This window comes from Stegostoma tigrinum, chromosome 2 (genome assembly GCF_030684315.1).
Source record: "Stegostoma tigrinum isolate sSteTig4 chromosome 2, sSteTig4.hap1, whole genome shotgun sequence".
NCBI lineage: Eukaryota > Metazoa > Chordata > Chondrichthyes > Orectolobiformes > Stegostomatidae > Stegostoma > Stegostoma tigrinum.
In genome coordinates this window covers 31,384,768-31,528,946 of record NC_081355.1, presented here as the reverse complement: position 1 = coordinate 31,528,946, position 144,179 = coordinate 31,384,768, and the positions used below count along the sequence as shown (strand labels likewise).

Sequence of the window (144,179 nt, the reverse complement as noted above, 5' to 3'; positions counted from 1 at the left end):
TGGCAGATGTATGTACTATTTGCAAGATGCACTGCAACAACATGCCAGAACTGCTTTAAAAGCACCTGCCAAGCTTTCCACCATCTCAATAAATAAGTGCAGCATGGAAACACTACCACCTTCACAGCAACACAACATCCTGACTTCGGAATGTGTCACAGTTCCTTCATCATTGCTGACTCAAAATTCTGGAATTTTCTCCTTAACAGCATTACAGATGCTCCCACACCACACAGACTGCACCAGAACAAGAAGGTGATTAACGTCGAAATGCCCTAATCTGTATTCTCACTGTCCTGGCCCAGAGCCCATTTCTCTCTGATCCAAATTTCCTATTTTTGTACTTTTCATGTACACACATCTTTTGATTCCAGTCTTGTGTCTGTCTTTGCTTGGACTATTGTCGACTCTCTCCTTGCTCCCTGAGCTAATATCACTGACTTCTGTAACCTTTTTTTTGTCTGGACTTTTGTGGCATTGGCTCTAAAGTTATTTAAAAATGTTGGGAAGAACTGTCAGGATGTGAGATCATTTAAATCACCAGCCTTTTAAACGTGCTTATTTAAAAAAAGGCTGCCTGTGTTGTTGAGAATTATAAAATTCTGTTCTGTGACAGCTGTTTGTTGAAATTTCTAAAAAGAATACTTGTGACATTATGAATGCTTAGCTGCTTTTCAAAAGCTATAAGTATGTTGGCAGGGCTTTCTTAGAATCATACTTCAAAGAGTGTTTTTTAAATAAATGTCTTCGTGGGCTTATGAATAAAGTCTGTTTTAATAAGAGATTATTTACAAAAAATGTCAAAGTTTTACATGGGCTTTTGAGTGTAGTTTAAACATAGTGAAACCTGTAATAAATATTTAAACTCTTATTTTATTTCATTAGAACTTGGTTCCTGGGATGGGTCTGATGAGTAAATTGGCATGGAGAGTATCAGGGCTAAGCTAGTGGGCTGGTTGGCATTCAGTTGGTATAGGAGAGGGAGGCGGCTTGATGGGATAGAGCAGTATAGATCAGGGGGTCTAAAATTTAACTAACCAGCTGAGACAAAGACAACAGAGATATGCCTTCTAAATAGCCTGACACTGTGGTCACCTCTTATCTGTACCGGGGCAGCAGACCTGATCCTGTCTCGCTTTCCATTCCCACCATGTTAACCCAACACCCAAAACAAAGGTTATGCCATTCAAGAGAGTTTCTTCTGTGGTGAATGCAACAAGCTGGGAAATTTCCTGACTTGCTCTACCCAAGCCAGAGTATAAATCTGTGTCTCAAAATTTACTTGGACAAGATGAAAACATGTGAAGCATTTGAAGCCTTTGTTATTGATTCTTTAATGGTCTATCATATTGTTATTTTTATCAGGATTGAGGAACAGCTGCTTTTGCTTCCCAAAAGATTTTTGGATTAATGTTCTTTTTTTCTAAGCTGTTTCACACTGTCCATTGTTAATACATGGCTCATTGGTTCCCATGTTGGGCAATGGACATAGAAATGCCATGAATTGGAATTGGTTGGCATGGAGGGTATCAGGTATCATCTGGGGTGGATGAGGGACATGAGTTAGCATGAAGAGCATGGAGGTGGTATAGGGGTGGGTGAGTAGAGATCCTCTCAGCGCTTAGTACAGCAAAGGCAATGTCTCAGAGAAGGTGGTCTTCTAACCAGTGTGCCTCAGTAGTCACTGCCCCTGTAGTCACCTACATTGTGCCTCCACAATCAGCAGACCTGCATCTATTTTGCACTGGACCACCACCCACCCTACTACCAGAACTAAAGTCATGACAATTTGGTGCCAATCTACCAAGGTGGGTCAGGCAAGCTGGAATATTTCCTGATTCAAATACACCAACTTTGTGGCCTTTGTTCCTCATCCACCTCAAAACAATGCTTTTTGGATGATCCATTCCTTATTTCAAGATACCTCCGGATGCTCCAAATGGGTTTGTACACTTGCCTGGTAATGCCTACTGGCTCAAATGCTACTGAGGAAAACCTTAGTCAAGATTGTCTTGGACACATGTTACCCACACATCACTGCCCCTTGAAACATATGTTGTGAATTTTGTATCTTTACCACTTCTGAAACAAAATTCCAAAGAAACACTGTCTTCACAGTGGAAATCAATGGCCATGGTTCACTTTTGTTGGGTCTTTATGACTAGAGTGCTTGCATCAGATGTCAATACACAGATAAGGGTGATTGTGTTGGAAGAATCCATCAGTTCAGAAAAATATTGAAAGACCATGAGTTCTCAAAGGTTTGAAAATAAATAAAACTGCCTGTCTCTGAAGAGAAGCATAACAGATTAATTGGATTAATTTGCAATTGCTGCTGAAGAGGGCAATAAAAAATTGACATTGCAGATGTGTTAATTATAGGATAATTTGGGCATAATATCTGGAAACCCAGGGCCAAAATTATAAATCTTTCATAAAAAAATGACTACAACATATTGCTTGTGCATGTATGGTCGTTACTCTCCCTGTAAATTGCCTGGCTCAGTTGAACAATAAAAGGATGGGTTTATTTCACCATCTGCTGGTTGTGTAGGTTTGGTTTGTTACAGCAGCTGGTTCTATAGGATGAGGGAAATTATGGCTAATTAATCAGCTGACAGTTTTTATAAGACTGTGTATGGAGAATTATTTGATCTGCGTTGCAAACATATCCATGGAATTAATTGCCTAGTTAAATAGCCCCTGTGTAAACCATGTTATTAAATAGCCTATCAGCGAGATAGTCTGACTGCATTCACAATATAGAGGGGGGGAGCAGTGCATTCTAATGGCTGCTATTTTGTTAATGCAACAAGGATTCAGGACCCACATTAATAATACATCACATGCCAAACTGTGAAAATACACTCCAATTGTAAATGCCGTTACAGTTAACCCATGATGCATCTGAGAAAAGTATGAAACAAGATATTTGGCCAGTGCAACCCATTCTTTCCACTAATCACATTCAGTCAAAAATCACATGATACCAGGTTGTAGTCCAACAGGTTTATTTGAAAACACAAGCTTTTGGAGTGTAGCACTTCGTCAGATGAAGTGAGAGAAGAGCACACAGACACAGAGTTTATAGGCAGAGAGATGAAGGGCAGCGAGATCAAAGGATTATACAACTGGTGTGAGTGGAGTGAATAAATGTAAAATGGCTGACTGACTGCCTCCTGCTGAATCTTTAATCATTCATACATTGCTGCATTCTAGAAACAGCAGAAGCAAAATGTGGAGAACTCTGTTAGAAAGGAAACGCAAGTTTCAATTGATTAAGATGGAAATTCCAGAATCTGTTTCAAGTCATGGCCCCGAGTTAATTAAAGTTTTCATAGTGTCTGCCTAGCTTTCCAAACTTCAAACAGGCAGAGCAATAGAAATGTACAAAAGGTGACATTTCAGATCAGACACCGAATTGTAGGAGTGAGGCCTTGTCAAGAATCTGTCTCAGAGTTTTAATCTGGAATCAGGCTGGTTTTATTCCAAAAGCAGGAATTTATAAAATGCCACACTGACTGACTGAGACTACAAATTGTGTATTTCTTGAACAAAATAGAATGTACTCTGTCATTTGTATCCTGTTTCTGTCTTCTGAAGTGGTCATAGAACATAGAACATAGAAAAGTACAGCACAGTACAGGCCCTTCGGCCCACGATGTTGAGCCGTGGAATAATCCTAATCCAAAAATAAAATAACCTAACCTACATTCCCCTCAATTCACTGCTGTCCATGTGCATGTCCAGCAGTCGCTTAAATGTCACTAATGACTCTGCTTCCACGACTACCACTGGCAAAGTATTCCATGCGCTCACAACTCTCTGGGTGAAGAAACTCCCTCTGACGTCTCCTCTATACCTTCCTCCTAACACCTTAAAACTATGACCCCTCATGGCAGTCAATCCTGCCCTGGTTGTTTTTCACTGTAGCAGACCTGGCGAGTTGAGTATCATATCCCATATTTATGAGTTAGACTTTATCCATCCCAGTCTGACACCAGCACCTCCACATCATGGTCATATCCAGATTATTGGAGCAAACAAGAGGTCTACATCAGCATTTGTGCTCCACATAAGTCTCCCCCATTCTTTAAGTAGCTTCATCAACAAATCCTTCTTGTCTCCTTTGTGTTTAGCTCACTTTCCCCTTAAAAACATTCAAGTTAGTTACTTCAGTTCCTCATTAGGTAGTGAGTTCCACATCCTGCCAATTCCCTGAGTGAGGAAGATTCTCAAGAATTCCCCATTGAATGTATTTCTGACATATTTATGGTGCTCAACTCTGGTGTCATAACTAGGAACAGACAATAAAAGCTGGTGCAGCAAGAGATGTTCACATCCCTGGAATGAATATAAATTAAAATGAAAACATCTTATTTATCTGCACTCCATTAAACTCTGTCATAATGGCATTGATAATGTCACACTTCAGTCTTCTCTTTTCTAGAGGCATTAGAAAAATCTAGCCTGTTTTAATTTTACTGGTAAGTATAACCCCTCATTTCAGGTATTGTGTTAGAAAATCCTTTTTGAACCTTCTTCAGAGCATTGACATTCTGTTTATAATGTGGATATCAGAACAGTACACGATATTCATACTGTGTCTAAAGTTATACAGAAGTTAAATGTAGTTTCTCTTCTGTTCAATTCTATCTTCTAAAAAATGTATTTGGTGCTTTGTTTCTTTTTTAACATGACCTTATTAAGCCATTACTTTAGCGATTTGTATATCAGTAACCCAGTTCTCCTCTATTTTCTATTCTATGTAGATGTTAGGTTGGAATCATCTGGACAAATAATATCATTAACAGCTAGTGCCACTTCTGCATCCTGATTCCATTGGTTTCTGATGCCTGTATAATGGCATGGTCTCACATCATTCAACATCACTATAATGTTGTAGTCCTACAAATTAAGATGCATTTTTGATTTTATTTATTCAGCCATTGAATATGTGATAACTGGCAAGAACAAGATTTACTGGCCACCCATACTTCCACTTGAAAAGTTGGTGAGAAGTTGCCTTCTTGAACCCCTGCAAGTAAGTTGGCCCAGACACTTTTGGGGAAGGGAGTTCCATGATTTTTGCCTGCCTTGGATTTGATGGTAGAAGGTTTGATTGACAAGGATATCACTGTTGAAAGTCAAGAGGAATGGTTAGAGTTTCTCTTGTTGAAGATGATCATTGTCTGGAACCCCTGGTTGCTGTTGGAGTACCGTAGTCATACAACTAATGAATCCTGGAGAAAAAATGGCAAGCTCCTCAAGATCACGTTTTGCTTCTTCTAACATCTTGTTTCCTCAAAACATTGTTTACAATAAAACAGTGGCAGAAAACTAGAGCTTCAATAGCTAAGAAGGTTACATTAAAAAAAAATCAGCTTTCTGTACCTGAGGCTTGCACTAAAACTTCAAATTCATTAACTTAAAGGTAATTGAAGATACATGAATTAATTTATCAAGATGAGTGATAGTACTGGATAGAAGTGTGTGATAGCCACCCAATCTCAACAAGAGCTTTCATTGAAACTTTCTCCAAACATTCTCAGTTTGTTGTCACTGGACCGACTGCAACTGCAGTAACATCTAACCCAGTTAGTAACCAGCAGTTCACCAGCCTGCTTCTCACATTGACTGATCACTGAGCTCCACCTACTGCAACTCATTCATATTACACCTAGAAATTTCAAAAATGGCTTTGAATCCTAAAACAGAGGAAACAGAAATAAGGCAGGGATGTTTATAACATTGATGCCTGAATATGTTAACTCTCCTAATTCACTTATTGAATTTGAACAGCCTGAAAACTCCACAACCTTGCTTCATGTAAGATCACTTTTGGAGACAGTTATCTCTGATACTTGTGCTAAATTTACTTTTCACTTATTTACTTTTATCTTCTCTGGACCTGATTATGTGATTTATTTTTGAGGCCTGAGTTTAAAATTTTGCGTTGTCAGATTAACAAAGGGACAAATAAATTAGGAAAAATATATCATCAGTAAAATATTTGGGTCATAATCTGAAAGAATGTCACACCTTTCCTATCACCAATTTCAAACCTGTTAGCATTTTCATAACTTGTCACTTGCAAATGACGTGAAAAGCATAGTATCTTTATTCTTTCATCTTGTCTGTTTTTCCTACTTTTGACAGAGGTTGGATGAGTACGGCTGTCAGGCAACATTCAGTATCACTCCTGATACAACCACTTAGAGCCTTGTGGCAGCATAAAGTGACCAGAGACTGGTTTTTCCCACACTCCCAATCAGCAACCAACGTAAGGCACCATGATAATGTGAGCCTATGCATAGCTGGCCTCGGATATGAATATCTCCATAACACAACAGATAAAGGCATCACAATGACACAACAATGATTGGAAGATCATCACAAAAATGAATGACTTTCTAAAAGGATTGGAGGGCATCACCCTGCTAACAGATCAGAACATTACTATACTTCTCTTTCTTAAGCAGACCCTTAGGATCGAGGAAGACTTGCTTCTGCTCTGATTTAATAAGATCTGAGATAGCTGATCTGTCCAATAGGCGTTCTAAAACTTTGTCTCGGCTGGGTCAGGTGATGCTTAAAGTGTTGAGTAGATGGGTTGTTTGGAAGTTTGAACAGTCCCTTTGATACTATGATTTCACTTCTCCATATTTCTGACAAATCCTCTCAATTTGCCTTCCTGGATGACCCTTCTCCATTGTGATTGGTTATGATTCAGGGACTCCAGTGAGTCAGTGGAAATGGTTGATCTCTTCTGGGACATGTTTCCTCATGCATCCAAGGGTTCTTGTCATTGAATTCTTGAATTCTGAGTAGAGCAGTTGCTTTGAGAGTTTGGTGTCAGATAAGCAAACTGCAGGACTTGCTCAGGAGGATAGACATCACTAACTACACATATTGACCACACTGTCATGCAATGCAGTGGAGAGTCAGTTACACCATGCTTTGCAGTTTTTTGAATTGTATCATTCGGCAAATAGCAAGGATACAAACTTCCTTGTGGAATTCAGACAAGCACAGCTGCCCAAACACATGAGTCAGGAAAGAATCCTGCCAGTTTTGAATAGATGTCATTGTCGCCTGCTTAGCAGAACAGATTCAAAATCATGGAAGACCCATCGACACCGCTGCTGATGCCACCGCCTCCATTTCCGAGGCCAACACCACAGACACTGAGCACCTGCCAACACCGCTGCTGCCGCTGCCGACCTCGCTCCTTCCACCGCCGATGCCAACGCCGCTCCACCCACTGTCGACACCAATGCAACTCCGCCCACTGTCAACACCGACATAGCTCCGCCCACCACCTCCAGAGGAGACAATAGCATCCAGCCCTGCTGAGTCTTCACCATACCCCAGACCTCCCCCTGACTGAGGATGAACGGTCAGTTCTCAGTAAAGGGCTCACCTCTGTCCCCCTCCACCCACACATCAACAAATACTGCTCACACTTGGACGTTGAACAGTTTTTCCGCTGCCTCCGCCTCCGCGCTTACTTCTATAACCGTGAGCCTTACCCTCCCCCTAGTGACCCCTTCTCCCACCTCCAACACACCCCCTCCTCCTGGACACCACCCCAAGGCCTCCTACCCTCCCTAGACTTCTTCATCTCCAACTGCCATCACGACATCGATTGCATCAACCTCTCCACCCCTCTCACCCACTCCAACCTGTCCCCCGCAGAACGTTCAACCCTCCACTCCCTTGATAATGACCCCACCCCCGACCACCAAACCATCCACAACCTCATCACCTCAGGTGACCTCCCACTCACAGCCTCTAACCTCATCGTTCCCCAACCTCACACCGCCCACTTCTATTTCCTTCCCAAAATCCACAAAACTGCCTGCCCTGGTCAACACATTGTCTCTGCCTGCTCCTGCCCCGCCGAACTTACCTCCACCTGTCTCGACTCAATTTTCTCCCTCTTGTCCAGGAACTCCCTACCTACATCAGTGACACCACCCAGGCCCTCCACCTCTTCCAAAACTTCCAATGCCCTGGTCTCCAACACCTCATATTTAACACGGACATCCAGTCCCTATACATCTGCATTCCCCATGCAGATGGCCTAAAAGTGCTCAGCTTCTTCCTGTCCCACAGGCCCGGCCAGTCCCCCTCCGCCTAGCCGAACTCGTCCTCACCCTCAACAACTTCTCTTTCAATTCCTTCCACTTTCTACAGACAAAGGGGGTGGCCATGGGTACCCGCATGGACCCAGACTATGCCTGCCCCTTTGTAGGTTACATGGAACAATCCCTCTTCCGTAGCTACACTGGCTCTAAACCCCACCTCTTCCTCCATTACATTGATGACTGTATTGGCACCTCGTGCTCCCACAAGGAGCTTGAACAGTTCATCCACTTAAGCAACACCTTCCACCCCAACCTTAAGTTCACCTAAACCATCTCTGATACCTCTCTCTCCTTCCTGGACCTCTCTGTTTTCATCTCTGGCAACCACCTGGAAACCGATATCCATTTCAAGCCCAATGACTCCCACAGCTGCCTAGAATACACCTCCTCCCACCCACCTTCCTGTAAAAATGACATTCCCTATTCCCAATTCCTTCTCCTCCACCACATCTGCTCCCAGGATGAGGCATTTCACTGCCGAACATCTCAGATGTCCTCGTTTCTCAAGGACCGTAACTTCCCCACCTCAGTGGTTGAGAACACCCTCGACCGTGTCTCCCGCATTTCCCACAACTCATCCCTTACACCCCCTCCCTGCTATAACAACCAAAACAGAATCCCCCTTGTCCTCATGTACCACCCCACCAACCTCCAGATCCAACACATCATCCTCCGACACTTCCGCCATCTGCAATCCAACCCCACCACCGAAGACATTTACCCTTCCCCACCCTTACCTGCCTTCTGGAGGGACCACTCTCTCCATGACTCCCTTGTCTGCTCCACACTCCCCTCCAGCCCCACCACACCCAGCACTTTTCCCTGAAACCGCAGGAAGTGCTACACCTGCCCCTACATCTCCCCCCTCACCCTCATTCCAGGCCCCAACAAGACTTTCCACATCAAGTAGATGTTCACCTACACATGTGCTATTGTGGTATACTGTATCTGCTGTTCCCGTTGTGGCCTTCTCTACACTGGGGAAACCAAGAAGAGGCTTGAGGACCACTTTGCAGAACACCTCCGCTCAGTTTGCAACAAACAACTGCACCTCCCAGTCGCAAACCATTTCCACTCCCCCTCCCATTCTTTAGATGACATGTCCATCATGGGCCTCCTGCAGTGCCACAATGATGCCACCCGAAGGTTGCAGGAACAGCAACTCATATTCCGCCTGGGAACCCTGCAGCCTAATGGTATCAATGTGGACTTCACCAGTTTCAAAATCTCCCCTTCCCCAACTGCATCCCTAAACCAGCCCAGTTCGTCCCCTCCCCCCACTGCACCACACAACCAGCCCAGCTCTTCCCCTCCACCCACTGCATCCCAAAACCAGTCCAACCTGTCTCTGCCTCCCTAACCTGTTCTTCCTCTCACCCATCCCTTCCTCCCACCCCAAGCCGCACCCCCATCTACCTACTAACCTCATCCCACCTCCTTGACCTGTCCGTCTTCCCTGGACTGACCTATCCCCTCCCTACCTCCCCACCTATACTCTCTCCACCTATCTTCTTTTCTCTCCATCTTCGGTCCACCTCCCCCTCTCTCCCTATTTATTCCAGAACCCTCACCCCATCCCCCTCTCTGATGAAGGGTCTAGGCCCGAAACGTCAGCTTTTGTGCTCCTGAGATGCTGCTTGGCCTGCTGTGTTCATCCAGCCTCACATTTTATTATCTTGGATTCTCCAGCATCTGCAGTTCCTATTATCTCCGAGTGAGATGATTTATGTTGGTTTTAATTTTCCAAAATTCACTTAGAGAAGATTCCATTAGATTGGAAAGTAACTTATTTATTTTAAAAGGGAGACAGAGACGGAAAGCAGGAAACTACAGGCCAGTTAGCATAACAGCTGTTATTAGGAAGATTTTAGAAGTTATTATTAAAGACATTATGCCAGGGCATTTACAGAAGTTCACATTAACCAGGCAGATTCAACATGGTTTTGTGGGAGGGAAATAATTTTTAACCAATCTATTGAAACTCTTTGAGGAAGTAATAAATGTTTTGGATAAAGAAGGGCCTGTAGATGTACTGTACTTCGGTTTTCAGAAGACATTTAATGAAGTGACATATCAAAAATTATTGCAAGAAATAAGATCTTATGGTGTTGGGGGTAAGAAAAGAGACAAAAGACTATAGGGAGGTAAGATTGGGGAGTAATCAAATAAACCGTGATCTTATTGAATGGTGGAGAAAGCTTGAGGGCCAAGTTGCCAATTCTTGCTCCGAATTCACATGTATATATGTTCATATGTACAAATGAATGTAGATAGCTCAGATATAAGCCATTCAATGAATTTAATTTATGCCAGTGTTTATGGTCTATATGAACTTTGTTCAACCCTACTACAGCTAACCAACCAGCATATTCTTCTCACTCCCTCATGTACTTATCCAACTCACCCTTCAACACATTTACTCTATCTGCTACTCCAAATACCCCATGTCGTAATCAATCACATATTCTAAACATTCTCTTGATAAAGAGAATCCAGTGTAAAGAGAATCTTTACTGGATTTATTAGCAACCACCTTTTATTTTAGTTTTTGATTCCCCACACTTGAAAATAACAGTTCAAAATCTACTGTAACAAACATCTTCCTAATTCTACAGATTTCAATTAGGTTATTCTTCAACCTTTTCTTTACTGAGCAAAAGGGCACCAGCCTGTTTATCCCTTCCTGTAAATGAATGATTTAACTCGGAGTAATATATTAACAATTAGTCCATGAAGAAACAAACACATGAGTAATTCAATTAAGCATATAGCATACCCAAGTTTGGACCTTCTGTGCAATCCACCTTGCAGTCTTGATGTTTCAGTACAGACACATCCCATCATATGCAAACCCCATGTAATTTCCTTGGAAATGTGTATAAGAGGACTAAAACCTGTCTGAAAAATTAATGTTATGAATCTACCACTTGTACAAGAGGATCACCTCACCAGTCATAAACAAATCCAGCTCTCACTTCAGGTGAGGTTAAGTTTCTACACTCGATTTCTCTTGCTTGTGAGTTGTTCCATATATTGCTAAGGTTGAAATGAAATGAGCACACTGAATGCACTTTACAAACCCTCCTTTATTTTCTTTTCTAAATCTCTTTTGCACTAATCAGCATGCAACAGGATATGTTAATTTACGTTACTGCCTCAGAGATGAACTGATTTTATATCTATTTTTCACAATAGTAAATATCTTTGAAAAAGACAATGTTCCTTCCCAAGTGTTGGAGGATTTGAGACAAAGGAAGAGGCTGAATAAACTGGGGTTATTTTCCCTAGAGCATCAGATGCTGAAGGGTGACTTTATAGAAGATTAAAAAATCATGAGTGGGATGGATAGGGTGTATAGCTAAGATCTTTTCCTCATGGTGGGCGAATCCAGAACTAGAAGGCATGGGTTTACGATGAGAGCGGTAAGATTTAAAAGGGACATAAGGGGCAACTTTTTCATGCAGAGGGTGGTGCATGTATGGAATGAAGTGCCAGAGGAAGTGATGGAGACTGATGTAATTATATTTAAAAGGCATCTGGATAGATTTAAGGATAGGAAGGGTTTAGAGGGATAGGGGCCAAATATTGGCAAATGGGAGTAGATTTATAAAGGATATCTAGTTAGTACAGACAAGTTGGACTGAAGGGACTGTTTCTGTGCTGTACATCTCCATGACTCTAAATGAAAGCCAATGGGACTGAATTTCAAAAGGCTGAGATTAGGTGGAAATGGACCCTCTGACTATGATTGATCAGCAATCCATGTTGATGCTTTCTCCCCTACTTTGAGGAGCTCATGGGAATACCCTCTAGAAAGATTTTGCAGCTTTCACTTTTTGCCTATCTTTTATTCTGCAGCTTTTCTTTCTTGTTGCAGATGCAACAGATGGAATGGCCTCTTTGGCTGTAAAATTCTACCACTTTAACTTCAGTATGGTGTATGAAACAAACATGGCTTACTGCAAACCCCATTAAACATATGTTTGATGGTATCCCTGATTGTGCAACAGTCCCTCAATGATGCACTGGAGCAGCAGCCTAGATTGTGATACAGACTCTGAAGTGAAGTTTGGGCCCATTAATTTCTGACTGATGAGACAGAAGTTCAATTGAGCCAAGGCTGATGTTGCAGCTGACATATTGTGATTTAGGTGATTTCTCTGCAGTTCATGCTGGGTTCTAACTCAATTCTTCCCAAAGCCTTTTCCTATGCTGCCCAAGTTTCAAGCCATGAAAATTGCCATGACCCCTCAGAGAAAATGGAGAGCAGGAGGCAGGAGCAGAAGGCCAGTGAGAGTAAAGCAAGGTGTGTTGGAGTTCCTTTACATCTGTTAATGCCTCAGAGCTCACAACTCCGGTTTCCTCCCACAGCCACAGAAATGTGTAGTTTAGGTAGATTGGCCGAGTTAAAGATTGCCTGTAGCGTCCAGGGATGTTAACATTAGGTGGATGAGACGTGGTGGAAAAAGAACCATGTTGGGGTTACGGGGATGGGTTGGGTCATTGGAATGTTCTTCAGGTGGTCAGCGCAGACCTAACTGGCTGCATGGCTTCTTTCTGCACTGTAAGGACTCTACGATTCTAACTCCAGTAATTTCATCTCATACCTCCACTTGGGATTCTAACTCCCGAGTTCAGAAGCTTTGTTCTTGCTGTTCATAATATCATCTAAGTCTCAATTCCATTAAGATTTCTAACTCCCTCTCCACCACCAAACATTCCATTCATTATTCTATACGTTTTTACGTTGCTGGGTCAAAATCCCAAAACTCCCTTCCGCACAGCAGTGTGAGCATTCCTACACCCCAAGGACTACAGCAGCTCAAGAAGGTGACTTAGCACCACCTTACCCAGGACAATTAGGGATGGGCAATAAATGCTAGCTCAGCCAATGATCCCACATTCACTTGGAACTGATTAAAAATTGCAGTTGAATCAGATCAAGTCCCCAGCATCACCTTCATAATTTAAACCTCCTTGACTGCCAAAACCAATGTGCTTTCCTTTACATCTGAAAGAGATCTGTTGTTATCACTCCTGCTACGTCTCTTTCTCTCTGAACACATCATTTATTATATTTGAAATTTCTTTCCCCTGAAAAGATACCTACTCAAGGCTTAAAAAGGTTTTGTGGCCCATCCCTACCGCGCTGAATTCTGAATATACTGTACCAAATACCAGACATGGATAAAGGAATTGGGAAGCACTGCTTATCAGATCAAGGGAAATACAGAAATAGGGGATTGTTTATAACAATTGACTCAGCAGATGTCCCTGCATCCATGATTTAGGTAAGGGTTAGTGGTTGGTGGTTAGTGCAGTGATTGTAGGGAGGTCAGCCAGGTGGACCCCATAGATTATGAGTTCCCCGATTGGGGCTGTTAACCTGGCCCAATCAGGGAGCCCTGGCTGACAGATAAGAACAAGTGTGCCAAACATCCTGTTCACTCTGACGGCTGGCTCTAAGGAGGCTGGATCAGTGTCAAGGACTCCTCACATGTGAATAAAGGGTGACAGGATACTGACTTCTGGAGTTATTTCAGTTAGAGTTAAGGATTATAGTTATTCATTATGATTGTCATCACCTGTGCTCACCACGTGTTGTAGAGCAGAACAGTAGAATAACTCTGGTTAAATCCTAGTTAAACCCTGCTTTAAGTGATGTGATCATTGTTAATCAAATTCCAATCAACTTCTGCCAGAAAAGGAATAATTTAAACAATTTAGTTTCATTTCTACATCTTGTGAATTCTTCTTAATATTTTTTAATTCACACTTTAAATGTAACACTTTTATACATATGATTGTACCAAAGATTGGGAAGTATGGTTATTCTTTTGTGCATAGTTAATTACTGCTGTATTCTTTGGAATCTCTAGATTTGTCCTTAATGAGAAACACAATGTGGCTCACTAAGTGATAATTAATTCTGAATTTCATCTTTGTGTTAATCTTGTTGTTAGGCCATTCCATCGCCATAGATACCCAAAGTACAGCAATCATCACAAAAATGTTTGCATTGACTTTGAAACTTTGAAAGTGAATATAATATAGGAGGCAAAAGGAAAAATGCAAAACATACAAAGAAAGCATGAAACCTCTCTGCTCGTGAACTTCCTGCAACAGTTATAATAGGCAATTACAATGATTTTTAACTCCATACGACTTCTCTACCATTTCCTTTTCCATGAGATTGGGAACAACCTGTCTTTTGGTGAAGACAAGTGAAAAATAGTCATTCAGCTGTGCCTTTTATAAAATATAATGTTTTCTTCTTCCTAATCAGCCCCTTCCTTTCTTGATTTTTTTTTTCCAATATACATGCTTTTAAAATATTTTTTAAAAACTTGATTTAGTTTTACATTTCCATATTTTTGTCTCACTGATTTCCTTTTACTATTCGCCTCTGTATTTGGTTTGATTTTCCACTAGATTAGGAATGTGACATTTGTCATTAGCCCTTTCCTGCTCATTTGAAACGCAAACTTTAGTCGATGAAGAAACATATATTTAGATGACCATCCTTTCCGGCCTGCAGAAGTGCCTTACTTGTACTGCAACTAACTTGTCTTTGAATGCCCCCCCCCCATTACTTATTTGTTTAAACTTACGAGATCCTTTACTTTTCTAAAGGGATGTTGCCATCACTGGCAAGGTCAAAATGTTACCCATCAGTAATTGCTGGTGAACCGAATGGCTTGCTGGGCCATTTCAGAGAGTAGTTTAAAATCAGCATCATAGCTGTGGATCTGGAGTCACAAGTTGGCCAGACTGGCCAAGCATGACAGATTTCCTTCCTTAAGAGACATTAGTGACCCAGATAGGCCTTTACTATAATCAGTGACAAAGGGGCGCTAGACTTGAAACACTAACTCTGTTTTTCTCCCTACAGATGCTGCCGGACCTGTTGAGTTTTGCCAACAGATTTCCAGTGACCTCAAGCCTTCGTTTATATTTTTGAATTATCCATTTCTGTCCTGAATAGAAACTCATCACAGTAACAATGGCCAGATTCTAATACTATTGTACTGGGTAATCAATCTCTTGGTTGCATCAGTTAATTGCAGGTATTGGCATTTTCTTGTACTATTGCCCATGACAGTAGTCAGACGATATTGAATTCCTCTTGCTGATCCTATGTCTTTCACTTAATGACTGAATTTAACCCCTTACCGCATATCTGCCTTAAAGGGTTGGCTTTGATTTCACAGCATTTGCGTCCTGTGGGTTTTATGTCACATTTATGGGGTCCTTCATAAAGATCAGTTGGAGGGGATTCCAATTGCACAGTACTGATTTCTCAGTTGTTGGGCTGTTGTGTACATTTAAGTAAATTTGTCCTTATTTTTTGCCCTTTATACTGTTGGTGTCATAGCGTTTATTTGGGTAATTTAAGAGCCCCCATCAACACATCTGTCCATTGCTTGCATTTTTAAAGTGTTTGCAAATAGTTGCTCTATCTATTGAGTACGACTTGTCAATTTTGATACTTTTCTTCACACCATGTTCAGTTGTTGGAATGGGTTTAAAAACTTTTTAGTGTTGGCCAATAGATGGAGTAACTTCTGTTGTTTTGTTGCTGGGGCAGATTGTCAAAGTCATTCAGCAGAATGACCACCAGACCTTTCCAACAAGCAGCAAGACATCACTTGGCTGGTGGTGAGGAGGGCACTAACCGTGAGATCCTTCTTGTATGCCTGATCTGTCTGCTCCACCAAATACTGCCTTTGAAGCAGCCTCAGGAGGGTAGAGACTGTCGCACATCTTCTGGGGTATGCCTTTGCAAAGGAAGTCTGGAGAAAGGTGCAATGGTTTTTGTTGGGGTTTGTCTCTGGCAGCTGTATGGCGCAGGATTCTGTTCTCTACAGTCTGTTCCACAGGACACATGCAGAGACAAAGTGACTGCGCTTGGAGGACTGAGCTTGATGAAAGACGGTCTTTGGTCTGCCCAAAACTTGGTCTTCCACAGCAAGCAGTGACCCCACATGAATGTTGCAGACTGGCACATTCCAAGGTGCAGGACTACATGCTGAGGGCTGCACTGAAGCTTGGGACAGCTGCCACCAAGATGCAGTGGGGAAAGACCACAGTCTGAGCTCTTTCTGTTACAGTTAAATGGGGGTCCATTCAGTTATCGGTCCCTGCCCGTACCTCAAATATATGTAAATGTAATCCTGCACAAGTAAGAAATGCCTTGGGTTTGTTTGGATAAAGTCAAGCTCCAATATTCATTTATTCCTTCATATGCTACTGTACTGAATTGAACTGCTGTAGTGACTATATATAGAAAGATATTTTTATTAAAAAGTACAGTTATGAAAAAAAGTTTCAGAAATGGTTTAGAGAATGATATCAAAGCAATATATGTGTACATAAGCTCCCTCATTATTATAATAAGAAAGAGCAAAGAGGTGAGCTTATTGAAGTATTCAAGATCCTATCGGGTACACACAAAATAAGAATCAGTATGTTTTAGAGGAGAGTGTTCTAGTTGAAATGTCGTTGGACTAATAATCCATGGTACAAACCTGCCCCAACAGTTAACAAATATGAAACTGAAAGATAGGCTTAGTAATGGTGACAAAGAAAATTTTTATCAATTATGATAAAATCCCATTTTGGTTACTCATCTAATTTAGTTTAGGAAATCATTCTTTCTTTGCCCAGTCTGGCCTATGTATAATTTCAGGCCCATTGCAATGCCATTGACTCATAACTGCCCTCTAGATGGCCTAGCAAGCCACTCAGTTCAAGGGTAATAGATGCTATCCATGACAATGATACCTACATTCCCTGAAAGAACAAATCAAATTTGCATTGCGACTTTCAGGATATCCTAGCATTTCATACAAACTAACTACTTCTTATGCGAGATAATAAAATGTGAGGCTGGATGAACACAGCTGGGCCTGCTGTGTTCATCCAGCCTCACATTTTATTATCTTGGATTCTCCAGCATCTGTAGTTCCCATTATCACTGATACTTCTTATTTTGTTGTAGGGACTTCACATAAGGAATGAACAGCAATTAATTCTGCTTATTGCATCCTCTATACAGCAGTAAGATACTAACCAGATCATTTGTTTTAGAGAAGTTGTTTAACAGATAAACATTGGCCATTGTACCAGGAGAACCTCCTATCAACTTTTCCTCAACATAACATGTTCGATCATTTACATCTTGTAAAGACCATGTACTTTTGCTGTGTCATTTCAAAAATTGGATTCAAATTAGAAAGCTGTTTTAACCCCAATTCTGGAGGTGTCTGTCATTTTGAAAAATAAGTAACCTGACATTCAAGGCAAGCATCATTAAACAACTGTTTTAATAAGAAGTAATTAAAGTTTGAGTTGGTGACTTGGAGGCAAGGAAGTGTACAGATGCAGCCTCTTCTGGCAATAAAAGGTTGTCTTTCTTTTTGTTCTTGTGAGGCTGTTTGATTTATGGACAAGTGACCAGTTATCAATGACAGAGATCTTTTTACCTGCCACAATTGTATGATTGGCTCTTAGGTAAATGAACTGCTTAAAGCTGGGGACAAGTTATTGAGAAAGAGATCTGCTGAATTTTCTCCCCAGCTCAGGAGTGGTCTCTACATTCTCTATGGTCAAAACTCACTAAAACCTGAAATAAGATACCAAATTGTGGGGCTGGATGAACACAGCAGGCCAAGCAACAATCTTAGGAGCACCAAAGCTGATGATTCAGGCCTAGACCTTCCTTCAGAAAAGGGGGATGGGGAAAGGATTCTGAAATAAATAGGGAGAGAGGGGGAGGTGGACTGAAGATAAATAGAGAAGATAGGTGCAGAAGAGAGTATGGGTGGGGAGGTAGGGAGGGGATAGGTCAGCCCAGGGAGGACAGACAGGTCAAGGGGGCGGGATGAGTTTAGTAGGTAGGAAATGGAGGTGCGGCTTGAGGTGGGTGGAGGGGATAGGTGAGAGGAAGAACAGGTTAGGGGGGTGGGGACGAGCTGGACCGGTTTTGGGATGCAGTGGAGGGAGAGGAGATTTTGAAGCTGGTGAAATCCACATTGATACCATTGGGCTGCAGGGTTCCCAAGCGGAATACGAGTTGCTGTTCCTGCAACCTACGGGTGGCATCGGGAACCCTGCAGCCCAATGGTATCAATGTGGACTTCACCAGCTTCAAAATCTCCCCCCACTGCATCCCAAAACCAGCCCAGCTCGTCCCCGCCTGCCTAACCTGTTCTTCCTCTCACCTATCCCCTCCTCCCACTTCAAGCCGCACCTCCATTTCCTACCTACTAAATTCATCCCGCCCCCTTGACCTCTCCATCCTCCCCGGGCTGACCTATCCCTTCCCTACCTCCCCACTCATACTCTCCTCTGAACCTATCTTCTCTTCTATCTTCAGTACGCCTCTCCCTATTTATTTCTGAACCCTCTCCTCTCTGAAGAAGGGTCTAGGCCCAAAACGTCAGCTTTTGTGCTCCTAAGATGCTGCTTGGCCTGCTGTGTTCATCCAGCCCCACACTTGGTTGTATTGGATTTGCCAGCATCTGCAGTTCCCATTATCTCTAAACCTGAAATAAACCCATTTATCATCTTTTCTGCAACAGTTGTTGTAAACTGACTGAACTAAAGAGTCAGAGAATTTTTTTAATGAGTGAACCAGCCATCTGTGAATCTTAACAACCTGAGAGTCTGGAGAAAGATGACTGAAGCAATATGCTGGCAAGCAGAAAAGTCATAAGAATCATCTCAACAACAGAATCTAGGAAAAAACTATCTTTCCAGCTTTTCCCCTTTGTTCATAACCTATTTTACCTTGTCTCTTTGTCTGTCTATATATGTATAAAAGGGGAGTGTGTGTCAGAGGATTAGAGTTTTAATTAGTAATGTTATATGCCAAACAGTTTATAACCATTTACCTGTAGCTAGAGTCTAATTACATGTAACGATTCTTGTGATTCTTGATTAGTGTAGAAACCTGGTCCATGATTTTGATCAATCTGGGTCTAAAACTCAGGTGAATTTGGGAACTTTGTGTAATTTTTAACATATTTAACTTTTGTGACAACTGTGGGAATCATGGTGCTCGATTTCTAGTACATTACCTCCAGTGAGTTATAAAAAACTCCCCAAGGGGCATTTGGGCTCTCGAAGAGTCATACAGCACGGAAACAGATTCTTTGGTTCAACCAGTCCATGCCGAATATAATCCCCAACTAAACAAGTCCTGCCTGCCTGCTCTTGGCCCGTATCCCTGTAAACCTTTCCTATTCATGTACTTATCCAAATGTCTCTTAAACAAATATTTTAATTACACGCACATCCATCACTTCCTCAGGATGTTCAATCCAGACACAAACCATCCCATGTATAAAATATTTGCCACTCACGTCTTTAAGTCTCTCTTCTCTCACCTTATAAATGTATGCCCTATTCTTAAAATCCCCCATCCTAGACAAATGACAACTACCATTAACCCTGTCTGTACCCCTCATTATTTGATAAACTTCTATCCGGTCTACTCTCAACCTCCTATGCTGCAGAGAGAAAACTGTCACAGCCTATCCAGTCTTTCTTTATAACTCAAACCTTCCATACCCAGCAACATCCTGGTAAATCTCTTCTGAATCTTCTTCAGCTTAATAATATCCTTTCTGTAACTTGGCAACCAGAGATGGACACAGTATTCCAGAAGAAGCCTCGCCAATGACTTGTACAACCTCATCATGACTTCCTGACTCCTATACTCAAAAGGACTGAGCAATGAAGACAAGCCTTTTTAAACACCCTGCCGAGTTGAAGCACAAACTTCAAAGAATCATATACCTGAACCCTTAGGTGTCTCTGCTCTACAACACTACTCAAGGCCCTACCATCACAGGTATAAGTCCTACCCTTGTTTGTTGCACCAAAATGCATTTTTCCAGATTGAACTCAGGTTTTTCAGGCCATTGACCCATTTGTTCAAGATCCCTTTGTAATCTTTGATAATTTTCTTCACTGTCTACTATGCCATCAATTTTGGTTCCATCCACAAACTTACTAACCATGCCTTCTATATTCTCATCCAAATCATTTATATAAATGACAAACAAAAGAGGAACCAGAACCAGTCCCAGTAGAATACCACTGGTCACAGTCCTCCAGATACCAAAAAAACCCTCTGCCACCATGCTCTTTTTCCTGCCATTAAACCAATTACATGTCCAATTGGTGAGCTCACCCTGAATCCCATGTGATCGAACTTTACTAATTAGTCTGCCATGCGGAACCTTGTTGAAAGCTTTACTAAAGTCCAAGTTATCAACATCTACTGCTCTTCTCTCAATCTTTGTGGTAACATCCTCAAAAAAAAGCAAATCAAGTTTGTAAGACACGATTTTCTTAACATAAAACATGCTGACTATCCTTAAATCAATTTTTGCCTTCTAACTGGACATAAATTCTATCTTTTAAAATCACCTCCAACAAGCTACCCAAAACCAAATTCAGCCTCATGGGTCTTTAGTTCCCTAATTTCTCCTTACAACTTTCCTTAAACAAAGGTACAGCATTAGTCACCCTCCAATCATCAGGCACCTCACCCATAGTTATTGATGATGCAAATATTTCTGAGAGACCCATTGCAGAAATATTTGCAATATCTGCACGTATGGGTGAGGAGTCTGATGATTAGCCACCCTCCAATGCTGTACCTTTGTTTAAGGAACGCTGTTAGGAGAAACCAGGGAACTAAAGACCCATGAGGCTGACTTTGGTTGTGTAAATTGTTGGTGGTGATTTTAAAAGAGAAGGTTTTATGGACATTTAGAGAGGCAAAAATTGATTTGGGATAGTCAGCATGGTTTTCTACAAGGAAAAATGTTGGATGTTTCACAAAAAAGAAATGTCCTTGATTTTTATTTTAGAAACATGAATAATGAAACATTTAGAAAAGTACAAGATAAAAAGGGTGGTTTAGATCTAAGCATTTTATATAGAGAGTGACAAGTGTAGGTAATGTAATTACAGAAAAAGCTAAAGATAATAAATTTCAGCAAATTCAAGACAGCTTACATAGAGTAGCTGACAATAGCTTTGCTTAAAAGGTACTAATGGCACAATGGGATTTCATTATCAATGAGATCAGGTGCTGGACTGCATGGTCTTTCCCAATCCTGTGTGTTGCTATGTTTGTTTTGATTCACCTGGGTGCACTGAAAGAAGTTGTTAACATCATGCTGAAGTCAGTGAATAACATGGAAGAATTTCCACCTCTTGGAGCTAGTATTGTGAAGGTAGGGATAAATCTGCAAACATTGAGAGTTGGAGCCCATTTGGGCTTTGAGTTAGTGTGCATTCACATTACAACAGTAAACTCAGATGCGAGGTTATCTTGCTTTACACTAACACTGCAGTTATCCTGTGAATTTAGCCTTGACTGAGTTGGAGAATGTAGTAGATGGAGAAACCAAGGTCAAAGCAGACTTACTTGCTACTGCAGTCAGTTTCAACCCCTACACCAAATTCATTGTAAAGTTAGCATTAGCGCAAAATTATTTTATCTTCACATCAGTTTTAAATCTGCAGAGTACAAAAAGTAATTGATCTTGGCTAAGGAAGCTTCAGGACTAAAATCAGTCTCAGTTTTGCTGGGTTTTCAGAAGAGAAAGTCCTGATCAACCATTTAGTGGCTCCTATACCAAGATACATGTGTGCACTTGCCAAACGCAGGCTGGATGCAAATTGATACAGACAACCATCATCTGGTCAGTCTGTGACTCTTCCTCCCAAATAAAGAAGGACTAGGGAATTATAAATTGGCTCACACCACAGCAAGTCTTCCACTATCCTTCCTCTTTCTGTAAATCGTATTTTTAGCTGAATGAGGAACTTACAATGGAGATCAATTATCAGGATTCACAGATGATTCAGGTGATTGAAAGAAGAAAAATAAGGAAAGCCTTTTTCACCCAGATGGTGCTTGGTGTTTGGAATTTGCTGTCCAGTTTGATGGTTAAGGCAGAAACCATCAACTCATTTAAGAGGAACCTGCATGTGCAAACGTGAAGATCACTAACCTGCAAGGGTACGAACCAGATGCTGTTAGGTGGATTAGAACAGGTGGCTAGTTTGTTCAGCCAGCAGAATTATGATGGGCTGAATTGACTTTTGGTGAAGTGGCAGTGTCCCTACCAATGGACCAGGAGGCCTGGGTTCAAGTCTCACTTGCTTTTAAGATGTGAAATAATCTCTGAACAGGTCAATTAGAAAAAAAAACAAAAAAAAGCCTGCAGAGGTATTTTAAACATGATGTAACCTTTCTATGGTTATACAGTTATGGCAATGACATTAAGCTTAGTAACCAGGCAAGGAAAAATGAGGGGTTGAAATTTTTCCAAAAATGTGCATGTCAAATTTTGATTAGTTGAATGGAGGGTTCCTCTCGGAAATCTCTAGCAAGTTCTCTCTCACAAGACTCCTCTGTGCTCCTGACTAAATATGCACTCCCCTCTAATGCACTGCTGAACTATATTGAACTATTATTGCTGAACTTCAATGCACAATGAACTATATTGTGCTCCTCTATAGAAGGATTTTTCCAGAAGCACTAGACAAAGTCACAGTATTAAATGCTGCCAGCCTGGTCTGATGTTTCCATCCGTGTCAATGAAGTAGCCACCATCTGGAAGAACACTAAGCAATGCAAAGTAAATGATCTTCTGCACTCTGCAGGATTAAGTGCCACCATCTTCTCTCTGCTACCTTACACTAACTGTAATTCCGTTACTACACTCACTTCCAAATAAGGCTCATGTTCTACCACTTTCAGTATCGCATGCAGCGCCTTCCCTCAATAACTCTCCCCCACCAATACTGATCACGGTTTCCCTGTACAACTTACTCTTCCCGTCATCCATGCTTCCTGCTCATTCAGGACATTTCTCAGAATTCCTATAGTGTGGAAAAAGGCCCTTCAGCCTAACCAGTCCACACTGAATGTCAGAGCAACCCACCTAGACCTATCCCCCTATAGCCCACCCAATCTACACATCCCTGCACACTACAGGCAATTTATTATGGCCAATACACTTATCCTGCACTTCTTTGGACTGTGGGAGGATACTGGAGCAAACCTGCACAGACACAGGGAGAATGTACTAACTCCACACAGACAGTCATCCGAGGCTGGAATCGATCCCAGGCCCCTGGCACCATGAGGCAGCAGTGATAACCACTATGCCAACATCTAACCACCTTTTCTCTACCTGCACCAACACCAAACAGCAATGGCAGCCACTTTCATCTCACCCAATTCCTCCCTTTTTCTCATTCCAGGAGAAAATAGCCCACCAAAGAGAGGGCCAAGACAGATGATGAGATGGCCAACATTCATCTGCTCAATCACGTAAATGTGCTTTACTGAACATAAAGTACTTTGGGCTGTTTTGTCCTTGCAAAGGATGCTACATAAATGGAAATCTGCATTTATAATTCTATCCAGAGGAATTGTGCTTTATTCATTGTTTGGCATATTCTTGACTCGGAAGGATATTGTTAAACTTGAGATGGTGCAGAAAACATTTACAATGATGTTTCTGTAACTGGAGGTTTGATTTAACGGGCTGAGGCTTTTTCCCTGGAGCATCAGGGGCTGAGGGGAAAACTTATGGAGGTTTATAAAGTCAAGCATGGATAGGGTGAATAGACAAGGTCTTTTATTTAGGGCAGGGTGTCTAGAACTAGAGGGCATAAGTTTAAGGTGAGGAAACAAAGATTTAAAAAGGACATAAGGGTGGCGCGTGTATGGAATGAGCTGCCAGAGGGAGTGGAGGAGGCTGGTACAATTACAGCATCTAAAAGAGCATCTAGGTGGATATATGAATAGGAAGGGTTTAGAGAATTATGATCCTAATGCTGGCAAATGGGACTGGGTCAGATTGGGATGCCTTGCCAGTGCAGACAAGTCGTACAGAAGGGTTTGTCTCAATGCTGTATGACTATGACTCACACAAGATCAACATATCTCAGCATGAAAGACTAGAGACTACATATTTGGGGAAGCATAGGACTCTATGATCCCGCATCAAAGTAAGATTCACTACAAACTGCTACACTAACTTTTCATTACCACCATTGCAAATGTATTTTTTAACATAATCAATGCTCTATTTTGCAATGCATTCCCTCTCCCGCATTCTGCAGGCATGCATGTAGCCTGAAGCAGTCCCTTGAACTAACACATCTGGCTCTACTTTTGAGGAAGGCACAGACGCCTCAGAGGAAGTACCAAAGCTGTCTCCTACATTCTCCATCAGCTCAATTACTGGCACCTTGGTGGGTACTTTAGATAGACTAGACTGGGGAGCACATTCTGGTGAGGATATTACTGGCATGGCTGCACAGCTGGTCAAGAAAAACAATGTTACAGGTTGCTGGCACTTACAACATTGCCTCAGACCAGGTACCTGTTTAACACCAGGCACCAGATGACCTGAGTGTTGGACATAACATAGAACATAGAAAAGTACAGCACAGTACAGGCCCTTCGGCCCACGATGTTGTGCCGTGGAATATTCCTAATCCAAAAATAAAATAACCTAACCTACATTCCCCTCAATTCACTGCTGTTCATGTGCATGTCCAGCAGTCGCTTAAATGTCACTAATGACTCCGCTTCCATGACTACCACTGGCAAACTATTCCATCTCCAAAGCCTCCACATCTTTCCTATAATAGGGCGACCAGAACTGGACACAATATTCCAAGTGTGGTCTCACCACGGTTTTGTAGAGCTGCAGCATAACCTCCCGGCTCTTAAACTCGATCCCCCTGTTAATGAAAGCCAAAACACCATAAGCTTTCTTAACAACCTTATCCACTTGGGTGGCAACTTTGAAGGAGCTATGCACTTGAACACCAAGATCCCGCTGTTCCTCCACACTGCCGAGAATCCTGCCTTTAATCCTATGTTCAGCATTTAAGTTCGACCTGCCAAAATGCATCAATTCACATTTATCCAGGTTGAACTCCATCTGCCATTTCTCAGCCCAGCTCTGCATTCTGTCAATGTCTCGCTGAAGCCTGCAATAGCCCTTGATACAATCAACGGCACCTCCAACCTTTTTGTGTCATCAGCAAACATACTAACCCACCCCTCAATCTCCTCATCCAAGTCATTTATAAAAACTACAAAGAGCAGAGGCTCAAGAACAGAGCCCTGCGGGACACCACTCAGCACTGACCTCCAGGTAGAATACTTACCATCTACAACCACTCTCTGCTTCCTGTCAGCCAACCAATTCTGAATCCAGACAGCCAAATCACCCTGTATCCCAATCCTCCTGACTTTATGAATGAGCCTGCCGTGGGGAACCTTATCAAATGCCTTGCTGAAGTCCATGTACACCACATCCACTGCTCGACCCTCGTCAAACTGTCTCATGACTTCCTCAAAGAACTCAATAAGATTTGCTGCCCCTCACAAAGCCATGCTGACTCCCTTTAATCACGCTATGCTTTTCCAAATAGTCATAAATCCTATCCCTCAGAATTCTTGCCAAAACCTTGCTGACCACAGACAGAAGACTGACTGGTCTGTAATTTCCAGGGATTTCCCTATTCCCTTTCTTGAAAAGAGGAACAACATTTGCCTCCCACCAATCTTCCTGTACGACTCCCGTGCAGTGTGAGGAAGCAAAGACCTTCACCAGCAGCTTAGCAACCTCCTTTCTCGCTTCCCAGAGCAACCTAGCATAAATCTGGTCTGGCCCTGGGGACTTATCAATCTTAATGTTTGCCAAAATTTCCAGCACATCAACTTCCTCAATCTTGATCTGTTCAAGCCTGTTTTCCTGCTCCTCAAAGTTCTCATTCACAATAAGGTCCCTTTCCTTAGTGAAAACTGAAGCAAAAACTCATTTAGGGCTTCCCTTATCTGCTCAGACTTCACGCACAAGTTCCCTACACTATCCTTGATCGGCCCAACCTTCTCCCTGATCATTCTCTTATTCCTCACGTTTGAGTAAAATGCCTCTCCCTAATCCTTCTGCCAAGCCTTTCTCGTGCCCCCTCCTGGCCCTCAGTCCACTTTTGAGCTCCTTCCGAGCAAGCCTGTAATCCTCTAAAGCTGTGCTAGACTCTTGCTTCCTCCCCCTTACATACGCTGCCTTTTTCTTTTTGACAAGAAGCACCTCTGTACCAGTCATCCAAGGCTCCTTAATCTTACCCCTTCTTACCTGTCTCAGAGGAACAAATTTATATATCACTTGCAACAATTGCTGCTTAAACAGCCTCCACATGTCTGCTGTGCCCTTTCTGTGGAACAATTGTTCCCAATCTGTACTTCCCAACTCCTGACTGATAGCGTCATAGTTTCTTTCCTTTACCCCAGTTAAATATCTTCCCCTGGTAACTGCTCCTTTCCCTTTCCATAACAACTTTGTTAAAATGCACCAACTGACAGAGGAACAACAGACATAGTTGTCCGAGATACTTGGGAGACTGGATTGAAGGTTAAATGCCATTTCTAACACGCTAGCTCCACAATGTGTGCATTTGCCTGTTTCTACAGAGTATTTGCCAAATATGGGCGCAATCTTGCACTTCATTCTAGTTGGAGGATGAGACACGTTGACTTCAGTCAAAGTGCATTTTCCCCACAAGATGACAAGGACCCAGATGAAAGAGGAACACATACCTTCCCCACAGGGTCTGCTCGCAGGACACTCCAAAGTACCCAGTCCATACACCTTGACTTTGCCTACCATTCTCGACTTGATGGATGTCAAGTCAACAATGAGTCTGCATCTGGCCAGGACACACACAGTATATCTGGGATCTCTCGCCACAACATGCTGGTGTTATCCAGCCAAACCAACAAGGCCCACTAGCTGCAGCGGAGTGGAGGTTTTTACATATAACAGGAAGTCATGTAGTATGTTGGATCTGGCTACCCTGGCTGGTGGTTCTGGGGGAACAGCACAGCACTTGACAGTGAATCTTTTTAGATTGGCATAACATGGAGCTCTCTGCATCACACAGGCAATTATAATCTTCTCCTGGGTTATTATTTCCAGTAGCATTAATACCATGTCAATGTCTCTTGATGATTATGGGCTTGAGGCATTAAAGAAATTCAAAAGTAGAAACATGGAAATGTTATTCTGAAAATTTGTCATTATTTAAGAGAGAAATACACAGCAATTGGTTTGTGCATCCGAGCTGAAGCTCTGCACATGTTGGATCAAGAGGCCCAGGCTAACATTTGGCGAACAGGTGGACAAATTCTAAAGAAGCCGATGGAATTTAAATTCAAATAATAACTCTCAAATTTAAAATAAGCATTAATAAGAGTGAGCATGATGACTGCTATACAAAACATCTGGATCACTAGTGTCATTTAGAGAAGGAACTATAATGTCCTTACCTGGTCCAACTTGCATTTGATTCCAGACCCAGAATACAAATGTGGCCAACTCTTGACTGCCCTCTAAAATCACCAAAAAAAGACCCTCAGTTCAATGACAATTATGAATGAACACAAATGCTGGCCTTACTGGTGATGAACACATCCCATGGAGGAATAGATTTTTTTAATATGAAAGGAAAATAGAATGCAACAGCATATAATTCTAAAAGGTCTTGACTGAATTGTAAGCTTGGCCTGATGTGCAAAATGTTTCCAGTATTTTTTGCTTATATTTCAGATTTATTGTATCCAGAAAAGTTTGCTATTGGCTTAGTTATGTTTTCAGCATTTGACATTATCGTTGACTTCTGTAATACAACCTAAGTTAAGTCATGGTTGAGTTCTTACAGGAATCATTATTGCTATAGTTTATAAATAAAATTTCATGAGTTAACAAGGTACAATAACATAGCAGTTGCTATTGTATTAGTTTTGGGCCCTGACAACATTCTGGCAATAGTATTGGGTACGTGTCCTCCAAAACCTGCTGTGCCCCTAGCCAACCTGTGCCATTGCAGCTAAAATATTGGCATCTACCCAACAATGTGAAAAAATGCCCAGGTATGTCCTGTACAAAAAATGAACAAATCCAATCTAGTCAATTACAACCCTATCAGTCTACTTTCATTCATCAAAGTGATGGAAGCTGACATTAGCAGTGCTAGCAAGCAGCATTTGTTTAGCAATAACCTACTTACTATTGCTCTATTTGGATTCTGCCAGGGCTACTCAGCTCCTGACTTTATTATAGTTTGCATCCAAAATATGGATTGAAGAACTAAATTCCAGAGGTGAGGGGAGAGTGGCTGCCCTTAATATCAAGGCTACATTTGTCAGAGTGTGGTATCAAGTAACCCTGGCAAAACTGGAGTGTGGGGGAATGGGTTAAAGGTCTCCACTGGTTGAAATCATACATAGCATAAATGACGATAGTCATATCAACTCCAGGAAATCTCTGTAGGAGTTCCCCAAGGTAGTATTCTAGGCCAAACCAACTTCAGCTACTTCATCAATAACCTTCCCTCCATCATGAAGTCAGAAGTGAGGTTGATCAGTGACGACTGCATAATATGCAGCAACATTCATGATCTCTCAGATAATGAAGCAGTCCGTGCCCAAGTGCAGCAAGGCAATATCCAGGTTTGGGCTGACAAGTAACATCAGTCATGTAGATACTGTGGCTAAGAGAGCAAATTAGAAGCTAGGAATACTGGAATAAGTAACTCAGCTCCTGGCACCCCCAAAATGTATCCAAAGCACAAGTCAGCAGTGTGATGAAATAATCTCCATGCGTCAAGATGAGTGTGGTTCTCACAACATTCAAGAATCTAAACACCATCTAGGATAAAGCAGCCGATTTGATTGACACCACATTCACAAACACTCCCACCTTCAACCACCATGCCACAGCAGCAGCAGGGTGGACCACCAACTCACCACCCTGACTTGAAAATATAATCCCCATATTTTTTTAAAAGGAAGAGTCACTGGGTCAAAATTCTGGTGGCATCATGGCCACCAAATGGACTGTTGTTGTTCAAGAGGACAGCTCACCAAAACCCTTTCAAGGGCAACTAGGGATGGGCAATTAATGCTGGCCCAGTCAGTGACACCCACATATCAAATATTTTAAAAATCCAATGGCCTGCACTAATAAATCTGGAGACAAGAGTTTGAATCCACCTGGACACATGGTTACATCAAAATCAAAATCAATCTATAATGAACAAATATCATTGGTAATGGTGGCAATGCAGTCCCAAACTGTTGCAATAATATATTTTAGGGAAGCAAATCTGCTCTCCTTACCCATTTGTCTTTGTTTATTTTTGATGGGTTGTGAGCAGTTAGCAAGGCCAACATTCATTACCCATCTCTAGTTACCCTTGAGAATGTGCTGGTGAGAGGCCTACACCAACATAAGAAGCTATCGTCTAAATATGGAAAAAAAATACCAGAATTGTCACTGCTATGAAAAACTAGGACAAAACCAAAATCAGCTGCACCAAACATCTATCAAACTGTCAGTTTCAAACATGATAAAGGCACATTGAAGTTCTGCAAATTCTCCTCTCAGACATCAGGAGACTTGTGCCAAAAATTCAAAGGTGCCCCAATGAAGAGTCAAGCGACAGCCTGATGGCACCATCATATGTCTTAGCCAATACCCTAAATTCCTCCATCACCATCCTTGGGTACAGCCTGTAGCAGCATAACCCACCAGAGATGGTTGGCAACACTGTGGTATACAATTGGGAAGAAGTCCTTCATATTAGCCTGAATTGTCATCCCTGAATCAGGGAAGCCCCAAGCTCCACAAATACAACTTTTTTTTGCGGGGGTGGTAATCAATCCCCACAGTGTCAGATTTTTGGAAGTACAGTCAACGGAAGGAAGGCTGGTTTGCGTGATAGACTGGGCTCCATTTCCAACTCTTGAGTCAGAGTTATTCAGCACAAAGTTGACCTTTTGATTCAACTCATCTGGGCCGACCAGATATCCTAAACTGATCTAGTCCTACTTGCCAGTATTTGCCCCATATCTGTCTGAACCCTTCCTATTCATGTACCCATCCAGGTGTCTTTTAAATGTTGTAATTGTACTAGCCTCCATCACTTCCTCTAGCAGCTCGTTCCATGCACACATCATCCTCTGCAAGAGAAAGCTGCCCCTTCGGTCCCTTTTAAATATTTCCTCTCACCTTAAACCTATAGTCTCTAGTTCTGGACTCCCTTACCCTAGGGAAAAAGACCAAGGTTCTTTACCCTATCCATGCATCTCATGGTCTTATAAACTGATGCTCCAGGGAAATAAAGCCCAGCCTATTCAGCCTTTCCCTATAGCTCAAACCATTCAACCCCAGTGGTGTATCCAGTAGCAGTGGCTTTCCACCCCATTCTCAAGGAAATTGGGAGATAGCTATTTCCAGCAAAACTCCCATCCCATGAACAAACAAATGTGTTTATGTATCAAAATATATAAAAATATATCCACAGTTCTCGTACTTGAATAGAAAGAAGTCAATGTTGAATGAGGGTCAAAGCTCATGGTAAGCCTGAGGTATCCCAGTGAGCTACCTATAAAGATTAATAGGTTTTTAAAAAGTTACAGATGCTGAAATCTGAAACTGACAGGTTTGAAAATGAAGAGCATGTCAATCAACATCTGTGGAGAAAAGCTACATTCCTAAAATAGACTATTCATGTATAGTTGTCTGACTCGTATATGTATGTGTGTGTGCTTGGATATTCTAATTACTGCTCTTGCGTTCATTTTTCATGTACGAGAAAACAATCTTAAAAGAACCCTGCAGCCCTAGATTACAGATTATTATTGCAATACAGGTGTGGAGATTTTTGATCTAGAAACTATAAAATAAGCAAGATTTGCAATTTGTTTAAAATGGCTGTGGAATCTAAGTGTTATTAAAAACAACTGAAAAGCACTTTTACCAGTTTGCATCAATTATAGAAGAACCAACTGTTCCTTTCTTAGATCGTAAGTAATGCTGGTTGATTTGAACTGGTGACACCTGGCCAAGAAGCATTACAACCAGGGCAGAAGTTAAGATATGGATGCGAAACCCCTTCTTAGTCAAATGACATCTAACCACAAAAAGCAATGAGCTAAATATCTTTGGGTGCAATCTGCATAAGGAACAATCAATGGACAGTCCCATACTCAAGACAGGATGATCTTTCTGATACAAAAGATGTAACATTAACAATTCTACAATGCTTCATTCCTGCAATGGTGATAGAACATCATCTTCTGATGATTGCAGGAACTTTGATAGTATGAATAGGGCACTATAGTTAGAATATATTGCTTTGGATAGGTTGGGACTTTTTCATTGGAGGTTAAGAGGTGACCTTATAGGTGTGTAAAACCATGTGGGACACAGATAAGGCGAACAGCAAAAGGTCCTTTCCCTGTTCAGCAGAGTTCAAAACTAGGGAGCATATTTTTAAGGTGTGAGGAGAAAGTTTTTAAAAAGGACATATGGGACAACTTTTTTTTTTGCACAGAGTGGTTCATATATGGAATGAATTGCCAGAGGAAGTGGTGGATGCAGGTACAATTACAACATTTGAAAGACATTTGGATTAGTAGATGAATAGGAAAAGTTTGGAAGGATAAGGGCTAAGGGACTAGTTTGGTTTTGAAACATGGTCAGCGTGGACTAGCTGGACTGAAGGGTCTGTTTTCATGCTGTATGACTCTATAATCCAACGGGCTGCAGTTCTGAAGTGTTTCAAATTTTAACCTGACAGTAATAAACTAAAGGGGATTGCTGCAGTTACTAGTTCAATGCTTCACTTGGGCTTTGGCAAGCTCCTTATGTCAGTACTTTTCCATGAACAGTTTGCTCATTATCCAGGCAAAGGTGCACAAAGAAACACATTGTTGGCTGCAATAAACAAAACACTAAATAAAAGAAATAAATAATTTTAATATATAAAACTTTGGCAATATCAAGGTTTCTATAATAGTAAGATCAATTAGCATAACTAAGCTGATTGCTTTTACTTATAAGCAGTTTTGATTTTATCAAAAGTTTTACGAACATAAAACTGAAAATGAATTATTGCAAGTTTGGTTACTTCATATTTAGCACAAGCTGTAGAATCATTCACTGTGACCTCAATCACCATGTGGGGTCAGCTTTACAATTCAATTAAATAATTTGCCACCGCAATTGTACTGGATGATCATTTTCCCCATGCATTCCCCATCCTGGTATGTGTGCGTTCTTCATCTAGCTAAAGTATAAGTGAAATGCTACTCCTTCAAGGGGCTCTAGTCGGTAGATGGGAGGCTTGCCTTTGTCAGAACATTCAGCTTTTTATCCACAATCTGTCATCAGTCCAAACCAACCACTTAGAGCTCTATCAGGTTACAAATCCAAAGATTAGAATTTGTGACCAGGGGTTAAGTTATTTGCTAAGGATAGGAAAACCAGTCAGTCAAATAACTGCTTTGCTGGCAGGAGGTAAAAAATATCACTTGGCTGGGGTGCAAGTACGTAAAGAGAAACGATTGATCAGCTTTAAATAACAATAGATAACTATAGATTGTAAAAGCAACAGTATTAGTATTTCAACAATCTAGCCAAAAATATCTTTAATTATTACTCAACATCAAAATTTCACCAACAATTCTCTGGTAGCAAATGACAAATCATTTATACATATATACATATACAATTCACATTGAAAATGTCCAAAGATTCATGGGACAATCATACTGTTTTGAGGAAAAAATACTCATGTTAGCAAGTGACAGCAAAGCCTATGTTCTACAGGCACTGCATTTAGAGTCAGGGAAAAGTGGTTGTTCAATGCAGGGATCTCAGCATAGTAAACAAACGTGCTTCATTAAACCATTTCATTCATTAAATCTTCAGATGAATGCTCAAGATTGAGAACACCCAGATACAAACTGTTGGTTGTTTTGTTTTCCACACCCGTACAACATTAAGTTTTTCTTTTGCATCTCTCCCATCCAAAATACTTCATTAATGCTGCGTTACTACTGTTCTTTCTTGGGCTGCTGGCGACTGAGTGCTGGGTTAGAGGAGTTGGCCTTCAAAGAAATTGTTTGTGTAATACTCTTCTGCTTCTTGACTGCCAGAATTGGCAGCACGAGGGCACACAGAATGTGAAAGTGAAAATACATTGACCTTAAAAAACAAAGCAAAAGAGAGAGAGAATTTATTCATGCATCTTCTGCAACAAAGTCAAAAGGCTCAGCACAATAATATCATGCATGACAACAATCTTGAAATTTTACTGATCTAACCATAGAATTCCAAGTAGAGTAAATTCTTTAAAGAAATACAAGGTCAATGCTACAATAGAATTTTCATGAATAACCGGAGATACTTAATTGCAACACATCACTTTGTGACCAAGATTTTGCAAATGTACCATGTGGGTAGGTGTGTGGGATTAAATGATGTTCACCTCAGCTACATGCAGTAGGTGGTGCTGCAATTAACACTGATTTGAAAGAGCGAAGAAACACAACCAGGATTTCTGCCTGTAACCATGCATTATTGACCCCTCTTCATCCTCATTGAGAAATGACCATAAAACCATGAGGGATAAAGAAGCAAAAAGTAGGTCACTTGGACCACTGAGTCTGTTCTACCATTCAATGAGAACACATCAGTTCCGATAATCCTCTACTCCACTATCCTGCTTCATCCCTGATGAGAAATCTGTCTCAGCCCAGAATATACTTAATGACTTAACCTCAGCATCCCTCTGCAGAAAATAACTGTACAGATTCACTATCCTTGGAGAGAAAAAAATTCTCATCTGTCTGAAATGGGCAATACTTTCTATTGAGATGACGACTTCTGGTCCTAGATGGGCACCATATGGGGAAACAACTTTTTGCATCTACCCTGTCAAGCTCCCTAAGAATGGGGTTTAGAAGAATGAGAGGAAACAACGAGTAGAGGCCCAATCTACTTAACATCTCCTCATAAAACAATCTCTCCATAACCAGGATCAACCCAGTGAACTTTGTCTGGACTGCCTCCAATGCCAGTTTATTTTTTCTTAGTTAACAAGGTGTAGAGTTGGATGAACACAGCAGGCCAAGCAGCATCGTAGGAGCAGGAAAGCTGACGGTTTCAGCCCTAGACCCTTCTTCAGATCAGGGGACCAAAACTGTTCATGATGTTCCATGTATGGTCTGATTAGCACCTTGTACAGTTTTAAGAAGATCTCCCCATTTTTATCCTCTATTCCCCTTGAAATAAAGGCCAACATTTAATCTGCGTTCTCAATTACCTGCTGAATTTAGATGCTAGTTTTTTTATGATTCATGCATGAGATCCTGTAAAGTTCTCTGTGCTGCGGCTTTCCATCATCTTTCTCTATTTAAATAATATTTATGTCTTCTATTCTTCCTGCCAAAATACATAACCTCATTTTCCCACATTACACTCCATGTGTCAAGATTTTGCCCACTCATAAATCTATCAACACCCTGTTGTAGCCTCCTTGTGGTATTCTCACTGCTTATCTTCCTGTCTATTTTTGCATCATCCGCAAATCTAGCGATAGCACATTCACTTTCCTCGTCCAAATCATCAAAATAGAATGTAAATAATTGTAACTCTAGCACTGATGCCTGAGGCACTCTATTAGTTACAAGTCGCCATCCTGAAAATGCCTGCCTTTATGTCTCCTCCTTGTTTGTATTAGTTAGGTAATCCTTTATCCATGATAATAGTGCACCCAACCCTATGATCTCTGATCTTATTAAACAGCAGTGTGTGGGGTTCCTTTGGAAATCCAAGTATATTACATTCACTGCTTCTTCTTTATCCATCCTACTTGTTACCTCCTCAAAGAATTCTAATAAAATTGATTTATTGTTCATGAAGTGATGCTGACTACACTTGATTATGTTATGCATTTCGAAATGATCTGCTATTGCATCCTTTACAATAGATGATAATAGACATTTCTTGTTACCTGTTTTGTCTCCTTCCCTCTTTGAATAAATGTGTTACATGGCCAGATTTCCAATCCTTTGGGACTTTTCCAGAATTTAAGTGCACATACTATCTCTGGAACTACTTCTGTTAAAATCTAAGGATGCATCCCATCTGGTCCAGCGGACTTATCAATGTTTAGTACTAGTTTCACAAGTTGTGTGTCTCTGGTGACAGTTTGTTGTGTTTACTCTCCCAGCTCGATTATGCAATTGTGTTGAAATGTTATTAGTGCGCTCTAACCTAAAGACTGATGCAGTTCACCTCCACTGCCCAATTTCTGGTTTCCGATCCTTATTTCCCCAGCCTCGTTATCTAAGAAGACTATGTTCCCTGTGCCCTCTCCTTTCCTTCTTACATACTGAAAGAAGCTCTTAATTTCCCCAATAGTTTTTTTTGTTTGCTTTTGTCTTGGCTTTCAAAATTTTCCAATCCTCTGACTAACCACTAATCTTTGCCTTATGGTATTTTTTTTTCTTTCAAATTATTGCCACTCCTAACTTAACTGGTTAACTACATCAGTTTATCTCCTTCCTACATCCAACTCTTCACTAGGATATATTTTTGTTGCCATTGTTCCTCAATCATATTTACTGCTAAGCTCCTTTCACAGTCTACTCCAGCTAACACTGCCCTCGTTCCTATGTAATTATTTTTATTTAAGTTCCGCACAGTTGCTTCTGACAGTTTCTCAGTCTCCAGCTGAATGACAAATTCTACTTTATGGTCACAGTACTACAGAACAGATATTTTTAAAGGTAGCTTATAGATTCCCACCAGTGTCTTTTTCCTCATTACTTCTTACTACTAACCAACGTATCTTGCATCATTCAATTCAAGATTAATTCTTGCTATCATACTTGCTCCATCTCATTCGAACATCGATAACCCACCACTCTTCCCTTTCTACTTGTCCTTTTGAAAAGTTCTATACCCCTGAAGAGTTTGTTCCCAGCTTTGATCCCCTGGTAACCACATCTCAATGAGTATAAGACCATACCAATTAATCTCTACTTTTTAATACATTTAGCTTGTTCTGAATATTTTGCAGTTAGATAAAGAGCCATTGAAGCCTGTGGCTCAAGTGCAATTGCAAAATGCAGTTTTGGACTGTGCTTCACACCTTACTGCTTGGGTGGGGTAGTGGAGAATATTAATATCCAGATGCAAAAACTTTTTTCTGTAGCCTACGAATGAAAACTATAAAGCAAAATTGGAGCCTAGCAAAAATAGATTTAAAAAAAAGAAATCGATTTCGAGTTTGGTCCTAAATACAGTCCACTTTTTACAGCATTAAATTGGCAACTGCTATGGAGGAGCCTACATCTGACTAAATGTTATCTAAATTGGAACTGATTGCATCCAGTTCAGTTAAAACTGAGCTGCACCACCTAGAGTTGTTTTTTGTTTACAAACGCTAAGTCTTTTGGCCAGTAAACCTGAAGGGCAGCCCGGGTTCAATTCCAGCCTGGGGCAACTGTCTGTGTGGAGTTTGCACATTCTCCCCACGTCTGCATGAGTTTCCTCCAGGTGCTCCGGTTTTCTCACAGTCCAAAGATGTGCGGGCTAGGTGGATTGGTCATGCTAAATTACCTGTAGTGTTCAGGGGTGTGTGGGTTATAGGGGGATTTGTCTGGGTGGGACGCTCCAAAGGGCTGTGTGGACTTGTTGGGCTGAAGGACTGTTTCCACACTGTAGGGAATCTAATCTAATCCTAGTATCTACAGGCAAGTTATGTATAGACAGTGGGTTTTATTTTGCACTGCTCCATTCTAAATTAAGTTAGGATGCAACTTAGAACACTGAGGCATTTCATGGAATGCAACATTTTGATATTGCTTGAGATAATTACGTATCTGTTTGCTCTCCAGTAAAAAGTTTTCTTTTAAGAAGTTTGGCAGGACATAAAAACAACCTAGTATACCAAGGTACAACAGAGTTTCTCACTCACATCTAGCAGTTATTTATCCAGGACAGGATATGTAAGTGGAAAAGGTCACACAGCTGTCATCAAAACACAAATTATATTCGAGACAGGGATAAAAACACAACTCTATGACTTGTTTGTGAAGCAGTTAAATTGCTTACAGCTGTTCTGCATTTTACATTCTCCTGTACAAGCTGTAAAACAGCTTTCAAAAGAGCATGAAGTACAGATACAATGCAGGTCTACTTGCCACATAAGAATAAATTCACTCTACAGCAATAATAATCTGCATCCAAGTTAAAATGCCTCTGTGTGTGAGCAAGGTTTCTACTGAGAACTATGAAGCAATATGTACAGAGGGCTTTGTAGTTCAATGCGCAACATCAGCAGCAGAGTTATTTTCCACCGCAATTTGTAAACTCATGGCCTGGCACATTCCTCACTTTACCACTATCCTCAGGCCATGGAATCAAATCTGGTTCAATGAGGAATGCCAAAGAGCATGCCAGGAGCAGCATCAAGGATATCGGAAAACGAAGTACTGAACTGTTGAATTTTCAACACAGGACTACATACGTGTTATGCAACAGTAGTAGAACGCTACAGACAGAGCTATGAAATTACAACCAACAAATTAGATCAAAACTCTGCAGTCTTATCACATCTACACTTAATTTGGGGTGGATCATTAGACAACTAACAGAGGGTGGAGGCGGCTCCAGGAACAGCCATTTATCTCGTAGACAGCAGAACATGAGCATGGAAAAAAATGTAGGTGAACTGTTCTTCTGGGTGGCCTACTTCAGCTGGATCAGGTGGTCTCACCATCTCAGAAGCTAGACTCCAACAATTTTACTCATACCAATTATATGAATAAACGAGTGAACAAACTGTATGCAGCTAAGGTCAGAGCACCCCAGAAGTAGCTTTGAAGATATGTGCTCCAGAACTAGCCACACCTCTAGAGAAACTGTTTCAACACTGCTACAACATTGAAAATCTAATGGGAAAAAAAAAAGATAATTACCCAAGTATGTTCAGTCCACAAAAAGCAGGACAATGCCAATTTTTGCTGTCACTGACCAATTTGGTTCATCCTCAATCAGCAAACATCAACAGTGCTATCAGGCAGCTATTCAGCAATCCTACATCCTTGGTACACTCCTCCACAGTTGAGAGATATGGATATCATGTGCCAGGCAGGAGAAAAGGGTGACAATTTCCATTTTCACTCTCTCAAACATATTCTCAGCAGCTCTGATAATGACAAAGTCACAACTCTGAGGTCCCAGAATGTGCTATTCTGTGAGCACACATTCATTACTTAGCTGAGCCAATGTCATCTGCACTGGCTGGGTCATGTTCATGACGGACGACAGACTACTAAAGGCCTTCCGTACAGTGAATGAGCCACTCGATCACAACCTCCCACATGTCTATGCCTCCTCTACAAGAATACCTGCAAGTGACGACAATGGTAGTTATTAACACTTACAACTGACAGACAGTCACTAATGGCAATGACCTCTTGGGACTGCTTGTAGGAAGGGCATTGAGAAAGTTGAGCAAAAACAAAACTGTCAGCTGGCTGAGAAGAGAGCCCAAAGAAAACAGAGGCCAGCGAATTATGCAACTTCTCTACAAAACTGTTACACCAGACTGGAACTCCTGAACCACAAAGTTGGCAATTACAGAAAGCTACCAACAATATGTAAATAAGCAGAGCATGGTAAACAAAATATGACTGATGAGGTTGCGGGTGTAGGTAGCCATGTTCAAACATGATATGGTCATAAAGGAGAATTGGTTAAAGGAGGGCAGGATGGATATTAAATATTTCCAGGTACAAGGCATTCAGAAAAGATGGAAAAAGGCAGGAAAGAGGCAGGGTAGTGAAACTGGTTAAGAACATTGATTATGTCAATGGGAGAGGATGTCTCAGTGATCAAGGACAGAATCTACTTGAATAGAGTTAAGTATTGCAAAAGTTGCAATTACATTTCTATATGGCATATGGAAGACAGCAGAAAATTTCACATTGGAAAGTGCTATCCAGATCATAGTGGAAACTAAAGTTAGAAAACAGCACTGGAGAATGACTGGAAAAGAAAGCCAATCTGGCCTCAAGAAACTCACACCTTTTCAATTTTCTAAAAACACCAAAACAATCATGACAGGCCAAACACACAATGACTTTAAATCATTTGATGCTTGAATTTACTGTTCCAGATAAGGAGTTTTAAAAAAAGGAAAAAAAAAGTTCAGCTTTATTACCCAACGGAACATTTGTAAGAAAGTGGAACATTTCCAGAGTATGTGCAAGAATCAAAAGCAAATGCTTAACCACAGAATTAGTAATGCTGACGTGCACAAAAAATCTAATACCATACAATAAGCATGTTTGGGAGAAAATTTAGAATACAAGGCATTTTCATGTGAATCTGTACTAAAACTTCAAAGTCAGCTTTACTGACTATGGTTGAACCTGACAAAAATTACACAGTCTTTTTTCTTTATTCATTCACTAGATGAGGGTGTCGCTGGCTAGGCAATATTTATTGGCCATCTCCAATTGCCCAGAGGGCAATAAAGTGTCAAACACATTGCTGTTGGGCTGGAGTCACACATAGGCCAGACCAGGTAAAGATGGCAGTTTCCTTCCCTAAAGTGCATTAGTGAACCAGATGGATTTTGCCAACAATCGACAATGGATTCACAGTCATAGAACACTACAGTGCCGTACAGGCCCTTCGGCTCTGGATGTTGCACCGACCTGTGAAACCAATCTGAAGCCCATCTAACCTACACTATTTCATTATTATCCATACCTTTATCCAATGACCATTTAAATGCCCTTAAACTTGGCGAGTCTACTACTGTTGCAGGCAGGGTATTCCACGCCCTTACTACTGAGTGAAGAACCTACCTCTGACATCTGTCCTATATCTATCACCCCTCAATTTAAAGCTATGTCCCCTCGTGCTAGCCATCACCACCTGAGGAAAATGGCTCTCACTGTCCACCCTATCTAATTCTCTGATCATCTTATGTCTCTATTAGATCACCTCTTAACCTCCTTCTCTCTAATGAAAATAGCCTCAAGTACCTCAGCCTTTCCTCATAAGACCTTCCCTCCATAGCAGGCAACATCCTGGTAAATCTCCTCTGCACCCTTTCCAGTGCTTCCACATTCTTCCTATAGTGCGGCGACCAGAACTGTACGCAATACTCCAAGTGCGGCCGCACCAGAGTTTTGTACAGCTGCAACATGACCTCATGGCTCCAAAACTCAATCCCTCTACCAATAAAACCTAACACACCATACGCCTTAACAACCCTATATACCTGGGTGACAACTTCCAGGGATGTACATGGCCACAGATGTCTCTACTCATCCACACTACCAAGAATCTTACCATTAGCCAAGTACTCTGCATTCATGTTACTCCTTCCAAAGTGAATCCTCTCCCACTTTTCCACATTAAACTCCATTTGCCACCTCTCAGCCCATCTCCAGTCATCAATATATTCTTAATTCCAGCTATTTATCAAATTTAAATTCCACCATCTGCCACGGTGGAATTCGAACCAGTGTTCCCAGAATGTTATCTTGGGCTCTAGATTAATAGTCCAGCGACAGTACCACCAGGCCATCATCTCCCCGTTAACCAAAAGAATTCAAAAAAGAATTAGATTAGAAACACACTATCTTCTCTGGCACAAATTCGGGGAACTAAAGATCCTCCAAAAGGAAACAAACCTCCACAGCAACACTGATACCAGAGGACATGCTTAGCAAAGAGCATCTGGGATTAAAGATCTACCAAGATTCCATTGTGGCAACGGGCTGTACTTGGATACTTTGTCCTCAAGCAGTAGAGTTTAAAGCCAAATAATCAATTATTTACAAAGTCAAACACAGAGTTTTATTAAGTTCACATTATTTATTTGAAATAATTGTAAAAATAAAATAATCTCGAAAACCGCTTGCCTCAAGATGTTAAAGAGGGTAGTTAGTAGTTGATGTATTGTGATGCCACTTTCTAAGCGCTACCCATCAGGATATAAAGAAATACAAACAAAGTGCTGGAGAAACTCAGCAGTTCTGGCAGTATGTGTGAAGTGAGAAACAGTTAACATTTTGTAACTTAGCTGAATTTCTCTGTTATTCTTTTCACAGTTGCTGCCAGACCTGTTGTTTCTCTAGTATTTTCTGTTTCTGTTCCAGATTTCTAGCATCCACAGTATTTTGCTTTTATAAGGCTACAAAGGAATTCTGGGAGGAGATAACCAATTCTATGTTGCTGTCAATGCAGTACGATAATGTCAGTAGTAGTAGTAGGAATAAAGGGAATTTATCCTTAAGTTTAGTCTGATATCTCACAAGCAGCAATCATACATCCGAGATGTAATGTAACCAACTATTAAAATGCATGCAATGAATGTTTACTTTTCATAATGATTAAGTACATCTCTTGCCAAAGATTTCAAGTGAGTATCCTTCCCCACATGATATCAGACTATGGCCAGCAAGGTTTGGTGGCAGTGAAACTCCTAAAGGACTTAGCCCCATCACTATAGTAACTCACCACCACCTACCAAGAGCAACTGCACCCCGAAAACAATTAACAATACTAAGACAAACTGTTACTCGATTACCTATCTAGGTTTCACTTCTGTTATGCACCAAACTGAACCATCATACTACTCAAGGAGCAATGAATAATGGCTGTCTATTTTAGCAACTAAATTTACAACTGCGTACACTTCTTCTGGAGAATGCTGCAGACGGAAAAATTCTCCCGATGTGAAGATGATGTTTGCAGGTACAACTTCTGACTAACTTCAATGCTTAGTTTTGTTGCTTGGGGACAAATAAATAAAATCAGACAATCGGTCTACTTACTTGTAGAATTTGATTGTTGGTTCTGCACCCAGGAGGAGGAAAGGTGTTACTATATAGCAGAGGGCCAGTTGAGTAGAAACCCAAGTAATAATATCATAGACAGTTTTCATCATCCTGGAAGAAAGGAAGTAATGTCTAAAGTTGCTCCTCATCTAGGTCAGAAGAAAAGTAAATGAGAATGGACCGAGCACAGGATTCAACAAAACTAAAAACACTTCAAATTTTAATTGTTAGGAGTACATAGTATCAAAATGGCCACCTCAAATTGAAACTTCTTACTCCAAGCAATTTAAAATCTCACAAATAATGGTTTAACAAATATTGGAGGTTATAAATGCCAATCAAACTGCCTTTATTCTCTGTCTTCAATATTTTCACAACAAACAAATGTTCAAATTAAATAGATAATAAAATGTGAGGCTGGATGAACACAGCAGGCCAAGCAGCATCTCAGGAGCACAAAAGCTGACGTTTCGGGCCTAGACCCTTCATCAGAGAGGGGGATGGGGGGAGGGAACTGGAATAAATAGGGAGAGAGGGGGAGGCGGACCGAAGATGGAGAGCAAAGAAGATAGGTGGAGAGGGTGTAGGTGGGGAGGTAGGGAGGGGATAGGTCAGTCCAGGGAAGACGGACAGGTCAAGGAGGTGGGATGAGGTTAGTAGGTAGCTGGGGGTGCGGCTGGGGGTGGGAGGAAGGGATGGGTGAGAGGAAGAACCGGTTAGGGAGGCAGAGACAGGTTGGACTGGTTTTGGGATGCAGTGGGTGGGGGGGAAGAGCTGGGCTGGTTGTGTGGTGCAGTGGGGGGAGGGGATGAACTGGGCTGGTTTAGGGATGCAGTGGGGGAAGGGGAGATTTTGAAACTGGTGAAGTCCACATTGATACCATATGGCTGCAGGGTTCCCAGGCGGAATATGAGTTGCTGTTCCTGCAACCTTCGGGTGGCATCATTGTGGCAGTGCAGGAGGCCCATGATGGACATGTCATCAAGAGAATGGGAGGGGGAGTGGAAATGGTTTGCGACTGGGAGGTGCAGTTGTTTGTTGCGAACTGAGCGGAGGTGTTCTGCAAAGCGGTCCCCAAGCCTCCGCTTGGTTTCCCCAATGTAGAGAAAGCCGCACCGGGTACAGTGGATGCAGTATACCACATTGGCAGATGTGCAGGTGAACCTCTGCTTAATGTGGAATGTCATCTTGGGGCCTGGGATGGGGGTGAGGGAGGAGGTGTGGGGACAAGTGTAGCATTTCCTGCGGTTGCAGGGGAAGGTGCCGGGTGTGGTGGGGTTGGAGGGCAGTGTGGAGCGAACAAGGGAGTCACGGAGAGAGTGGTCTCTCCGGAAAGCAGACAGGGGTGGGGATGGAAAAATGTCTTGGGTGGTGGGGTCGGATTGTAAATGGCGGAAGTGTCGGAGGATAATGCGTTGTATCCGGAGGTTGGTAGGGTGGTGTGTGAGAACGAGGGGGATCCTCTTGGGGCGGTTGTGGCGGGGGCGGGGTGTGAGGAATGTGTCGCGGGAAATGCGGGAGACGCGGTCAAGGGCGTTCTCAATCACCGTGGGGGGGAAGTTGCGGTCCTTAAAGAACTTGGACATCTGGGATGTGCGGGAGTGGAATGTCTTATCGTGGGAGCAGATGCGGCGGAGGCGGAGGAATTGGGAATAGGGGATGGAGTTTTTGCAGGAGGGTGGGTGGGAGGAGGTGTATTCTAGGTAGCTGTGGGAGTCGGTGGGCTTGAAATGGACATCAGTTACAAGCTGGTTGCCTGAGATGGAGACTGAGAGGTCCAGGAAGGTGAGGGATGTGCTGGAGATGGCCCAGGTGAACTGAAGGTTGGGGTGGAAGGTGTTGGTGAAGTGGATGAACTGTTCGAGCTCCTCTGGGGAGCAAGAGGCGGCGCCGATACAGTCATCAATGTACCGGAGGAAGAGGTGGGGTTTGGGGCCTGTGTAGGTGCGGAAGATGGACTGTTCCACGTAACCTACAAAGAGGCAGGCATAGCTGGGGCCCATGCGGGTGCCCATGGCCACCCCCTTAGTCTGTAGGAAGTGGGAGGAGTCAAAAGAGAAGTTGTTGAGTGTGAGGACGAGTTCCGCTAGGCGGATGAGAGTGTCGGTGGAGGGGGCCTGGTCGGGCCTGCGGGACAGGAAGAAGCGGAGGGCCTTGAGGCCATCTCCATGCGGAATGCAGGTGTACAGGGACTGGACGTCCATGGTGAATATGAGGTGTTGGGGGCCAGGGAATTGGAAGTCCTGGAGGAGGTGGAGGGCGTGGGTGGTGTCACGGACATAGGTGGGGAGTTCCTGGACCAAAGGGGAGAAAATGGAGTCCAGATAGGTGGAGATGAGTTCGGTGGGGCAGGAGCAGGCTGAGACGATGGGTCGACCAGGGCAGGCAGGTTTGTGGATTTTGGGAAGGAGATAGAAACGGGCTGTGCGGGGTTGGGGAACAATGAGGTTGGAGGCTGTGGGTGTGGGTTCGACCCATCGTCTCAGCCTGCTCCTGCCCCACCGAACTCATCTCCACCTATCTGGACTCCATTTTCTCCCCTTTGGTCCAGGAACTCCCCACCTATGTCCGTGACACCACCCACGCCCTCCACCTCCTCCAGGACTTCCAATTCCCTGGCCCCCAACACCTCATATTCACCATGGACGTCCAGTCCCTGTACACCTGCATTCCGCATGGAGATGGCCTCAAGGCCCTCCGCTTCTTCCTGTCCCGCAGGCCCGACCAGGCCCCCTCCACCGACACTCTCATCCGCCTAGCGGAACTCGTCCTCACACTCAACAACTTCTCTTTTGACTCCTCCCACTTCCTACAGACTAAGGGGGTGGCCATGGGCACCCGCATGGGCCCCAGCTATGCCTGCCTCTTTGTAGGTTACGTGGAACAGTCCATCTTCCGCACCTACACAGGCCCCAAACCCCACCTCTTCCTCCGGTACATTGATGACTGTATCGGCGCCGCCTCTTGCTCCCCAGAGGAGCTCGAACAGTTCATCCACTTCACCAACACCTTCCACCCCAACCTTCAGTTCACCTGGGCCATCTCCAGCACATCCCTCACCTTCCTGGACCTCTCAGTCTCCATCTCAGGCAACCAGCTTGTAACTGATGTCCATTTCAAGCCCACCGACTCCCACAGCTACCTAGAATACACCTCCTCCCACCCACCCTCCTGCAAAAACTCCATCCCCTATTCCCAATTCCTCCGCCTCCGCCGCATCTGCTCCCACGATAAGACATTCCACTCCCGCACATCCCAGATGTCCAAGTTCTTTAAGGACCGCAACTTCCCCCCCACGGTGATTGAGAACGCCCTTGACCGCGTCTCCCGCATTTCCCGCGACACATTCCTCACACCCCGCCCCCGCCACAACCGCCCCAAGAGGATCCCCCTCGTTCTCACACACCACCCTACCAACCTCCGGATACAACGCATTATCCTCCGACACTTCCGCCATTTACAATCCGACCCCACCACCCAAGACATTTTTCCATCCCCACCCCTGTCTGCTTTCCGGAGAGACCACTCTCTCCGTGACTCCCTTGTTCGCTCCACACTGCCCTCCAACCCCACCACACCCGGCACCTTCCCCTGCAACCGCAGGAAATGCTACACTTGTCCCCACACCTCCTCCCTCACCCCCATCCCAGGCCCCAAGATGACATTCCACATTAAGCAGAGGTTCACCTGCACATCTGCCAATGTGGTATACTGCATCCACTGTACCCGGTGCGGCTTTCTCTACATTGGGGAAACCAAGCGGAGGCTTGGGGACCGCTTTGCAGAACACCTCCGCTCAGTTCGCAACAAACAACTGCACCTCCCAGTCGCAAACCATTTCCACTCCCCCTCCCATTCTCTTGATGACATGTCCATCATGGGCCTCCTGCACTGCCACAATGATGCCACCCGAAGGTTGCAGGAACAGCAACTCATATTCCGCCTGGGAACCCTGCAGCCATATGGTATCAATGTGGACTTCACCAGTTTCAAAATCTCCCCTTCCCCCACTGCATCCCTAAACCAGCCCAGTTCATCCCCTCCCCCCACTGCACCACACAACCAGCCCAGCTCTTCCCCCCCACCCACTGCATCCCAAAACCAGTCCAACCTGTCTCTGCCTCCCTAACCGGTTCTTCCTCTCACCCATCCCTTCCTCCCACCCCCAGCCGCACCCCCAGCTACCTACTAACCTCATCCCACCTCCTTGACCTGTCCGTCTTCCCTGGACTGACCTATCCCCTCCCTACCTCCCCACCTACACCCTCTCCACCTATCTTCTTTGCTCTCCATCTTCGGTCCGCCTCCCCCTCTCTCCCTATTTATTCCAGTTCCCTCCCCCCATCCCCCTCTCTGATGAAGGGTCTAGGCCCGAAACGTCAGCTTTTGTGCTCCTGAGATGCTGCTTGGCCTGCTGTGTTCATCCAGCCTCACATTTTATTATCTTGGAATCTCCAGCATCTGCAGTTCCCATTATCTCTGTTCAAATTAAATACTTTAAATTTGACAGCTACTGTTGCCTCATTGCCAAAACTCAAATAAAATAAGCATTTCAGACTTGATACGAGCAAACTTGCATCTAACAAAGAATGGCATAAAACAGTCACAACCAAAAGCAGATATGAATTGTACTAAACATCTGCCAATTTGTGGTAAATCCACTCAATGCTTAGTTAACGGAAAAACATCATTACTTTTGTCACATGATAGAAACTTGCTTATGAGGGGGAACACTTGGACCTACCTAACTAATTTACAAGGATGGGCCAGGGCATGTCAATCTGGGTTATGTACCCCAAAGCAAGAGAGCGAGAGAGATACAGACACACAGATAGAGATCTTGCCTCGAAGAAGTCGTCAACTCAGGCACAGAAGTGGAGCTGTTTGATTGTACCTGCAGGTTATCGTTTTTTAAAAAAGGAGCTGAACCACATCTTCAGCTGGAAAAACCAGATTCCTGCTCTTACTTCAAATCAAACTACTGAAAATTCATCACCTGACATTTTCAGCATCTAATTTAGTGAACTGGCAATGTTCTGGCCTACAAGCATTCCGGCAATCATACTGGAGAAACAGGTATAACAGATTTCTTTTTCAAGTCCTGAAAGTCAAAGTGCATGTTACGTACCTTAGAGACCATCCACCTTTGTATGTGTCTCGGTGGATGAGGAGCGAGCATTTGTTGTGATTACATTTTGGGCATCGTGCAACAGAATCACTTATCCTATCTTTGCATTTAAACTTACAAGAAAGCCTGTTATGCATTCAAGGAGCACGTTGGAGGGAAAACATTGTGAGCAAGTTAGAAACATTTACAGTCAGCGGGCTATAGGTATATGAAGAGAAAAAGATGGACAGACATGAACGTAGGTCTCTCAGTCAAAAACAGGAGAAATTATAATGTGGAACCGAGAAATGGCTGACCATCTGCATATATAAAAACAGAAATCGCTGTAAAATCTCAGCATGTCTGACAGCATCTGTGGAGAGAAATTAGTTATCGTCTCGGGTTCAGTGACCCTTCTTCAGGTCTGACTTCTCTCCACAGATGCTGCCAGACCTGCTAAGATTTTCCAGCAATTTCTGTTCCTATTTCAGATTTCAAGCATCTGCAGTTCTTTTGGGTTTTTTTTGCCAACTACACATATGCTTTTGTTGCATCTTCACAAAGGAGGACACAAATAACAAACCAGAAATGCTGGGGAACACACGGTTTGGAGATTCAGAGCAACTGAAGCAAATTAGGATGAGTTGAAAAATGATGCTTTGATGGATTTGAAGACCAGCAAGTCCCCAGGGCCTGACAATCTACATTCCAAGTATATAAGCAAGTAGCTCTAGATGTTGTGGATGTATCACTGGTCATCTTCCACAATTCTGTAGACTCAAACAGTTCCTACACGTTTGAGGGCAGCTAATGTAACCACTCTATTTAAAAAGTGAGGTAGAGAGAAAAAAACCAATTATAAACCAGTCAGCCTGATGTCTATCATGAAGAAAATGCTGGAACTTATTGTAAAAGATTTTAAGAGTTAAACATTTAGAAAAGAGTGGCAGAATTGAATAGGATTTATGTAAGGGAATTTATGCTTGACAAATCTACTGGAGTGCTTTGAGAGATGTAATTAGTAGAGTTGATGCAAGGAAATCAGTGGAAGAGGTTTATTTGGACTTTAGAAAGCTTTTGACAAAGTCCCACATAAAAAAGATTAGCATGTACAATTAAAGAGCATGGAACTGGGGGTAGTGGATTGAAGTGGATAGAAAACTGGTCAGCAAATTGGTAACAAAAGAGAGGAATAAATGGGCCTTTTTCCAAATGGCAGGCAATAACTATTGGATAACACTAAGATCAATGGTAGGATCCTACCTATTCACAACACATATTAATGATATAAAAGTGAGGATTATACTAGCTAGAGTTCAGAAGAAAGAGGGAGAATCTCATAGAAAGCTATGAGATTCTAAATGAACTTGACAAGACAGATACAAGAACAATGCTCCAGGTTGTGGTGGAATCCAGAACCAGTGGTCACAGTCAAGATACAGATAAACCACTGAGGAATGAGAATAAGGGAGACTTCTTCATCCACACACCAGCCAGCCTGTGGAATCGGCCTCAACAGAAAGCAGTTGAGGTGAAAGCATGATATAATTTCAATAAGGAGTTGGGAAGAGGACTTAGGGCTAAAGTTATCAATGAATATGGAGGAAAAACAGAAACAGGCCACTGAGTTGGATGATCAGCCATGTTCATAACAAATGATGGAGCAGGCTTAAAGGGCCAAATGGCCTACTTCTATTTGCTATATTAGTCAAAAGACGAGAAGGGGAAAGTTGTCCTATATCTCCACTCTTTCATAAGAAGAAGAGATTTTACAGAAATGTTCAAAATCATGAAGGTTCAAGACAGTATGGGTACGGAAAAATACTTCACATTGGAGGAAGGGTTGACAATCAGAAAACATGATTTAAGATGATTAGCAAATGATTCAGAGGTGAAAGAAGGTAAAACATATCTGACTTGACAAGTAGTTAGGATTTGGAATAAACTGCCTGAGCGCGTAGCGGTGGCAAATTCATAAAGGGAATTGGATAACTAACAGAAGAAAAGAGAAAAATAAGATAGATGGAGTTAAAGATAAAAAGCAGGGAAATGGAACTAGCTGAGTTTCTCTTGCAGAAAGCTGATATGGACATTTGGCTAAAATGACGTCTTTCTTTATTGTAGCCATTCTATGATAAAGACGACTTTGGAAATCATTAGATTCAAGAAGTTTAAGATCTTATATGGCTGAAGAACATAACTGTACTGATGTATCACACTGATGTGTGTCAGAAAATCTCTTTAGCACAATGCAGTGCGAAGGAATAAAGAAATTTCTCTTCCAGAATTATCAAGGCCAATTGATTGGCCTGTCACCTCAGTAGTTAATGACAATAGTGTCGTCACCAAACCAACTGCAGTCATTCTCTGTCAAACAGTCTCCCACAAATCCAGAAATGATACGAGGGAGACTATAGGAACCTTAGGTCTAAAGTCACATTTTCCCCCTCCTGTCAAGTTACATTTACTACATGTGATGTAAAGCAAACAGAATTTAAATAATGTACCATTCTAGATTAGCTTGCATGGGTTGGGAAGGATCAGAAATTGCATCCACTGACCACAACAATTTGGAGGTTTTGCCAAAATGCTCCATGTCTGTAAAATACAGACTGACTAGAATGCAGGGAGAAATTAACTAGCATACACAAAGTGAGCAAAGTTAAACACAGACAGGCAACAGCAAGACTCATTTACATGAATAGTTTTTTGAAAAGCAGAAACACTTGTCTAGACTCCACTCTGTCTTTATGTAAAGCAATACAAGGTGTTTATTCCTCTAGCCACACAATTTTGAGATCTTTGTTCTTCTTCATATCTAGCCTTATGTGCATCTCCAACTTTAAAATTAGTCCGCTATTGGTGGTAATGCCCTCAGTTACTGAGATCTTAAATCTCTTGCACTCTTCTCTGCCTTTCTACCACTCTTCCTCCCTTAAGATTCTGTTTAAACCCTACTTTATTGATCAAAATTTTGGTCATCTGTTCTAAAACCTCTACTCAAATTTTGCGTCATCATTTTTCTGATAGTGTTTCAGTAAAATATTGCAAGTATTTTACAACGTTAAAAGCACTATACAATGCAAATTCTTGGTTGACTATAATTCAAAAAAAAGGAAGAAATTAATGTGTCACTGAATGCTCAGCTATTCACAGAATCATACCTTTTAGACTCCACCCTCATCATCATCATCATCATCATCTCTGGTCACGTCCTGTCACATCAAGAAGACAGGCCCAGCAGATATGACGGCACAGTGGAATACAGACAGGAGGGAGGTGCCCTGGGAGGAGTCCTCAACATTGGCACCCAACATTGGTCTCAAGCATCAAGTCAAATATGTACAAGGAAACCACCTGCTGCTTATCACCTCCCGGCTGATGGATCAGCACTCCTCCAACAAGACAAAGGAAGCACAAAGTGCGGCAAGGGCACAGGATTTCAGTATCCACCACGAACAGGCACACACAGCAGGAGTATTGACCGAGATGGTCGAGTCCTAAAGAATACTGCTGCTAGAATGGATTTGCAGGTGGTGACAGAACCAACAAGAGGGAAAAAACATAACTGATCTCATCCTCACCACCTGTCACAGTTGGATCTGTCCAAAACAGTATCAGTATGAGTTACCACCGCAAAGTCATTGTGGACATGAAGTCCTGCCTTCACACTGATCGCAATTTATTTTGCATTGCACGGGACTTTCATCATGCTAAATGTCACAGACATTGAACCAATCCAGCAACTCAAGAAGTGCATCCATGAAGCATAGAGGGGCATCAGCAGCAGCAGAACCTTAGTCCAACACAATCTGCAATCTCATGACCCAGCATACCTGCTCCTCTACCAGTACCATCAAGCCAAAGGCTCAACCATGGTTCAATGAAGAGTACGAGGTCATGCCAGGAACAGGATCAGGAATACCGAAAAATGAGGTAACAAACTGATGACAAACAGCAAAAGCAGCACGTTAGAGCCAATCAATCCCAGAATTGACACATCAGATTTGAGCTCTGCAGTCCTGCCACACATTTTGTGATTAAGCAACTCATTGGAGGAGGCAGCTCCATGCATATCCCCATCTGCAACAGAGGAGGAGGAATATTGGTGCAAAAGATAACGCTCAAGCATTCACAACAATTTTCAGCCAGAGATACCAAGTGGATAATCCATCTCAGTCTTTTCCAAAGGTCCCTCAGCATCACAGATGCCAGTCTTCGGCTAATTCAATTCACTCCTTGTGTTATCAAGAAACAGTTGGAGGCACAGGATACTAAAAAGGCTGTTTGGCCCTGACATTCCAGCAATAGTACTGAAGACGTGCTCTTGAATTAGCCACACCCTTAGCCAGGCTGTTCCAGTACAGATACAACATTGACATCCACCTGATAAAGTGGACACTCATCTAGGTAGATCCTCTGTACAAAAGCCAAGACAAATCCAACTCAGACCATCAGCCTACTCTCAATCATTAAAGTGATGGAAAGTACCATTAGCAGTACGATCAAGTACCATCTGCTCAGCAATAACCTGCTTACTGACCCGCTAGCTCCTGATTTTATTATACCTTGGATCAAACATGGACACAAAAGGCTGAATTTCAGAGGTGAGGAGACAGTGACAGTTAATAGCCATATTCAAATGTATGGCATAAGGAACCCTCACAAAAATGAATCAGTGAGTATCAAGGTAAACTCTCCATTGGCAGGAATCATACCTGACACACAAGATGGTTATGATTACTGGAGGTCACTCATCTTAGCTCCCAGATATCTCTACAGGAGTTCCTCAGGAGTTCCTAAGCCCAACCACCTTCAGCTGCTTCATCAATGACGTTCCTTCCATGTTAAGGTTATAAATGGGGATATTCATCGATAACTACACAATTTCAGCACAATTCACACATCCTCAGATACTGAAGTAGTTCATGTTCAAATGCAGGAAGACCTGGATAATAGATAATAAAGTGTGAAGCTGGATGAACACAGCAGGCCAAGCAGCATCTCAGGAGCACAAAAGCTGACGTTTCGGGCCTAGACCCTTCATCAGAGAGGGGGATGGGGGGAGGGTTCTGGGATAAAGGGGCGAAGAGAGAGAGAGAGGTGGACCAAAGATGGAGAGAAAAGAGGATAGGTGGAGAGGAGAGTATAGGTGGGGAGGTAGGGAGAGGATAGGTCAGTCCAGTCCAGGGAAGACGGACAGGTCAAGGAGGTGGGATGAGGTTAGTAGGTAGGAAATGGAGGTGCGGCTTAGGGTGGGAGGAAGGGATGGGTGAGAGGAAGAACAGGTTAGAGAGGCAGAGACAGGCTGGGCTGGTTTTGGGATGCAGTGGGGGAGGGGATGAACTGGGCTGGTTTTGGGATGCACTGGGGTAAGGGGAGATTTTGAAGCGGGTGAAGTCAACATTGATACCATTGGGCTGCAGGATTCCCAAGCGGAATATGAGTTGCTATTCCTGCAACCTTCGGGTGGCATCATTGTGGCACTGCAGGAGGCCCACGATGGACATGTCACCTAAAGAATGGGAAGGGGAGTTGAAATGGTGCACGACTGGGAGGTGCAGTTGTTTATTGCGAACCGAGCAGAGGTGTTCTGCAAAGCGGTCCCCAAGCCTCCGCTCGGTTCGCAATAAACAACTGCACCTCCCAGTCGTGCACCATTTCAACTCCCCTTCCCATTCTTTAGGTGACATGTCCATCACAGTCTCCTGCAGTGCCACAATGATGCCACCCGAAGGTTGCAGGAACAGCAACTCATACTCCGCTTGGGAACCCTGCAGCTCAATGGTATCAATGTGGACTTCACCAGCTTCAAAATCTCCCCTTCCCCCACTGCATCCCAAAACCAGCCCAGCCTGTCTCTGCCTCCCTAACCTGTTCTTCCTCTCAACCATCCCTTCCTCCCACCTCAAGCCGCACCTCCATTTCCTACCTACCACCTCATCCCGCCTCCTTGATCTGTCCATCTTCCCTGGACTGACCTATCCCCTCCCTACCTATCTTCTTTTCTCTCCATCTTCGGTCCGCCTCCCCATCTCTCCCTATTACATTCCAATTCCCTCTCCCCATCCCATTCTCTGATGAAGGGTCTAGGCCCGAAACGTCAGCTTTTGTGCTCCTGAGATGCTGCTGGGCCTGCTGTGTTCATCCAGCTTCACACTTTAATTATCTTGGATTCTCCAGCATCTGCAGTTTCCATTATCTCAGACCTGGATAATATCCAGGCCTGGGCTAAAAACTGACAAGTAAGAAACTGGACTCACCATATAAACAATGGTTACAAGAGCAGGGCAGAGTCTACAAATATTGCAAGTAATTCACTTCCTATCCCCTCAAAAGGTTGTCTTCATCTAGAAGGCACAAGTCAGAAGTGTGGTGGAATACTTCCTACTTGCCTGGATGACTACAGCTCCAACAACATTCAAAAAGCTCGACAGCATCTAGGACAATGGAACCCACTTGAATGGCAGTACATCCACAAACACCCACTCCCACCTCCACCACCACTCAGTAGCAGCGTGCACCATCTACAATACGCAGTGCAGGAATTCACTAAAGATTCTAAGACAGCAACTTCCCAACCACGAACAAGGATGAGGGCAGCAGATACATCACCGTTTTTCAGTATCGCTAGATTAAAATCCTGGAATTTCCTCTCTAATGGCATTGTGGATCTACCTACAGTATATGGACTGAAGCAGTTAAAGGCGGCAGCTCAGCATCACCTTCTCAAGAGCAATTAGGGATGAGCAGTAAGTGCTTACACAGCCATCAATGCCAACATCCCACGAGTGAATAAAAAGAAAACGAACATAGCAGTTATATTTCTACCACCATGGCATGATTGCTGTTCATTGAAGGGAATAGAATTGGTGAAATGAAATCTACTCACAACATAATTTTTGTATATCTATTCCATTTAGCCCATCTGAAATTCTTTATCAAAATCTTTTTACAGGTATGTCAAGGGATGCTATTAGTCAAGATTAATATAAAAAATGCTGCTCGTAAGCTGTTGATAGAAATCAGTTGCTTTCAATTTTGCATGTGATGGGCATAACTCACTTGTGCACTTATAAGCAAACTAGAAGTGTGGTTGTTGGGTCAGGAGGTGTATGCTTCTGATGTGTATCCCTATATATAAGGTGCTTATAATGCAAGCAAAGATTAGCTCCAGGGCCATACTTCTAGAATAAACACCACTGTTAAGGAAAGTCAATACTGGATAAGCACCAACTTAACAATGGTATCAATGTATAATTGGAACTCCATTGTTTCTTAACTGCTCTTCAGAAATATTCCAAAGCTTCCTGGTAGTTCACAATCACATGCAGATGGATAATGGGTACTTACTGTTCTTGCTGCCAGAGTAATAAGGATTGCAGTTGTGAAAGTGAAGTAATAGCCAGGGTATACGCCATGCCACAAGGCTGAAAGGATGAAGGTTAGAGCTGTGGGGAAGTAAGGTGCTCGATCATAGCAGACACTGAGAAAATCAGAAAGGGACAAAGGGTCAAAAAATTAGACTCTTGCATTTCAGTTTATGTAATCATACTTCACTAAGAATTAGTACTTTAATTTCCTAATGGAACAAGTATGATTAAATTAACCCAAAATTTTATCAATAAACAGGTAAAGATGCACATTACTGATTTGAAGTCATACAGCTTATGCTACTAATAAGTAGAATGAGTAAAACAACGTTGAAAAGGTCTTTTTCTAAAATTTCATCAAGACAACTCAGATGTGTCACAACAAAAACGCAGTAAATGTAGGAATGTTTTCTTTTTAAATAAACTTGTTCGGAAATGTTATGACTTCCATCTAGAGAAGTGAGAGCTGAACCCAGGCCATCTGGCTCAGAGGTGGGGATACTACATAAGCACAAAAGCTCTTGAGATGCAGTGTGAGTATTTTGTTTGCAAGCTGTTCAGAGATGTTACGACACACCTTTCGAGTGGGTGTGACTGGCCTTCCTGCTTCAGAGGTAGGGACACAACCACTGTGCTGTAAATCTTGGCAATAAAATTATAAACTAAAGCTGAGCCCCACCAATGGCAAGTGAAACGTAATGACCAGATAACATGTTTGTCTCATATTCATTGCGAATACTGTTTCACTAAATAACTATTTCATATTTAGTGTTCCATTTTCTAACTGGATGGACAGCTTCGCTGAATCTACTGAAACGTGTTGTCTGTAGAATATTGATAAATGCACTCAAAATGTACCTACATTTGGCACATAAAGACCTACCTTAGGCTGTTCTAACCTTTTAAAGGGTATGTCTGTGTGTGCATCCTCTCCAGTTTACAAAGGAGGTGCTCACAGAATTCAGCAACTGCTTGCAGGCAGATTTGCAGCCTCTGGACAGGCAAGATCAGTGCTGGCAATGGCTGTAAAGATAACTAGCTATAAATTTAGTTGCACAGGGATCATTTCAGTTTGAAGCCAATGAGTTCTGTAACATCTCCCAGTTTACTGTGCCAACCACTGCTGATTAAATAAGTTGACTAACACTGCCCGGATAGGAGTATACACTAACTTCTCTCTGACTAAGGACATGCAAGTGGATTGTACACGTGGCTTTGCCAGAATTATTCACTTCACTACGGCACAGGACATCAATGACTGGCTACACTTGACCCAGCAAGCGCTACATCTAGATGTTGAGGTGTGCCGGGATAGGTTCTAATCTCCGAACGTGCACATCCACGTTTGGCTTACTGTAGAGGTGTATGTCCTGTAACCCAGCAGCAGCCATGCAGAACAAAAGCAGCAACAATGCACTGTTTAGTTTGAGCCAGCATGTCAAACCAGGTAGTGACTGCTTGCTCAGTGATAAGGGTTATTCATCAACTTCCTAACCTGTGTCTCTGCTAGGCCAGCATGTGTAGAATGACAGTTTGTAACATACACAATAATGCAAATGAACAAAGACCAATGGAATTAACTGAAATGTTACTTTGAAATGAGTTACGCAGAATTTTGGTCAACACAAATCTTGCACTATTTGTATTGAATTTTGTACAAGACCACTGGTGTGGACATGACAGCGATTTAGCTTACCCCTTTAGCCAAGCTCCAGTTTGAATGTTCCAACTGTCAAGGCACATTTTAAAACTTGTAGCAGTCTGGTATTGAAACATATAAAAAGCAGTCATTGAATTCAAAGGAGGAGGTTTCTTACAGTTTTTAAGAAAAAACTAGACTGAAAGACTCTTCAGATAAACAATTTTAAAGTATATATTCAGTATTTCCAGAACTTCCTAAAAAAAGTCAACACACTGAACATGAAACATTAACACTATTTCTCACTTCACAGATGCTGCAAGACCTGCTGAATTTCTCCAGCACTGTTTTTATTTCATATTTCTAGCATCCATTGCTTTTTGCTTTTATTATAATGGTATGATGTAAACTATGCGATTTATACTTTACACACATCATTTACTGCAAGTTTTGGTGCTGGATTAGTCAAAGATTTTTTTATGCATCTTAAGTTAATAATCAATTTGTAAATACATCAGTAGCTAAAAAGTGATTTCTTTTAAAGCAGGTTTTAAGGCATGGATTTGGAATTAGGGTTTTGTGTACAATGGTAGGCGTTTACTACCTAGTAATATAAACAAACTTGAGTTTAGTAATCAAGGGAAGTTACTGACGAAGCTTAGAGGGAAACACTCATAGCTGGAGGGATTTTCTAAAAGAAATGTTATTTAGAATTTTGGGAAGTCCTGTGAAGTCCTTGGATGAAGATATCCTTTCCTTCCTGGGGAAATACTATCGCGAAACTAAATTACCTAAGACAGAGTCAGTATTAGATCAAGACCAGAAGAGTTGGGATAAAACCCTGAAGACATTACTTAAAGCTGGGTACAATTAGGTTCAAGAATATAGTTTCTTTTTTGAATTATTATCTGTAGTTCCAGACACAAACGACTAAAACCCACTGAGATGTTAAGGACAGCAATTCTGTAAGAGTACTGTATGGATGGAGTTTTTGGGTACTGTTAGCAGCGTGTTGCAGTTTGGGACTTCATGGGCTAATGGACTAACTAACTTTTCCTTTCAAAAGGGAAATGAGGGCAAACATACAGAAATCTTGCTAAAGCTATACAAGTCACTGCTCTTCAGAGCTGGAATACTGTCTAGTTTTTGTCCCTTTATCCAAGTAAAGATACATGGGCACTGAAGGCAGTCTTGAAAAGGTTCATTCAGTTGATCCTGGGTATGGAAGGATTGTCTTGCGAGGAGAGTTTGAATACGTTGAGCCTGAACTCACTGGAATTTAAAAGAATAAGAGGAGATCTTGGTGAAACAAAAAGATTCTTAGGGGACTTGACAGGGTGGATGCAGAGAAGTTGCCTCCTGTTATGGGAGAATCTAGGACATGAGAACTTAATGGCAGAGCAAGGGGTTGCCCAATTAGAACAGAAGAGAAGGATTTTGTTTTTTCTCAGAGGGTAAGTGAATCTGTGGAATTCTTTACCACAGTGAGCCATTGAATCAGTGGTGTTAAGTACATTCGGGGCTGGGATAATGAGATTTCAATAAAGAGAATCAAGGGTTAAGGGGAGAAAAACAAGAAATTAGATTTAAAGATTATCGATCAGCCATGAACTTACTGAATGGACGAGTAGAATCAAGGGGCTGAAAAAGAGTATTCTGTTCCTACACCTAATGGGTGTGTTTTTAGAACAATGCAAAAGCTTATTTTGTTCTTTTAGGAATTGAAGAGTGTGTTTTGAGATTAATGGGATAATACTTTGTGTTTAAAATCTTTGAATGTGTTTTTAGTACAGAGTTTAGTTTATTCTATAAATATCTTCATGTCTTTTGTTCAGATGGTACAATTAATTTTTGAAGATTAAAATGAAATCTCAGCACGTATCATAGCAGCAGATTTTCTAATAGGTTCCTGAGAATCTAGTTTAGGACAGCTGACACTGGAGGTCTTTGATAAAAAGATGCCAATGCTGGACTGGGGTGGACAAAGTCGGAAGTCAAACACCAAGTTATAATCCAACAGGTCTATTTTAAGATCACAAACTCAGAGTTTGTGATTTTAAATAAACCTGTTGGATTATAACCTGGTTTGCGTGACTTCTGACAATTGCATTGAATGTGTTCTATGACGGAATCTAGGACAAGGGAATACAGTTTAAAAATAAAGAACTCTCCCATATAAAACCAAAAGAAAGAGAAATTTCTTCTGAGAGACATTTGTCTTTTGAATTTTCTCTCCAAAAGCTCTGATGGATGAATCATTCAAAAAACATAAGGCTCAGTTAGATATTTTTGTAAGGAAGGTTTACTAGATTGATTCCTGGGGTGGCAGGACTGACATACTGGAGGGAGATACTGGATCTATCAGAACTACATTCACTGGAGTTTAAAAGAATGAAACCCATAAAATCCGAACCGGATTACATATAGAGTAAATTCAAGGAGGATGTTCTCGAGGCCCAGGGAGTCAAGCACCAGGGGCTACAGTAGAAGGATAAAAGGCGTTTTAGGACAGAGTTGAGGAGAGATTTCTTCATCCAGAAAGTGGTTAGTCTGGAAAACTTTCCTCGGTAGAAAGAGGCTGAGGCCAAAACATTCAATGTTTTCAAGAGGAGACAGGTGTATATTTGGTGACCAAATGAATCAAAGGGTATAGAATTAAAGCACAAACAGGGTACTGCATTGGATGATCAGCTGTGATCATACTGAATGGTGGATCAGGCTGAATGGCCTAACCCTGTTCTTATTTTCTCTGTACCAAGATCAATAAATAAGTCAAGGATTATAGGGACAGGCAAGAAAATAGAATTAAGGCCACAGTAAGATCAGTCTTACAGCAGGCAATGGCCTAGTTGTATTATTGCTAGACTAAAAATCCAGAAACCCATGTAATGTTCTGGGGATCTGGGTTGAAATCCTGCCATGGAAGAAGTAGATTTTCAATTCAATAATAATCTGGAAATGAATCTAACGATGACAATGGAATCATTGCTGATTGTTAGGAAAAATTCATCTGGTTCATGAATGCCCTTCAAGGAAGGAAATTTGTCATCCTTACCTGGTCTGGCCTACTTGAGACTTCAGACCCACTACAATGTGGTTGACTCTTAACTACCCTTTCAGCCAAGATCCCATGAATAAAAGTATAAACATCATGGACCCATACAGAGCAGACCTGAAGGGCAGAACAGCTGACTTGTATTCCTGATTATTTGATATTTTTTGGACAGTATTTTTAAAAACACATACCTTCTGTTCAGAGAAGATCAAAATGTGAACAGAATTCTGCAAATGATATTAATTCCACAAGCAAAACAACAATTTGGAGTTGCTGAGGTAACAGGGAACAACCAATTCCAGCGGTCACAAGCAAATAGTTTCAATGTCCATTAAAAGTCACATTTTCCAGTCTGTCCCTCATCCTTTGCATTTTAAGCAAAGAGGATTTAAACTCTATGTACATTTTTAATGGGGTTCGCCTGCACTAAAATTTCAAACCAAATTCATTTGTAAGCATCCCAGAGTTTGTCCTTCCCCCTTGTATTTGAAGTTCCAAGATACCACTGCCCTCTCTCTAAGCACAAGATATTTTCCATGCTGCTTTTTCTCCCCTCATTTATCAACCCATAATAACATCCTGACCACAAATTTCAAAAGACTTTGGAAGAACATAATCTTTATTTCTTCCCTTGACAAAGATCTAGTAAGTGATTGTAAGGTGCACCAAAAATTTAGGGGACAGTCTGACAGTAGTAAAAGTCAATATCAAAAGCCTTGTGCATGAACCTGGCAAAGACTAAGAATGGACAGGAAATCACAGGCTTTGAGGTGCAACTCAGACTATAAAAAAGAGTCAGCAAACGTTATTACATGTTGACGGCACCAAAATGTGGTATCTCTCTCTCAATTTCTGGCAATAAACAAAAAGGCTTCAGATCTTTCTACCTTGAACAGATCTGTATTCCTATCATTGAACCATCTGCTGGTAATGACAAATGGATAATAATTTTCTTTTCCCTGACAACAGAATGAGAGAGAATCTTAAACGAAAGATAAAATATTCAGAGGTGTGACTGGGTAGATGCTGAAATGATGATTCCCCTCCTTGGGAATCTACACCACAGACAGTTTAACAGGGGTCTCCCATTTACGACAGAAATGAGAAGGAATCTTTCCTTTAGAGATTTGCAAGTATGTGGAAATCCTTTCCCCCACAGGGCAGCGAAAGATAAAAATTGCTGAATACGTTCTAGGCAGAGTTAGGCTAATTTTGATTAGCAAGTGAGTGAAGAGCTATAGTGGGGTGGGGGGGGAAACCGACAGGAAAGTGGAGTTAAGATCCAATCAGATGTGCCATAATCTTATCAGCTGGCAAAGCAGGCCCTAGGGACTAAATGGCCTCCTGCTCCTATATTAGAACAATTAAGAATAAGTACAAATAGTCTAGAGGCTGAACTTTTAACAGATATGCATCTCCCATCCAAAATGGATGACCAAAATCCTATTATCTCAACTTCAGAATATGTGCTTCATTTATAAATAATGACCAGCAAACAAGTTTTTTGTTATAACATGTAAATTTATCTGTATTATTGTCCTTTCACCCAATAATTAGACAGTTACTAAATATGATAGTATATTTTGCATTGCCCCATCTCTCTCAACTCGACGAGAATTGCTCTATTGGCATTGCCGAAGAAAAAGCATGACAGCCGGAGCAGGAGCACACTACCAGATTCTTCAGGGGGCTGAATATGGGAAAGGTGAACAGCAGCTGGGGTTTCAAATTATTCCCATAGCTAAACATACTTAAATGTAAGATTCCGATTTCTGACCAGATAATCGGAGAAAAATAAGTTTTTATTTAAAAGACAATATTTTATTGATTATGATGTTAGAAATTGTTTCTGAAACATGTATTTGTGATGTTAAACAGAATACTAATAATTTAGTATTATTTGAACAGCAATAGTATAGTATTCATACTATCTGGTGTTAATGACTGGAAAATGTTCTTCCGATTTTCACTAACTTCAAGACAAAAATAATAGCAAATTTATTATTGAAGCTCTATGAACTGATTTCCTTTAAAAGTCCTTTATACTCTAAATTACTGGTGTAGTTTCAAATAAGTCACATATTGTGTTAAAATTGTGAAAATTTCCTTTTATACCTTTGTTTCAAGTACTACAAATTTGAGGTTTCTAGTTTATTAATCTGCCATGGAAACACGGACTTCCTTTGCATGATTTAATAACCAGCACCAGCAGGGCAATCCATATTTCTTTCCACAACATCAACTGATTGAGCTAGCCCGGAGCAGCACCAAGTCACTTAAATCTTGTATTTGTCAAACATTCAATTATTTCCCTAGCAGTAATTTGGTCCAACAAATTAAATGCATTAGAAAGACATTGCGTGATACAACACTGACAATAAACAAGCAGCCTGCTTAAAGGAAAACTCATGCTTCGTTAACTCTTGTGCAATCGAAAAGCAATCAAGTTGAACTGAATGATTGCAGTCATAAAGTTCTACAATATAAAATATGGTCTTTCAATTAATCTTCTTTACTGTTTTAAAATGCTCAACTGTAACTTTAGCACTGTGAATTCAGCACAAACCAAGGTATATTGGGCTGTATGGTAGCTCAGTGGTTAGCACTACTGCCTCACAGTGCCAATGACCAGGGTTCAATTCCACCCTCGGGCGAATGTGTCAATTGTGCACATTCTCCCAGCGTCTGCGTGGATTTCCTCTGGGTGCTCCGGTTTCCTTCCACAGTCCTAAGATGGGCAGGCGAGGGGGACTGGCTATGCTAAATTGCCCATAGTGTTCAGAGGATGTGTAGATTAGGTGTGTTAGCCATGGGAAATGCAGGGTTACAGGGAAAGGGTAGAGGGATGGGTCTGGGTGGGATGCTCTTCAGAGGGGCTGTGTGGACTTATTGGGTTGACTGGCCTGTGTCCACACTGTAGGGATTCTGTTAACCAAATTTAAATAGATGACAGACGAGAAACTTTGAATGTATTGATTCAAATAAATCTCCAACTTTGTCTGTTTCAGCTAACAACAATTATTTTTCACACAATCACCTTTATGTACGGTTTTAACCTCATTGAGATCCTCGACATGACAATAGAGATTGCATCACTTTTTCTTCTCAGAACCTACACATGTACTTATGAGATTAATTCTCACCTCAATATTCCAGATATTTAGGTTTGAGATTAAGTCCCATCGTATGTTCCCATTTTTATCAAGGCCATTGAAGCCAAAGCCACCTGCATTATTGACTGCATCAGCTAAAAGATATAAGAGAAGCAAATAACCAGTTATTGCTCAATTTAATTTCTCAAAAGAATATACAAAAATTTTAGCAGTAGTTATAACAACCTTGTACTGCTTACGTTTTTAAATCACAAGCTAATTTTAAAAGATAGCCCACAAGATTGAATTTGCCAATCAACCACCCACATTACAAAAGGTTCAACGTTAACTCGGTTTTTTCCTTTCACAGATGCTGCTTGAGCTTTTCCAGCAACTTTGTTTTTGTTCCTGATTTACAGCATCTGCAGTTCTTTTGGTTTTTATCATAGATGTGTGTGTTTACTGATCCTGAATTAGAAGGGTGAAGGGATTAGGGTTTTGCTGATCTAAGTAGCCAACATGGGCAATCTCTCCAAAATGGCTTAATATTCAGGGATTAGATAAAAGGACAGATGAAGATGATCTACACACCCCAAGGGACGGTCTATTGTCCATCTGCCAACAGTAGTGCCCTCTCTTTGCTGTTGGCCTTTATGATCCCCGGCGAGGGTTTGAAGGGGGACTTCATTAAGTTTTCTGTGTCTTTTTGGAGATGTTAAGTTGCAGCCAGCACTGGTTCAATTCAAGAGCTTTCTTTCCATCCAAAGTGTTGCTTTTCCCTTCAAAAGTCTATTGAAATACCCTTTTTTTTTTAAAAAGATTCTTCCAATCATTTATTCAATTTTCAATTCAAAACAGATAAATTCAAGGTCACTCTTTTCTCCCCCATCAGAAGCAATCTTGTGACTTATCACTTCCTTGGGCATCCTATTTAACTTACAGATGATTGGTTGACATATGTATCAGCAGTTCAACCCCCACTTCCCATCCAGAATCTGAGTTAGCAATGTCGTGCTTCAGTACTTGTACAAGAGGCACACCCTTGACAGAGACAGTAGCCTTTGCTGTCTGTGTTTGACAGCTGAGGAAATTGGTGCAAGAGCTTCTTTATGACAGCGACAAAGAGCTCTTCCTACAATATTCAACAAACATCTTAGATTCTAATCAAATTATTGCCCAGTGATTTTTTCTCCCCCCCCCCCCCCCCAGGATGGATTACTCCAATGCATCACACACACTCACACACACTTTGTCTGTCTAACTTGGCATCTCAACACCTTCCACTTTAACAGTTTTGAATCAATGAGAGGCGGTCCTCAGTTTTGAAATGAAAACAGACTTTCTGAAAGATCTTGTCAGTTCACCATCTTCTGCTTTGTAAATCTGTAGCATTCTAATTTTCACTTCTAGAGCACCTAGGAAATCTAAAATAGTAAGTGTAGAACAAGTGACACGGTACCTAGTTTTACATGGACAAGAGGACTAAAGAAGAACAGTCTTCAATCTTCGGGGCATTTGAAGTTACGAGCCTAATCGAAGTTGACCGAGTCTTGACTTGAAACAACAAATTACTTTGATAATGCTTCAAATAAATGGTTAGATGCGATTTGTCTATGTGTTTAACATATTAACATCAGTCACTTGCAGTTAATCTGAGGGTTTTTTAATAACAGGTATACTATACCATTTTGCAAACAAGGTGTTATTCTGCTGCTTTAAGATTTACAGTCATATTGCTGTTTAAAGCCACCTTTCAAGCTCAAATACAGTTGGAATGATTTTCACAGAACCCAGAAGGAAATGACTGGTTCAAAACATGATCCACAAACATATGTAACAATATGCAGAACATGAAGTACTGCTTCAGAAACACAGCCCAATACATTTCTGATCATTTAGATCTCCCATGATGTTGTTCACGAGTATTTCTCTATGGTGGCAGACATGTTTGATATTTATCTGCTAACCTGAAGTGTGCCTCTAAACAAGCGAAAGCTAGCCTGCAATTTAAGGTAATCAAAAGGTATTTGTAATTTATTGTAAATTTCATGCTCCAAGCTTGACTAGTTTCCTCTTTGAAAAAAGCAGTCACATAACCAGAATTTTTGATTATCAACGTTAGAAAGAGAACAGGCAAGAAAAGAGAAACAAGAAACTAAATAGCAATGGCTATTAAGAGTATCACCAAAATTACTGAAAGTATTGACGGACTGGAGCAATGAGGGTTCTCCACGAATACTGAGGAATCATTAATGCAAATCCAAATCAAATTTTCCTAACTTTAATCAGATCCATCATCCATGAATGAAAATTTAAAAAGTCAAATATTCAACAGGTTCAAGCAAACCAAAATTAAATTTAAAAATATTCATTAAATCCTTTATTATTCTAATTTGTTACAAGTACTTCCTTTATGAATCAGTCATGAAGCCTTATTTAACCATAAAAAAGTGTAAAATATGGCATTAATGTACAGTTAAGAATTCACAGCAAATTACTTTACCTAAAGTCCACGCAAAGTAGTACTTGGGTCTAGATGCATGGACTGAGAGAAAGAGATAGCAGAGTTTCCTGAAGAACGAGGCTTCACTTATAAACTTGTCATCCACATTGTAGGAGATCGGGAAGTTCTTCGTGATGAGCATAAACCAAACTAGACATACAAAGGTGATAACCATTTTGTTTGCTACAGCTCTCTAGAAAAATTAAACAAACCCCACAAAATACATGATGTTTAGATATGTGTCAGTACTGCATCAGTAACAAAATATCCAGAATGTAGTACAACAGGCAAAAGTGATTTATAACAATGAAATAAGGACTAAGCAGTTTTATGTCAATAACAAAAAAAATTTGAGTAGTTAAAGATAAGTGAAAGAAACCATGTTCAGAACAGTCCACGCATTTATTAATTTCATAGTATACAACAATGCTTCTTAAATCCATTAATTAATCAGGAATGAAACAAATTCTGATGACAGGCCATGAATGTGACACACTTGTTAGATTTTTGATGCTGTTGTACGTGACTTGAGTTGCAAAATTTCTATTTTATATCCAAACAGTTGAAAGACGATAGGGTACTGACGCAGGTTGATATAAGGGTTCAGGTCGTGATGACTTGTGATATATACACACATAGACACCGTACGCACGCACACACAGTCTGACAAGTTAAACACTTGCAGAATATTTTATTTTGATTTCAAATTTCCAACATCTGCAGCATGCTGTTTTTGTAAGACTAATGAAAAATTGGCTCACTTTACAAGCTGAAAGGTTCCTCCCTGCCTAAGCTCAGAACAAAGCTATCAATCCATACTGACCTGTGTGTAACCTTACAGCCCTGATAGGAGGGTGGCAGCTACCACGGTTTTAGGGGGGTACAGTGCAGCGGGCATCCACCCCACACCTGGTTTATGTAATGCATGGTCCGAAATTTCACACTTGGAGGACGTAAAGCATAAAAAGCAAACATTTTTCAAAAAGCACACCAGGCTTTGTGATGATGTGTAATGGATTGCCAGAAAGGATATTGAAAGCAGATTAAATGCATTTGGAAGGGATCTGGAAAAAGGGAAAAAAATATACAATATCACGAGGGATAAAAAGCAAAGAATTGGAACTAATTGGATAGCTCCATCAAAGGTCTGGCACAGACATGGTGAGCCAAAAGGTCTCTGCACAATAAGCACAGTAGCCTTGCAAGACTGGAATCAGTGGGAACAGGGAGAAAAACTCTCTACTAGCTAGTCATACCAAGCACATAGGAAGACGGCTGTGATTGTTAGAATTCAATCATCCCAGTCTAAGGTGTTTCTCAGAGTAGTGCCCCAGGTTCAACTATCTTTAATGACCGTTCCTCCATCATAATTGCAGCAGTTCACTGACGATTGCGCAATGTTCAGCACCATTCATGACTCCTCTGATAATGACAAAAGTCCATATTCAAAAAGGACTGGACAGCATCCAAGCTTAAGTAAATAGCATTCAGGTGACACGAGTGTCAATACCAGGATCCTGGGACAAGGAAAGCAGAGACAAGCATGGGAATTCCTAGAAGCCCAGTACTCCACTAAGAAAGCCATCAATAAACACAAAACTAGAACCCATATACACTCCACGGTGAAGGAAAACCAAAAGTGAGATAATCCAGCTCAATAGACACCACAGTTTAAACAACAGGTGGGAAACACAACAGCACTTCATCGGAGGCTGCAGTGATGATGTTACCCAGAGTAAAAATGTCTGCGGAACAATGAACCAGCTCAGTGAGCCAACCGACCACAACATTTTACCATTCTTGTTTTTAAACTTTGGCACACACAGCTATCTTCTGAAGAACAGTCATACTGGACTTGAAATATTAACTGTTTCTCTCTCCACAGATACTGCCAGACCTGTAATGTTTTTTTCAGCACTTTATTTTTGTAGCAGATTTACAGCATCTGCATTATTTTGCTCTTACGTGCAACATTTCCAGCTTTAAATGACAAAGCATTCAAGGTATTAATTTGATCCATTAATGGGACCATACTGACTGATTAAGATGCTATTGCTCCAGCACACAGGGTTAGATAATGGGATTTTCTGCCATGACAACTCATTCTGAATATGTCCTGTTTATTACTTGCTGCCATTCCTGATGTGTGATTGTTTTAACACTGTGGCACAAAGTGTTGAAGAAAATTCAGGGACAATACTGCACAACCAAAATCCTAAAAGAAAAATTTTGACATGTTATGATCTTAAACACTGATGACTTGATAATTTGATTTTGAACTGTATCCTTTTTCCAAATCCCTCTAATGCTCTGGTCCACTTAGATACCATAATGACTCACTTATGACAATCAGTGAAGAAGCTGAAGATGGTTGTACTTGTAAGTCTTTTATTCATTCACAGGATGTGTGCCACTGGCTAGGCCAGCACTTATTGCCTGTCTCTCATTGCCCAGACAGCAGTTGTGAGACAACCACATTACTGTGCATCTGGAGCTGCATACAGGCCAGGCCAGATGAGGACAGCAGTTTCCTTCCCTAAAGTGAGTCAGTGTCCCATCCTACCACAACTGACAGAAGTGTACTCCAACGAGCACAACCATTTTTTCTTTCTCCTTGAAGGCAAGTCAGGTAGAGATGTGGTGAGGTTGAGGGACACAATTACCAAATTTAGGCAAAGGCAGGTGAAAGCACAGATGCGAATTGGGGGGAAATACACAAGAGGTTTGAACTGGAGTCACAGAGTAATTTTAGAGGGTAGAGGGTAACAGAGCTGAAGGGGTTACCATGATAGGGAGGAGAAAGACATTGGAGCAGTAAAGTGCAAAATTACAAAAGGATGAACTAAACCGCCATGGATTGCACTTCCCTTATATTTTACAATGCAATTTGTGAAAAAGCTAACGTTCTTCCCACAAAGGAAAAGATGATTTCATTCTTAGTCAGAATTTAGTACGAACACATTAACATGCATTTTCCCTTTATGATGCTAATTTTCCCTTAGTCAGTATTTCAGCAAAGTGTTATGCACGTGTGTGCCTTTGTGGGTCTGTGTCTGTTCATCTGGGACATTAATATTGTGTACTGCAATACATTTTGGTTCCACATGGATTTAGCACCTCAATTTTATTTGAATCTCTCTTACTGTGACGGTGGCAATTTTCCTACATCAATGAGCCATAGATTTGTCGAAGTTGCAGAAATTTAGGGGTAGCCTTAAACTATTGATCTTTGAAAACTAAGAACTGAATTAAGATTACCGTAACTCACTTCACATAGGATTTTCACAGCCTGCAAACGAAATGGTCTTTCAGCCAATCAATCTGGTTTGAATCTAAACCCTAGTCCCAGATGAGAAAATGCAGTATCTAAGTCATTGTATACTAGTTCCCAAAAGTCCATTTAGCAACCTGATTATGATTTGGCTTCTTTACCAGCAATTAGATTAAATTAGGTTAGAGTCCCTACAGTGTGGAAACAGGCCCTTCGGCCAACAAGTCCACACCACCCCTTGATATATCCCACCCAGACCCATCCCCCTAAACACTATGGCCAATTTAGCATGGCCAATCCACCTAGCCTGCACATCTTTGGACTGTGGGAGGAAACCGGAGCACCCGGAGGAAACCCACGCAGACACGGGGAGAACGTGGAAACTCCGCACTGACAGTCGCCCGAAGCTGGAATCGAACCCAAGTCCCTGGTGCTGTGAAGCTGCAGTGATAACCACTGAGCCACCATGCCACCCCAATATACCATGAATATAGTTATTGTCATTATATACATACCAATGGGGAAGTATCGGGAAATTTGTTGAAGCCTTTTTGCTTCCAATGTTCTTCTATTAGTTTCATGTCTATGTGGTTGCCTTCAATAAAAGCAATATAGTCCTTGTAATTACTGGCAGGTCCAGCCAAAATACCAAGAAAATTCAGGTGATAGCTGCAATACTCTAGTAGAGTAGGTCTTGAACTGTAAACATAAACAAGAAAGCATCACAATAAGTGCAATGTAGTGAACAATCATATTTACATAAGAGTAAAAATATCATATACATATTCAATCCTGAGCACACATTTTGTACCATCTTCAAAGTAAGAAGGGACAGCCATCAAGTATTATATAACCCATCTGGAACAACAGTCTTGGATTAATGTTTAGTTTAATTCAACATCGATAGATCTTGTGGAACGTGAAGAGGAGCAAAAGTCAAATCAAACAGCCATGAAGTACTGCTCACTTTGGCTGATAATTGAACGCAATTGAGGGTAAGGTGTTGAGGCAGTAACCGGGCAATGAGACTTATCCAGCTTTTTGTTTTAAAGAACAGGACACAAATCAGGTAATTTTCAATATGGCTAGATGCGCAGCTAATTCAGGAGCACAATCTTAAGAAACACTCAGGATATTTTTGGGACTTGTGGCCTTTGCTGTGTCCACGTGTTTAGCCATTTCATGATATCACAGAACAAACTGAGTTGTAAAGACTGGTGGGAGTTTAGGAAGCAAGTAACTTCACTTTTTCTTTCTGCTCAACACCACCCCCAATATTTCTCCCCAGATCTGAACTAGCTTCAAATACAACATTTAATTTTTCAGTTCTATTGAACTGAGCTATAACATGTGAGCTCAAAATTTGACTGCACCATTCGAGGTCTATTTCTTACTCCATAGTTGCAAAACAAAAAGTTAAGCTGTAGGTCAAAGATGCAGAATTCTGTGCTCCTCCTCCAAGGCATAATTCTAATATTGGCATAAGTCAAAGGGCAAGCTCTGACACACCGGTCACACAGACGTAGGGAGAACAAAACCAGAAAGTCAGAAATAACAAAGTGAGCAAGGAAAATGAAGCAGACAATTTAAAATTATGATGTAACATCAATATGTTTCACACAACCTTCTCCCTTTCCAAATCTGTGACTTCTGCCACCCAGAAGAATAAAGGCAATAGATGCAAGGGAACACCATCACCTGCAAATTCCCTTCCACGCCACTATCCTGACTTGGCACTACAAATCGCTGTTTCTTCAACATTACTGGTTTAAAATCCTGGAACTCCCTGCTTAACTGGACTGTAGGTGTCCCTCTACTCCAAGGGCTGCAGTGAATCAACAAGGCAGCTCATCACCACCACAACCTGGGGCAATTATGGACAGGCAGTAAAGGACAAGAAAAGATTTACAGAGAAACTCGGGTCCCACAGATGAATACAACAAACAAAAGACCCAAGATCATCCAATCTACTTTAGGTGGGTAGAAACAGTTTCTCAAAGTGTGTATAGACGGGAGAACCAAGAATGCACATGGATGGTCAAAAACAATGAGCTGAATTTCTCTCAACTTATATGGCAGTACTCGAGTGCTCTGTCCCCATTAAAATAAATGCAAGGCAGAGGAAAAACCAAAGAAGAAAAAAGGGAAAGATACAGAACATTTAAATTGATATTGATTTAATTTTCTTTTCACTCATCTCTCCCTCAATCTCACTCCAGTTTCCAAACACAAAGGCAAGAAAACACTTGCTCTCAGCCCAGACTATCAATGCCACCCCAAGGACAGCCATGAAAGTTCATATTCACTTAAGGCTATAGATTTCCTAATATTCTGCCTTGTGTTAAGTGGAAGGAAGCTGGAAGTTTTAAAAGAAAGAAAGCAACCTGTGTTATATTGCTACAGTGACATTCAAAAGTACAACTATTCACAAGGACAGGATGAGCATTCATGTCAGCCCTTTATTTGAAAATACAATCACATGCAAATAATGTTCACGAAGAGGCTGTGAGGAACATGTCCGACTTCAAGCATTGCTGTTTTCAGACTGATTGCCAGATATGGGACTATATCATATGCTGCCAAGATGCTTTAGCACTGGTAGTAATTTAAGGCATGTCTCCTCAAATGTAAATGACAACAGTCTCCCCAACAGTCTCCTGGTGGAATTTAATACTGTGACCTATTGCTTGAGAAATAGCAATAGAACATACAATCCATCTTCTTTCATTTCCTTTGTAAAATGTGTGCCATCATGACTATTATTTACATTATCCAAGTAAATAACCTCTCAGAAAACACTAATCCATTTACAAAATACTCTATCAATGACTCGACTACAGTCGGTAAATCATTAAGAAAAAATTATGATGTATTAACTTAGAAGTAACTTTTAACATCTAAATATATGGAAGGAAAATCAAGTGCAGGTTTCGTTAACCTACCTAACAGCAAGACGGCGCTGTTCAGTAGTGAGTTCTTCCTCTTTACGTCCCAGTCCTGTTCAAAGTTATAAAAAATTTGACCAATTGATAATGGAAGTGGCTGGTACGTGTGTAGTGTTAAAATTAGAGTGCTAACACAACCAATAACTCTGATAAAGATTGTTTTATACTCCATTAAGAGGGATGCAGAACTCAAATTCCAGAAATGCTAGTCAAAGCTTAAATGATTGAAAGTGACAGGTACAAATGCGGAATTTAGATATTCCTGACCTCAAACAGAGGCTCCCAACCCCTGAGCATACCACCTTCCCAAACACAAATCTTCCACCTTTCCTGACAGTGGAGTACATTCATTGGTCGACAATATCAAATGTGTCAAGTAAGTTACGATTGACTAGTAGGCCTAAGTGAGTTCACCCCCTGGCGATATGCCAAGGTGTCACTTTTACCTTTGAATTTAAAAAGCATTTGGATTAGAATGTTGCTAAAACATTCTTTAAAACAGTTTTTTCTTGCATGCAAATGATCTTTGGAACTCTAATGCTTGAATCTACCAGTTTTACTGCCCAGATATATCGCTGCGTGGAGTAAAACTATTTGAAATAAAATGATTCATAGGAAGTTCCATTATGGCAGCTTATTTTAAAAAATTAAAAGTTAAATCTCAAAATGGGCAATTGTTTTCAGAGTGATTTCGGCTGTTTGCATATTGCGTGTGTATATTTATATATCACGGCATTCAACACAATGTGAACAGCAATATTTTCATAAACTCTGAAGAGAAAAAGAAAAATGAAGACTTAAATGTATAGGAATGAAACTGAAGAGTCAGGAATGCAACAAAAAAGAAACTGAAGGCTGAGCCATTATTTAATAGAACAAGATTTCATGCCAATAATTCCAATACAAGGAGTTCTGAATCTTAGCTATTTTGCCACCGTCCTCTCGCCCCAGAAAATGTACAAATGGCCGAAGTTTAAATGTTTCAGCATTCTCATAAGCCGACCATATGCTTCACTTTCAACACTTTTACCCATGGTCCGTTAGCAAAATGGGGAGACAGTGGCATTGTGGTAATGTCACTGGACTAGTAAACCAAAGACTCAGGCTAATGCTTTGAGGTTCAGGTCAGTTTCAAATGAAGCTGATGCTGCTTTGTGCAAGCTTACATTTGTTACAGCCAGCCTACATCTTCCAAATAGGAGTACTCGGGCTGATTCAGGTGCTGGAAGTGACTGGAGAACACTGTCAGAACTACAAGAATAAAAATAAGATAAAAGAGTGCAGACCATTTTCTTCTAGTTTCTCATATATAGCACTAGAAACCTCAACATTCTAAGTGGATTGAAAGACTCTCCGTTCAAATGGGCCAGCACACCCACAAGACAGGTACTGAAAATGTACTGGGAGCAGATACTCATCACAGTCAACACCAGTACTCCAGACCAGAAAACCTAGTTGAAGAGCTCAAAAAAATTGAATAAGCTCACATGATTGATTCATCAAGATCAGTAAATGTGTCTTCAACTACAGTATCCTTAAAAATAAGTCTCACATTTTTAAATTCACCATACAGCCACTGTTACTAATCTACCAACAACTCAAATCTTTCATTCATTGCCTTACCTCACTCATCCTTACACTTAATGTTCCATACTCACTGATTGCCTGCACTGCCAGCTACTCAACCATGATAGCCATATTACCCAAATACGTTGGGAGTGTTGACAGTAGCTCATTCATGGGTCATACATTTTGAATAGAACATTAGTTTTAGGAACATAACTTCAGGGTGTAGGCCAAAACAGTTAAAATAAAAAGTCAAGACCTATAAAAATCACTGGTAGGCTTCCTTAGATGAAAAAGCAGAAACATGGACCTGGGTTTTTACAAGAATGTTGAGTTTCTCAACTGTGGCAAAATAGTGGCTGTACCTGGAAATCACAAGTTCTGCTCCCAAATACAGCACTTCCCATGTATGTAGAATTTGGAATAGGAAAGGGGCAGGAAGAAACTGCTTCCATAAATCAGCAATTGCCTCCATGAATGTTACATTTCAATCTCACGTCTGGAACACAATGTGCACAATTTACACCTCATAAGAGCAGGTCCTGAATTTCATGCATTTCTATGGATAGCCCGGGTAACCATTTGGGGAATGACAGATGACTGTAGAAATTGCTTTAAAGTTGTCTTGGTTAATAAATCAAAGGGGAGCACTACAGAAGGAAGAACAGACTGATTAACTCTCAGCCATTATTTTCTGACCTGAATGAGGGCAATACTCCTACTGTGCTTCACGTTTCTATCTGAGCCAACAGCAGCCTGTATTTCAGGTTACACCAGTTTCATGGCATTTTTCAAAAGAGAAACAAATCTTGTCCTCATGTAAAATAAACCATTGTGATTCATAATACATGTACATAGTATACCATAGTTTAAATGTTAAATCACTAAGTTGTCCACAGTACAAAAAAAACTCAAGTCATAAATCAATGACCAACCATTGGATCCTTGTACAAAGGCAAATACTGATATCCCTACAAGTAAATGCTTAATTTTCTCCTCAGATCCTTACATTTTTTGAGAATTGTTTCGAAAATCGAAAAAGCACAAAGAAAAAACAAATTTACCACTTCAGTAGTATTAATGAAAAACTGCAGTTAGCTTACAATGAATTAAGACTTTATTTTGGGGATGCTGCGAGAGCCACATCCCAAAAACACAATCCATACTTTTCCTCCAAAGTGAGCCAGTAAGCACCGAACACTTGCACCATTGTTGCTCCAAATAAAAGTTACAATTTAAAACAGACCTTAAAATTTTTATCTCGATTTCCTGACTGGCCTCCTACTTTATGTCCTCAAAACTAAAAAGGTATGTAAAGCTCTCCTCCTTATCTTTAGATTTGTCCATGGCCTCACCACAACTGTCTTCCAGCCCTACAACCAATGAGATCACTGCACTTATCCAATTATGCCCTCTTACACATCCCCAATTTTCACTCTACCATCTGTGGCCTTGCCTGCAACAGTGCTCTATAGAAGACGTGAGAAACTTTATAGATAATGGAATAAACAAGACATTAGCAACATGGATGCAGTATCGGCTAAGAGATAGAAAACAAAGTAATGCTGAATAGATAATGTTCAGGTTGGAGGAAGGATTGAGATCCAGTTCTCCGGAGGTCATTTTGGGATCCTTTTTCTGACACACATTATATACATGTATATATACCTTATATACATACATGTCATGTAGGGAACAATTTCCAAAATTTCCAGAGGATACAAAACTAGGGAACACTGTAAAATGTGTGAAGGATAGTGTAAAACTACTAAAAGACACGGGCAAATTGGTGAAGTGGGCATTTAGATGGCAGACGAAGTTCAACACAAACGTGAGGTGATTTTTTTGGGTAGCAAGAAGATGGAGATGCTATATAAAACAAAGGGCATCTGAAACAAAGAAAAACAAACAAATAAACATACAGTATTCAAGGCTTTCTTAATAGGGGTGTCGAGTACAACAGCAAAGGAGTTATGCTATATTTGTATAAGACACTTATTAGATCTGAGCTAGCTGGGGTATTTTGTATATAGCGCTGTGGACTATACTTGAGGAAAGACAAATGCTTGAGAAATAGAGAAGAATAGTTCCAGGCATGAGAAACTTCCAGTGTAAAGGTAGATCAGAGAAGGTGGGACTGTTTTCTTTGGAAAGGAGAGGGCTAAGAGAAGATTAGATAGCGTAGCAGAGTACATAGGGAGAAAGTGCACAGATATAAAGAAATTTGGAAAATAAGCAAGTGCAAAGTGAGAAAAAAACATTTTCACACAGCAAATAGTTATGGTGTGGAGCATGTGGAAATTGGGGACCTTATTACAATGCGCTTTTTGTATTCCATATGTAGCATTTCCTGAGGAGGATTTGACCACATTTAACAGTGCTACTGTTGAAACTAGTCTTCTGCTGGTATAAATAAAAGATTTATCAGGTGCCACTCTGTCATATCTGGAATGCAGTGTTTTGAAAAATAAGTTTTTGTTGTTGGATGGAATTAAAACTAACTTTCAAATGGAGGTGAGCAAGGAAACAACAGTTATCTAATGTCATAAGTAGCTGCACCATAGTCAATGGCCAGAAGCATTCAGAAAATTTGTTGAGATGGCATAAACTACCAGCCCCTAAAAAGAGGATCTATCAACAAGTGCTCAAAGGCAGAGGGCAGTCCTTTTCAGACAGCCCTTGTAAGTGGCAGTCCTCATCAGGAAACTGCTTTCTCCAGATGAAGGATAGACCACAAGTCAAAGAGGAAGACCCAAGGAAAAATTTGTTAATACTCTGGCTAGAGAGCAGGATGGTACCTCTGAAACATTAACGAGACTGACATATTTCATGCCGATAGCCTATATATCCTCTGATATCAGTGAACTACGACAGCTGTCATAGTTGTTCTCTAATTAACTAAATTGCTCTTTTTGTCAAACTCAATAAACTTGGGTAAATTGCTGTAAAATGTTGACTGCCCATTTTAAGTAAAGAATCACAGAATCAACAACCATACTACTTAAAGTATGGTGAAGTCAGGTTCAGCTGAGGTTTGAAATAATTCATGATGCTCACAAACAAATTGCTGGGGAAACTCAACAGATCTGGCAGCATCTGTGGGAAGAAAGCAGACGCAACACTTTGGGTCTGGTGATTCTTTATCGGAACTGTGAACTGCTAGGAAAAATGTAGTCCTTACGCTGAAGGTGAGGTTGAGGTGGGAGGGAAGATGTCTGTGTGTGCCCGTCGAGTTGGATTCCAGAGAAGAAGAGATATGAAAGGAGTAGGTAAACAAGATTATGGGTAGTGAGCCAGGATAGGAGGAAAGCTGGAATAAGTGATAATAAGAGCTAAAAGGAGAGAATGGGTGAGCTGTGCTTAAAGCAACCCTTGTCATAACAGTGCTGGGCGTGGGTGGGTAATAAAATATGGCAGGATAGAATCAGGTTCTAAAAAGTTATTGACCTTAAAATGTAGAGGCACCAAGGTTTCCAAGTAAAAACTGAGACGCTGTTCTTAGAAGGTGTGCTGAAAAACACTGCTTTGTTTTGAGTTATGATAGTCAGAGAGCCATTACAGAAGATGGGCCAACTGCTTCCTTTTGCAATGTAACAGTTCTGTGAGTTAACAAACTTCCTATGTCATGAGGTCCTCAACTGGCATCTTTAGCCACTCCACACCTCACTCCCTTCAAGAGGCTCCTCAAAATCTCTGACCAATCAATAGGTCACCTGCCTGAATATTATGTTATGTTGACCAATGACAAATTTCATTTCAACACTTCCTTGATATGTTAAGGCTAATATATAAACACAAGGTGCTGCTATATGTCCAGCTACAGTCATCAGCCTATTCCTCTGAAGGTACTAGATAAGGTACCAAAACGGCCAAGTACTGAATGAAGTAATTGTAATTTGGATGCCTATAAATTATTACTTTGGCTGCATTCCTCACATCCCTACCTCAGGGATGTTTCTTGATTCTGAAAAGAAAGAGCAATATATAATTTACAGCTTGTGGACAATTCAGTGGTGACATTTTATGAGGCACTAGAGGAACTCAGAAGGAAGTTCTGTGTGAAATTCCCACAAAAGCTAGGAAAGCTTACGTTCCAAATTTACAGAAATGAGCCAGCGTCTGAGAGTTGTGGTGTGGAATGTACTGTTGGAAGGTGTGGTGGAAAGTAGATTCAATATGAACTTCAAAAGAAAAAAAAAGGAAAAATATGTAGATCTACTTGGGACAATGACAAGGGAATGGTACAAATTTGCAATTTTTTCAAACTGTTAGCACAGGTAAATCTTCCTTCTGTGCTGTACACTTCTATGTGAAGTTGGAAATCATTGGAACAAAACTTATAATCCATCAAACACCTAATTTGCCAATTAATTACAATAGCAAGTATAAACAGCATTCAAGAGAGACCTGGGAAACAAGTGAGTCTGGAAGAAAAGTGAAAACAATGACCAACTATGGCATGAAATGAAATCCAAAAAGTATATATGCTGAAGGAATATTTATTGTTTCTACATTCTTATATTCTTAAATTACCAGTCTGTATAAACATTTATATACAAAGCAGTACCAACACTGAACAGGAAAATGGCAGGTCACCCCGCCTCTCCAATAGGGATATCATGTAACAAAAATGGAAAGTGCTGGGAAGAAAAGGAGAAAAGCAAAGCCATACTGGTAATCTTCCAAAGATGACTTTTCTCCTCACCAACGTCTGAGGAAAATAATTTTTTGAAAAACAAAAACGTAGAATTTCTAAACAGTATCAAAACAGGATGACTTCTGATAGACATTTTTCAGGTTAAATTTTGAAATTTTGTTAATTCCCTTCAAGAAAGCAGACTGTCCAACTCATCATGCTTATGTTGAGCAAACTTTTAAACAAAGAAACAACATATTAAAATTTGACTATCACTAGGGGCTAAAACGAATGGTCCTTGAAAAACAGGCGCAGACATTGTAAATAAATATTACTCCTTACCTCCGTAACACAGCATGCGGGCTGCTATGTTGGTGGAAATAACTCCAGAGGCTAGTATCCCGTCACCTTTTACTTATACGTGGAAAGTCCTTGACACAGTTCCATGTCCCTCACAGCCTGCTCAGTGAACAGGATGTCTAAGGTGCCTGTTTGTGTGCGTCAGCCAGGGCTCCCTTATTGGGCCAGATTAACAGCCTCAATCAGGGGGCTCATATTCTGTGAGATTTACCTGGCTGACCTGATTACAATCACGACATTGGTGCTGCCTGCTCATTAGCATGATTACTTCAAGTAAACAGAATTAATCACCCAGTTTCTCCATACATTACTTGCCAGGACGACTAAAAGCTAACCTGCAAATCGAAGTTAGGTATTTTAAATCAACCTGTTCTGATATATTAGGACGTAGGCCTGGGACAGATAAAAATATATTTAAAATCAGCCTGTTTTCAAATACGCTATGACATTGGTCTAAGGCAGGTAAAAATATATTTAAATCAAACTGTTCAGATGCGTTATAGCATAGCCCCGGCATTCTGTTCCCAACTAAAAGATAAAACTGCACTCTGACTGCTGTAGGTGTTAACTGAAACAGTGCTGAGCAACAAAGTACTATGGCTGACCATTGAAAAGAGCATCCATCATTGTGGATTGCAGTTAAGATTAATACATAGTTTACCCTGCAGGGTAGATTAAGTTTATTTCCACCAGCCAACAAGACAGGAACAACAATGAGGGCAATCAAACAACATGCTCAAATCTTACAAATATTATGCTTTAATGGCCAACCAAGGATGCAAGAATATGTAAAACAAACTGTTCCTTCATACTAATGTGTATATCCTTCTTATACACTTTCAATTAAACTGTCTGGGTATCTCCTTCCATTTCGAAAGCTTGATTCTGCTCTCAACATTTCTGACTGTGTCAAATTTGAAATCTGATGATCAACTCTGCATGATGGACTCACTGTGACATTGCGCGATTTCTCTCAGTCAAAAATCCTGGTTCACATTACCCTACTGATGAATTCTGTGATCCCAGCAAACTTCAAGCTTCTTTATGACTTGCGCTTTCTTTCAAATTTTTACTTTGGGATGCAGCAAGAAAATGGATTCTATCGGGTTTCTCCTGTTCTCCCTTCATCTCAATATCTTTTGTCTACACAATGATCTCCTTGACAGTAACAGTTTATTTCCGATCTTCACCAGATATATGAACACATCTACTCTCTCCAGTCAACTAATTCTCCTTATCACCTCAATGGTTCTTCCACCTTGATCATCTGACTAGCACTGAACTTTAAGTTTCATACCTCGTGCATAATGACTCATCTATACGTTGTCCTGTTTTCTCTTACTTTACTATTAACATCAGGTTTAAGCAAACTAAACCTTTTCCTAGGAGCGCATTTTAACATGAACATAAGGTGTGTAAAACCAGTTAGTGAATCTAGGGTTATTCTGTCAAAGAACAGAAAATTGTCTAGTCTACGAAGAGAAGCATGGAAATTATTGGCTACCTAGTCACCTGATAATTATTCTGCAAGACCTGTCCACAAGTTGTAGACTTCTTTCCGTAGCACCATCCAATGCTCAGTGGTGAGTGGTGTTCCACAGAGCTCTGTCCTTGGGCCTCTACTGTTTGTAATTTTTATTAATGACTTGGATGAGGGGATTGAAGGATGGGTCAGCAAGTTTGCAGACGACACTAAGGTGTCGTTGACAGTATAGAGGGCTGTTGTAGGCTGCAGCGGGACATTGACAGGATGCTGAGATGGGCTGAGAGGTGGCAGATGGAGTTTAACCTGGACAAATGCGAGGTGATGCATTTTGGAAGGTCGAATTTGAAAGCTGAGTACAGGATTAAGGATAGGATTCTTGGCAGTGTGGAGGAACAGAGGGATCTTGGTGTGCAGATACATAGATCCCTTAAAATGGCCACCCAAGTGGACAGGGTTGTTAAGGAAGCATATGGTGTTTTGGCTTTCATTAACAGGGGGATTGAGTTTAAGCGTCGTGAGATCTTGTTGCAGCTCTACGAAACTTTAGTTAGACCGCACTTGGAATACTGCGTCCAGTTCTGGTCGCCCTATTATAGGAAAGATATGGATGCTTTGGAGAGGGTTCAGAGGAGGTTTACCAGGATGCTGCCTGGACTGGAAGGCTTATCTTATGAAGAGAGGTTGACTGAGCTCGGTCTCTTTTCATTGGAGAAAAGGAGGAGGAGAGGGGACCTAATTGAGGTATACAAGATAATGAGAGGCATAGATAGAGTTGATAGCCAGAGACTATTTCCCAGGGCAGAAAAGGCTAACACGAGGGGTCATAGTTTTAAGCTGGTTGGAGGAAAGTATAGAGGGGATGTCAGAGGCGGGTTCTTTACACAGAGTTGTGAAAGCATGGAATGAATTGCCAGCAGTTGTGGAAACAAGGTCATTGGGGTCATTTAAGAGACTGCTGGACATGCATATGGTCACAGAAATTTGAGGGTGCATACATGAGGACCAATGGTCGGCACAACATCGTGGGCTGAAGGGCCTGTTCTGTGCTGTACTGTTCTATGTTCTAATATAGTATTATTAAGAATGTGTTTGATTCCATTCTTATTCAAAAATATTTCAACCATTTCTGGCATAAAGTTTAGATCATTACAGGATACCAACATGGTGGTGGAATAATGACTCGTAATCCCATAGGATGGTGCATTGACCTAAACTCCTTTGAATGAAGTTTAATGCAAGACGGTACCATTTTGTGAATATGGCCTTGCTGTATTCAATAGTAGGAGCAGTCTTATTTTTGCCACTAGATCAGCACTGTAGAATAATGGTTCGAGTAAAATACAATGTTAAACACCAGCTGAATTTGTTACTAAATAGAAGCAATATTAATGTCACATAGCTAATGATAAAATAAAACTTCCTTGATCATTTTACCTTCATTTTCTTAAGACAGGCAGTAAGCAGAAAGACATAGAAGTAGCTTGGTATCAAACAAGTCAAAGTATGGAATATTCTGAACGCTAAATTATTGATAAGGTGCTTTTTTAACCTCCGTAATAAAACTTACATCCACACATTTGTCCAAAGGTTTGAATTTTGACAGGCTGCATCACCTCAAAAAACTGGTAAGGAAGGAGTCAAATCTCACACATTACCGGAGAACCTTTCCTCTGTGTAGAAGATTCATCCACAGACTGAATAATAGTAAATATTACGACAAAAGTTAAGTTAGGACAGAAACAGCAAGTACCTCAGCATATATCAATGCCACAATGGGCTCCTTTGGCACAACAGTAGTGTCCCTATCTCTGGACCAAAAAGGTTCAGGTTCAAGATGTCAGCTGTCATTTTCAACCAATTTCTTTGAAAATAATTTTTAATTGTGCTACAGGTTAGTTAAATAAAAACAAAGTGCTAAAGAAACTCAGCATGTTTGGCAGCATCTGTACAGAGAGAAATAAAATTTATATTTCATGTCCAATAGTACTGCTCAGAATCAGAAAAGTGAAAAAATACAAATTGGGTTCTTACCATCATGCATTTGAAAGGCAAGACTGGTAATTTTCTGAGTGACTATCATCAAGGGACTGGAAATGAAAAGAAAATAACTTCAATTTTACATTAATATAGAAACAGATACTAAATAATCCACAAAATCTGAAATTGCTGATGTACAGAAAATAGCACCCAAATGAGATTTTATTTTAAAAATTCAGGTATTTCTAGTAAACAGTCATTTGTCTGACACAACCTCCGAGCTTCAGTGACCCAAGTCTGAAATGCTCAGTTACAAGGTAGAATCAGTGAATTGGAACTATTTGCACACCCAAAAACAACATCAAATGCTCACTTCATGAACTCTCCTTAAATCTTGCCATCTTACTTAATGTTCCATTAATACTCCATCTCTATATTAATAATTTTATCAACTACAGGGCATTTTTCCTCAATTAAAATATGGCATCCAATTGAGATGAAGCAGTGAATTTTTCACTTTGCCTTTACGTAAAGGCAGAGATGCACAAACTTCAATCCCCATTTGAACTACACTGGCAATTAAAGTTATAGCATGGAGGCAGGGGAGACATGAATGAGAACTACGGAACAGCAAAAAAAATCACAACAATGTAAACAATGTTAATGACAAGATGCTGGGTAGAAATAATGAAGTTTCTATTAAACAAAAAATATAGGAATACAAGCTGACAGATAGGGTGGACTGACGTCTAAGTAGTAAGATTTGCTTTATTTGTTTTTTTATCAACCCTTAAAATTTATTGCACTTTAGATGGTTGCAGGCTTTTCCTTCCAGTACTTTATCTATTGCATATTGTTCATGAATCAGATGGATGCTCATCAATGAGAATGGGGTGGCACAGTGGCTCAGTGCTGCCTCAAAGGCTGGGGACCTAGGTTCAAGTCCACCCTCAACTAACTGTCTGTGTGGAGCTTGCACATTCTCCCTGTGTCTGCGGGGGTTTCCTCCGGGTGCTCTGGTTTCTTCCCACAGACCAAAGATGTGCAGGTTAGGTGGACTGGCTATGCTAAGTTGCCCATACTATCCAGGGATGTGCAGGCTAGGTGAATTAGCCATGGGAAATGCCAGGTAACAGGGAGAGAGTAGGGGCTGGGTCTGGGTGGGATGGTCTTTGGCAGGTTAGTGTGGACTCAACGTGTCAAAACAGACTGCTTCCACACAGTAGGAATTCTATTAGAAAAGGAACCCTTTCCTGCCTCATTTATCTATAGTGCAGAATGAGCAATTACAGAACCATAAAGGAAACTTGGGATAGTCCACTTACACGCCCACTCTTGAGAAGATCTATTTCCAACCAAGATGTACCAAAAGACAACATCACATTATTATAATATCAAATTAATCCCACAAGTTAAATTATTGATCTGATAAAAGGGAGTTGTCCTTTTAAAATATGCTTTCACATATTTGAAACTGTAGACCAGGAAATCAAAATATACTACATTTATTGTGCATCAACTGTTCGGTTCCTGTAAAATGGCATGCCGTGACTGTCCAAGAAAGCTGCTCCCTTTTAATAACCAGCATTGTGCTTTAGCCCTTTGGACAGCTGCTGCCCTAGTTCAGTATGAAGTAATTTTTACCCCATTCAGAAAAGAAATGGCCATTAACATTTCTTCAAAACAATATCACGAACATATATTCCACAGATTATGAAAATAAATATTTTTTAATACAACTGCGCCCCCCCAAAAAAAAAATCAAGGTCACTTGTGAGCCTGCCCCAGAAGCAATAGGCAAACTTTGACCTCACTCAAAAGTGGAGAGTCAAATAAAGCAAAACAGCTCACTGTTCAGAGGCAGAGGCAGTTAATCTAACCTGCATATGACTCCAGTCCAATATTACGCCTTTATTAGTTGACCAATTGTTAATCCTGATCCAAGCCAGTTAAGTGAGGTAGAAACTAGACCGTCTTTCTTTGTGGATAGAGTTTATTAACCACGCAGTATTACGTGTTGAGACCAGGTAGGACAGCAGTTTCCTTCCCTAAAGGGCATTAGTGAACTAGACATTTTTTTCGCAACAATTAATATTGGTCACATGGTCACCATTAGGCTAACTTCTTACTCCCAGATTTTTTTTTTTTTTAAAACTAGAACTCAAATTTCATTATTTGCTATTTTGAGATTTTAGCTCATGTCCCCAAAGTTGAGGCTCTGGATTACTAGTCCAGTAACATTACCACTACATTATTACCTCCCTAAGCCAAGCAGTCTTACAGCTCTTTCTGCACATCAACCCCACTTGTTTCCTCATTTTATTTACCCAGTCAGTCAATTAATTAATTAACCTCAATCACCTGCTTTTAATGATCTGTTATACTAACACCGATAGAGGTTGAATTACTGTCACCAGCAGAAAAACAATACACGTCATCATCTTGTAAGAAAGAACAACTAATCTAAACTTAAACAAAGTTCAATAAAGGTAGCAAATTGTAAATCTAAAGCATTGTATTATTATTTTTGCCCATACACTGCATCTCTTGTGGTACCCACCAGTTGCAGATGACCCCAAGCACAACGGTGGGAATAGATGAGTTCTCCAAGGCCACTGAAGCACTCGTGATCATGATAAGAAACTGATAAAATCATCAAAAACAACGCATATTCATCCTCCACAAATTTTTACCAGCAATATTATTTACCCACCCTACATTCATCCCTGACCTGTGAACAGGCACACGGTTGACTCTTAATACCCTAGTGGCAACTAGGGATGAGTAATAAACATTGCCTTGCCAATAAAAATGCTGTACAGTTTCAGTATTTTACTTGTTTCATTCCACTATTAAACAGCAGCTTTCTTGTCCAATTGCAGTAAGCCATTGAGCAGTGGTAAATAACTTGTAGTCATGTTTACTCATGAGAATCCTACTGAAATTAATCAAATCTCCAGCATATTTACACTGTACGCTAAAAGAAAAGAATATTACTGGGTTACAATGGAATTCAGTAAGTATTCAGTTACATCACAGCTAACATGGTACATTATATAGCACACCAAGACTTCATGCAAATTAATAATAGTAACCATGAGAAGAATAAACAACTCACCACAAGAATCCACTGAGCATAAAGGAAAAGAAACAGAGCACAGGATAATATAAAAAAATACAAGATTGACTTCATGAAACAAAGCCCAATGATTGGAACGAAGTGTGAAAATAGCCATGAGCATCATCTTTAGAATGAAAACAAAGGTTGCATGTTGACATATGCTATGATTATTCCTCACTAGGTTTTCCAGCTAAATCGGGTTTATATTTTAAAAAAAATCACAAATGAAATAACTTAGTCCTTAAGTAGGTATGCACAAGCTGTGTGGAAATTTCAGAAAGGTGAAGAACTAGACAAGGAATCACAAAATGTACTCCAAATTTCAGTTTTGGAGTAATTTCATAATAAAGACTATTCCAGAGAGAAAACAATTTGATTTCTACCCAATAGAAGAAAGTGAGACTAGGTTATTTCTACTATCTCTTACTCAGACTTGGTTCATGACAACTCAGCCATTGCATAAACTGGACTGATGACAGGATGATAAAGTGTGAAGCTGGACGAACACAGCAGGCCAAGCAGCATCTCAGTAGCACAAAAGCTGACGTTTCGGGCCTAGACCCTTCATCAGAGAGGGGGATGGGGGGGGGGGGGTTCTGGAATAAATAGGGAGAGAGGGGGAGGCGGACCGAAGATGGAGAGAAAAGAAGATAGGTGGAGAGGACAGCGTAGGTGGGGAGGTAGGGAGGGGATAGGTCAGTCCAGGGAAGACAGACAGGTCAAGGAGGTGGGATGAGGTTAGTAGGTAGGAAATGGAGGTGCGGCTTGGGGTGGGAGGAAGGGATGGGTGAGACGAAGAGCAGGTTAGGGAGGCAGAGACAGGCTCTCCCTATTTATTCCAGAATATCTTCTTTTCTCTCCATCTTCAGTCCACCTCCCCCTCTCTCCCTATTTATTCCAGAACCCTCGCCCCATCCCCCTCTCTGATGAAGGGTCTAGGCCCGAAATGTCAGCTTTTGTGCTCCTGAGTTGCTGCTTGGCCTGCTGTGTTCATCCAGCTTCACGCTTTATTATCTTGGATTCTCCAGCATCTGCAGTTCCCATTATCACTGATGACAGGATGAATTCTCTTTAGCAAGAATGTGGAGTCATCCACTAGCTAGCTTGGCTTGGGGTACATATAGGGTGCACAGTGGAATTACAGAGAGTCACCCCAGTTCTCTGCATGCCACTCCGTGAATATATATTTCAGAAAATCTAAGTTTATTTAATAAAAGGCACATTAAAGTATTTCTATTCAATGAAAAATATACACGAAACAGATTTTACAAAGAAAAGTGTTCATTTTCACTTCACTTCCTAAATGAACACAAAACCTACCAAAGAATAATAACTCTCCAATTCCAGCCGTCACTTTGAAAGCAATGGGCTTGGGCTAGATCACAATCAATGACAAAACCAAGCTCTTCCCCACCCGCTTCCCCCCCCCCGCCCCACCCCACCCACCCTGCAAAAAAAGAGTCTCTCTTTTGGGCAGGTGATGTGCGTGTGGCAAAAAAAAAGCACCATTCCCTAAGTCAGAGACAGTAAGAACTGCCGATGCTGGAGTCTGAGGTAACACAGCATGGAGCTGAAGGAACACAGCAGGTCAGGCAGCAGAGGAGCAGGAAAGTTGACATTTCAGGATACCTTCTTCAGCAACAGGGGAGGGAAAGGGAATGGGGCTCCAAAATAAACAGAGGGTGGGTGGGAGTGGGGATGGTGATAGGTGAGTGCAGGTAGGGAGCAGTGGAGATTGGTCAGTGAGGTGGGAGGAACAGCAAGCAATTTCAGGGCCAAAGAGATTGCCAGAGGGCTGCAGTGGGATAAAGATTCACTGAGGTTTTTCCAGAGGGAGGAGAACTTCTTCAAGGTAGGCATCCCAGGAAGAGGCTTCGCAGCAGGGTTATAACTCAATCACAGGCAGTAAGATAATTCAGAGCTCCTTTCCCCCTCCCCCATGTCTAAAGAAGAGTCCCAAACTGAAACGTCAGCTTTCCTGCTCCTTTATGCTGCCTGGCCTGTTGTGTTTCTCCAGCTCCACACGGTTATCTCTGACTTCAGCATCAGTTCTTACTATCTGAGGGTGTTAAAACCTGACTGCAATGCCTCTTCTAGGTCACTCCACTTTGGAGTGAGATTACACTGTCCTCACTGAACTTGAATTCCCCCAATCCAAACCAAATCTTGCCCATATTTTGTTGGGCTTTACAAATTTACTGTGAGAGACTGTCTGTTTTGCTTTTCAATCACATTTTCTTCAGGGCAGTAACTGTTATTTATGTTTGATCCAAGGTGGTAGGCTATTTTACCGGAATGATTTACATCCCAATCTTTTCTCAAGTATGTGTATAGGTACGTTATAGATTTTCCCCAACCGAACCCTGGTCGCTTTTACTTATGGAACTAGGGACGTTTGTATTGGCCCTACTTCCAGCTTGCCTGCCTGAGATGAAGGGCTAAATCTGGAATCCTTTTATTTGTTCATAGGATGCACGTGTATCACTAGCATTTATTTCCAATCCCTAACGGTCCTTGACAAGATGGTGATGGTTGCTTTCTTGAACCACCGCACTTCATATGGAGTAGCTATACCCACAGTATTTGTAAAAAAGAGTAACATATATCATTTGGACTCAGTGACAGTAAAAGAATCACAGTATATATCCAGATCAGAACTGTGTGTGAATTGGAGAAGAGCCTGCAGGTGATGTTCCCCTGCATCTATTAAATTTGTCCTAGGTTATAAAGCTGGTACCATTCTGCTGATCAAACCTTGCAGTTGCTGAAGTGCCCCTTGTAAATGATACCACTGCCACTATGCATTGGTGGTGGAGAAATTGCATGTTCAAGGAGGTGGATAGGTTGATAACGGACAAGCTTCTTTATGCTGTTGGTATTTAGTTTGAGTTTTTGGATTTGCTACTATACAGTCATGAAGAGTATTTGAATACATTTCTGACTTGTGTCATGCAGATGATGGACAGGCTTTTGGGAGTCAGAATGTAAATTGATCCAAGGTGGTAGGCTATTTTACCGGAATGATCTATGGATGAAGGTTGAATTCTGTCTTGTTGAAGAGGTCACCGTCCAGCACTTGTTTCAAACAAATGTTACTTTCCCTCCATCATAAAGGCCCATGCCTGAACATTGTCCAGGTCTTACAGCATGCTGGTACAGACTATTTCAGTATCTAAAAGGAGTTGAGAATGTTATTGAACACAATGTAGTTACCAAAAAATTCCCAGTTCTTGGCCCACATCTATAACCATAGCATTTATATGACTGGTCCAGTTCAATTTCTAGTCAGTAGTAACCCAAGATGCTGGTAGGGGAATTCAGTAAAGGTAATGTAAAGAGATTACTTAGGCCATAGAGTATAGGTTTTGGGACATCATGTCGAGTTTGTACAGGACATTGGTGAAGCCACTTTTGGGATACTGTATATACAGTTCTGGTTGCCATGCTTTAGGAAGGATATTGTTGGAGATGATTCAGAAAAGATGTACCAGGATGTTGTTGGGACTGGAGGGTTTGAGTTATACGGAGAGGCTGGAACTTTTTTTGACTGGACTGTAGGAGGTTGAGGGACCTTATAGAGATTTACAAAATCACCAGGGCATGAATAAGGTGAATAGCAAAGGTCTTTTCCCCAAGGCATGGGAGTTCAAAGCTAAGGTGCGTATTTTTAAGATGAGAGGAGAAAGATTTACAAGGGACCTGAGGGGCAACTTTCTCGTACAGAGTGTGGGTCATATGTGGAAAGAACTGCCGGAGGTAGTAGAAGAAGGTACAGTTATAACATTTAAGAGACATTTGGCGAGGTACATGAATAGGGAAGGGTGGAGAAATATGGGCAAAACGCAAGCAAGTGGGACTAGTTTAGTTTGGGAAACTTGCTCAACATGGACAAGTTGCACCAAAGAGTCTGTTCTATGCTGTATGGCTCTATGGATGAAGGTTGAATTCTGTCTTGTTGAAGAGGTCACCGTCCAGCACTTGTTTCAAACAAATGTTACTTTCCCTCCATCATAAAGGCCCATGCCTGAACATTGTCCAGGTCTTACAGCATGCTGGTACAGACTATTTCAGTATCTAAAAGGAGTTGAGAATGTTATTGAACACAATGTAGTTACCAGCAAAATTCCCAATTTCTGACCTATATGAGACAGGGAAGGTCATTGATGAAGCAGCTAAGGATAGCTGGGGTTTGCTGTATCCATTACAGCCAGCTGTTTTGCTTTGATAACGTGTATAGTCAATTGAATTGCTGAAGTTTGTTGCCAGTGATTCTGTGGACCCAGGAGGGGCCAAGATGGATGATCAACTAGTTACCATCCTGAAGAAATTGTGAACGTTGACCAGCAAAACAAACAAACAATCCCTCACAATAAATTTGTAAAGTCCAACAAAACGTGGGAATGATTCGGCTTGAATTGGGGGAATTTAAGTTCAGTGAAGACATTGAAACCTCAACCCAAAGTGGAGTGATGTAGAGAGGCAGCACTACTTGACTTCTGCATCAGAATACTAAAACTGTGAAACATGCCTTTCATTCTCAGCCTATAAAAGGCAGTTAGAATATCTCACTGGACACTTTCAAACCAACAAAAGGCTCAGTGGCAGCACTGCAAATTGAAAAAAGTAATATAGTCATATATAAATGACAAACAGCCCTACAGCTTATACCATGTTTATATAAACTTGTTTTCCTAAGCAATACCTCTTCATACATGTTATGTAGAGCCAGAGTAACATCTAACATTTACGGCTTGTTTGAAAATTCTTTCAGAGGGAATCATTACAAGTATGCTCAAGGTTTATGACAATTTAGTGTCACCAAGAAGTCGAATAGTAAAGGAATACACCTGCCATTACATCACTGGCCAAAACACAGTCCTCTCACACTTGCCAAACTTGAAGTGAATGAACAGGAGCATGCTAAACTATTTATTTATTGCAGATATCATGAGTACATCAATCATGACCAACTAGGCTGAGTCCCAGGGGTAATATATCTTCAGTCAAAACCTTGAACATGATCGATAGAAATAAAGATTATACTTAATTCTTGCAATGAAAATGTCCTACAAATTTTGCAGCAACCTATAACAGCTCTATCCATAGTTCAAAACTCAGTCACTCACGTGTTTTTACGTTTCTCACCCTCTTTCACTACACAGTAAAACCCTTTCACAAAGAAGAGGCTTAGAGAGAATTCAGATTTCCTTGTGATATATGTAAAGATTGTAACAAAGTCAGCCAGGTGGACCTTAGAATACGAATTCCCTGATTCAGGCTGTTAATCTGGTACAATCAGGGAGTACTAGCCGACAGATAAGAACAGGAGTGCCAGTCATCCTATTCACTGAGAGCTGGCTCAGTGTCACAGACTCTCCACATAGAAATAAAGGCTGACTTGGTGATGGGACACTGGCCTCTGTGGCATTATTTCAATATAGAACTACTGCCAGTTATTATAGTATAGTTGACTGTCTCAGATAAAAAATTGGTCAAATTATATGACTTTTCAGAAATACAGTGAACAAATAAGTGGACACCTTGCAGTACAGAACAATTCTGATTCTTAGTTGCAGCTATGATGAAGAGAGATAAACAGAGGTCAAGTAGTTCCTCCAAATGAAATATTAACTGATTGGTGAAACAACGCAATTCACAAACCCTGTGAAGAGCCAAAAACTGAGCTGGTAGTTACAGGATAACTATTTGACTCCATTTGAAAGAATGGTGTACTAAACAGATTCAGGAAGATAGAAACACAGGAAGCTCTATCTTGAACTTTCCTGGTATTATTGATTGAATTAACCGTTAAAAGAAACTACATGAAGGCTTGTTTATATCCTGGTGTCTTTTGTTAACTGACACTCTAATGTCTAACTTTCAGCACCCTGGGAAAGGCCAAAGATTTGCAGATTATGGGCCCAATTTTCGCCAGAGAGAGTGTCTCCATTGCGTCAGACACATCAGGAGTTGAGAATACAAGGCCCATCCCAGAACACAGCATTTCTCATTTGTTGCAGGTGGAGAAATAGCAGCATGCCATAGTTCAGGCAAGCGAAGCTCCAGGAGGCAGCTGACCATTAAAACACCAGCTGCTCCCACAAAATTGTGTTCGAGACAACAAAAACTGTAAAATCCAAAGTGGAGATTCAACTCGGTAAGAGGAGGTCCATTCTCAGTGCATGTGTGTTTTCGGACAGCCAGGATACCCATTTAGGGGGCTGAAGTTCCAATATATGGTCCAAAGATATCTTGGGATGGGAGTCAGAAATCTGGTTCTTCAGAGAGGGCTTTTTTTTTTGAAAAGGGGATTTCCACTGCCATTTTGGACAGTTAATAGTGAAGGCAGTGATGTGTAAAAAGTGCACAAACTCAGAGGATTTGTCCAACTTGTCAAGACACGTCAAGAAGTGTCAATGCGTCATTAAAACTCAAGACCTATCGGCCTGTCAAGTGTCAATTAATGTCAACAAATGTCCACCCGTCAAGATGTATATTAATGAATGAGAATTCTTTTCTCAATAGAGTATAATCTACAGAAATGTTAAGTAACAGCACTATTTTTTTTCTCCTATGTGCATGGTACTTGTGGATACTCAATGCATCAGCAGGGTAGATGAAAGTAGGAAGAGGAAAGGTCAGTTAAGGGAAGTTGGCACTATGCTGGCATAAGGGAATAAATAGGGCCTCGAAGGATGGGTAAAGGACATTTGGTTGCACTGTTTATTGGCATCATGAGACCTGGCAAGTATGTAGGGTTGAGGGAGATTGAAGAGAATGTGACATGTAAGGCTGGAACAATGTTTTTTATTTCCCCCTTTGGAGAGGTAACACACTCCTTTAGATCCAGTCCCAAGACACCCTTGATGGAGGTATGGTGTCCTTTGGAATTGTGAAAAGACATTCTTGCACATAAAAAGTGCATAAAATTCTGAAAGTGTACGAAAGTTGTCAAGAACTTGTCAAAAACAAAGGTGGAGTTTTTTTTAGAATTACTAGCTATTTCGGAATGCCTTTAGTCTAAAACCATTACAGGATATATGTGCTGCAGGACTGATTTACCAAATTATAATTTTCACAGTGAGGTGACTGACAGACAGTTCCAATTGCTCATTTAACTGAAATGTTTCTTTAAATGTGACACTAAACACTCAAATAAAATGGTTGTTTTGATAAAACATTGAGCACTAAGCGAAATGATTGTGACGGAAGGAGACATTTGAAGAATTTCAATGTGTTTGGCCACCTTTTGGTATTAATATGTTGGTTCTCAGAGTGATATCCTCAATTGACTGGTAACATTTATTTTCAATCAGGGTGCCTCCTGATTAATGCCACACTGAACAATAGGTAAGTTGGCACAGAGAAGCAAGAGCAAAGGGTGGTGGGTGATGTTTATTACTTGAAATTGAGCTGGCATAACAACTATAAAAGGAGTTTGGGAATGAATGGGGTCACACAGGGCACAAGCAGCTATGGGAAATAGGTATAAGGTGGTATGGGTGCTAACGAGGGCTAGATGGGATGGGTAGATGGTCAAAGAGCCGCATAAGGAGCATGAAGGCCTGAAGGATTTGTAGATAGGTAGAGGGTGGCAGAGAGTGGGCTTGGAGCAGAAGGAGAATAAGGGTTAAAGAGGAAGGTGGTGGTGGGGGGGGGGGGGGGGGGGGGGGGGATGTTTTCTGTTTTATTGCTTACTTTTAAACTTGGAGCACAAGATTATATTTCCAAGGGAAACTTGCTCCTTGGCTCATGGAAGGTTTCCCCAGTTGCCTGGCCCAACTCCAAATCCACCATGGTCTGCTGGACCAAGAATCATAACTGCAGGCAGCCATTTTAAAGGCCAGGCTCACAGTGTCAAGATTTCTCCCAAATCAGGAACAAAAATCAGGACAAAAATAGAAATTGACAGACAAAGTTAGCAGGTCTGGCAAAATCAGGGCCTTTGTATTTTAACTGATATTTTTGGGCCAAATTAAAGGGCAAGGATTAAAAGACAGAGATAGCAGGTGGCTTATTAGTTGACTCCAACTAAAACTGCACTTCAAAGACATGCTGACATAAAAGGGACAACAATGTTCCGTTTAAAAGTGGGGGTGACAGAGCACGGAGAATCATTTGCTGTACTGTTCCCTCTAATAACTTCTTGTACTTCACAGCACTGCGTGTTCAAGACTGACATACTTCCATGCATTTTAAAGGAAACGTTGCATTGCATGAGGCCTGCTTGTTCTGTGTGGCACATATCTATGTGCTGCATGACCATGCACTCAGAGTTTAGAGCCTACTATAAACACATACTTCATATACATAGGCACACACACACCAATACAGTGAAACATCCTTCTACATAGACTATCCAGATTCATGCCGCAATGTTATAATGCATCTCAATTCTCCCATTTTCTAATATATATTTCATTAATTCTGTTCTAATATATTTTCTATTAACATATTCTAATAGAAAACTCTGGAGCTCCCTGTATTGTGAAATCCATCGATTCTATACACCGAGGTGCACGTTCCACAACACCAGCAACAGAATTTTCCAATCCTTTGAAAACCAGAAGTCATGCTTTTATTTCACTTCTAGCCAGGAAAAATCCTGATATACCAGCAAATGACCCAGATAAGTAAATAAGCCAACACAAATATGGTAGTATTGATGACCACCGCATTAATGGAAGATCCTAGTAAAATAACCCAGGGAAGTTGTCATTTCACCCTGGCCCCTTCATATTACAACACTGACACCGAAGAGAGGTAAGGCACTGAACAATCCAGTAATATAACTGAAGAAAACTTTTATTCTTCCTTAGCTTCAACACCAGTTGGAAAGCACTCTGCAAAGTCAACATGGAAAACAAAATCCCAAGAAATTAGAAAACAGGAATTCTAATTCACAAAAGAAAACGTTTGAGTTTGCTATTACTCAACTTGTTAAAGATACCTCAAAGCTCTCGCAAAAACAAAGTGTATAGCAATTTCCTTATGTTTATCCAAGTAAATAATTGTACTCCTTACGCTCCTTTAGTGTTCTTCTTTAACAGTTCACTTACAAATTTAAATACTAAATTACAACTGAGAAATATCTGAAAACAAACTCACCCAGAGAAATCTGTGGCCAACAGTCCATAATTAAAGATATATACTCTGCTAATTTGACACAGTGTTAGATAGCCTATTGCGGCTACAAAGGAATACCTAAAAGAAAAAGAAACACAAATGTACTGAAATTATTTTTATTATCTGTAACATCATAATAAGTTATTGGGACAAGTGGTTTTTGACGAAATTGTTAGAGGAGGAGGGAAAAATGGCAAGACTTAAGTCGCCTCAAAGTCTTTACGGCGAAAGGCACAAATGGTAGATGATGAAAAACAGGGATGGACAAGTGTCAAGTTACAAAACTTGAACTGATATTTTTCATCTCCTAAACTCAAAAGTTGCTGAGGCGAACTTGAGCTGCCTCCTCAACCATTGATCCTTGCAGGCACAGTCAGCGGAGGTCAAATTCATTGCCACAATCCAGGACATCCTGGTCTATATGACAAAATACCACTGGGACAGTGTACAATTCATTCAATCACCAAGGTGTTAATACATTTCGCAAATGTTTGGACACATGCTAAATTTTCCTCAGTTTTTACAGTTTCAATATCATTACTTCACCAACTTCTACGCCATTGTATATGCAAACCCACAGCTATACACCTCATCTTACATATGTAAGAGTCAATCGCATGCAAGTTAAAACACAAAGTCAATGTTAATTTGAATTGTTCAGATTAAGCAAAGGCCAAGGTTCAAGACAATGACATTAACATGGAGGATGGAAAAAGAATAAGGAGGTGGAAGGGGAGAGCACAGAGAACCTAGTGGGAGAGGAAGGGGCAGAGGAGAAAGGAAGACCATGGAGGAAAAGAAAACAGAGGAAAGGTGGACAGAGGAGCATGGAGATGGATATTAAGGAAGGGAGGAAGAGGACAAAAGTTTGGCAATGCTAGGGGAGTGGAATAAATATGGCATACTGGAGATGAGGAGATGAACAGCAAGGAAGTCAAGGATCAGAAAGTTATCTTGGACAGGTTACTGCTAATGGAAAACTTTGAACCGTTCAAAGACTGCTAGTGAAGAAGAGGTTGTTTCATTTCCACGGTAACGGATGCAGCCACATCATTCTTGTTGCACTGAGGGAAGAAGGATGGAGTGGAGAAGGAAGACAGAAGTGGAAGGGAAATGGATGAGGTAGGAGGTAAGAAGCAGGTAGGGAGAGGAGAAAGGAAGAGAGGGGAGTGGAAAACAGTGGGTGGAAGATTTTAAGGATGAAATAGGGAAAAAAAAAGAGAGTACAGCAACAAGGCTGTTCAGTGAATGAATCGACCAAGGCAAGACTCATTATAATGTAATATATTAAACAAAATCCATTCCAGCCTCTGATGCATAACAGAAACTCTCATGTAAATTTGTAATATAGTTAGCTTTGTTTCATCGATAAAAAAACCAAACGGTCCAGGTTCAGACAGAGTGAAAGGTGCTTTTAGTTTAGCTTTTTCCAAAACAGACAGGTCTGGGGCAGAAGTCCTGAGTGGCTGAAAAAGAAATTCCAAAACGCAGAAAATTGCTGGAACCTGAATATGGTACATTCATGTGTTTACTCTGAAATTATAGAAGTGTGTAAATGTCAAAAGGTAGGTCCAGAAATCAGTTACAGCTATGCCAAAAGAATCAGGAACATTTAAATGGAGATGTGACCCTTTGAGAAAGTTGGAATATCTGAAAAGTTGATGAGGGTAAATGATTTAAATCCTTGTTTAGCTTTTTAATAAGACTATTTCAAATAGTTATTGTATTATGTAATACAGCAAATACTCCTTTTTCCCTGGTGTGCAATAAATATTTATTTTCTTTTGTTAAAAGTACATTTCAGCCTCCTGTGAATATGTTCAATAACTGACCACCACAGTAAACAAACAGAAAAAATAAAACTTATTCTCTATCAAGTCAGGTTTTTCTCTGGAATCTGACTAGTCCCAATATCATCATTAGCTGGAATCATAAAAGCATGGATTAAGGATTATCTAACAAGCAGAATAAATGGACCATTTCCACATTGGCAGGTTGTGACAAATGGGGTACTGGAAAAATCAGTACTTAGGTCCCAGCTATTCACAATGTATGTCAATGATTTGAATATGGGGACCAAACGTAATATTACCAAGTCTGCAACTAACACAGAGTTGGGTGAGAATGCATGATGTCAGCAAGATGTGAAGTGGCTTCAACACATTTTGGACAAGCTTTGTGGAAATATGAAAGATGGAATACCACGTGGAAAAATGTGGGAGGAAGATCTGCTGTGCACAGTAATACTTAAACGGTAAGGAGTTAGAAAGTGTTGTTGTAGAAGGAAATCTGGGTGTACTCATCAAGACAAGCATGCAGGTGCAGAAAGCCATTAGGAAGGCTAATGTTATATCGGCCTTTTCTAATTCATTCACAGGACGTGGACATTGTTGGCCAGCATTTATTGCACATTCCTACTTGTCCAGAGGACAGTTAAGAGTCAATGATTTGATTCCCTAAAAGGACATCAGTGAACCAGATCAGTTTTGTTCCCCCACAGTTAACAACACTTTCATGGTCATTCTTAATTTCAAGCTTTTATTAAATTCAAATTCCATGATCCGCCATGACCAGATTCAAACCTAGATCCCTAGTACATTTGCTGGGACTCTGGATTAATCATCTAGCCACTATTGTAGAGGCCATCGCCTCTGCCCATCACAAAAGAATTTGATTACAGGAATAGTAAAGTCTTCCTTATGTAACTTGCGTTAGACTGCACCTGGAGCATTGTGCACTGATTTGGTCTCTTTGCCTTACAGATGATATTATTGTCCAGACAGAGTGCAACAATGGTTCACCAGACTTGCTCTCAGGATCAGGGGGCTGTCCTGTAAAGAGAAACTGAGATAACTAGGCTCTCACTGGGGAGATGAGCCTGGGTGCATAATTTCATGTTGGCTGGAAGACAGCTGAGGACAGAGATGAGAATTTTAGTTTACTCAGAGGATGGTGAACTCTACATCCCAGAAATGTGTAGATGGCAGTGGTTCTTCAACAGCAGAAAAAAAAGAGCAGGCTGGAAAATGCTTCAGTTCCAAAGAAGTCTTTAGACTCAAAACATTAACTGTTTTTCTTTCCACAGATTCTGTCTTAACTAAGTTTCTCCTACATTATCCATTTTTATTTTAGATTTCCAGCATGTTGTACTTGACTATTCTACTTAATAGTTTGATTTGTATTTCTACATTGTACGCATTAAGGGGGAAATATGGTTTTAATTTCACTTTAGATTCAGTCATTGAGTACATTTAGTTAACTACACAAAAGGGATATGGGAACAGTGTGCAAACAAAGCATTGAGCTGGAGAGATAATGGGAACTGCAGATGCTGGAGAATCCAAGATAAAGTGAGGGGCTGGATAAACACAGCAGGCCAAGCAGCATCTCGGGAGCACAAAAGCTGATGTTTCAGAAGGGTCTAGGCCCGAAACGTCAGCTTTTGTGCTCCTAAGATGTTGCTTCGCCTGCTGTGTTGATTGAGGTGGAGGATTGGCCGTGGTCATAGCAAATGGCAGAGGTGGCTCGGTAGACTAAATAGAGATAGCAACAACTGTCGATGCTGGAGTCAGATAACAGTGTGGATTTGGAGGAACACAGCAGGCCAGGCAGCATGAGAGGAGCAGGAAAGTTGACATTTTGGGTCAGGACCCTTCTTCAGAAATTTCTGCTGCCCCTCTCATGCTGTCTGGCCTGCTGTGTTCCTCCAGTTCCACACTGTGTTGTATCTGTCAGCAGACTAAATAACCTATTTCTGCTCCAATATGCCAATATGATAAAAACAATGAACAATATAAACTATTTTTAATTTGGAGCAGTTTGAAATATCTCTCATGTTGAATGGAAACCATGTAGAATATCTCAAATTTTTGCTCAATTCAAAGGATCGATCCACTTGAACGTCCAATCTTGAATGGGTCCCTGTCAGTGGAATCTGCTGCTATAATTCAAATAAGGTAGAGCAACAGATCACAATCAACTATAAAAATACATTATAGTTACATAGTGCCAACCATGGGTTCAGGACATCCCAAAGCATTTTACAGTTAATTATGCACTTTTAGAAGATTAATCATTTTGGGTTGTAGAAAACTTATCTTGCTGGAAAATCCTAACGAATTTGAGAAGTCTGGAAGTGACTCTTATTTTCTGCAATAAAGGATTACTACTTCAAGCAGCATCAAACTTAAAGTCCAAAGTTGGCACACTGAGTGCCAAGAAACATTCCCAAGCAGTTAACAACTGATGAACTGATAATAAGCTGGTGTCCTCATTTTATTTAATAGTATGTTTAATATCAGAGTGTTCCTCTTGGTGTTTTATTTGGAATGGCATGTCAGGGTAACAAAGGGCTCAAGAAGTCAGATGTGGCAGCATCTGTAGAGAGAGAAACTGAGATAATGTTTCAACTCCCATGACGCTTCTTTGGAAGAGTCTTCAGCTGCCAGACTTGCTTGAGTGCCTCCAGCAGTTTTTTTATTTCAGATTTTCAGCATCTGCAGTACTTTTAGCTCACCTTTAAGGTGGTGCGAAGGTTAACAAGGAATGAAGGCCGTGATTAGTACCGTTTTCGAAACAAGAACCTATGTAAAAAGAACAGTTTTATGGGAATATAATAGCAAAATATTGCACATGCTAAACGTCTGAAATAAAAGCAGAAAATGCTGGAGAAAGGTCTGGCAGCACCCATAGACAAAAGGAGTTTACTATTTGAGTTCAATGTGACTTCTTCAGATTGTTTACTTAAATGAAAAAAAAAATCACTTATTAAAATCAACGTCCATGTATACTGCAAAATAAAAAATACGTACATTAGTACAACTAAAAACAGACAAGGATCCAGCCAAATTTACATAAAGTTTTAGCTAGGGAAGGCAAATGGTTGTTAGCAAATAAGATCTACCAGAGTGAAGGAAATCCATTCAGGGAATGTGGATATTTTTGCCCTGGCCAGCATTTGTTGCTCATCCCTAATTTCCCAGTGAGATATGCTCTTGTTTCAAAAACAGTACCAATGTAAAAAGAACACTTTTATGACAATATAATAGCAAAATACTGCAAAAGCTGACAACCTCAAATAAAAGCACAAAGTGCTGGAGAAACTCAACACGTCTGGCAGCATCACAGATGGTGGTGAGCTGCCTACTTGAACCACTGCAGTTCATGGGGCGTAGGGCTGCTGTTAGGAAGAGAATTCCAGTATTTTGGCCCAGTGGCAGTAAAGCAACAGCGTTATAGCTCCAAATCAGATCATAGGCTCGGCCATACCGTGGGGATTCTTTCGGCCCATTAAGTCCAAGCCGGCTCTTCGAAGAGCATCCAACCCCCCTACCCTGTCCCTGTAACCCTGGATTGGTTACGTAATCCACGTAATTTACACATCCTGAACACTACTGGAAATTCGGCATGCCCAATCCACCAAACCTGTACATCTTTGGACTGTGGGAGGAAACTGGAGCACCCAGAGGATACCCACGCAGGCAGACAAATTGTGCAAACTCCACACAGACAGTTACCCGAGGGTAGAATTGAACTCAGGTGCCTGACGCCATGAGGCAACAGTGCTAACCACTGAGCCACCGTGCTGTGCCATAATATGTGATTTAGATGGGGATTTGCAGGCAGTGTTGTAGCAAGATCAAATCCATGCAGCCAGAACTACACGCTGTATTTCAAATACTCCCATTCAAGCCTCAGGCACAATTAGATTGTGATGGAAAACGTTTTATGCTAATTCAACAAATTGTGTCACACCAAGGCCATAATTACATCAAGGTTTCAAACTCAGCCTCAGTACAAAACAAAGGTGCACTAACTACAGACTTCTGCTTTCTCCTTGTACATCAACCTGTTGCATTTGCTCAGTTTGAAACTTCTTAACTTTTAAAAGATGTACAATGCACAGTTCTCAGGAAGAGAAATACTGACAGAGGTCCAAAGAGACGATCACAGCACCAACACAACCCCTTGAAAATAGATTTATGGTCTATATGTGAGGTTAGACAGAAGTGGTATATATCAAACAAATGATTAAATCCAAAATGCATCTATGCTATCTTCTTTAAAAGTTTTCAAATTTAGGCAGTATTTCCAAATTGGTGCCTTTTCTAAAGTAAGGATTACACATACTAGGTTCTGTACCTGTGAATGTTTGAGACGTTCGCTGTTATCATAATGCAGTAACACAAAGAAACTTCTATAAAAATGTGCAATGAGTACCTGGAGAAGGAACAGCAAAACAAAGATTAGTTTATAAGCCCAACTGAAAATAATTGCTCTTTGCGTTTTAACAACCATTACTTTATTTGCATTTCAGAAAACACGAACAATAACAGGTTCATTGAGCTCCCCAAGGCCTTTTTGCCATTCAATTAGATCATGGCTGACCTTGATCTTGAATTCATTTACTTACCTAGTTCTGGATATTCCTTAATACCATTACTGAATAAACGCTGAATATATGATCAAAAACACTGATGCTGGTAATTTAACCCAGAACTCTAAATTTTCACTAAGGCAGATATAGTTCTAACCCTTTCTTTTAAACCAGCTTACTCTTTCTTCCCCTTTCCTTCAGCTATTTAATATGCTCTTAAATGTTAACATAGTCCATGCTTTAATCATCTACTCTGGCAGAGTATTACACAGCCTCTTACTGTTTTATTAAGGAAAATCCCCAAATCTTCTTTTCGTTTTCAGATGCTATGGACAACATTGGCAACATTTGTTCCTCATCCTAATTGCTCTTGAATGAGGTGGTTAGTTCGGGCAGTTAAGATCAACCACACTGCAGTGGATATGGACTCACATGTAGGCAAGATCAAATTTCTTTGCCAATGGACATGCACAAAATAGATGTGTGTTTTATGCCAATATGGTCACTATTAGTCTAGCTTTTATTTCCAGATTTTCAGTGATTATTTCTGTAATGATTGATGCTACTTGGGAAGCTCACCATTACCAAGGCTACCTAAGGCACAATCTCCCCAGTGTAGTAAATCTCTTGGATTTAATTTTATAATCAATGGCTTGTTCTATACACCTCTGCGTTACTGGAAATAATATATTCTATCAACGTTGCTCCAAACTTTACTACTTCTATCTGTTTAAGCTCTTTAAAATCACTCTTTGTCCACTGGATGTTTGTGGATGGGATGCTAATCAAGCAGGGTGCTTTGTCCTGGATGGTGTCAAGCTTCTTGAGTGTCTTTCAGACTGCACTCAACCCCCAGACAAGTGGGGAATATTCCATCACACATTGGACTTGTACCTTGTAGATGGTGGACAGGCTTTGGGAAGAGTTTGGATCAGGAGGTGAATGCAGTCCTAAGTTTCTCACAGAGATATCAGCTTCTCCCTCAAAGTCTGCATTGAATGCTTCCTCATCTTCAATGATTTCATTCTCTTCCTCAGCTCCACATGTCCTCCAAATTCCTCACTGTCTTGTCTACTCCCCAACAAAAATTCTCCCACCTAAATCTGTGGCCTTCCTAACAACCTTGCCATTAACGTAAAGACCATCTCCAATCAGTTTGGAGTACTGCATCTTACTGTGACTTTCCGATCCCACATCTTTCTGTATCTGTTGCTAGATAACATTATTCAGACTAATTTCACAATTCTCCTTTCGTGTTCAAACTACTTACCTTTGACCTTCCATTTATCACAATATATTTGCAGCTACTTCATCAATGACTTTCCCTCCTTCATAAGGTCAGACTAAGGATCTTTACCTACGATGTTCAGCACTATTCGGAACTCCTCAGATATTGCAGCAGTACATGTTCAAATGCAACCAGATCTGGACAACACGCAGGCTTGGTCTGACAAATAGCAAGTAACATTCGCACCACACAAACACCAGGCAATGACCATCTCCAAATAGAGACATCGAATCACAAGTCCTTGGCATTCAATAGCGTTACCATCACAGACTGCTCCACTATCAACATAGTGGAGAGTACCATTGACCAGAATCTCAACTGCACTCAAGGCATAAACACAGTGAATACTGCTGCAAGTAACTCACCTCCTAATCCAAACACTTCCCAAAGCCTGTCCACCACCTACAAGGTACAAGTCCAATGTGTGTTGGAATACTCCCCACTTGTCTGGTCGGGTGCAGTCCGAACGACACTCAAGAAGCTTGACGCCATCCAGGACAAAGCACTCTGTTCGATTAGCATCACATCCACAAACATCCAGTCCATCTACCACCAACACTAAGCTAGAAAATGCACTGCAGAAATTCACCAAAGATCCTCAGATAGCACCTTCCGAGCCCACAATCACCTCCATCTTGAAGGACAAGGACAGAAGATGCATGGGAACACCACCATCTGCAAGTTCCCCTCCAAACCATTCACCGTCTGGAATTGGAAATTTAATCGCTGATCCTTCGCTGTCACTGGGGCGATATTCTGGAATTCCCTCCTTCAGGACATTGAGACTTTACCTACAGCACATGGACTACAGCAGTTCACCACTACTTTCTTAAGGTCAACTGGGGACAGGCAATATATGTTAGACAATGATATTAATGTCCAAACGTGAATAAACGTTAAGCCATTCGACATCCAAAACACAAACATTTGAAATCTTCATCCCCAGAAACAGTTTGAATCTCTCATAGAATATACTTTGCCAATAAAGCCCTGATGCTAATTCAATATCATTTTCCCTGCTAGCCCCGTCTATTCCAGCCAAAGACCACGTCCTCATGAACTTTCTCACCTTCACCATGTTCATCTGAATCCACGTTCTTTCGACCCTCCCTTCACCTCAGTATGGAAACCGCGTCAATACACTTCCAAGCCCCACACTCTTGAATTCCCTACCCAAAACTTTGTTTATGCACTTCATTCTTCCCTTAAGGCCTTCTTTTAAAAGCTCCATTCCTTCTATTACCTCCTTCCCTGGCATGGGTTGGACTTGCACTCTTTAATGCACGAGAAGCCCTGGACATAAGTGCTGCTGATCAATTTGACTGACTGACCAATTTACTAGTCCAAGCAGTTCTTGACCTCAGGAGTGGGTGCTGCTCAGACTAAAAGAAAGCTCCAGGAAGAGATTTGTGGTGATGGGAGAGAGATAAGGCCCAAGGGTCGGGGCAAGAGCTCCCAATGCACTGGCTCTCACCTGGTGTACAGCAATGTTACTGTGCGCAGGCCGGTGAGTCTGTTACCTTTGACCTTGGCCCCTTTCCTGAGCAGAGCTGGGCCAATCAAATCACGTGCCACTGCTACTGTCGGTCGTCCCAGAGCTAAGCAGAAAACACATCGACTGTGGTAGTTGGAGTGCACAGTTCATTTGTTGGAGTGCGCAGAGTGTCATAGCAACCTGAGCTTTGGCAGATTTCTCAGACTGCTGATAAACCACTTAAGATGAGTTAATGTGGCTCCACGGAGAACAAATTTGCTGCAGTAGCTCGGAAAGACACATCACTTGTGGTTCCACAACTGCCACTCCGCCAGTTCCTTTGCTGTTGGTTGTCAGCCATCTAACCTAACTCTATGTCCGTGCCAAGTTTGACCTGTCTGAAATTGGGCTTTCTCAGCTTACAGCCTCTCGATGGTGTCCTGAACAGTCATGTCCAATCTACTGTCATTGAAAAACAGTAGCTTTCCACTATCTATATTGCAACTACTGGGGGTTGCACTGCTCTGAAACACTAAAGAGAGAGTGTAGCAGGGAAATGTACTAGGGCGATTAGTTGAGTTTTGAATGGAATGTTGAATGTTTAGTTGGATAAAATTGGCTTGGAATGGATGTTTTTAGGTGGTTTTATTTCATGACTGTGACTAAGGAAACACTACGGTTATTTACATTCGAGTTAAACCTATCAAGGATCAAATTCATAGGATAGAAGTGGAACTAGATTAGTAGCTCTCTTCCTCACCCACATAGCTTCCTTCTTGTTCTTCTTTCCACCTTCCCCAGTTTCACTTTCTCAAAAATTATTAAATATTTAATCGATTTGATGACAAGTCAAGATATAAGTCATAGAGTTGTATGCCACAGAAACAGATCCATTGACCCAACTCGTCCGTGCCAACCAGATATCCTAAATTAACAGTCACATTTTCCAGCATTTGGCCCATATCCCTCTAAACCTTTCCCATTCACATCCAGGTGAAAGCTGGATGAACACAGCAGGCCAAGCTGCATCAGAGGAGCAGGAAAGCTGACACTTCGGTCCTAGACCCTTCTTCAGAAACATTTTCTGAAGTAGCATCTAGACCTGAAACGTCAGCCTTCCTGCTCCTCTAATGCAGCGTGGCCTGCTGCGTTCATCCAGCTCTACACCTTGTTGTCTCAGATTCTCCAGCATCTGCAGTTCCTACTATCTCTCATTCATATCTAGATGCCTTTTAAATGTTAGAATTCTATCAGGCCCCACCACTTCCTCTGACAACTCAACCCACACACACTACCCTCTGCCTGAAAATGTTGCCCCTCGCGTCCCTTTTAAATCTTTACCCTCTCACCTTAAACCTATGCCACCTTCGGACACCCCACCCGGAGGAAAAGGCCTCACAAACTTTCTCCCTTCACAAGTGTTGCCTGATATCCTACATATTTTTAGAAGTTACTGTTTTTATTCAAGACTTCCAGCGTTCACAGTATTTTGCTTATATAAATAAAAATATCAGTCTGTGATTCAACATGAACAACTGAAACAAATTTGAGAAACAAACATGAATACTACCCCAGCCTGGCAGCACTAATCAATAGCGGAATGCCAGTCTGTTTCCATTGTCCTGCTCCCTAACAGAGCTCCGTACTTCTGGGCAAGTCTTCTGATGCCAGCTGCTTCAGAAGAGGAGACAAACCTTCAAAATCAACAACTTCCTCATAAGCCCTGAATGAGAGCTGATCTCAAATGAAACTTGCAGAAGGCTAAAGGGATTGACATGGTAGATGCAGACAAGAAATTTCTCCTGGCTGGGGAGTCTAGAACCATAGACACAGTTTTAAAATAAAGGGAATGCCGCTTAGGTCCCAGATGAAGAGAAGTTTATTTTGAACTCTGGAACTTGCTACCACTGAGGCTCAAACAACTGACTACATTAAGGTAAAGATTGACAGATTTCTGATTACAAATGGTGTACAAGGCCATGGGGATAGGATGGGTAAAAGGCAAGTGAAGTATGCAATCAGCTATGATTATATTGAATGGTGGGGTAAGCTTAATGGGATGAATAATCTACTGCTGTTCCTACGTTACAATGGAAAGCCAACTAGGCTGCATGTCACTATGTTCCTGCCTCCAACAGCTGACATTGTTCAAGCCAATAATTAAGATAAAATAAGGCTTCCTGAAGTTACACACTAGGTTATAAAAGTCTACAAATTTTAAGTCATGTGGATTAAAAATACATGCAACACAAGAAGTGATTTTGTCTGAAGTGTATCAGAGCTCTGTCTCTACGGGATTTCAAATACCAGGAAGCCTCTTTTCAGGTTTGGAATGTAATAAAAATGGGTTACTGAAGATTAGCTACAATCCTAATGCAACCCATGGGCCAACTGACACCCACATCCTCTTTGGTGCTTTTCTTAAGTGTTGCTTCACAGAATCCTGGGCATGCCATCATTGCCAGCTCATGTGCATGGTGACTCAGTTGGATTTCAATACTGTCCGTTTATTGCAAAACTCAGCAAGGACTACTGATCAGAGGTACAACCATTACAACTTCCTCACAAGCCAACCATAAAGGGTTGTATTAAAACTAAATTATTAATCCAGTAGCAAAAACTGAAAATGTTGGATAAAGCAGATCAATTAACTTCATTGGTCTCTCCACATATGTTAATATTTCAGGCCAACCACCTTTCATCAGAGCTGAAAATTAGGGTGGAACAAGTTTTAAGCAAGAATGCAGACAGGAAGAGAGACATGAATGACAGAAATGAATAGCTGCTCATTGAAACTAAAAGAAAAGCAAGCCGAAACCAGGAATAAGGAAGGAAACAAAACAAGGGCAGAAACTTTGATCCGAGAACATTGAATTCCATGTTGAGTCCAGGAGGCTGTCAAGTGCCTAATGGGAAAAAAATGAAGTGCTGCTCCTAGAGATTACATGGACCCTCACTGGAACACTGCACAAAAACAAAGACACAAATATCCACGGGGAGCTAAGTGGAGCATCGAAATACATGGCATAGGGAAGCTTAAAGCCAGGCTGACAAACCAATTTCATATTCACACCAGACTAAACTTCTGTTTCTTTACTAGTATCATCAAAACTACCTTTGCCTTGATCCAGAGTGTTTTGGCCATTAAATCATTCCTGCCTGCTAACCTACCACTGACTTTACTATTCTTTCATATGTACAGTGCTCCATACTCATCATTCAAGCCTTATGAAAATATGAAAATGGCCACTGGCCCAGAGTACAATGGCATTGTGGGGAAAGGCCAGCCCTCGTGCTCCAGCACTTTGTCACAGCTGTGACAAGAGAAATTAAAAAGCCCTCTCACACTCCTCCATGTCACCTCATTTCCCCACACCCAACAGCTCCTCACATTCTCCAGGCAAACCTAGGCCTTTCTATACATTCGTCATGGCCATTGACAGCCTTGATGCATGCCAAAACAGGACAGTCCATGCTCTCCAATCACCATCGTTGGCACTCATACCCTCCAGGCCAACTTATTCTGCATCAGCTACAGACAGACAGACAAATGTTGAGATTAAATAAACTTATGCAGTGTCTATTCATGAATCCATGATTCAAAAATAAGCCCTCATCTGTAAAAGCTGTCGCTATATATACACCTTTTTTAATCCCTTACACAACAAGCATTGTATTCACAGCCCCAGTGGCTGAAGAGGTTTGGCAGCAAGGTCCGGCTGGATTGTGTGAGAGACAGACAGAGAGGCTGACAGACACTTTCCCTTTCCTAACTAGACACAGCGTGTCTATGAATGAGATACAAAACACCACTCCCAGTAGATAACTAGCAAAATCCTACAGTTTTCTCGATCACATCCAGGGGTGGAGATTCCTCCAGTCACTGATTGTAACAAAAAAAAGTGTTCAACTTCCTGCTACTAATTAAGTGGCACCTCCCACCCCACCTTCAAACAGGCCTCATGGTGGCAGATCAGTGGAAAGAGAAATTGCAGTTATATAGCAACTTGCACAAACTCAGCAGATTATAATTAGACATATATTTCAATTCAGTATTTCTTAACTGTCCATCTCAAAGAAAAGATAGTGTTGCAGTTTCGTGCCTCATCCAAGAATTGATGTCTCTTGCAACGTAGCTCTTCCTCAGTACTGCACCGGGTGTGTCAGCCTGCATTATATTCTGACTGAGAGGCATGTGCTACCACAGTGTGACAGTTATCACAGTAATGTTGATGTATCATTACTTTGTTTTTCTGTCCTTTTTGAAGAGTAATGTCATGGTTATCACATTATACTGTTTGCAAGTTCCGATTTAATTAATATTGTATCCAAACATTTTGGCTGAATCAGAAACATTACTGCTGTCTCCACAACAAAATCTGTACACAAATAAATTTACATTAATATAGGAGATGGAATGGATTGTAATAAGTTGTAGCCATTTGTAAACTTACCATCCAAAACAGAAGATAGCAAAATATATGCCAATCATAGTGATGACCATATGACGTATGACAACACCAGCTCGACTGGGACTGAGATAAAGGCGGAACCAGAAGGCTGCAAAAAGGGCAAACAACTGACATACTGCAAAATTCACCTGCAAAACAAAACAAAAAGCAGCCTAAGCCAAGTAGCCAGATCTTCATTCAAGACACATATACTGGTGCAACCCTGTCTGCTCAGTAACTCAGCTTTTACAGAGGCAATGCTGCAAGTCAATGTTTGAAGTGAATGGTGTATCTCAGCAGTTTCCTATTCCTGACCAAATAATCTCAGTTAATAATTCACTGTGCAGTGCTTGCTTTCCTGATGTAACTTGTTTTTCTAGGTAAACGGAGTACCAGAGCTTACTGTTCGGCTAGTCTCAGCTCAGATCAATTTGATACCAGGTAGAAATATAAGCAGTACAACTCCATAAAATATAGAAGCAATGAAATGCTCGTGTATAAACAGATAGACAGGTATATATTGCACATCATAACAATTAGTTCAGACATTGATTAAGGTTCGTGAAACATTCTGGCATCATTTTTTTAAAAAAAATTCTGCAATTACGGAACACTCATTTATGGTGGGTTTCCAATGTGGTTTACATTAGATTACTTAGCAAAACTATTCTGATTACGTCTAAACTTAAGAAGTCACATTTAAGAAATTACTATTTATTGGGTTTTTGAAGGGGAGAAAATATCCTATTACACTTTTAAGTAAACCATCTTATCAAAGGTGGGCATTCAAAGGATTAGGATTATGCGACATATTTCTTCCACATTGTAGATTTTGGCATGTATAATACTGCTGGCATTTGGCATGAACAAAAATCATGAATCGTACCCTGATAAAGGAAAAACACTTTTCACAAACACTTATTTCCCATGAGCACATCAATAAATGTATTTTTTTTTTAAACTCATGCACCGTCCCAAATGTTGCTTGCAAAGAAAAATTTGTCAATTTTATCTTCCACTCTCAACTTTGTTTTCTACACTCCCTCCTGGCAGTTTTCTCTAGATCTCATTCTAGAACTTCTCACTTTATCTTCTGTCTCTCCCTATGTTCAAGTCTCTTTGGCAGCTGTTCTCTACAGGACAGTTGCTGAGTTGGACCAGCCAGATGTTTAAATATTTTTAAAGTTCCTCCTTGAGGTAGGAATTTTCCACCCACAAGCTAAGTATTGGCAATCTCAAACTGTCCTTGTGAAGGTGGTAGCGAGCGTTTTTATTTTAACTGCCACATTCTCTGTGATGGCGCTAAATAATCGGTTCCAGGATTTTGACCCAGTGATGATAAATGGAAAGACGATCTGTATCCAAGTCTGAGCTAGAGATTATGGAACTGGGAGTGCTGCTGAAGAAATCTCAGTGTTGATGGAGATAATGGTAACTGCAGATGCTGGAGAACCCAAGATAACAAAGTGTGAAGCTGGATGAACACATCAGGCCAAGCAGCATCTCAGGAGCACAAAAGCTGACGTTTCGGGCCTAGACCCTTCATCAGAGAGGGGGATTGGCGGGGGGGGGAAGGGTTCTAGAATAAATAGGGAGGCGGGGGGAGGTGGATCGATGATGGCAGAGGAGAGGGTACGTGGAGAGGAGACAGACAAGTTAGAGAGGCGGGGATGGAGCCAGTAGAGGTCAGTGTAGGTGGGGAGGTAGGCAGAGGATAGGTCAGTCCGGGGAGGATGGACAGGTCAAGGGAGCGGGATGAGATTAGTAGGTAGGAAATGGGGGTGCAGCTTGAGGTGGGAGGAGGGGATAGGTGAGAGGAAAAACAGGTTAGGGAGGTGGGGACGAGCAGGGCTAGTTTTGGAATGCAATGGGGGGGGGGGGGGGGGGGGGGAGAGAGGATTTTGAAGCTGGTGCAATCCACATTGATACCATTGGGCTGCAGGGTTCCCAAGCGGAATAGGAGTTGCTGTTCCTGCAACCTTCGGGTGGCATCGTTGTGGTACTGCAGTAAGCCCAAGATGAACATGTCGTCTAAGGAACGGGAGAGGGAGTTGAAGTGGTTCGCGACTGGGAGGTGCAGTTGTTTATTGCGAACCAAGCGTAGGTGTTCTGCACAGCGGTACCCAAGCCTCCGCTTGGTTTCCCCAATGTAGAGGAGGTCACAGCGGGTACAGCGGATGCAGTATACCACATTAGCAGATGCACAGGTGAACATTTGCTTGATGTTGAAAGTCTTCTTGGGGGCTGGGTTGGGAGTGAGGGAGGAGGTATGGGGGCAGGAGTAGCAGTTCCTCTAGTTGCACGGGCAAGTGTCGGGTGTGGTGGGGTCGGAGGGGAGTGTGGAGCAGACAAGGGAGTCAAGGAGAGAGTGGTCCCTCCAGAAAGCAGACAAGGATGGGGATGGAAAAATGTCTTTGGTGGTGGGGTCGGATTGCAGATGGCAGGAGAGTCTTCTGTACCTACACTGGCCCGAAACCCCACCTCATCCTCCGTTACGTTAATGACTGTATCCTCACCGCCTCGTGCTCCCACGAGGAGCTCGAACAGTTGATCCACTTCAACACCTTCCACCCCAACCTCAAGTTCACCTCGACTATCTCCAACACATCCCTCACCTTCCTGGGCCCCTCTGTCTCTGTCTCAGGCAACCACCAAAAAACTGGATATCCATTTCAAGCCCACTGACTCCCACAGCTACCTGGAATACAACTCCTCCCATCCACCTTCCTGCAAAAATTCCATCCCCTATTCCTAATTCCTTCACCTCTGCCGCATCTGCTCCCAGGATGAGACATTCCACTCCCATAAACCTCAGATGTCCTTGTTTTTCAAGGACCGCAACATGCCCCCCACAGTGGTCGAGAACGCCCTCAACTGTGTCTCCCACATCTCATCCCTCACACCCTGTCCCTACAGTAACTGCCAAAAGAGAATCCCCGTCATCCTCACATACCACCCCAGCAGCCTCCGGATCCAATGCATCATCCTCTGACACTTCCGCCATCTGCAATCCGACCCCACCACCAAAGACATTTTTCCATCCCGATCCTTGTCTGCTTTCTGGAGGAACCACTCTCTCCTCAACTCCCTTGTCTGCTCCACACTACCCTCCAACCCCGGCACTTGCCTGTGCAACTAGAGGAACTGCTACTCCTGTCCCCATACCTCTTATATAACAATTTTAAAGAGAGCAATAAAGAGACTAAAGATCTACAGTATTAACCAAAATTGACCAATGATAATGAGGGATTTAAAATGTTGAAGCACAGTGACCTTAATTCAGAGTTCATGTAGTGAAGTGCTGGTATCAAACAGACTTTTAAAAGTACAGAACACTGCCATTCAGCCAAATGAACCATGCCTGTGTTTCCATTCTGCATGAGCTCCCACCACTTCACCTCATCTTATCCTATCAAACAGGATGCTTTTTTTCTCCCTAGTGTACGTGTATATCTAGGTTCTCCCTGTATCCATCTATGCTATTCATCTCAAGTACTCATGTGTCAGCAAGTTACACATTCTCAGCACCTTGAGTAAATAAGTTTGTCCTAAAGTCCATATCAGTTTTATTTATGGAATTTTTACTTAAACTGTTTTCTTTCCGTGAACCTACACTTGCTCTCAGCATCCCTCTCTTGCATTTTCGTGCTGTCACACCTTAGCTAGAGATACCTGACTTATATTACTGTTGTCTTGCTAGGCTATTCAGGATGGACACAAAGTCAGAAAGCCTTTCATTGCTGTCAACAGGCTCAGTCAAGTCAAGGAGACAACCTATGCTCAGGGATTTCCAGCAGAGTAAGTCAGGGCAGTGCCTGATACCAATCCAGGGTCTGCTTGGGTGATTCTCTCCTCATTCGGGGTTACAGAACCGAGGATCTAGCAATAGCAGGAAGGAAATCGATATTAACAAGAAAATGATGCTGGGGAAATGAATGGGACTAAAGGCTAACAAATCACCAAGGCCAGATGATCTACATCACAGAGTAGTGGCCCTGGAAATACTAGGTAAATTGGGGGGGAAATCTTCCAAAGATCTGTAGAGTCTGGAGCAAACTTCTACAGGGTGACAGATGTTACACTACTAAGTGTCAAGAGAGACAAAGTAAGAACAAAGAATTTCAGATCAATTAGCCTGACATCAATAGCAGAGAAATGCTAAAGACTATTATAAAAGGCATGATAGCAGAACACCTGGAAAGCATTAACAGATTGGCCGTAGCCAGAATGGGTTTACAAAGAAAAATCATGCTTAAGTCTACTAGAGTTTTTTTTTGTGGAGAAGGTAACCAGCAGCATAGATAAGGGACAGCCAGCAGATGTGTTGTATCTGGGTTTTCAAAAAACTTTTGATAATATCCCCGATAAGAGAGTAGCAGACAAAGTTAAAGGACATGGACTGAGAATTAGTTCACAGACAGGAAATAGAGTGGGAATTGAAAACAACCATTGCTGGAGATCACATTAGGTCAGACAGCACCATAGACAGAGCAAGCTAATGTTTCAAGTCTAGATGACTCTTCATCAGAGCTGAAGTCTGGTGTGGAGGGGGCAGCACTTATGCTACAGTTTGGGATGGGGTGGAGTGGGGTGGGTGTGGAGATGGTGAGAGTAGGGTGCTAGTGAAGAAAATATATTGATAGTTCAGATTAAGTGATCTAAACGTGAGAATGACAAAACAATGGTGTTTTCTGCCAGACCTGAAATGACAGACAATCCCACTGGGGTTGCGGGAGAGGAGAGAGGACATGATAACAATGTAACAAGCTAAAAGAAAGGGAATAAATAGTTCGCAATTTGAAGGTGTTGAACTCAAATATTAAACACAGAAAGCTATGAACTACTCATCTAAAGAAGTGTTGTTCCTCGAATTTGCTCTGTGATTCATTGGAACACTGCAGCAAATATCTGAGCAGGATGCAGTGTTAAAAAGACCGGCTGGGAGAAGGTTAGTGTCATGCTTGTGCACAGACCAGAGGTGCTCTGCAAAAGAGTCAGTCTGCGTTTGGCTTCTCCAATGTAGAGTGGCTACATTAAATGCAGCAAATACAATACACAAGACTGGAAGAGATACAGGTGAAATGCTGCTTCACCTGCAAAGATGGTTTAGGCCCTTGAACGGTGAGCAGGGAGGTGGTGGAGTGGCAGCTGTTGCACTTTGTGGTTACGTGGGAAGGTGCCGTGGGGAATATCTCCAGGACCTAAAACGTTCCTCAGATTGTCGTTCCCACCAAATCCTGCGACCCATGATCAATGCCATGCATCAACATATGCACGCACTCAACCGCACTCTGCAGCAACATCAACTCACCCTCTCTCAAAGCTGTGCCAGTCCCCAGTTTTGCTTCAATGAAAGACATTTTCTCTTTCTTACTGACATCAAGGCAGGCAAACACCAGCGACTGATGGACTCCAATATCCATTGGTGGTCTGTCCCTTTGCCCCCTTCCAGCCCTCAGATACCATAACTTTCTGTCCCTCCCAAGGCCACTCTCCCCAACTCCAGCCAATGGTGTGCATTTACCATACTGCCCGACTTTCCCCTCTGAGATTGAAAGTACAGACCTGGCAAAGGACTCAACTTCATACTCTTAACGAATTTTCGGCTTGTCATGATGTGGAACTGTTTTTCTGCCACCTCCATCTCCACACACTTCTTCAGGCAGGACTCCCCACCTGGTCCTACTGATCTCTTCACCTACCTCCAGTATTCACCCTCCATTTGGATCTCTTTATTGAAGACCGCCAACATGACATCAGCCGTCTCAATTTTTCAGCTCCTCTCACCCAGTCTAACCTGTCCCCTTCTGAAATTGCAGCATTTCACTCTTTTAGGACCAACCTTAACTTTGTTATCAAACCAGCCAACTAATGCTGGCGCTGTTGTAGTCTGGTGCACTGATTTTTACCTTGCAGAGGCACAATACTAGCTCTAGGGTTCTTCTTCCTACCACCCGCAGACCATGACCTCACATCCAATCATCAAGCCATTGTTGCCAGTACTGTCACCAATCTCATCACCTCTGGAGATCTTCATTCCGACTGGCTCCAACCTGGTACTCTCCAAAACCCGGACAGCCCGCTTCTACCTCCTTCCCCAAAATCCACAAACCAGTCCGCACTGGTAGGCCCATTGTATCACCCTGTTCCTGCCCCACTGAACTCATTTCTTCCTACCTTGAATCTATCCTCTCTCCACTTGTCCAGGTCCTGACCTCGTACATCCGCGATTCCTCTGATGCTCTCCACCACATTGACAATTTCCAGTTCCCTGGCCCTAACTGCCTCCTGTTCACCTTGGGATGTCTAAACCCTCTAAACCTCTACTCTCCACCAGAACAGTCTGAGGGGTCTTGGCTTCTTCCTAGAGTACAGGCCTGAACACTTCCCATCCACCAGAACACAGCAGGCCAAGCAGCAGAAAAGCTGATGTTTCAGGCCTAGTGCCTTAATCAGAAAAATCTCCTCCTCTCTACTCTCCTCTGCCCCGGTTGAGTTGATTCTTTCCCTGAGCAATTTCTCCTTCAATTCATCTCACTTCTGCCAAATCAAAGGATTAGCTATGGGCACCCATATGGGGCCCAGTTATCCTTGTGTCTTTATGGGGTATGTGGAACGATCCTTGTTCCAGTCTGACACTGGCCCCCTCCCATAACTGTTTCTCGGTACATCGATGGCGGCTTCCGTTCCATTTCATGCTCCTGCCAGGACCCTGAAAACTTGGCTCATTTTGCGTCAATTCCCACCCTTCTACAACTTTCACATCATCCATTTCTAACACTTCCCTTTCCTTGACCTCTGTCTGCATTTCTGGGAATAAACTCTTCACTGCCATTCACTAAAAAGCCAGTGACTCCAATAGCTACCTTTACTACAGCTCATCACACCCCACATCCTGCAAGGGCTCTATCCCATTCTCCCAGTTCCTTTGCCTACATCACATCGGTTCGGATGATGCCACCTTCCAAAATGGTGCTGCTGACACAGTTTGCTTCTTTCATGACCATAGTTTCCCACCCACTGTGGTTGGCAGGACCCTTGGCCGTATCTGACCTATCAAGTATACTTCCGCCCTTGCCCCAACCCATCACTCACAACAGCGTGATTGGGTTCCTTGTCCTCACTTTTCATCTCACCAGCCTCTGCATTCAAAGGACCTTTCTCTGCCATTTCAGGCAACTCCAGCAGAATTCCACCAAACATATCTTCCCCTAACTCTTTCTGAAGAACTCTTAACAACAGAACTCTGAAGGGTCCGGACCCGAAAAATGTTCACTGTCCTGCACCTCTATGCTGCGCGACCTGCTGTGTTCCTCCAGCTCCACGCTGTGTTGATTCTAACTACAGCATCTGCAGTTTTCGGTATCTTCATCTACTAGACAAGGCACCTTACAGCCTTTGGACTTAATATGGAGTTCAACATCTTCGAATTGAGAAGAAAATCTATCCACATGGACAAGGAGAACCACCAATTCGATTGGGACAACACCAAGATCCTGGGACAAATAAAGCAGAGCAGAGACAGGCATGGGAGCTCCCAGAAGCTTGGTACTCCATGATGAAAGCCATCAACAAACACTGAGCTCAACCTCATATACACTCCAGTGTGATGGAAAACCTGAAGTGAGGTAATCCAGCTCAACAGACACTAGAGTTCAAATAGCAGGTGGGAAAACACAACAGCATTTCATCGGAGGCTGCACTGATGATGTTACCCAGCAGGGTAATGAAACGTCTGCGGAACAACAACAAACCAGCTCGGTGAGCCAAGCAACCACAGTAACCACATGGTAGGTCAAGGTACCAAGAGAGAAATAATGGGAGCTTGTCAATAGGGTACACTAATTAAAATGAGGGAATTTAACCGACATATAAACTAGAAAAATTAGATCGGGGGGGAAAAAATAGTCTGGATGAAAAATTCATTGAATATTTTCGGACAATTTCTTAAGTTAGCACATTAGAGCACCAACTAGAAAGCAGGTTATATTTGCTCAGGTTTTGATGTACGCCTCGTAAACAAAGCTTATCACTGTATTTCAGTATACGTGACAATTTTAAAAAAAGTCGTAATAAGATTAATCGTTGACCTTAACGTGAAAGCACCTCTGGGTAGCAGCAAACATAATATGATTGAATTTTACATCCAGTTTGAGAGAGAACAGTGCAGATCCAAGACTACCATTTTGAATTTAAACAAGGTCAACTATGAGGGCATGAAAGCATAGCTAACAAAAGTGAACTGCAATTTAGGTTAAGAGATAGGTCAAGAGACATAGTGGCAAAATATTTAAGGAGATATGTCAGAAAACGCAGAATAGATACATTCTAGGGGATGGATTCACCATCTAACTAAACGTCCAAGATGGCATCAAACTCAAAGCAAAGTCACAACTGTTGGCAGGTCAGAAGACTGGACAGAACACAGCGAAGAATTATTAAAAGATTAATATTGAGGGGAAATTAGAGTATGAAAGGAATTAACCAAAAATATAAAAAGATAGGAAAGTCAAATTATAAAAAAAAGTTAACAAAGTAAGTGTTGGTCTTACGAAAAATGAGTTTGGGGAACTAATAATGGAGGATAGAGAACTGGCACATGAATTTAACAGATATTTTGCATCATTCTTCACTGGAGAGGTTGCAAGTAGCACTCCAAAAAGGTCTGTAAATTAGGAACTGAAAGAGATGGACGAATCCAATTAGAACTAAGAACTGACAATCTGCAGGACCTAATGGATTTCATCCTTGGGTCTTAAATGTAATAGTTATTGAGATAGTTGACCTAATGGTTTTGATTTTCATAACTCATTAGATTCTAGGAGGAGGAATAAAGCAGGAAACTACAGACCAGTTAGCTGAACACCTGTGATAGGAAAAATGTTAGAAGTTATTCTTAAATACGTTATAACAGGGCACTTGGAACAGTTCAAGGTATTTAGGCACAGCCAATATAGTTTTGTCAAAGGGAAATCATGTTTAAATAATTTAATGGCATTCTTTCAAGACGTAACTTGTGCTGTAGATAAAGGGAAACAGCGGAGTATTGCACGTGGATTTAAAGAGGGCATTTGATAAAGTGCTTCAAAGGTCATTGCAGAAAGCAGAAGCTCATGGTGTAGGGGTTAACATATTGGAACGGACAGAAGACTAACTGGCTTACAGGAAGTAGAGAGTAGGAATAAATTAGTCTTTTTCAGAGGGGCAGGATGTTACAGGTGCTGTGCCACAGGTGTCAGTAGTGGAGCCTCGGATCTTTACAATTTGTAGAAGGAACTGAACATATAGTAACTAAATATGCTGATGACACAAAGATACATAGCTGAGAGAGTTGTGAAGAGGACACAAGGAGCTTACAAAGGCATTTAGCTAAGTTCAGAGTGGGCAAAACATCCAGTAAAAACAGTACCATGTGGAGAAGTGTGAAATTGCCCATTCCAGCAGAAAGAATATAAAAAAAAGAGAGAGAGAGGTTACAGAGCCTGAGATCCAGAGATCTGGATGTCCTCGTGCAGGAATCATAGGAGGTTTGTATGCACGTACAGTGAGTAAACATTTTGTCAGCTTTCCTGATATGTTTTATTTCAAGGAGAATTGAATGCAAGAGTAGGAAAATTATTCCTCAATTCCACAGCATTGGTGAAACCTTGTCTGGAATAATGTCTTTTTCCTCAAAAGGCAGTGGATGCAGAGTTGTTGATTGCTTATGAGTCAGAGGTAGAGCAATTGTTGTTCACCATGACGATGAAAGCTAATCGGGATATGCAGGAATGTAAAGGTTGAAGTCAGACCAACCATGATCATATTGAACAGTGGAGCAGGTTTGAACAGCTGAGTGACCTACTCTTGTTCCTTGTTCTAATTTTTGTAGGATACAAGGTAAACCACTCAGAACTGAGATAACAGAATGTATCTTCACTAGAAGGGTAGTGAATCTGTGGATCTCTACCACAGAAAGCTGTGGAGGCCTGTGCATATGTTCAAGAAAGAACCAGATTTTAATCATAGATTTAAAGGCATCAAGCGGTATGTGGAGAAGGCAGGAAAATGGCATTGAGATACAAGATCAGCCATTATCACAATGAATGGTAGAGTAGACTCAAAATGCCAAAGGCCTACTCCTGTTGATAATTTCATTGTTTCTATTAAACTAACCAACAGAAGTAGTCTTGCCCCAGTTGTCTGCTCAGAACATGAGACTGTGAATATTCATGGAGAAGCCAAAATGGCAGCCAATAGGAAGCTTAAACACAAATTTGTTTCTCTTTACTAGTTAGTTAGTTTTATAGTTTCTTTTAACAAGTTCACAGCCGAATGTTTTCGTTCTTTCATGCTATATCCCTCAACTGTTCAGATTGGATTTGCTTATGCTTGGTGACTATAAGATTTGAGCCATCTCTCATTAAAAGAAATAGATAGCCAAATGACTAAATGACAGGCTTCGAAGTTTAGTTCAGGACTCTCAGTAATATCAAGTAAGCTGCCTAGAATCATGCATCTTCATTGGATTAGGGGCAGACCCTAGCTGGCAGAGGATGCTATTATCAGTAGCTTTTGTTTCTAAGTAGCTGTCAGTGCTTTGAGCATAGTGGGGGATGCAGGACAATGCCAGGGCCCAGGATTACAAACTGAGCCTTCAGCTCTTTCACTACTTAGATACATCAGTCCCAGGACTCACCTTCTAATCCACAGAGTCCCTACACTGTGGAAACAGGCCATTCGGCCCAACCAGTCCATACCATCTCTCAAAAGAACTTCCCAACCAGACTCGCCCCTCTACCCTATCCCTGTAACCTGGTATTACCCATAGCTAATCCACCTATACTACACATCCCTGGACAATTTAGCATGGCCAATCCACCTAACACGATCACCTGGTGAAAACCCATGCAGACAAGGGGAAAATATGCAAACTCCAAGCAGACAGTAACTCGAGGCTTGAATTGAACCCGGATCCCTGGCACCACATAGCAGCTGCACTAACCACTGAACCAGTGTAGAAAGTGGCAGATTTCACATACTAAACGAAGTCTGAAGTAGAGTATATCTCATGAACACTCCAGTTAGTACATAACTGACTGGTTAACCAATTTTTCCCCCCAATTTTGGTAGAATTGTTACTGTCTTTAAAAGTTACGTGACTGTTAAAAAGGGAAACTGTGACATGAAAATACAAATGCTGCAGTTAATCACATCTCCTTCTGTACTAGTTAGGCATATTTTTTATAAAAAATACCAACAACCACTTAAAGATCTAAAGAAATAAGATCTTTATTTTTGTTGTATCCGAGGCAAGGCCTAAAATTTTAAACAGAACATCACAAAGACCCCATTCTCAATGGATTTATTGCTTTAATTTGTCTAAGTGGAAAAGGATGTTACTCAAAGCCTTATTTTAACCAGCTCGGAGTCAAATGTAGAAACCATGCTTTGTTTTTTCCCCAGAAGGGAAATTAGATTAAAACATGAAAACACCTTTCTCAACATCTCAATGCTAGCAATAACTGTGAATGATGGAAATCTGAAACAAAAATAGAAATTCTTGGAGAAACACTGCAGGTCTAGCAGCATCTACAGAGAGAGAGCAGAGTTAATGTTGTGTGTTTCAGAACCACCTTCTTCTCAACATCTCACTCTGCAACTGGAGTTCATGGACATGACATACATTCCAGATCTCTGTTACATCTAAGTTTCTAATGCACAACCTATAAATGCTGTACTGTGAAAATATAATTTGATAACTGAGCTGCATTCATTCCAGTTTTTGTAAACTGTTTGAATCCAAACAGTAAAACTTTTGAATCCAAAATAATGATGCTTCAAAAGGAAAAAAAAAGGTACACTTATCTTACTTCTGCATACCAAAGCATCAGCATTTGTGTAAATGGGAACTGCAGATGCTGGAGATTCCAAGATAATAAAATGTGAGGCTGGACGAACACAGCAGGCCAAGCAGCATCTCAGGAGCACAAAAGCTGACATAGAGCAGTTTTTCCGCCGTCTTCGCCTCCATGCCTACTTCTTCAACCGGGAACCTAACCCTCCTTCCACTGACCCCTTCACCCGCTTCCAACACAAGTCCTCCTCCTGGACACCACCCCCAGGCCTCCTACCCTCCCTCGACCTCTTCATCTCCAACTGCCGTCGAGACATCAACCGCCTCAACCTCTCCACCCCTCTCACCCACTCCAACCTCTCCCCCGCAGAACGGGCAGCCCTCCGCTCCCTCCGCTCCAACCCCAACCTCACCATCAAACCCGCAGACAAGGGTGGCGCAGTGGTAGTATGGCGCACTGACCTCTACATCGCCGAGGCCAGACGCCAACTCTCCGACACCACCTCCTACCGCCTCCTCGATCATGACCCCACACCCGAGCACCAAACCATCATCTCCAACACCATTCACGACCTCATCACCTCAGGGGACCTCCCACCCACAGCCTCCACCCTCATTGTTCCCCAACCCCGCACGGCCCGTTTCTATCTCCTTCCCAAAATCCACAAACCTGCCTGCCCTGGTCGACCCATCGTCTCAGCCTGCTCCTGCCCCACCGAACTCATCTCCACCTATCTGGACTCCATTTTCTCCCCTTTGGTCCAGGAACTCCCCACCTACGTCCGTGACACCACCCACGCCCTCCACCTCCTCCAGGACTTCCAATTCCCTGGCCCCCAACACCTCATATTCACCATGGACGTCCAGTCCCTGTACACCTGCATTCCGCATGGAGATGGCCTCAAGGCCCTCCGCTTCTTCCTGTCCCGCAGGCCCGACCAGTCCCCCTCCACCGACACTCTCATCCGCCTAGCTGAACTCGTCCTCACACTCAACAACTTCTCTTTTGACTCCTCCCACTTCCTACAGACTAAGGGGGTGGCCATGGGCACCCGCATGGGCCCCAGCTATGCCTGCCTCTTTGTAGGTTACGTGGAACAGTCCCTCTTCCGCACCTACACAGGCCCCAAACCCCACCTCTTCCTCCGGTACATTGATGACTGTATCGGCGCCGCCTCTTGCTCCCCAGAGGAGCTCGAACAGTTCATCCACTTCACCAACACCTTCCACCCCAACCTTCAGTTCACCTGGGCCATCTCCAGCACATCCCTCACCTTCCTGGACCTCTCAGTCTCCATCTCAGGCAACCAGCTTGTAACTGATGTCCATTTCAAGCCCACCGACTCCCACAGCTACCTAGAATACACCTCCTCCCACCCACCCTCCTGCAAAAATTCCATCCCCTATTCCCAATTCCTCCGCCTCCGCCGCATCTGCTCCCACGACAAGACATTCCACTCCCGCACATCCCAGATGTCCAAGTTCTTTAAGGACCGCAACTTTCCCCCCACAGTGATCGAGAACGCCCTTGACCGCGTCTCCCGCATTTCCCGCGACACATCCCTCACACCCCGCCCCCGCCACAACCGCCCCAAGAGGATCCCCCTCGTTCTCACACACCACCCTACCAACCTCCGGATACAACACATTATCCTCCGACACTTCCGCCATTTACAATCCAACCCCACCACCCAAGACATTTTTCCATCCCCTCCCCTGTCTGCTTTCCGGAGAGACCACTCTCTCCGTGACTCCCTTGTTCGCTCCACACTGCCCTCCAACCCCACCACACCCGGCACCTTCCCCTGCAACCGCAGGAAATGCAACACTTGTCCCCACACCTCCTCCCTCACCCCCATCCCAGGCCCCAAGATGACATTCCACATTAAGCAGAGGTTCACCTGCACATCTGCCAATGTGGTATACTGCATCCACTGTACCCGGTGCGGCTTCCTCTACATTGGGGAAACCAAACGGAGGCTTGGGGACCGCTTTGCAGAACACCTCCGCTCAGTTCGCAAAAAACAACTGCACCTCCCAGTCGCAAACCATTTCCACTCCCCCTCCCATTCTCTTGATGACATGTCCATCATGGGCCTCCTGCACTGCCACAATGATGCCACCCGAAGGTTGCAGGAACAGCAACTCATATTCCGCCTGGGAACCCTGCAGCCATATGGTATCAATGTGGACTTCACCAGTTTCAAAATCTCCCCTCCCCCTACTGCACCACACAACCAGCCCAGCTCTTCCCCCCCCACCCACTGCATCCCAAAACCAGTCCAACCTGTCTCTGCATCCCTAACCGGTTCTTCCTCTCACCCATCCCTTCCTCCCACCCCAAGCCGCACCCCCCGCTACCTACTAACCTCATCCCACCTCCTTGACCTGTCCGTCTTCCCTGGACTTACCTATCCCCTCCCTACCTCCCCACCTATCTTCTTTACTCTCCATCTTCGGTCCGCCTCCCCCTCTATTTATTCCAGTTCCCTCCCCCCATCCCCCTCTCTGTGAGGGGTCTAGGCCCGAAACGTCAGCTTTTGTGCTCCTGAGATGCTGCTCGGCCTGCTGTGTTCGTCCAGCCTCACATTTTATTATCTTAGCATTTGTGTAAAGCTGTCCAATCAGAGATGAAAAGAGTAAAGTTTGATAACAGAACACAAATTCTAGCTTAGAGCTAGTAAGAACTGCCGAATGCTGAAGAAGGGCCCCAAACTGAAACAACTTTCCTACTCCTCTGATGCTGCCTGGCGGAGGCGTTCCTCCAGCTTCACAGTGTTATCACAAATTCTAGCTTTGTTGCTTAGTTGGTAGAGCGCAAGAACATTAACTGGCTAGCACCAAGGATCCTGACCTAGGGCACGGCATGAGACATAAAGGATACTGTAAATATTGGCCCAGATATTCCAATGGTTTAAAAATTACCCACTCAGATTTAAATGACTTCTTGTCTCAGGATTCCTGGCCTGATCTGTCCTGATGCAATGCCAGGTGCCAGGTAAGTTGGAGGCAGGGGAAATCACGTGTTGGGTCAATCTAGGTGGTAAGGACAGGGTCAGCACTTAGGGATTGTTGTTATGGCAGAGTCAGGGTGGAGCATAACGAGTGTTCAGTGCTGCTTTGGGGGTTCGATTTAATTATTACCAATTGTTACAGCAGAATTTTAATACTCTAACTTTTCTTGGATAATTATTAGGTTTAGTTCTCTAGCTTTCATGGGTTTTATCGGAGCGTTCCAGAAGCAGGGTAATATTCTACTGGAATTTTCAATAGCCTGCACAATTCCTGTTGAGTCGTCTGTGTTGGGGATGCACGTGGTCCTGGCACACAAATCCGGTGTACGATGCTCCAATGACTATATTGCCTTTGGAATACCTGGGGTATTGTGATCTAAAGTTTACAAACTTCTTTGTCTTCGTAGTTAAGTTCTTTATTATTTGTGCTCGACAGAAAAGGGCACTTTTGCTTCTTTTCTTTTCACTGCTTGATGACATTGTGGCAGCACAGTATTCCTTAACTCACAGAAAAGGAATTTGTACTTCTCCCACTGGCAAGGCAGCTCTTTCAGTTCGGATATCTACTCTTAAATAAACATTAACAGTTTAGAAAGACTGGAGATGACCAATGTTACAAAAGAAATTAAAATGTCACCAAATCTCACAAAGAAAATTCCTGTCCCCAGAGTCTCCCCTGATTGTGTGTCATGGAGACCCTTGGCTGATGTCTTTATACAACTCAACAGGAACAAGCCATCCGTCCTTCTCCATACTCCATCTCTAGTACAACCCTCAACCAGTTTCTCTCTTACCGGTTCAGATTTAGATAAAATATCTGCTGTGACATCTCTCCTATTGATTGATTGAGTTTATATTTTTGGCCTACTCCTACCCTTTATTATTATGCTAGCCCAAAGGACCTTCTCTGTGGAGGATCAAAAATACTCATTAGTGAGTGACCGCACTGAGTGAGTGCTGCAGTGCTAGAGATTCAATTTTTCAGATTGGGCCTTAAACTAACATCCCTCTTCTGCTCTTTCCAGGTGAACACAAAATGTCCCTTCCCACTATTTCAAAAATAATTAGTGGTGTTAATCCATCTACTAGTTAATACTTATTCTTTAATAAGTAATAAAATTAGCTCCTGTGGCAGTCTTCCATCTTATAAGATGGTGGTTCATAATGTGATGATCAACTCTGTTAGCGTAGCCTAGTAAGGCTCAGGAACCCCATTCTGACAGCTTCGATGAAAGACAGAAGAAGGAGAAGATGCATGATGCGCTGCCCTCTTTTCTCAAGGCCCTCTTCTGAGCCAGATGAGATTTTCATTTCTGCTCAACAATGCCCTTCCAAGGGACAACAACAATATTCTCCCAACTATCAGTGTCTGTGTCTATCATTTTTATATATTCAGGCTCGTGATGTCTGGAGTCCTGATAGGAGAGATATGGATCTCCAAGGGGTTGATTCGGTGGCCAATTACTATCTAGAATGTCTTTGGTCTTTTGCTTTTCCACCATTGGTAAAGGCAGCCAAGCCACAACAGATTTCATTGGCTTAGCGACGTGTTTATGCTGCTCCAGAACCTCTGGAATTGGTGACCCTGTCCTGCCAAAAGATTTTGAGGATACACTGGAGATAGCGAAGGCACAAATTATTTAGCGGTTTCCCAACATAGTGTGTCCAGGTCTCACACTGTAAAGGAGTGTGCTAAGGGCTTCATAGACTCTCAGTCTGATTTCTATTGGCTCACACTCTCTTACTCAGTTTGGACATAATAGCTGCACTGTAGTGATGCAGGCTTGAGTCCAGATTCAAGCTCCTCCTGGGGTTCTATATCCAGCCTTGTCATGTCAGATAAGCTTACTATGGTTTCTGTAGTTTCTTGAGCAGCAGTATTCTCATGGTAGGATGTGGGAATGTTTCGTATAGTGGATAGGGTGCCAGTCCAGCAAGCTGCTGTGTCCTCAATGTGGCACGTAACTTCTGGAATACTGCTAAAGTTCCATTCATCCATGAAAGGGGAGGATATTTTTACTTATATCATGGAGATGTGAACTGGCTTTGAGGAGCCAGAACATGAAATTACTACCTGCAGAATTCCTAACATCTGATTCAATCTTTGTAGCCACAATATTTATATGGCTGGTCCAGTTCAGTACCTAGTCTATAGCAACTTCCAGGGTGTTTACGGTAGGGTATTCAGCAATGGTAATATCATTGAATCTCACAGACAGATGGTTAGATTCTCTCTTTTTGGAGACAGTCATTTCCTGGTATGTGTGTGGTATGAATGTTACTTATTACTTGTCAGTTCCTGTCTGACCATCGTCCAGATCTTGCTGCCAACAGACACAGATGGGTTGAGTATCTGAAGAGTGGCAAATGGTTCTGATCTTTGTGCTATATTTAGTGAACACCTGCGTGTGATCTTATGATGGAATTAAGGTCAATGATGAAGCAACCGTGAGGATGATGATTAGGCCCAAGAGCCTATTGTGGAACATGTGGCCAGCCTCCCACATTCTGTGCTCCATGAACTTGAGGCTATCCGAAATTCTGCTGCCTGTGCCCTCACCCATCAACCCTCTGCTCGCTTCAAATACCTCCATAATCTGGTCTTTTCCTATCTCTATTAACTCCTTCAGCTGTAAAACCTGCCAAAATACCTGTGTTCTGCAGTGATTGTAACAAGGTTAGACAGCTCGACCTCAAAATACAAGCTCCCTGATTGGGCCTGTTAATCGGGTCCAATCAGTGTGCCCTGGCTGACATAAAAAGGAATACTGACTCTCTGGGGCCTGATTGTAAGAGACAGCACTACAGTCAAGGACTGTTCATGCGTAACTGAAGAGTGACTTAGTGGATTCCAGTCTCCATAGAGTTACTTCATGCACCTCTGCTTCCGGTCTTTTGAACATCTGATCTTAAATCACTCCATCAAGCCATCATGTATCTAGACCTTAAATTTTGGAATTTCCCATCCCTCTGTATCAATTACATTGTGAACACATTTGGGCCCCATGCCTGAGGAAGGATATTCTGGCCCCAGAGGGGGTCCAGGAGAAGTTCATAAATATGATCCAAGCAATGAGGAGCGGTTGAGAACTTTGGGTCTGTACTTGACAGAGTTTAAAAAGGATAAGTGAGTTCTCATTGAAACAGAGAAAACTGATAGGCCTGGGTAAAAAGGACATGGAGAAGTTTCCACGAGTGGGAGAAACTAGGATCTGGGGTCACAGACTTAGAATGAAGAGCAACCCTTTCGAACTGAAATCAAGAGGAATTTCTTCAGATGGAGGGTGATGAATCTGTGGAACTCATTACTGTAGAAGGCTGAAGAGCTCAAGTCATTGAGTGTCTTTGAGACAGATAGATAGATTCTTGATTAGTAAGGGGATTAAGGGTTACAGGGAGAAGGCAGGAGATTAAGAAAAATATTAGGCATTGTTAAATGGTGCAGCAGACTCAATGGGCTGAATTGTCGAATTCTGCTCCTTTATCTTATGGATTTTTCTCATTATCCTCAAAGAGGCTCCTTAAAACCCTTCTCTGACCAGGTTTTTGGTCATCAGCTCTAGTATCTCCTCATATGGCTGATTAGGATGTGAGGAGGTTGCAGAAGGATTTGGAACTGACGAAGGGTCACCAGACCTGAAACGTTGACTCTTTTCTCCTCCACAGATGCTGCCAGACCTGCTGAGCTTTTCCAGCAACTTTGTTTTTGTTCCTCAGAAGTACATCCCTGCTTTTATATTCAAGTCTTATAAATGCCAAAGTTGCATTTGCCTTCCAAACTACTCACTCAACCTGCAAGTTTAGCTTGAGTGTGTCCTGGACTAGAACTCCCAAGTTTCTCTGCACTTCAGACTTCTGAATTTTCCCCCCCATTTTCTGAAGGGTCCAGACCAAAAACGTAAGTTTTCCTGCTCCTCTGATGCTGCCTGGCCTGCTGTGTCCATCCAGGTCCACACCTTGTTATCTCGGACTCCACCATCAGTAGTTCCTACCATCAGAGTCCGTACCTCAATTCTTTTTAGCAAAGTGCATGGCCTCACACTTTCCAATGTTGTACTCCACCTGCCACTTCTTTGCCGACTCTCCTAACCTATCCAAATCCTTCTGCAACCTCCTCACATCCTCAATACTACCTGTGCCTCTAACTACCTTTGTATCATCTGAAAATTTAGCCAGAATGCCCTCAATTCCTTCATCCGGATCATTAATATACAAAGTGAAAAGTTGTGGCCCCAACACTGACCTTTGTGGAACACCACTTGTCACCAGCTGCTATACTGAGAGAGACCCTTTTATCCCCACTCTCTCTGCTTTCTGCCAGACAGCTAATCATCTAACCATGCTAGTACCTTACCTCTAATACCATGAGCCCTTATCTTACTCAGCAGCCTCCTGAACAGCACCTTGTCAATGGCCTTCTTGAAACTCAGGTAGAAACATCTATTGGCTCTCTTTGGCCTAGCCTGTTCATTATTTCCTCAAAGAATTCTAACAGATTTGCCAGGCATAACCTCAGGTTCCTTGATGAAGCCATGCTGACTTTGCCCAATTTTCTGCATTTCCAAGGATTCAGAAATCTCATCCTTCACAGTGGACTCAAATCTTACCCACGACTGAGGTTAGGCTAGTCAGCCTGTAATTTTCAATCTTTTGCCCGACTCCATTTTTAAACAGGGGAGGCACATTAGTGATTTTCCAGTCCTCTGGGACTCTTGCAACCTGAAAGATCACCACCTACACCTCCACTATCTCTTCAGCAATCTCCTTACCTCCCATTCCTGACTCAATTAAACTGGTCAGTATACCTGCTTGAAAGTTATCTGAAATTAATAGATTGTCATTGAGATTGGTAACATATCAGTGAGATTGGTAAAATGTCACTGAAACTAATAGACTGCCAATGAGAACTAATACCCAATTTGACAACTGTAACAACATTTCCTTTCTTGAAAGAAGAATGCCCAGTGATGCACGATGCCATCTCCTTAGCCACATTACAGATTAATGTCTGTAAAGCTTTTACACCAAGTTTTGGTTTCCAGTTCCTCATTGAGAGGAAAGATAGACCACAATTATACTGTACTGGTGTTGATCAATAACTCAGATGAAAGGTAACACTTTATGGATGTTGTAACATATGGACATCACCTTTAATTCGTCTGTGCAACGGAGATGGAGCCACGGCCAAAACTCGTTGGAAACCCGTAGGAGACTGCAGACCCAGTTAAGAACCCCCTGTTCTACACCATGCTTTGCACCAAATCGCCAATCATTTCTGGCGGCAGCTCTCAAAACCGCAACTTTTACCACCTAGAAGCATAAGAGCAACAGACATTTGGGAACACCACCAACGTTAAGTACCCTGTGAAGTCTTAAACTATCCGAAGAGGTAAAAGTACCGCCACTCCATCGTCATCTTGGACCAAAATCGTCAAATTCCCTCGCTAACAGCACTGAGCGAGTGCCTTAGCCACACAAATCGCTGTGATTCAAGGTCGTAGCTTAACACCTCCTACATGAGAGCTCAGGGATGGGACTAAACCAAACTGCCCTTGCCAACGACGCCCACATCGAATGAATAAATGAAAACATGTCAATCTGGCCACTGTACCCACCAGACCCCGCATGCAGCACCAGATCACGTCAAGAATAAAAATCGAGGGACGGGAAGGGGCTAGAGAACTAGAACAGATCAGCGCCGTTCCAGAACCTGGCTCTTCTTACCTGGTCCAGTGGCACATTGAAGCGGACACTAAGTGGATGGAACAACCTGGAACCCGTGGTTCGAAATGGAATACTCGGCGGTTCTGCCATTCTACATGATTGTGACACGCTGCCGTTGTAAAGGAGCACCGCCACCTCTAGAAAGTCTGCTCCCGTCAGCTCCTCACTCGGCGCACACCCTCGCTAACAACGGCTCGCCTTCCGTTAGCGCGTGCGCGCCAAACCGCACCCATTTCCCCGCCCCACCCATCCCCCGAAATAACACCCTCTCCCCGTCCTCGCGCTCTGATTGGCTTGCCTGATGGAGAGGGAGAGCCGAATATTGTCTGTATTTCTATTGGCTGGTGGAGCTGTCACTCAGTCTCGTCGGTTGAGGGGCGAGTTCAAGTTTGGGCTCGCGGTCATCAACGTGTCCTGTGGAAAGTGCATGGTAAAAGCGATGAGTCGTGGGTTTACGAGTAGTTTAACTGTGAAATAATAGGTGTCTCGGCGACGAGGTCTCTAAGTGAGAGGTTTGCTGGCAAAGTACGTTGAAACAGTCGGTTGCAGAGGAAGTACCAAAGTGAAGTTCCAGGATTGAATGTTTTGATTAACGTACTGCAGGTTGCATTTGTGCAAAGATATGATTGCAGATTGAGTTTGTACAGTCATATCTGCATTGTTACCTGTTGTTGTGACCAGTAGTAACCCTGCCAATCCCCAGCTAACTTACTAATTGCATTTTTGGTAAACTTCCAAGAGAGTTTCAAGTTCACACCCTTCTTGATCGAATGTAGAAGGTTCACGGTGTTAATCATTATGCAGATCAAATATACCTTACACATTTGCCACATAAATCCTTTCGGGTTACAAATGTTCCGGAGATTGGAGCTGCCTGTAAGACGGCCATTGTGATTTAGAAGAAAAGACAGTGTGATTCGCTAAAAATGTCCAGACCGTTTTCTATCATGTGGATGGTGCTCCCTTAGTCTGATGTTCGAAAGAGGCACCATCTTTGTTCAATAAGTTTTTAAAATTCCCCAACCGCTGACTGCAGTGTGGTGGCATATTTGCCACATACGTGTCACTTACTCCGTGCAATTCATGTTATGCTCTTGCATGCATGACAGAAAGGGATCGGATACGTTGAAATGTCCTGTTTGAAACCTCAGGTTCGGGTTAAGTTAAGCATTCAGCTAGATCAGATCGTTGATAATTTCTATACATAATCGTAATAAATAAAGCGTAGGTACACAATCCTTTCCCTTCTGAGACCCCCTTCAGACATAAAATAAAATTTTATACAAGTTATGAAGACCCCTCTGTAATACAAATTATTTTTCAGCATGTTTATTATTGTTGCTTTACTTTGTATGAAACTTGCTGGCACCCAGCAGCAATTCTGAATCTACGATGTCAGTATGAGGCAGAGTGCAGTAGTTCAGCTTCAGTATTCTTGTCAAAGAACTTAATAATCGGTGCAGAAACCAGAAGGATGAAATGTGGCTAGCCATGTTAAAATAAACATCTTGCATTATTATCAAGAACTCCAACAACATATTCATATTCCACCAGCAAACACATTTTCCTCTCCATTACCCTGTCAGCATTCCAAAGGAACCATTCTCCCTGCAACTCCCTGGTTCAAAACCCTATCACCCCCAAGACTTTATCTCCTTCATACAGTACCCTACAACGTGTCACACCTCTCCAATACCATGGCCCCAAATGTTCTTTTCAGGTGAAGCAGTAATTTATTTGCACTTCTTCCACTGCAGAGACTGCTCAAAATGTGGTCACCATTATATTGGAAAGATAAACAGAGACTTTATGCCTGTAGAACATATCTGCTCAGACCGCAAACGTGACATAGACCTTCCAGTCACTTGCCATTTTAATTCATTTGCTTGCTCCCTCACTCACTCTCTGTCCCTGTCTGCCTCAATGTTGCAGTGAAACTCAACCCAAGATACCAGACTTGTGAGGGTGGGTGTAAAGGAGATGCCTGTGAAAGTGGTGATAAGATGAAACCTGTGAAGGCAGGGTGGATGGATGCCTGTGAGGGCAGTGGGGGGAGGGAGGGTAGGTAGGTATGCCTATGGCGTGGGGTGCAGAGGGAAGGAAGGCATGTCTATGGTGGGAGAAGTAAGTGCCTGTGGCGGGAGAATAGAGGAGGGAGCGAGTGACGTATGACAAGAACAGGGAGTGAGACTGTTTAATTCACCAGGTTTTTAAACAAAACGCACCTATCTTGCCATTACAAAACAGAAATTAAACTGAATTTCTTTGGACAAGAGTCCTACTCCAGTCCCAAGACAGTCTTCACCTGACTCTAACACTCTCTTCCCCTGGGCACCTGTCTGGCCTCTTAATCACACTTGATATATTTACTGAGAACTGTCAAAGTGACATCAGTCGCCTTAATTTCTTTGCTCCCCTCATCCATTCTAACATTCTAACTGACTGAATTCCATTCTCTCAAATCCAACTCTGACTTTGTAATCCAACCTGACAACAAGTGTGGGACTATTGTTGTCTGGAGTACTGACCTCTTTATTGTGGAGGCTGAATACCAACTCTCAAATCTCCTCTAATCTCCCTTGGATAATAACCCCACCAAACAACATGACTGTCCATGACTGTGACTGACTTCAGCTCATCTGATGACCTCATTCTGCTACCACAACCCCTGAGTTTCCCAGCTCATTGTCCCACAACCCCATACATCCCACTTCTGCTTTCTTCCCAAAATCTACAAACAGTACTGCCCAGGAGGGCCCATTGTTTCTGCCTGTTCCTGCCCACAGAACTTATTTCTTCCTACCTTGAATCAATTTTTTTCTCCCTTGTCCAGTCCTGTCCCATTTACATGAATGATTCTTTTACCACTATGTTGGTTTCAGAATTTCCACGTTACAGGCACCAGCCACTTGCTGTTCACTCTGAACATGCAATCTCTCTGCACTGCATCCCCCATTGGGACAATCTTAGGGATCTCCATTTCTTCTTAGAAAGAAAACCTGACCTGTCCTCTTTCGCCTGGCCAAGCTCATCCCCAATTTGAACAACTTCTCCTTTAACTTCTACCTTAGATCATAAATATGGTTATGGGTCCCTGCAGGGGCTCCAATTATGCTTGTCTTTTTTGGGTGCATGGAACATTACTTGTTCCAGACCTACCCGGGTCCCTACCCACAACTTTTTCTTTTTACATCAATGACATATTCGGCGCTGATTCCCACTTTCCTCTGAAATTAGGAAAACTTATCAATTTTGCTTCTAATTTTCATCTTTCCCTCACTTTCGCATGGTCCATCCAAGAATTCTACCTTCCATTCCACAACATCTGTTTGCATTCCTGGAACAGACTAGCCACTGATTTTCATTACAAACCAACCAACTCCCACAGTTACCTTGACTGTACATCCTCAGATCCTGCTTCCTGTAAGAACTCCATTCCATTCTCATAGTTTCTCTGTTGCATTTGTTCTAATGAAACATTCCACAGGGGCAGCCTCAGAAATGTCCATCTTTTTCCTTAACTGTGGATTATCCGCTACCTTTGTTGACAAGGCTCTTGGCTATATTCGACCCATTTCCCACACATTTCCCCTTCCCTTCTGTTTCCTCCTTTCAACACTGATAGGGTTTCCCTGGTCCTCACTTTCCACCTCACCAGCCAGAGGATCATAAGCTACCATTTCCACAACCTTCAGTGATGTGCCACCAATAGTTACATTTTTCATTCCTCTCCCTTGTCAGCATTCTCCAGGGACCATTCTCCTGGTCCACTCTTCCTCCATTCCCAACAGCTCCCTACAGCCCCATGGCACCTTCCCATACAATTGCAGAAGGTGCAATACTCATCCATTTACCTCCCCACAATCCAAGACCCAGTTGCATCTTCCAGGTGAAGCAGCAATATTCCTGCACTTCACTCAATCTAGTCTGCTATATTCACTGTTCATAATGTAGTAAGCATGCAGTTGCAGCAGGTGGTGAAGGAAAAAGATTATATGTTGGCCTTCAAAGGGAGATGGTACAAGGACCAGGTTATCGTGCTACACTTATACAGGGCATTGGTGAGGCCACACCTCAAATAGTTTTGCTCTCCTTACCTGAGGAAGGATGTTATTGCTATACGGGGAGTGTACCAAAGGTTTACCAAATTGATCTCTGGGATAGCAAGACTGACATCTGTGGAGAGATTGATTCAGCTATGATTTAATTCACTGGCATTCAGAAGAATGGTGTGGGGATATCATAGACACCTATAAGATTCTAACAGGACTAGATTGGTTAGATGCAGGAAGGATGTTCCTCTCAAAGGGGTGCCCAGAACAAGAGTCATAATTTAAGGAGAAGAGGTAGACCTTTGAGGACTGAGATGAGAAATTTCTTCACTAAGAGAGTTCTGAGCCATGGAATTCACTACCACAGAAAAAGTGATTGAGGCCAAAACATTGTGATTTTATAAAGGAGGCAGATATCGCTTTTGTGGCTGAAGGCTTTAAGGGATACAGGGGGACGTGGAATTTGGGTATTGAGTTTGATGATCCTACATGACCACAATGAATGGGAGTAGGCTCAAGGGGTCGAATGACTTGATACTTCTCCTGTCTTCTATATTTCTATATTTATCAACTGTCTAACTTCTCTTCTTCCCTGAATTACTATTGACAATCTTTTTGCTTGCCTTTTCTTTCTATCTGGGTTCCTTCTCCACCCATCCACTTATTTGTTCATTCAAGTTCTCCCCCTCCCCACCAATCATCCTCAACACAGGTATCACCTTTTCCTAGCTGCTATCAGTTCTGAAGACTTGCAACGTTAACTCTGTTTTCTCTTCACAGATGCTTCCAGACCTGCTGAGCTTCTCGAGCAATTTTGGTTTTTGTTTTCACTCTCCAGCATCCATAATTCTTTGTTTTATTTTACCTTGCTATTAGTTTTTTAATTCAGAACTGCAACCTACAAAAGGGACCTCGTAGCTGTTAATACTTGGTCAGAGGTCCATGACAGCCATTGCTGCATCAGATTTCACAATCACAAAAATTTGGCTTCTCACCCCATGTAGGGTCGCACCCACAGTTTGGGATACCCTGCTTATAAACTTCAGGACATAGAGTTAAACAACATTGGACCACGAGCTGTTATCTGATTTCATTTTTCTTTTGCTAAGTGCTTGTCAATTTTTTAAAATGTTTTTGCTTTCAGCCGGGAACTGTTCATTATTCTGAAAACCTCCTCTGGACCAATACTTTGTTCCCTTCGTACAACTGTTACCACTTTATGTATTTTGGTCCAAGATATCTTTGTAATTTCATTTCTCCAACCTTCATCCCTATTCCAGACCTTCCGTGTTCTACTGCCCCTGCTCCTTTCAACAGCACAAAACTGGGTTCAGAAGATGAGTCATATTTGATTTGAATCTATCTTCACAGCTTCTGAATTTGAAAATGTGACATGACTTTTCTATTAGCCTGAAATCTTTTTAAACCAAGATTCTTTCATTTCCTTAGTCTGAAAACATGCTGATTTACATCCATTATGTAAATGAGGCATTCAGAGACATCATTGGAAGCAAATTGTATGGCAAAGCATTACACGGTCAATAACTGCCAGCAATCCAACTAAGGTTGGTACATCCAGTGCTGGCAAGGAAACATGGTCCAGGGTTTTGACGTAGCAACAGTGAAAGATCCGTGATACATTTCCAACTCTGTATGGTGTGTAATTTGGAAGGAAACCTGCAAATGGTAATATTGCCAAGTATCTTTTGCTATTGTCCTTCTATGTAATGAAAATCAGATTCTTGGAAGATGCTATTGTAGGAACCTTGGCAAGGGGCTGTGAAGCATCTTGAAGATGGTACACACTCTGTCAGTGCACCAGTAGTAGAACAGAAATATAGAAAATAGGAGGTGTAGGCTATTCAACCATTTGAATCTGCTCTTCTGTTCAATATGATTATGGATGATCATTCACCTCTGTACCCAATCCTGCTTTCTCCCTATACCCTTTGATCCTTTCATCACTCAGAACTGTATCTCATTCTTGCTTGAAAACGTTCATTGTTTTGGCTCCAACTGCTTTCTGCGGCAGAGAATTCCTCAGGCTCACCCCCTGGGCCAAGAGATTTCTTCTCATCCCAGTCCTAAATGGACCACCCAGTCATTTTATAGATTTATGAGATCTTCTCTTCTCCATTCTATTTATCTTCAGTAAATGTACTCCTATCCAATCCAGTCTGTCTTCATATTGTCAGCCCTGCCTTGTCAGGAATCAGTCTGGTAAACCTTTGTCACACACCCTCCATAGCCAGAATATCCTTCGTGAGATAAGAAGGCTAAAACTGCACACAATACCCCAACAGTGGTCTCACGGGGGCCCAGTATATTTGCAGCAAGACATCCCCGCTCCTGTATTTGAATCTGAAATAACTCTACAAGGGCCAGTATCCCATCCTCAAGTCACCCCTTATTTAGGCTTGAAGAGTCCTTGACACTAGTGCTGCATCTTCAGAGTCAGCTCAAGAGTGCCAGAATCTGATACTCTGGTGCTGTTAATCTGGTCTAATCAGGGAGCCCTGGGTGACAGACAAAAAAACCAATCAGTAAGCTCATTCTATGTGGTCCAGCTGGCTGACCTCATTACAATTATTACAGCATCCTCTTGTTATGAAGGTTAACATACCATATACCTTCTTAACCTGCTTTCTTCTTCCTGTTTCACCTATTAAGTAAGTGAATGTAAAACATGGTGGAAGGGGTGGGCTGATTTGCCTTTGTTGATTTCAAGCTGCTTGATTTTTTTTGGGACTGTGTGGATGCAGTCAATCGAGAGTATTATTCAGTTTCATCCCTGACTTGTATCTTGTAGATTACAGTGAAGCTTTGAGGAGTTAGGCATTGAGTTCCCTGTAGAAATTTCAGCCTCTGCTCTAATTATGCAGCTACCCTATTTGTATGGTTGATCCAATAAAGTTTTTATTCAATTTGAATCACACTGGAACCTAATTATGACCTTGTCAAAGAAAGACAAGATCATGACTTTTCACAACAACCCACTCTTCCCATCCCAGTCTTCTTAGACTATGGCATATATGCAATGTCTCCATTGACTCATTTGGTCTATATTTCTGATGTAGTTTTCAACCTTGCTTATGTTAAGTTACACAATTTAAGCTAAGATGGAAAGAGCAATGCTAATATTGTTCTTGAAACCCATTTATGTTCACCGACTCATGCTCCTTACATTTTCTCAATTCCTCAGTTGCAGGCCCAGAAACTGGAAAAGTGCTTTCTTCATCTTTACTCTGCACCCTAGGATAAAGAATTATGTTGAAAGGAAGGCTTACTTGTCACCTCAGTTAGTGCAATGCAGATTAACTTGCTAGTTTTACCATCCACACTATAATGAAAATATGCACATGTACAGTCTTTGAATCAGAAATTGTTATTTCAGTCATTTCAATATGTGGGAAGATTATTTAATGGAAGGATTTGTAAGTGTCTACTTATTGTCCAGACCAACTCATGGACTCCCTGAAATCTTTTTTTGTGAACTGTGGAAACTGCAGGCTAGCCAAACATTTTCTATCAAAATGATTTACAACTGTTGTGTGTATTCTCCATAATGGTCATGATGGTCCTCCTTCAAAAATGAACTATTACAGCAGTATGTCGATTGACAGAAATCTGAGAACAGTTTTTCATTGGCTAAATGTTTGCATTTTAGTAGATTTGACATCTGCAGCTATATCAACTTGATATCATTGCTGTGCATTTGTAATCAGATTAGATTCCCTACAGTGTGGGAACAGGCCCTTCAGCCCAACAAGTCCACACCACCCCTTGAAGCATCCCACCCAGATCCCCATCCCTCTATAACTGACACACCCCTGAACACTATGGGCAATTTAGCATGGCCGATCCACCTAGCATGCACATCTTTGAACTGTGGAGGAAACTGGAGTACCCGGAGGAAACCCACGTAGTCACGGGGAGAATGTGCAAATTCCACACAGACAGTAGCCCGAGGCTGGAATTGAACCCATGTCCCCGGCGCTGTGAGGCTGCAGTGCTAACCACTGAGCCACCATGCCCCCCTAATGTTTTTGTTAGATAAAATAAAGCATTTTCCATAACGTTAGCACCTCTTAAGCTGTTTGTTTTTTCCTCTTTATAGAACAGTTATAGTGTCAAAGCTGGCCATTTGGCCCCCTCAGGTCCACACTAACCCTCCAAAAGAGCAACCCACCCAGACAGACCCCCCAATCTTAACCCTATAACTCTGCTAATCCACCTAGCCTACACATCCCTGGACACTATGGGCATTGCAGCATGGCCAATCCACCTAACCTCACATCTTTGGACTGTTTTGAGGAACCCGGAGGACCCACAGGGTACACCTTTGAAGACATGGGAGAATGTGCAGACTGCATAGAGGCAACCGTCTGAGGGAGTCGAATCCAGGTCCCTGGTGCTGGGAAGTAGCAATAACAGCTGAGCCACCCTACTGTCCCATTGTTTGAAATGAATGTTATATTAAAAATTCCAGAAATGGGAAATTTCAGTTATGAAAATGGATTGAAGAAGCTGGGACTGTTTTCTTAGGAAAGGAGAAGGCTAAAAGGAGTTTTATTGAAGTTTTCAAAATTGTGGGAGCCCGATCAGAGTAGACATGAGAACAACTTCCTCTCGTAAAGGAGAGTTGGAGAGTGAGGGTGTTCCAAGAAAAAGTAGTTTGCAAAAAAAGCAAATGTGATGTGAAGAAAATCTTTTAACAGCAAATGGCAAAGGTGTGGTGGAACACTCTGCTTGGAAGTGTGATGGAGACAGTTCAATTAGGGCATTCAAAGAGGGCATTAGATAATTATTTAAATTGAAGCAATTTTCAGTTTAAGGGGATAAAATGGGAGAATGACACTTAGTCAGAAACTTCATCTAAAGAGCTATTAAATGTAGAATGGGTTGAACAGGCTCCTGCACCAAAATAATTGATTTTTTTTTGGAATGTGGGAGCTAATTTGTGCTCAACAATTTTCTGCAAATTTCCATACAATAATAACTGTATATTGCATATTTTGAATTGATGCAGCACAGAGATACACAGGACCTGGGAGAACTCATTAATATATGGCTTTTAAAATGAACCACACTGCTTCACTACAAGCCTGTGCAGCAAACAGTAGGCATTTTGGACAAAATTGGAAAGAAATAACGAATAGACCCAGCCATGTAAAACCCGTGTATTTGTCAAATGCAGTGTAAGGATTCTGTCTTTGAACGGTTTCAGCCAGGTAAGGAATGGTAGAAAGGTTCCCCTTTTTATTCACCCTTTGATTTAAAAACACCTAAGGTTAATTAATTTGTGTACTAATTCAATGAATGTTTAATTGCATGACTTTGCAAGACGCAAGATTTTTCATGAGGTTTAAAATAAAAGGAAATAGCATTTATTACATGGAATAACTGATACTTAAAAGTTATTTTAGAATTCGCCAACTGTTACTCACATATACAAATCCACATCGAAGTTACAAAAAAAGTTAGGTTAATTTGTTTGATTCCCAAAAGAAAGGCAATCGTATCTCAGGTAGTTTGGCTGGTGGCAAGAAGGGCACTACCTGTGAAATCCTTCATATACAACTATACCCTCTATGCCACTGCATGCTGCCCTCAAAATGGTTGTGGGAACGAAGAGGCTGCCACAGATCTTCTGGCATGTTTCAATGCAAAGAAGGTCTGGAGAGAGATGCACTGGTTTTTGTCAAGGTTTGTTCCAAGAAGCTCCATGATACAGGACTCTGCTCTGTTGTCTCTTCCCCGGGATGCACACTGAGGCAAACATCAACTGTGCCTGGAAGACAGGTGAAAGATGCTGTTTGGTCTGTCTGAAACTTGTTAGCCTTCCAGCGCAAAGAGTTGACATTGACCAAGTGCTGCAGACTGGTCCATTCCATGATCTAGGACTACTTGCTGATGGACACACTAAGGCATTGGGTAAGTTCCTGCCACAGTGCAGTAGGGAAAAACCACTGTCTAAGGTCTTTCTGCCAAAGTACAATGAGGGCCCATCCAATTATCAGACCCTCTGCTTGCCTCAAGTCTGTGTAATTATTGTCTTGCACAAGTAGAAAATGCCTTTGGTTTCGCAACTGCAGAGAGTGTCAAATTTCAATGTTTGTTTTATTTTTATGTGCAGACACTACAGAACTGCCTCAGCACGTGCGTGTACATGAAGTTTTTTTGTGAAGATAGGCTACTTTTGTTTGCAAAACTATCTATACATTGACGCCTTGAATAGCTTCAGGCTAGGTTCAGTGATTTTCTGTGACAACACACCTTAATGTTGATGCCCAATCTTGAGCTTTTTCTTTGGAGTTGGAAGGTACTTGGCTTATTTTAATGATACTACCTGAAGTGGTTGATGGATGGATACATGCTGGGCATAGGTTTCAGAATTACAGAAAGAAGATGAGGTAGGGAATACAAGCCATCCACTCGCTATTACCCATTCAAAGTCTTTCTGGTCTCTAACTGACCTTGGAAAATCTTTACAAACTAACCAGGTGCTAAATATGGTCATAGCAAACTTATTTCAGGTCCATTGTTTAATTGATTAGAATGGTCAATGGTGGCCCTTTTCTTAGCGGGGTCCATTGTGGCAAATTGAGTTTAACAATTTGGTAAGTAGTTGGATCATGTCTAAATGTCTTTGAGAAGCTCAGAAAATGGTTATTTGCATTAGCTTAAGCTTATTCTCCTTAGTCGGGTACATAAAAACAACCCAACTCCATTCTTATAGATTTATAAATTACTCAGTGAAGTTATCTAAATGTTTGGCTAATTGAAATCCATTATTTGGGTATTTTAACCGTGTCAAGGATAACTTCTGTGGCTTCAGCCAATTTGACAGTCATTCTTAATATAAAAACAGGCTACATAACAAAACCCTTTCAAGTACCCCTTTCAAGCACAAGGAGCATATCTTTGAGCAATACTATCATTCTCACCACTTTTTACCTTTGATCAAAACTGAAAGTATGGTGAATACTCAGCAGGAAAGAGCCATCTGTGGAGAGAAGACAGTATTCAGGTGTCAAGTTGAATATGATTAATCTTACAGATGCAAACTAGAGATGTGATCTGCTTCATTTTGATGCAAGGAAAATGGGTGGAAGAATGAAACGAAAGGGTAAAAGAGCAGGAAGGATGAAATTACAAAAACTTAATAGATCAATAAAAATGGGTCAAGAAACGAAAGATCTGTCCAGGGTTGAGCATCAACAGCAGAATAACAAACATCTGTCCAAAGCAAAAACAAAAAAAAGACTCAAACTGGGACAGTCTGAAGTTGTTAAACTCAACACTGGGTTTCCTTTATCATCACTAGCTGTTTCAGTTTTGCCAGGACCAGATCTTCCTGCATGCAAAATCTCACATCTTCAGTTGTGACTGGAAGGGTGTCTGGAAAATTTAAAACTGTCACTGTCTATTCCAGTGGCAGTACCACCAGTGGTGTATCTGCCAGCAGGAGACGGCTCAACGCATCTGAATTTGCCATTTGGTCTTCGGACATTGTTCTAATTGTAATTATATGCGTTTAGTATTAGAGTCCTGAATTTGGCCTGAAGGTCTGGGTAGCACTGCCTTGCCCTCTTTAAGGAGACCTTGCAGGAGTTTGTGGTTCATTATTATTACCAATTTCTGTCTGTAACGGTATTTGTGAAACTTTCTGACTCCAAATATGGCCACCAAATGTTCCTGCTCTATCTGGGTGTATTTATGCTCTGCATTTACCAATGTCCAGGATGCATACAATGACATGGAGGTGCCAGTGTTGGACTGTGGTGGACAAGGTCAAAAATCAAATGACACCAGGTTATAGCCCAACAGGTTTATTTGAAAACACAAGCTTTCAGAGCCTCGATTCTTATTCAGGTGTTAGAGAGAGAAGCAGTACCAGACAGAATCTATAGGTAAAAGATCAAAGATTCACACCATACTAAACAAACATAAGATACTCTTAAATCTTTAATCAGTAACGATGTTTTAAATGATTAATAGGGATATATAAATCCCCAAATTCCTTTCAAGTCACAGTCCTGAGAGAACAAAAGGTTTTATCAGTGTAAAGAAGAGTTGACATTTTAGGTCAGACAATGCATGTTAGGTGTGAGGCCTTGTTTTGAATTTGTGTTTTAGTTTGGAGTCAGACTGGTTTTATTTTTAATGTAGGAACTTATAAAATGCCACATTGACTGACTCTATAAATTGTATGCTTTTTGAACAAAATAAAATGTATCTGCAAATACATATTCACATTTGTGTGGGGCAGGAGAAAGCGTGTGTGTGTTGGGAGTGGGGGGAGGTGGGAGGGAAGTGAAGGCAGATTGAATGTGGCAGGGAGACTGTGTGTGCACGTGTATATGTTTGAGTGAGTGAGTATGTCCATGAGAGACAGTGTATAGCATGGTGTGTGGGGACTGTGACCTGAAAGGAATTCGGGGATTTATATATACATAATAATCAATTAAAACCTTCTAACTGACGAAAGACTTGACAGCATCTTAGGTTTGTCTAGTACATCCTTAATGGTGCGAACTTTTGATCTTTTACTGAGAAATTCTGTGTCTGATACTACCTCTCTCATTAACACCTGAGAAGGACTGAGGTTCTGAAAGCTTGAGTTTTCAAATAAAGCTGTTGGACTAAAACCTGGCATTGTGTGATTTCTGACCATGATGCATATGCTATTGGGTGTTCCTCTCCATTGAGCCACTGTAAGACAACACCACCCCAGTGCTATACAGGGAGGCATCACATATCAGTACCAGATCTTGCTTGGGATCATAGTGTGCCAACACCTTAGAGGATGATAGCTATTTCTTCACTTCCCTGAAAATGATGACTTGGTTGCATGACCACTTTCAAGGCTGACCCTTTCTTAAGAGTTGATGCAATAGTGCCAGGATGGAGACCAAGTTATGTATGAATTTTCCCTAATAATTCACTAGCACAAGGAAAGATTTAAGCTCTAGCACAAATGTGGCAGCTAGGGCACCTTTGTTTGCCCTCACTTTATTTTCCCACAGGTGTAACCTGGTCTTGTTGACTCTGTGGCTCAAGCATGTCAATTAGATTGCCTGGAACACACATTTCCCTTCTCAAGCGTATGCCCACCTGGGAGAAATGTCTGAGGACTATGTCCAAAATCTACTCCTTATTTGTATTCCCCTGTTGTTAGCACATCTAGATAAATGGTGACCAGGATTAAACCTTGTAAAATGTTCTCTGCTTTGGACAGATGTTTGTTATTCTGCTGTTGATGCTCAACCCTGGACAGATCTCTCGTTTCTTGACCCCTTTTTATTGATCTATTAAGTTTTTGTAATTTCATCCTTCCTGCTCTTTTACCCTTTCGTTTCATTCTTCCACCCATTTTCCTTGCATCAAAATGAAACAGATCACATCTCTAGTTTGCATTGTCTGCTGATAAATTGCACAGGCTGACAATACCCCAGATGGCTGTCTTGTATATTGGTACAAATTTTCATGGGTATTAATTGTATCATATTTCTGGGAACCCTCAACTAACCGCAATTGCACATACATGTGCTCATCTCCACCTTTGTGAAGGACTGCCTTTCCACCAGCTTTGCATATAAATTCTTTATGCAAGGAATTGGGTATTTATTCAGCTGCCAAAAGTGGTTTACCGTTTGTTTAAAACCCTGACAAAAGCAAAGTAACCCAAGATGTTTTATAATTGGTACAACTACTGCTCCCCTTTCTATAGACTGAACTGGTTTGATTATTCTTTTTCTTTTCTACCCTTCTGATTTCTACCTCTACGTTTGCCCATAAGGCAAATGTCATTGGGTGGTCTTTGCAGAATCATGGAATTGCTCCTCGGTCAATATTCAAGGTGGCCTTGGCTCCTTTGATAGTTCCTCAACCTTGCTGAAAGTCGTCCAGCTAGCTAATTAGGACTTCATTCAGGCAGCCTTTTCCTAAATCGGAAAATGTTGAGCAAATCAATGTAAATCTTCCTCAACCAATTTTGCACCATCACCTTGGGCCCAAGCCATTTACTACAATCAGGGATAACTGAGCCAGTGCATCTTATAAGGGAAGAGAACTGAAGTTGTACCCTTAATTTGTAAAGGTTTCCTGGTATAGGTTATCAATCAAGCTGAGATCTTGCACAAACTCAAGGGACGCAGTCCAGAGTGAATTTTCTTAAAGACGGATTCTGCGATCATTGAAACAGTCGCACTAATATCAATGTCCATTAGAACCAGTGACTGTTTAACCAGACATTTATTTTGCTTGCTTCTGATTTACATGTTGCTAAGCAATCTAACTGTTCCAACGAGATATTGGCAGACTTTCCAGGGTGTGCACTCTTCTGGATACCAACCTATGAGTTTTCTTACCCAATTTAGGTCCAGGGGAACTCTGTCTCGAGTCCACATACAGGCAGCGATTACAATGGCTTGTCACCCCAGATCCTTAAAAAAAATTAACCATATGGCCGAGGCTTGGTTCCATTTTGGCATTTTGCCGTGGGCTGGCCCAGAGTCCTTCTGTTCAGGATATGTCCTGAGTGAGGCTATACAATTGCCTTCACTCAAGTGGTGTTTCCAAAGCTCACTCAGATTGGTGAGGGTGTTCACTTTCATTGGCAAACTGTGTAACTCATATGTTCCATTTGCCAAATTTTCTAGTGATAAAGTCAGTTGCAGTGCCTGTTTGAAGTCTATTTGGGCTTTGTCTAGCAGGAGCTTTTGCTTGGTTACATCAGAAGCCTGAACACACACGAGCAGGTTCAGGAACAGCTTCTTCACAGCCATTGTCAGACTGATGATTGGACTCTCTAGCCTCAAATAACGATGATCTTGCTAACATTGATCTTGCCTAGCACATGCCCTGTGCAATGTAACCTGTATGCCTCAAAGTCTTTTTGATCTGTACATCCTTTACTTGCTTGTACCATTTGTAAATATAGCCTTTCACTGTTTCAATACACGTGACAATAAATAAATCAATCAAACAGTCTCTTAGTGTCTCATTAACAGTTAAACCAAAGTCACATGCCTTTACCAATCTTCTCAACCTAGTCACAAATCCTATCTCTACCAATCTTCTTAACCTCATCAAAAACCCTAATACACATTCTTCTGGTTCTGGAATTGCTGAGGAGAACTGATAGTGTCTAAGAATTAAAGGAGGCTTGCAGTCATAATGTTCCTTAACTAAATCTGTAAACTCGTGAAAGATTTTAGTATTGTTGCCTCAGGGAAAGTTAGGCTTGTAATAACCCAAAAGGCTGCAGGTCCACAAACTATCAGAAGAATTACTCATTGCTTTTCATCTGCTCCAACATTATTTGCCCAGAAAAACAAACACATTCTTTCCACAAATTGGGCCCAGTCTTCAACAGCAGGATCAAACAAGTCAAACTTCCCAAATAATGGCATGATACCAGAAATGCTTAGCCCAACTGAAAGATGACTGTTGCAAGTGAATTTTTTCAGGATTATGTTTTTCTCTCATGGCCACTGAAATAACTGTACAGAAGCCAATATCCTGCCACCAAGTATTCATTTCCATGTGGAGAGTTATTGACACTGATCCAGTTCCATCACAGCCAGCTCTCAGAGTGAACCAGATGTCCAACAATCCTGCTCTTATCTGTCAGCAGGGCTCCCTGATTGGACCAGATTAACAGCCACAGTCAGGGAACTTGTTTTGCAGTCCGGCTGGCTGACATCATTACAATCATCACTGTGTGGCTTGAATCCATGCCCCCTAGCTCAGAGTTAGGGATTTCACCACAGCACCACAACAGCACTCTCTAAGAGAACAAAAATCTTCTCAATAATTGACCACACATGCCTTCTCATTATTTATGTATAAGCACCCCCAGGCCCTTCTATACCACAACGTCTTGAAGTCTGTCCCAATTTAAATATTTTATGTTTATATTGTTTTTATCAAAATGGATTATCTCCCATGTCACTCCACCTGCACGTTTTTTGCTGACTCATTTAACCTGCATGCCTGTGAAGGCTGTTTGTGCTTTCCTCAAAACTTGCTTTCCAACCTATATTTGAACAGTTAGCAAATTTGGATATACTATACTCTGTCCCTTCATCCAGGCCAGTGATAAAAATTGGAAATAGTTGAAGTTCCAGCACTGATCTCTATAACACATCACGATCTGTTTAATGCAGAAATAATCAGCCAGATTCTGTGTTAATTTCTCCACACATGTGGTCTTGCACATTCTTCTTTGTTTCTCCTAACACCCAGCTATTTTCAATTTCAGTGAGCAACCTGACAAGAATCTTTTCAGTTAATGGGATGTGGGCATCACTGGCCAGGCTGGCATTTATTTCAGGGAAGCATTGCTGTCACATGTAGGCCAGAACATGTAAGGGTAGCAGATTCCCTTTTCTAAAGGAACTTAGTGAACCAGAGGAGTTTTTCAACAATTGACAGTTACAGTCATCTTTATGCTAGAGTTTAAATCCAGATTCTTTGTTTAATTCAAATTTCACTATTTATACCATGATGCGATTCAAATCCACATCCTCAGAACAGTAGCCTAGGTTATGGGATGCCTAGTCTAGTGACATCAGCAAGACCCACCACCTCCCTTATGTGCATGAGGTGGTTTCCTCTCGCATTTCTCTTCAGCATTTAAGAAGGAAGCAGAAGTCTGCTTCCCAAAGGATCCTGTACCTGTATGTACCTCTTTCTTGAGGTTCTAATTCATCCATTTTCACCAACAAAAAATTGTTAGATTCAATGTTGACCATGGCTCATAAAAAAATCCCACC

General features: G+C 41.7%; 1 protein-coding gene across 2 annotated transcripts; it reads right to left on the bottom strand.

The window, feature by feature from the left end:
* Window positions 1-32,086: 32,086 nt before the first annotated feature.
* Window positions 32,087-127,536, bottom strand: mboat1 (membrane bound O-acyltransferase domain containing 1). 2 transcript variants are annotated; one of them, XM_048548378.2, is made up of 13 exons: window positions 127,346-127,536; window positions 106,775-106,920; window positions 99,324-99,401; window positions 93,165-93,260; window positions 80,990-81,045; window positions 70,908-70,962; window positions 68,481-68,664; window positions 64,695-64,887; window positions 62,243-62,346; window positions 56,102-56,166; window positions 54,386-54,518; window positions 41,923-42,074; window positions 32,087-33,259 (listed from the first exon to the last, which is right to left on the bottom strand). In XM_048548378.2, exons 1-13 carry the CDS (start codon window positions 127,433-127,435, stop codon window positions 33,109-33,111), a joined length of 1,503 nt encoding a protein of 500 aa, XP_048404335.1. In that variant the 5' UTR covers window positions 127,436-127,536; the 3' UTR covers window positions 32,087-33,108. The 2 variants fall into 2 exon arrangements, with proteins under 2 accessions (XP_048404335.1, XP_048404341.1); XM_048548384.2 differs by lacking the exon at window positions 99,324-99,401.
* Between the last annotated feature and the right edge of the window lie 16,643 nt (window positions 127,537-144,179).

Coding starts and splice junctions, on each gene's coding strand:
- mboat1 (XM_048548378.2), bottom strand. CDS start 127,435: ATGGCAGAACCGCCGAGTATTCCATTTCGAACCACGGGTTCCAGGTTG. Junction 70,963..80,989: donor TGCCTTTCAAATGCATGATG/GTAAGAACCCAA, acceptor AACTTTGAACAG/GACTGGGACGTAAAGAGGAA. Junction 54,519..56,101: donor ACTGGAGCTTGGCTAAAGGG/GTAAGCTAAATC, acceptor TGATTTTCTCAG/TGTCTGCTATGATCGAGCAC.